This window comes from Bos mutus, chromosome 21 (genome assembly GCF_027580195.1).
Source record: "Bos mutus isolate GX-2022 chromosome 21, NWIPB_WYAK_1.1, whole genome shotgun sequence".
Lineage (NCBI taxonomy): Eukaryota > Metazoa > Chordata > Mammalia > Artiodactyla > Bovidae > Bos > Bos mutus.
Window position 1 is genome coordinate 59327499 of NC_091637.1, and position 143516 is coordinate 59471014.

The following is a 143516-nucleotide window of genomic DNA, read 5'->3' on the forward strand; positions in this document are numbered from 1 at the left end:
GGAGGTGGTGAGCGAATGAATGAATCTCTGCTCTGTGTATTCAGCACCTCTCGTTTGTTCAAGAAACCTTTACAGGTGCCAAGCAGTGCAGCAGAGAAAACACAAAACTAGGATCTTCCCCTGGGGAGCTCAGCACGTGTTGGGGGGGAAGATGCACGAACAGAGAAATTAGGGGGTTAAGGTTCTGCTCAGAGGGGACACAGCATGGTAAGACTGCCGAGGGTGGGAAGGGCATGCAAGACAGGGAACAGCATGTGCAAAGTAGCAAAGCATGAACTGCCTTCCGAGTAATATTTTTTTTTTTTGGCGGTGCTAAGTCTTCGTTACTAAGAGCAGGCCTTTTCTAGCTTTGGTAAGCAGGGGCTATGCTCTCGCGGTGCACGGCCTTCTCACTGTGGTGGCCTCTCTTGCAGCTTTAGGGCACGCAGGCTTCAGTAGCTGTGGCACGTGAGCTCAGCAGTGGCGGCTCCCAGGCTCTAGAGCACAGGCTCAGTAGTCATGGCCCAGAGTCTTAGTGATCCCGCAGCAGGTAGGATTGAACCTGTGTCCCTGCCTTGGCGAGCAGATTCTTAACCACTGGACTACCGGGGAAGTCCGCAGCTGAGTGCTTTGTCCCCAGCATGGAGGAAACGGAGGCAGAGAACCTCAGCTCTCAGTCCTTCATCCCTACAACATTTACTAACCGCTCTGTGCACGGGGATAGACAGGGATCACCAGAGGACGGGGTGGTTCCTGCCTTCACGTGCTCACAGACTTGGGGACAGCAGAGTCCTTCATCTTTTGTGCACAGGGGCTCACTGCCCATCATGACCCAGGCTGCCCAGAGCTGCAGTCAGGATGCCAGGACTCTGACTAACTAGGAGGACCCACCCATCCCGGTTTGCCCAGGGCTTCCCTGAAACTCCAGTACTTTGGCCACCTCATGCAAAGAGTGGACTCATTGGAGAAGACTCTGATGCTGGGAGGGATTGGGGGCAGGAGGAAAAGGGGATGACAGAGGATGAGATGGCTGGATGGCATCACTGACTCGATGGCCGTGAGTCTGAGTGAACTCCGGGAGCTGCTGATGGACAGGGAGGCCTGGCAGGCTGCGATTCATGGGGTCGCAAAGAGTTGGACACGACTGAGCGACTGAACTGAACTGACCTGAACTCCCTGGCTTTAGCCCCTAAAAGTCCTGGGTCCCTGGAGACCCCTCCGTCCTGGGCAAACGGAACAGCTGGTCACACTTCCACCTTTATGTCCCCTCCCAACACCCATCCGCCCACACTCCTGACACCCCTCCCCCTCTCAGCCACTGACAGGTGGGGGCTGGGTTTCCAGCAGCCTGTGTCAAGGGCAGCTTTTCTCCAGGTAACCAAGAGGGAACAGAGGGCACAGTGATGGGTGAGTCCAGTGCCTGTGTGTCCTCCCTTCTCTGATCAGCCCACCTCCCCCAGGGGCTGCAGGCTCTGGGATCCCGTCACTGTTTCCCTTGTCTGAACTTTATCTCCAGAAGCCTCCCTGATCCAAGGTCAGGCTTCTTCCCTAGCATTCCGTTGTGAGCTCAGAGACCCACACCCACGGTAGGCGCCCGATGCACACGTTAAGCTCAAGCAACAGGCAGCTAACGTTGCCTTTTCCATCATCATTTTACAGAAGCGAAAACCAAGGCATAAAACTGGTCAGGAACCCACCTCTGGTATTTACTTCCCAAGATCCTGATGATTCCATTCTTCATCCAGCCTTCCAGAACCTTCCCCACTAGCTCTGCAGAGACACACACCACAGATGCTCTCTCCCAAGGGGACTCAGAAAAACGTAAAAAGTCTTGCACGGATGCCTGTTTCCAGGCTGGGGCTTCTAAACCAGAGCTCCATGCAGAGCAACAAAATTCCCCCTAAGATATTCACAGAGCCCCTCAGCCTGGTGCCTCCTCAAGCTGTTGGAGGGCTGTGAGGTCCCCCAAATGAGACTGGTCTCCCTAAGAATCTGAGGCACAGCGTGGAGAAGTTACAAGAGTCCAACTCTAAAGGAAAGGATGATTAAATTAACCACCTCCAATAAGACCTTAAAGAAACTAGATTTATTCTCTGCTCTGGTCCCCTGCAAGGGCATCACATAGAAAAAGCTAGATCTTTCAAGACACCATCTTCTAGCTCTACCATTCATTTTTGGCACACATCCTTGGACGAGCTCTGTAACTTCTCTGGGCTAAGCCTCCTGCCCAAGTTTCCACAGCCAGCCCAGGAGTTCTCCCATCAGTTTCCTCCCCTCTTCACGCTAGACCTGATATTGCTGACAAATGAACTAAGTAACTAACCCTCGGGCTCCTCCTCCATAAAGCGCCAAATAAAACCTACTGTGCAGGGTTGCTGATAAAGGAATAAAGTGTCCCCGGCCACCTGTACTCTTGAACTCCATGGAAGTGAGAGCACACAGCTAAGGCTAACCTTTCTGAAGGGTGTGCTCTCTCTGTGCCAGGAGTGAGCTAAGTCTTGTAACACTTATTTCCTCAGTGTGGTCCTTCTCACTACTATTGCCTCTCTACAGATGAAACTACTGAGGCTCAGAGAGGCTGAAGCTTTTGAGCTTTTTTAAAAGGCTTTAGCCTTGAGATACTGAAACACCCACCAGGTGGAAGAAGTTAATTCCATGATGACCAGACTGTAGCCATGACAGAAGTTGATCTATCTTCCACAATTCCCAGTACCGACCTCAAGAAAATGGGAACAAACTGGGAATTCCCTAGTGGTCCAGTGATTAGGACTCGACACTTTCACTGCCAATGATGTGGGTTCCATCCCTAGTTGGGGAACTAAGTTTCCACAAGCCATGCAGCATGCCAAAAAAAAAAAAAAAAAAAGAAAGAAAGAGAGAAGAAAGAAAAGGGGAACTGACCCTGGACCTGAAAATTAACTGTACTTAAATCAGTCAAGATAATGCTGATCAGACCATCGCATGACCACCTTCAAGATGATTGTCAGAGCTAACTACTGTACTGCATGTAGCCCCTAACCTCATGTGTACCTCTGCAACTCCCCTTTAGAAGTTTCTGCCCCTGGTTGACTAGGGGAAGTCAGTTCTTTGGGACATGAGTCCACCTTCTCCCCAGGATTGCCGGCTTCCTCTAAAAAGTATCTTTCCTTTTACACAATACCTGTCTCTCAGTACTGGATTCTTCATCGATGAGCAGCTGAACATGAATTCGGCAACAAGATCATGGTAAGTTTGCACTCTCCAGGTTTGTGTAGCAAGGTCTCCAGGAAAACAGCCTTGGTGAGTGCTAGACCTGGGCTCAACTCCTGGGTTGGGAAGCTCCCCTGGAGAAGCAAAGGGCAACCCACTCAAGTGTTCTTGCCTGGAGAATCCCAAGGACAGAGGAGCCTGGCAGGCTACAGTTCACGGGATCACAAGAGTCAGACACGACTTAGCACTCTTCTTTGGAGTGCTGGACAGGGAGTTCCCTAGGTTTCCTCTAGGATTGAGGGAGGTAGTGATGGAGGACACATGCATTGCAACAGAGCACCAGGTGAACTGTCTGGGGGTGGCCACTGAGTAAAGGAAGACAGTGGGACCCTTTTGCTACGCATTGTCACCCTCCAGTCCACTCCCCGGCATGAAAACTCCCAGGTCATCTGTCCATGCTTTTAGGCAGCTATGATGAGCGCCCCTTGGACCTATCAGGATGTCAGGCCTTGAGGGGCCCTTGGAAGTCATTTAGTTCCATGTTTTTACACATTTTGGCCATTTGCACATCACATCCATGCTTTGGGCCGCATCTGGGGATGCCTGAACTATTATTTTTCTCATTCATTTGTAAAACGCTTAACCCATTGAAACTTAAAATTATTTCAAGAGGGGACCTTTTATTTTTACCTTAAATAGAAAGCCAGGGTGACAGTCAATTGCCATTATAGAACATCAAAAGGAATAAATGCAATGAATATAAACACTGTTTACATAACTCTATCTGGTAGTCAGGGCATGGAGACAGATGGACAAGTGTCAGAGAGGTGTCAGGCCAGACCAGCTCCACACCAAGATGGTCTCCGTACAAAATCCAGTGCTTCCCAACCATTCTGGTGCAACAGTACCACATGGGAAGCTTTTACAAAATACAGATAAGCAACCCCAAGTCCAGAGAGTCACCCATTAGCCTAAGGTGGCATCCAGGTGATTATAAGAACATCGGATAATCAGAAAGATTAAAAGAAAAAGTCAAAAGGAAGGTGGAAAAGGGAATTACATCCCCTGTGCTCTGAACTTGCGCCACCACAGGCATCCTGTCAATTACAGGTAGCCCCTGCCTCCCACGTCCAAACTCAGAGCTCTGACCTAGTTTGAGCCCCTGTGCTGTATTGAGAAGTCCCCCGAGGTCGGGCTGGGAGTAGGACAAATGGAACTGGAGTGGTGACATTGACATTTTTTTCCCATAGTTAATTCTATGAAAGAACAAGATTGCATTGGCTGTTAGGAATGGCTGGGACCTTGGGAGGGAAAATGAAAGACTGAGGAATGCGGTCTGCACCCTGTACACCCTGAGTCCTCCAAAGCGGACAGCCTCGGCTGGGTCCACTCCAGCCACTCACGCACCCACGGATGGCCAAGAACACCTGAGCCTGGGTTGACTCACCAGCAGCTGTGCCAGATCCAATGAGCCCCAGTGCCAGGGTGAAGGCAGGTGGAAGTGCCAAGCTCACTTCCAAGTGACCCACACTGTCACCAAAGTCACCTCCCAGCAAGGGAGCACCTCGGAGGAACAGGGAGTGCTCAGAGAGTCTGGAGAAGGAAATGTCTGGGACTGGGACTAAACACCAGCGCGGCACTGGGAATGCCTCGTCCAGCTGTGACCACGTCAGGCCCTCACAGCAGCTGTGCAGGGAGGGTATGACCAGCCGCCTTGGACCATCGAATTAGCCAGGCCCACAGGGCTTAGGTGACTTGCCAAGACCACACTGCAGGTGGTAGGATCAGGATCCCAGCCCAGGTCTGTCTCATCCCATCATTCCAGGCTGCCGGCCTCACACCTCAGGGCAAGGAGCAGAAGAAAAATCAGGCAAAGTAGAAATCTCCATTGCATAGGAAGGCAGGTGACACCTTGCTCTGTGGGCGAAACCATTGATTTAGGATCCCTTTGCAGCTCATGACACAGGCTCACACATACCAAGCACAATTAGGAGTGTAGCACGCGTGCCCCCACTTTACAGACAAGGCAGTGTTAGTCGCCCAGTTGTGTCTTGACTCTTGGCGATCCCATGGACTGTAGCCCACCAGGCTCCTCTGTCCATGGGACTCTCCAGACAAGAATACTGGAGTGGGTAGCCATTCCCTTCTCCAGGGGATCTTTTCAACCCAAGGATTGAACCCACGTCTCCTGAATTGGCAGGCAGATTCTTTACCATCTGAGCCATGGAAGCCCAACCGAGAAGGGAACTGAGGCCCAAAGGGACAAAATTGAAAGGCTCACTATGGGCCCCTCCCAGGTCCCCGAGCTTTGCGCCCTCTGAGCCGTGGCCCAGGAATGGGGCAATCTGTACCTCCCCAGCCAGACTCCTCCCGCCCAGGCCAAGGATGTATTCATCTCACTCAGGCAAATTGAAGGGACGTGGGTGCCCAAGGAGAGCGGCTTCCAGGCCGAAAGGCCCAGATCTCAGCCACAAACATGTGCTTCTATGGCTCCTTAACCAACGTCAGCTCCAGCCAGGAGCTGCTTCCAACAGCGGACAAGTAGAGGAACTTCCGGGGACTCCCCTCCCCTCCTCAAGGGGGCATGTCGCCAAGGAAAGATATGGCCTTCAGGTGGTTTTATCCAGAAGGAAGTGGAGATAAGACACCACAAAATGGACTTCTTCAAAAATCCATGTCCTAAAATTACTTCTGAGCAAAGTTGAGTTTGAAATCAACAGATAAAAAGGCAAGTTACGCAAACCAGGCTCAATGGCTGCCTGGTTCTGAGGAAAGGAATTTAACCCGGCAGCCCCAAACTGGCTCACGTCCAACCTACAACAACCGCCGGCTGTGGTCACCAAGTTCTTGACAGCTCTTGGGTCCAGGCTGGAAAAGGGTGTGGGCAGAGCAGGGTGTTCCAAGGCACGCCCCACCTCTGGGGAACCCGGGGCATTCCTGGACCCTTATGACGCTGGCCACTCAGGTTGGGTTTCCTTTGAGGAATGGCCTGGCAATGTGAAAGCCTTTGGGAATTGCAGAGAAAGAACTAGAAGCCTGGTAAGGAGGCCTGAGCTCTGGGTCTGACTCACCGCGTCCTGCCCAGTGCACACTCCCAGACTGGAAAGGCCAATGAAGGCTGATGCCTGAACCCTGGAATCAGATAACCTGAGTTCAGTTCCTAACTCCACTGTTAGCTAGCTGAGGACAGGTGAGTCAACCTCATTGTAAATGGTACTATCAGAGCACACGTCACAAAATTGTTAAGAAAATAGAGAAAATGAAGAGTCCAGGAAGGGCTGCGTGCATGGTGAGTCACTTCAGTCCTGTCTGACTCTTTCCAACCCTGTGGACTGTAGCCCTCCGTGCTCCTCTGTCCATGGGAGTTTCCAAGCAAGAATACTGGAGTGGCTTGCCATGCCTTTCTCCAGCAGATCTTCCTGTCCCAGGAATCGAACCTGTATCTCCTGCATTGGCAGGCAGGTTCTTTACCACTAATGCCACCTGGCAAGCCCTGGGTAAGAGCTAACCAGATGCTAACTGACAGACAACCAGGCGAGGCAGCTTACAGGGTACCCTGTCCACTCCATCAGCTTAGACCTTCATTCATTCATTGATCCATTCATTCTTCCATTCCATAAAGGTGTGTTGAGCTGCTATTATGACCAGACTGCTCTCAGGGCAGAAAAAAACTCACCTCCAGGCGTTTTCAGTTAGATGAGATAGAAGACAAGCTCCACAATTTAGTAAACAATTTAGATAACTTCAGGTAGTGATAAGTGCTAGAGAGACAAAGAAACAGGGAGACAGGGCAGAGTGGTGTGGGGGCTGGGACCTGGGTAGGCTTACTGGGTGGGCAGAACAGTCTCCTGGAGGGTGTGGCTGTCAGATGAGATTTCCGTGAAAAAAAGGAGCAGCCTCCCTGAAAGGTCTGGGGAGGCACTCTTTAGGCAGAGGGAGGAGCAGGAAGGAAGATCCAGTGGGCAACGCTGGGCATGCTGAGTACAGACAATGAACAGCAGGTATGTGTCCCAGAGAAGCCAAGGGATGTACCCAGAGTTTCAAGGCCAGTCCCCAGAGAGGCCAGGCAAGTCGACTGTTCTCCAAGGAGATGGCAGGAAGAGAAGAAAGGGACGACAAGCGGATGAGATGGTTGGATGGCATCACTGATTCAAGGGACATGAGTTTGAGCAAATTCCGGGAGTTGGTGATGGGCAGGGAAGCCTGGCATGCTGCAGTCCATGGGGTCACCAAGAGTTGGACATGACTTGGTGACTGAACAACAACAATCAAGGAAATGGTGCCCTGAGGAGGGCCGCAAAGGGAGCTGGTGGGTGACACCTTCTCTCCCCAGCCTCAGGTCACGTCTCTGGAACCCACCTTTCTCTTCTGTGTCCTGGGAATTACTCTGATGTGCCCTGCCCACTTCATTCAGGGGTGCTGTGAGCATCAGCTCCCCTCAAGTTTGTAAGATCTTATTTTGTGGTGTAAAGACTTTTCATTAAATAATAATATGCTCTCTCTCTCTGGCTGGGATGTGTGCACAAATAATCCTGTGACCCTGCCTTCAAGGACGTCCTAAGCTAGTTGGGAATCAGACATGAAAACTGAAAATTATCTATCACGTGCAAAGTGTAATGAGACCATGAAAACAGAACCTGTCTGAATGGTTGAGGATGGCTTTTCGGAGGAGGTGAGATCTAGCCAGGTGTTCGCTGGGGAAGTAACAGCTGGGCAGAGGTAACAGCATAGGTCTGGAGGTGGGAAAGATGAGGATAGGTATGGGACCTCCTGGGACTTGGAGGTAGCCCAGTGGTGGAAAGCATGAAATAACAGCCCTTAGGCTGGAGGCCTGGGACTTAATCCTTAGGTCAAGGGGCTCATCGGAAGCAGATAAGCAGGGAATCACCTGATTAAGTGACCTGGCCTCTCCTGGTGGGAGAAAGGGGGCAGATTGTAGCCGCCAAGCTGAAGGTCCCCAAACACCTACTTCGAGGCTGTGGCTCCTGAATGAGAGGAAATATCCAAACTTCAAGACACCTTGCTCAGTCGTGTATGACTCTTTGTGACCCCAGACTGCAGGCCGCCAGGCTTCTCTGTCCATGGGACTTTCCAGGCAAGAATACTGGAGTGGGTTGCCACTTCCCACTCCAGGGTCAAGGCATCCTAGAGATCTTCTAACTCCAACCTCCCATTTTAAAAGTTAAAGAGCAGGAAACAGAGACTGGCCCAGGTGAAGGTCAAGTGGGTCTGTGAATGGCATGCTCTTCGCATCATCACAGACAGGCCAGCTCTTTGTAATAACAAGGAAAGAGGCCCCCCCCAGCCCCCCACAGTGAGTCAGTCCTGTTGCATTATTTCAGCAAATGTCACTAGGGAGGCGCGCAGACCTTTTCAGGTCTCACATTAAACTCCTGACTTAAAAGTTCAACCAGAGGCAGGGCCCCGCTACCCACCCCCACCCACCCAGAAGATCAGCCTCCCCATCTTCACCGTGCAACCATCCTAAACTGTGTTACACCAAGCAGACTTTTAGGGAAGGTGGTTGGTTGTAGGGGAAAGGGTATGGGTCCAGGGGCCAGAAGACACCGTCTCAGGTCCCAGATGGGCCCTGAGGCGTGTAAGACACTTGGGCCAGTCATTTCTGGAGACGCAGTGGCAACTCAGTTTCCCCAAAGGTAAAACGATGGGCTCCTATAAGATTTTCTCTCAGGTTCCGGCTGGTTCTGGCATTTTTTTATTCTCCAGTGCAGCTGTTGCTACTAAATATTTCTTGAACATTGCACACACAAGCTCTCCAGGCCTGTGCAGTAAAGGTTTGTTTCCTAGTCTCTGGGCTACCTTCCTTGTGTCAAGTTCTTTCATCAGGTCCTCACAAAAGCCCTGCCCTCCAGGGAGGTATCACCAGCCCCACGGGCCAGCTCCGGCTGACCCAGGACACAGAGCAGTGCTGGGATCTGGCCCCAGGTCCCCGCTGCCCAGGTGAACATATGTGTCCAGGCACAAGGGCTCCCTCCAGGGAAAGCCAACCCCTAAAGCTTCAGTTCTGAGACACCCACCCTTTGAGTCCCGTTGGTCAGGACAGACACCTCTGCACACAGAAGAACATCTTTGAATTGGGCAGAGAGAAGGTGGCCAGGAATCACTAGGTCCCAAGATGGGATGGTTTCCCCCATTCTCAGCACACCCTGTTACAAAGAGAGCAAGTCTGGCTGAAAAGCAGGGAGCCTGCTGGTTAGCGCCTTCAGCATTCAGAGCCTCCCTGGATCTGGGTCCACAAGGCTGGGCCATGGGGCTTCTGGCTTCTGAGGAGTGAAAGGCGTGCTCATACACAGCACATTTTTAAAAAGTCTCCTGGTAGTCACATTCGTTCTCCCTTGGAGTGAAACTCCTGCCCCATCACACATCTGCTATGTGATCTGAGGCAAGACAGTTAGCATCTCTGAACATGTCCCCATCTGAAAAATGGGAATCACCACATCCATGGCACTAAATTGCTTTGGTAACTTACAAATATACCAAGCATGCCCTGCGAAGAACAGGAGGAGTAAGGGGAGCCCTAAGAGGGCTTCTAGGAGGAAAGGTACTGCTTGCAAATTTCCTTTGATGATGCTCCTGTCCACCTAAGCCCTGGAAGTGCTGTGGTCATCGCATGTTGTAGCTCTCTTCCGACTTTTTAAAATTAAAATGATCACATCAATTTAACCTCAGATATAACCTCCTGGTTATATTATATTAACCTCCTGGTTTCCCTGCCTGGAGGAGGCAGTGGCCCTTGCCGTAGCGGCACAGGTGTGGTGGGTGGTGTCCTCATAAGAGTCACACGGGTGTGGCAGCAAACTGTCTTCTCTAACTATGTGCCTCGCATTCCCTCGGCCGTGAGACCAGCAGATGGGTCCACAGCACCTAAGGTTCCGCCAGGCTAAACGAGTCAGGATTTTCTGACTCAGAAGCACAATTCGTGAGGCCAGGGCTGTAAACATTCCTGTTGATCATCTGAGATGTAGAGCATTAAGGTCACTTTCTTGTTATGGCTTCAGAAGAGGGAGGTTACTGCTCCTCAATGAGAAATCATGTGTCTGCTATACAACAGGATTTGTGTCGGTTTTTTTTTTTTTTTTTAAATCCAGCCAGAATAACATTTGAATCTGGGAAGAGTGATTTTCTAAGATAGCTTTGTGAAAATGCTCCATATTATCTTCTAATTTTATTTGTATGTATGATTTGATATATGAAAGTGAAAGTTGCTCAGTCATGTCCGACTCTTTGCAACCCCATTGACAATACAGTCCATGGAATTCTCCAGGCCAGAATACTGGAGTGGATAGCCATTCCCTTCTCCAGGAGATCTTCCCAACCCAGGGATCGAACTGAGGTCTCCTGCATTGCAGGCAGATTCTTTACCAGCTGAGCAACCAGAGAATCCCTTGTATATGTATATAATGTATATTAGATACATGTATATTGTACACATTGTGTATATATAAATATATATAGTACACATTGTACATGTATATAATGTATGTATATTATACACATTGTATACGTATATAATGTTTTTCTTATTTTGTAAGTGATGAAGCATAAATTTTAAAAAGTTTATTTATGGCTACACAGCATGCAGGATCTTTGTCCCTAACCGGGGATCAAACCCATACCCCCTGCAGTGGAAGCGAGGAGCCTTAACTACTGGACCTCCAGGGAAGCCCCAAAAATATTTTTTAAAAAGGCCCACAAGCCCACAGAAACAGGGAATCCCACTGAGAAGGGAGTCGACTGATCCTGTACCCTCCTCCTACCAAAGAGTGTTTGCGTTATCATTCCCTTGCCTTTTTTTTTTAACCTGCTTAAATCTGTGAAACACTATCTCCATAGAGAGGTGTGCATGAAATATACCTCCTAAGCAATTACAAAGTCAATTCCCTAGTAACCACCCCCTTCCACCATGACCCTCTCAGTCCCAATCTCCTCTCCCCCAACCCAAGATGATACTTGACTTTTATTCAAGGTTATCACTTTCTTGATTCTTTACCATCATTTCACATCTCATGTATATATATCACTAAACAACTCGTGTTAGGGTGCTTGTGTTTTGACCTTCCTAATTTCCTGAGCGGCTCTCTGCCTTTCCCCTAAGTCTTTCAAAGTATTTTGGGGATGCTAGGATTCCCTTCCTGGAGAAGGCAATGGCACCCCACTCCAGTACTCTTGCCTGGAAAATCCCATGGACGGAGGAGCCTGGTAGGCTGCAGTCCATGGGGTCGCTAGGAGTCAGACACAACTGAGCGACATCACTTTCACTTTTCACTTTCATGCATTGGAGAAGGAAATGGCAACCCACTCCAGTGTTCTTGCCTGGAGAATCCCAGGGACGGGGAAGCCTGGTGGGCTGCCATCTATGGGGTCGCACAGAGTCGGACACGACTGAAGCGACTTAGCAGCAGGATTGCCTTTGCCAAATCTGCAGCCCAGAAATCCAAGCGAGAGATGCAGGCCACACTACATTGTTACAATGACATTAGGAGGATCAGCATTAATAAAAACCAGGATAATGCCTCTTTCTGGCGTGTTCCCACCATCCTGGGCATTCTGCTGAGCGCTGTCCCCAAATGTCTCACTCACCCTCCCAGCAATCCCACAGGGAGGTGTTGGGACCTCTTAACTCTGTTGTAGAGATGACAAAACCAAGGCTTCCACTGCCAGGACTGTCCCCCATGTACTTCCTAGCTGCTCTTTGCAAGGGAATTCATCCCGAAGTCCTGAAGCAAAGATTCCTTGGGGGATGGGCAGAGGTGGGGAGGGTGGCTACAGACTTCCCTAACTTCCAGTGGCTCCCCCAGGTTCTTCTGTCAGTGATCCAGCTGGGCTACTGTTAGATGTTATAGGGGGGAAAAAAAAAAAGGTTTGGAATCCACTTCTTTCAGCAAATGCCAAAGTCTTAATGGCAACTGGATCCTGCCTCATCAATACTGTTCTCCCGATAATTAACATATAAGATTGTCCTGAGACAGGCGGTGTGGTTGGAGTGAAGAGCATCAAGCCCTGGGTTTAAGACTTGTGGTGGCCAAAGGGAGGGGCCTGGGAAGGGATGGAGTGGAAGTCTCTGGAGCAGAGTTGGACACGATTGAGCAACTAACATTTCCACTTCACTTTCATGATAAACCATAATGGAAAAGAATATATATGCATAACTGAATCACTTTGCTGTGCAGCAGAAATTAACACAACATTGTAAACCAGGTACACTTCAATTAAAAAAAGAAAGAAAAAGAAAAGAGGCTACCCTGAGTTCAAATCTTGACCCTACCACTCCTGGCCTTGGAGGAGTCTCTCCCCTCATCTGTGCCTGGGATGTAGTACAGGAGTGGCAGCCTGGCCTGCAGTCAGAATCCTAGGAGATGAGAGACGGGAAATGCTTCCTGAGCCGGGAGTCCCCTGGAGTGCCTGGCTGGCCCCTCTCTAATCTCTCCGCCCGGGTCAAGGACCAGCTTTCATGACTGGAAGAGCTCAGAGGGAGGTGATCCAAGGCCACCCGCCATTTGACAGACATGGGGACATCAAGGCAAAGGGGAAGAGGGCAGAACTGAGGAGGGGAGGACGCTCAGGTGTCCCAACCAGACCCCCGCTGTCACCCCGAACTGTGACACCTGCTCCCAGGGGCTGAGTCTGACACCCCACACAACGCTCCTGAAGGCGAGTCCCGTTTAATTCTCTCAGCAGGTGCTATGGTCATCCCACCTCTCAACAAAGAAAACTGAAGCTCTGAAAGGTGAAGTGACGTTTCCACGGTCACACAGCTGGGGAAAGGTTAACACAGGGCTGGGCCAGCCAGTCTGACACATCCACCCTCATTTCTAACATCTGAGCCACACGGGAGGCCCCTCTGCCCGCGGGGCTCCCAGGGGCTCCAAGCCGCTTTGGAGGTGACGCTGGGCCTGCCCGCTCTGGCCTCCCCAGAATGGAGGTCACCCCGCAGCCAAGCCATGATCCCCCAAAAGCCCCCGCCCCCGTTTCTGTATCCGGAGGCCACCTAGACAAGGACAGGTCCCCAGCTGTGGCAGAACATGCAAAGCACCCAGGCTAGAGGTTTGTTCCCATGGAGACGGAAGGAACTCAAACTTCCCCTGAAGGGTGCCTGCAGGGGCTAGAGGCCAGCCTGTACCCCCAGGCAGAAACCTGAGCCCAGATTCTCACCACTCCCCCTCTGAGCCACCAGCGAATCCTCAGGGCCTCTCCTCAGGACCCCTAGCAAGAGAGGAATGAGTTCCAGAAATAAGCCTTCCTGGCCCACACCCGCTCCAGCTGCCCTCCAAGGGGCCTCTCTGGCTGCAAACGATGCCCGGGGGCCAGCGGGCTTGGCACAGCTGTGGCCGTCTGCCTGAGCACAGTCCTGCCTGAGGAATGCACAGAGCTACACGTGTCAGAGAGACCCGCGTGGGGCACAGTTCCAGGAAACAGAGCAAAACCGCCTGTTTGCACGGCGCACCTCCCTGCTCTGCCTCCCAGCTCCTGATCACTGATCGCGCCATTGGCTGCCCCCCAGTTGTGCAGGAGGTGAAGCTGGACCCTTGCAGAGTTAAGTTCTGTTCTTGACTGTGTGGCTCTGGGCAAATCACTGGCTCTCTCTGGACCCGTTTCCTCTCCTCTTAAGGTTTGAAGGAGGCTGTGCCGTCAGGCTCATAAAAGCAGCGATTTTGTGACATGCTCCTTTTCTAGGAGGACAGTCACTTTTCCCACTGTCTCCTCTTTTCCTCATTCCAAGAAATGTGGCATGCCCCTGTGGGCATGTCAGGCTCCCCAGCTGGCAGCCCTTGGCTGTAAAAAGCCCATCACTAGTGCCAGGAGGAACCTGGGAGAGGGTCCCAGGGCAGTGGGCCAGCGCTTCAGGGCCAAAGTGGTAAAACAATGATATTCGTGATCACGCCACCGGAGTTGTAATCCCCGCCTTAGAATTTTGGAGCGGAGGGCAGTGGGCTGTGCAGGGCACTCATTACCAGTGGGTTGGCCAAAGGGCTATATCCACCAGGTCCGCTGTTCGGAATCTGAAGATTCTTAAGAGGAATCTGCAACCATCTGGGGCTCCTTCAGGCCCTACAGGAGATTTCTGGTCTCACTCTCCCCGCCTTTAGAGATACTGGGATGAGGCTCAGAGAGGCGGAGAGGCTTGCCCAAGGCTGCACAGCCCCGGGAGATTCTGAATGAAACCGGTCTTGCCTGCGAGTGCGACTTCCCCTTCCCACCGAGGGTGCGGGGATATCTCAGGCAGGCAGTACGGAGCGAGCTCGCGGTGGCCGAGAGCGGGTATTCCTGCCGGCGTTCACCGCCCGGGTCGGGGACACGCGGCGCAGTGACAGGTCCGCTTGCCCCAAGCGGAGGCAGAATGAAGACTGGAGGCGGCGCCCGACCCTGCGGGGACGTGCTGCCCGGGGCTTACGGGCTGCTTCTTTGGGGAGGGTCGGGGAGCGAAAACGTTCGGGGATTTCGCAGGCGGCAGGAAACGGTTGGGTTTAAACTAAAAATACGCGCCCGCCCGCAGCTGTCACACCAGGGCCCCCGCCCCCGCGCCCCGGCGCGCCTCTCCAGGTCCCCTTGACTTTCGGCGATCACGATTCCTGGCGTGGGGTTGGTGGGGGGAGGGGGGCGCCAGGGCTGGGCCGGGGTGGGTGTTGAGGATCCGACCCTCCGGTCTCTGTTCTGGTCCCCCGGCCCCGCGCCACTTACCCGGACGGGAGCTTGCAGGAGCGCGGCGCCGCGGGCAGTCCGGGCCGAGCCACCCTCCTCCTCCCTGCGTCCCGGGCGGCTCCGGAGCGGGGCGGGGCCGGGGCGGGGCCCGGGCACTCGCCCCCGCCCCGCCCAGTCCCCTCCGGACCCGCCACGCGAGCCGCCCCCAGGGCCCAGCTGAGGCGGCTGGGCGGGCGAGAAAGAAGAGTGCGGCGATCCGCGCGCTCGGCGGAGGGCCCCGGGGCCCGGCCTCAGCTCGGCGGGAGGCTTCGCAGACCCCCTTCCCCGGGGGCAGGAGGGAAGAGAGCGCTGTCATGGGGACTCCCCACTCTCACCCCTGGTCACGCGCCCAGGGCTGCCCTCTCCGGCTCGGGAGCCGCCCTGAGTCCCAGCCACCCTCCTGCCTCCGCCTGGGTCTCATCCTTAGAGACGGTGCGGAGCTGCCTCTCCCCGGGGGTAAAGTTCGATCTGCCGAATTCCTCTGTGCGCCTAGCCTTAGGGAGGGGGTTGGGAGCCTGGTGGGTTTTGTCCTCTCTGAGCCTAGGTGGGGGCAAAGGCTGGGACACCCCCTCCCGGAGGCGCGAAATCCAAGGAGGAAGTGACACCTATCAGCCAGCCTGACGGTGGGGGCGCCCCATCCGGCCCCTCCCACTCCACCGTCCCCGGAGCCTCCAAGCCAGGGATGTTCGCGTCCCAGGCTCGGGTAGGAGGACCCCAGGATACCGAGGGGAGGCGATGGGGGCTGAGTTACCAGGAATGTGAATCCCACCTGTGATCGACCTCCCACAGACCCCAGGTCCACGAATGTGCCTCTCCTCGGTCTCCCCGTGCGCCCCGCCCCCAGCGGACACTTCCTCCGACGCTTCTGCGAATCCCAGATCCAGGGACTCCCAACTCTTTAGCCTCTAAATCTTATCTGCCTTTGCCTTTGTGCTCCCAGCACTTGCAGGCCTTTGGACCGTCCGCCCCGCCAGCGCTGATCTTTGTCAGAGTAGTAATTAGAAGTTTGCACGAGGGGTTCCGTTTCCTTTGAATGGGGATGAAAGCAACTCACAAGAAGTTTACAACTTGCAGAACCCTTGTACCACGTGGACTCCAGTCTTCACAATTAAGGTGTGGCCGCGCCCATTCTGCAGATGAAGAGTTAGATGGTTGTTGTTCAGTCCCTCAGTCGTCTCCTACTCTTTGAGGCCCCATGGACTGCAGCAGGCCAGGCTTCCCTGTCCTTCGCTATCTCTGGGAGCTTGCTCAAACTCATGTCCACTGAGTTGGTGATGCCATCCAACCATCTCATCCTCTCTCGTCCCCTTCTCCTCCCACCTTCAATGTTTCCCAGCATCAAGGTCTTTTCCAATGAGTCAGCTCTTTGAATCAGATGGCGACAGTATTAGAGCTTCAGCTTCAGCATCAGTCCTTCCAATGAATATTCAGCATTGATTTCCTTTAGGATTAGGGCTTCCCTGGTGGCTCAGAGTCTGCCTGCAATGTTGGAGACCCAGGTTCGAGCCCTGGGTCTGGAAGATCCCCTGGAGAAGGAAATGGCAACCCACCCCAGTACTCTTGCTTGGAAAATCCCATGGACGGAGGAGCCTGGCAGGCTACAGTCCACAGGGTCGCAAAGAGTCGGATACAACTGAGCGACTTCACTCACTCTTTCTTTAGGATTGACTGGTTGGATCTCCTTGCTGTCCAAGGAACTCTCAAGAGTCTTCTCCAGCACCACAGTTCAAAGGCATCAGTTCTTTGGCGCTCAGCCTTTTTTATTGTCCAGCTCTCACATCTGCACATGACTACTGGGAAAACTATAGCTTTGACTAGACGGACCTTTATACGGACCTTTGTAGTCAAAGTAATGTCTCTAATTTTTAATATGCTGTCTAGGTTGGTCATAGCTTTTCTTCCAAGGAGTAAGCATCTTTTAATTTCATGGCTGCAGTCACCATCTGCAGTGATTTTGGAGGCCAAGAAAATAAAGTCTGTCATTGCTTCCATTGTTTCCCCATCTATTTACCATGAAGTGACAGTAACTGTCCCAAATCTAAGGCTTCCCAGAGGGTGGTTCCTCTTTTGGTTCCTTAGTGAGGCTGGTAGGCTCTCTATCAATGTTTGTTGAATAAATCAGTGTAGAAATCAGTGTCCTAAGATTAAATTGTAAAGCAAGACCAGTTTGTGTGTGTGTGTGTGTGTGTGTGTGTGTGTGTGTGTGTGTATTTTCCAAATGGAGGGCAAGGCAAATTGTTTTCCAAGTGCCAAAGCTCAAGAGTTAAGGCTGGGTTAACTAGCTTGAGTTAAATGCCTGAGTGTCAGCCACACCTCCTACTCAGAACCCATTTACTAAGTTGTAATTATTCACAGGGTCAGAGGAGATACACACAAAGGGCCTCTTTCATCCTTGCCCTTTGATTGTTCTAGATGTCCAATTGTGTTTCCTATTATCACTCTGACTCCTGTGGGGTGCTACCACAGGCTTTGGGGTTACAGCAGTCTAGCTGAAGGTACAGACGGCGTTCAACAATTATTACAATCCTGGGCATCTGGATAATGTGCTTTGCTTTCCCAGTGCTTCCACATGTATCCCCTCGTTAAATCTCTGCCAGGATCCTTTCGGTGAGTTACGGAAAGTTTAATGAGTTCTCTGATGGAAAGAGGTCAGGTGATTTGCACCAGGAGGATGAAGACAGCTCTGACAACGCTCCTGAAAGGTTGAGGCTGAGAGGGTTTGTTGCACTGGGGAGCCAAAAGCTCAGGCTCTGGTACCAAACTGCCCAAGTTTGCAACTTTCAGCTCATTACTCAACACTGGTTTCCTTTTCTGTTAAATGGGTCTAATAATAGCAAGCTCTCTTGAATGGTTTTGTGCCTGGTATTGTGAGCACCCAGCTCACGTGAACTGTTCTGGGGGCCATAGGCTCAGGATGGTTCGTGGTAGACAGCTATTCAGTCTTTTTTTTTGTTTGTATTCTGAGCCACATGGCTTGTGAGATCTTAGTTCCTGAAAGAGATTGAACCTGGGCCCTCAGCAGTGGAAGTGCAGAACCTTCACCACTGGCCTGCCAGGGGATTCCCTATTCAGCCTTTCATCAGACATTTCCTGAGCACTACGACATGTTAGTCCACAGGAACATGGAGAAGGATGAGTCACCCGGAAGGAGGTCACAGGGCAGGGATTCTGTGTCCAAGGGGCTGTCGCCTGAACAGGGTAGTGTGGTATAGAGACAGGCTGTCCCTCTCACTACAGAGCACCAGCCAAAGCTGAGAGACCCAAATCCCAGGCCTAGTTCTGCTGCTTGACTGAGGGAACCTTAGCAAGTAACCTTGTAGGACCTTCTTGTCCCATCTGTTAAATGGGGATAGCAATAATATTTCATAGGCAAGAACATACGAGATTAAAATATTTTATAAACTGCAAAATACCATGCAGATATTACTAGTTTTATTATTATTATTAGCTTTAGCTTTACGGGGCTTAGTGCTTTTCAGGATAGTCTCCTGTTGCTTTCTTTAAGCCTGACATAAAAATGGGACCCTCCTTGTTCATTCTCTGGCACTTAGGCCACTCCAAACAGTGCATATGGAAGAGGAAAAAGTTGAGTAAGCAATGTAGGAGAACGGGGGTTTTGCAAGTAGGAAGGCTATAAAAACTTCAACTCGTTTGTCTTTTCAGCATTACCCACTGCTACAGAAAAGAGTGAAGCTTATCTGGAAAGAAAATTCTGGCAAAGACGACGGGAGAGCCCCTGTGCTGTCTCTGGAGTTGAGTACAGGAAGCCCCACCCTGGGCCTGCCTTTCAGAAGTTCAGAGAGGGAACCACATGGAGGCCCTAAAATGATGCCTTTTGGAAATTCTGACTCATTTGGTGGCAGGGGTTATTTATGCCACATTCAAAAGGTCTCCCAAGGAGTGAAATATTGACTGTTCTTCCGCCATGTCTCTTCCCTGTGGTTAGCGTCTCCACCACCGCACACCCAGAAGCAGGGGCCAATTTCAAAAGCCTGGAGAAGTTATTCTGGTTTGTTTCAAATTTGTCTCAGCTCACTAACTCCGACAGCGATCCTGTACAAGTCTTATTTCGTGTGATTCTTAGTTGTTTGTGTGGTCAATCTCTACAGAAAGAGTACAACAAAAGCTGGAATGAGTCTTCTGGCGAATCCAAACCCTTGTGTGCGAGTGGGTAAACTGAGGCAAGAGGACAGGAAGGACGGACCCTACCTATACAGTCCCAAGCGTGGTAACTGATGTTCTGGAGATTTATGTTCCCTTTGGCCTGGAGAATTCCGTGGACTGTATAGGCCATGGGGTCTCAAAGAGTCGACACAACTGAGCTCCTTTCATCTTTCACTTTCACTTTGTCTCATCTCTAGGTTGGGGGGATCCATCCCTTTCCATCCCCTCCCCCTTAGTGAGGACTCACATTAGTGCTGCCGGCTAAGCATAGATGGAAAGCTTGCACTGGGGTAGCCATTTCTGGGATGCCTCATCAGAGCTGTGCCCATCTGGGCGTGGAAAGCTGGTTCTCACCCTGGCTCTGCTGGCAGCTGCTTCTTTCTTTGTTTCCTCCTTTGCCACTCCTCCGAGTGTTCGTCTGTCTTTTCCCCTCCAGTCCTACTGTGTGCTGGTAGGGTGAGCGGACCCACCAGCCCGGTTTGTTCATCTCTCCCAGTAGTCTGCCTTCCCCACTGGCAGCTGTGCCACCCCATAACTAAGTTCGGGAACCAAAGTAATTCAGACTCTTTTTCCAGATGCACGAATTGTGGTGCTTTTATAAAAGTAAAATACAACGTGTATTGGAAGCAAGGACTGGATTCTGGGATGACTGGGTTCTAGCCCTTGTAAATGCTGTTCAGTAGCTGTGTAACTTTGGGCTATGGGTCATTTCTGAGTCTCTGACTCTGTGAAATGGGAGAACTGGAAAAGATCATCTCTAAGTTACTCCTCTCAATTTAAAAAATGATGTGAATCTTTTTTTTTTTCTCCAAATTTAACTGATTTATTTATTTGGCTGTGTTGGGTCTTAGTGGCAGCATGAGGGCTCTTTGGTTGCGGCACACAGATTCTCGAGTTGTGACAAGCGGACTCTGGAGCTTGGGGCTCGGCAGCTGCAGCGTGTGGACTTAGCTGCTCCCCAGCATATGGGATCTTAGCTTCCCAACCAGGAGTCAAACCCACATCCCCTGTAGTGCAAAGTGGATTCTCAACCACTGGACCACCAGGGAAGTCCCCAAATAATATGCATCTTGATTGTACTGGATAATAATACCATTTAGCATGGCTATTAAAGACTACTATTATCTTACACTAAAGCATAAGTAATTACAGAAATAAACATGTTAAGGTAAAATGGACAAACTTTATTCTTAACAAAATAAAATCCTTCTGAAAGAGCCCAGCCATATTTCTCTCATCAGTGGGCAAGCCAATCTACTCTCTCTGCTTTTTGCTTAAGGAACACCTTAAGTGGTTTTATTATTATTTTTTTTTACAATTACATGAGGTAATTGTGGATTATGCAATTGTAACAGATTATACAGAGAAAGTCCTCCGCACCTTTTACCGAGTTTTCTGCAATGGCAACATCTTGCGAAAGTAGCTAATACAATATCACAACTAGGATATTGACACTGACATCAAGATGCAGAGCATCTCCATGACCACAAGGATCTTTCCTGCTGCTCCTGCCTCCTGCCCCTCATCCCCTCCTTCACCCCTGGCAACCACTAACCTGTTCTCATTTCTATAGTTCTGCCACTTCAAGGATGTTATGCAAATGGAATCATAAAGTCTGTAATCTTTGGGAACTGGCTATTTTCACTCAGCATAATTCACTGGTGATTCATCCAGGTTGTTGCTGTATTAAGAATCCACATATCTTTATTGCTGAGTCTTTTTCCATAGTATAAATGGACCATAGCTCATCTAACCATTTACCTGTTGAAGGACATCAAGGTGGCCTCTGCTGCTGCTGCTGCTAAGTCGCTTCAGTTGTGTCCGACTCTGTGCAACCCCAGAGACGGCAGCCCACCAGGTTCCCCCATCCCTGGGATTCTCCAGGCAAGAACACTGGAGTGGGTTGCCGTTTCCTTCTCCAATGCATGAAAGTGAAAAGTGAAAGTGAAGTCGCTCAGTCGTGTCCAACTCTTAGCGACCCCATGGACTGCAGCCTACCAGCTAGTTTGGGGCTATTTTGAATAAAGCAGATATGAACATTTAGTACAGCTTTTTGTGTCAATGTAAGTCTTCACACTTTTAAGTTTTAACCGGTATGGTACCTGTACACAATACCACACCACCAATTTTTGTCCCATTTATTTATAGAGATGAACACACTCCAAAGACGTTGAAGTGTCTAGTAATTGCCCAGGACCAGGCTGTGAGTTGCAGAAATTCAACAAAAGCAAACTACATGGTTCCTAACATTAGGAATTTGCAACCTATTGTGGAAGCAACAGTAAAACTGAAACACTGAAGTAACATTGAAATAACAAGACAGCACTGCACATGATCAGATGCTTGATGGCAGGATTCAGAGTCGACTCTTACAAGAATCCAGAAACAGGAGAGAAGAGTGAAGGTCGCGTGTTTGGGCCCCAGGCGTTGTGGATAAGGTGAGATGTGAGTTACATCTTGAATGATGGAGAACAGTAACAATATTTAGTATTAAGGGATTACTACGTGCCAAGCACTGTCCTAAACCTTTATACCTATATTAACTCATTTAGTCCTCATCAAGGTCAGTCAGGGATTCCCTGGTGGCTCAGATGGTAAAGCGTCTGCCTGCAATGCAGGAGACCCGGGTTCAATTCCTGGGTTGGGAAGATCCCCTGGAGAAGGAAATGCCAATCCATTCCAGCACTCTTGCCTGGAAAATCCCATGGACAGAGGAGCCTGGTGGGCTACAGTCCATGGGGTTGCAAAGAGTCGGACACGACTGAGCGACTTCACTTCACTAAGATCAGTCAGTCAGTTCAGTCGCTCAGTCGTGTTGCAGCACGCCAGGCCTCCCTGTCCATCACCAACTCCTGGAGTTCACTTAAACTCATGTCCATCTAGTCGGTGATGCCATCCAGACATCTCATCCTCTGTCGTCCCCTTCTCCTCCTGCCCCCAATCCCTCCCAGCATCAGGGTCTTTTCCAATGAGTCAACTCTTCGCATGAGGTGGCCAAAGTATTGGAGTTTCAGCTTTAGCATCAGTCCTTCCAAAGAACACCCAGGACTGATCTCCTTTAGGATGGACTGGTTGGATCTCCTTGCAGTCCAAGGGACTCTCAAGAGTCTTCTCCAACACCACAGTTCAAAAGCATCAATTCTTTGGCATTCAGTTTTCTTCACAGTCCAACTCTCATATCCATACATGACCACAGGAAAAACCATAGCCTTGACTAGACGGACCTTTGTTGGCAAAGTAATGTCTCTGCTTTTGAATATGCTATCTAGGTTGGTCATAACTTTCCTTCCAAGGAGTAAGCGTCTTTTAATTTCATGGCTGCAATCACCATCTGCAGTGATTTTGGAGCCCCGAAAAATAAAGTCTGATACTGTTTCCACTGTTTCCCCATCTATTTACCATGAAGTGATGGGACCAGATGCCATGATCTTAGTTTTCTGAATGTTGAGCTCTAAGCCAACTTTTTCACTCTCCTCTTTCACTTTCATCAAGAGACTCTTTAGTTCTTCTTCACTTTCTGCCATAAGAGTGGTGTCATCTGCATATCTGAGGTTATTGATATTTCTCCTGGCAATCTTGATTCCAGCTTGTGCTTCTTCCAGCCCAGTGTTTCTCATGATGTACTCTGCATATAAGTTAAATAAGCAGGGTGACAATATACAGCCTTGACGTACTCCTTTTCCTGTTCGGAACCAGTCTGTAGCTATTATTATCTAATTTTACAAACGAGGGAACACATCTATCATGAGGCTGCCCTGAGCTACAACCCAGGTACTGTTATGAATAACCACTCTTACGGTTCAGCTCACGACTGTTATGGATAACTGCCCCTACTCTCTGCCTGGTAGCAATAGTGGAGGGCCATTTTCTGGTCATGATTGAATTCCAATCTGTTTCTTAGGTTATATTTTTACACAGAGCCACACTGAACCCCAAATGTTACAGCTCTGGCTCCATTAATGTGATGAGTTCCTTATGGGTCCACGTTATTGATGAGAAATTACTTTGTAAAGAATAGCACCAGCCTCAGTAACAGAAGAGAAAGCCTGTGCACAGTGTACACGCTACAAGAGGGAGAGAACCAGCCTGGAGGTCTGCTGTGTGTGTGTGTGTGTGTGTGTGTGTGTGTGTATCAGCGTGTGCAAACAGCAGGGCCGAACCCTCCAGTCACGCTGCTTAGCTGCAGTGAGAAAAACATCAGAGCTTCAGCTTCGTATGTACCGGGAAACTCGCAGGGCTGGCTGAGATCATTTCTGATAATGACTGTGGTTTTGTGTTCTCCGAACCGCTCTGTACCAGGGAAGTCGCAGCCACGCTCAGCAATTTCCTTGGTTGCTGAACAGGTGGGATGTGTGATTACGCTTCGTAAACAGACTTGACTGCTGCTCAGCCTTCCAGCTTCACTGTTTTGGCCTGAACAATGGCAGCACGGCACTAGGAACCTGGTTTCTTTGTTCAGTTTTGTTTTGAAACCTAAATGCAACCTTGAGAATGTCAGTGCTGCCAACCCAGGGGTGGTCAGGAGAGGGAGGGAGAAGGAGAGGGGTGGGAGGGGGCAGGCATGGCAGAGGGGCAAGCTCACGGAAGGAAATCTGACATGGTACCTCTGGGGCTCAGCATCCCCTGGCTGGCTGGTCCAGGGTGGGCCATCTCCCCTCCCCTGTCTCCACATCTAGAAAATGGGGCCGCTTTGTGTCCCTACTTCCCCGTAGGAGCTGTCCTCAGGATTGCAGAGAATAAGGGCCATGGGAATGTGTTACGAACTTGAGGTTCTGTGCAAGTGTGTGCTGTCATGGGAAATGGAATCCTCCCATGACTAGCCTTGCCAATCAGAGTTCACGACTGAGACCGACTCAGGAAGAAGCTGTGGGTAAGGAGGAATCTCCACTAAGGAGGAAGAGAGAACTTTTCTAGTTTTTGCTCCCTGGAGACAGGGTTTTGAATTCTGCTGCAGTGTCCCCTCCTTGCATTGGGCAGGCTTGGCTGTCCTGAACATGTGATAATATTAGAGGTGCAGTGTAATGGGCAGCATGCCCAGGAAGCAGGGGTGGCGGGGGCAGGGGCGGCGGGGGCCTGCACCTGACTCAGAGCAGCCAGGCATTTGTGCCCCTCCCCCATCAGCACCATGCAAGCGGGCTGGGCTCTACTGGGGGAAGCCCACATCTGGGGCACAGCTGGCCCCTCTCCTGGACTGACAGAGGCTTGGGTCAAACAGGTCCACATGCCTGTAAGAAACCTGTTGCTCTTGATGACAACTCTTGATGTTTTCCCAGCCGTGAAGGTCATTTCACCGCAGAAGCCTCTTTCCATCAAATGTTAGAATCCTGCTGTGAACTGGCCCCAGACACATGCTGAACGAACACTTTTCAAACCAACCACCTCAAGTCCTTGCTCTGCATGAGGCCCAGCACCTGGCCTATGATCTTAAAAGAGCTTTAATACTCAATTTTTTTACTGCTGTCGAGATGGTCTGCAGAGAAAAACGGCAAGGGGCACCAAGCGCACCTCCTGGCTCTACAAAAGCCGGACTCGGGGGACAGAAGCAGCCCCTGTAAACGGGCAGGAGAGAGAGCAGCGCACACACCCTGTGTCCTTGGGTATTTACAGGTCCTGCTGGTGCAGCGCCAGTGGCATTAGTTCACCGGCTTCAGCAATCAAGGCTGTTTCATCATCCAAGCTGAAATATTTGTGTCACTGGTGAATCTGGGCAAAGGCCGAGACCCTGTCTGCTCAGTTTACAGACTCTAAGACAGCCTGACACATAGGTGCACAGACACAAATAGCAGCCAGAAGACTCTAGAAATTCCCTGGCTTGGTTCCTTCGTGTTCCAGAGACTCAGAGGCTGGGGAGCTGCCCAAGGTCGGGGAACACACGCACCGCCCCCCTGCGCCCCCATGGCTCAGCCCACAGTCACACTTACCTCCATTGCCAAACCCAGGGGACACTAGGTTCTTACCTGGCCTCTCTTGTCGCTCTGACCGCCCTGATGGGGCCTCTCTCCTGGAAGGAAGCTTGTTTCACCTCTGGCCTCTTTTCTAGTCTTCAGGCCTATCCTTCCCTAACAGCATACATCTCCCAGCTTGCATGGCTGGTTTTCCCCTTTCTCTTGCTCTCTCTGCCCAAATCTTTCTCTTTGTAATATCTTACTTTGGCTGCACTGAGTCCTGGTTGCAGCACTCAGGATCCTGATCTTTGTTGTGGCATGCAAGACTTCTTAGTTGCAGGGTGTGAACTCTCAGCTGCAGTGTGTAAGATCTAGGTCCCCAGGGATCGAACCTGGACCCCCTGCATCGGGAGCGCGGAGTCTGGTAGCCACTGGACCACCAGGGAAGTCCCCAAATCTCTTTGATTATCAGATCCAGACCTTCCGGGGCAATCATCTGAGTAATTTCCCCCGATATTTCAGATATAACCTAATGACTTGGATAGATGCCCCTCAGACTCCTCAGACTCAGAATGTCTGCAAGTAATTTGTGCCTCACTCCTCCAATCCTTCCTGTGTTCCTCTTGTTCCCTAGCCAGGAGGAGCTCCAGGGCTAAGGTAGAACCTGGGGGTAAGCCTGAGTCCCGCCTCTTCTTCCCAGCCCCCTCCCCACATCCAGCCAGTCACCAGAGGACACCAACCCAGCCTTCAAAGTGTGGGATGTGGCTTACACGGGTGACCTTCACTCACGGCACACAAGCAGAGCCCAAGAACCGCTCCATCTTCCAGTGGTCTCCTGACCAGTCACCCTCGGTCAGTCTGGGCCACCTTCAGTTCATCAACATTCCTCAGATCAGATCAGTCGCTCAGTCGTGTCCGACTCTTTGCAACCCCATGAATCGCAGCACGCCAGGCCTCCCTGTCCATCACCAACTCCCGGAGTTCATTCAGACTCATGTCCATCGAGTCAGTGATGCCATCCAGCCATCTCATCCTCTGTCGTCCCCCTTCTCCTCCTGCCCCTAATCCCTCCCAGCATCAGAGTCTTTCCAATGAGTCAACTCTTCGCATGAGGTGGCCAAAGTACTGGAGTTTCAGCTTTAGCGTCATTCCTTCCAAAGAAATCCCAGGGCTGATCTCCTTCAGAATGGACTGGTTGGCTCTCCTTGCAGTCCAAGGGACTCTCAAGAGTCTTCTCCAACACCACAGTTCAAAAGCATCAATTCTTCGGCACTCAGCCTTCTTCACAGTCCAACTCTCGCATCCATACATGACCATAGGAAAAACCATAGCCTTTACTAGACGAAACCTTGTTGGCAAAGTAATGTCTCTGCTTTTGAATATGCTATCTAGGTTGGTCGTAACTTTCCTTCCAAGGAGAAAGCGTCTTTTAATTTCATGGCTGCAGTCACCATCTGTAGTGATTTTGGAGCCCAGAAAAATAAAGTCTGACACTGTTTCCACTGTTTCCCCATCTATTTCCCATGAAGTGATGGGACCGGATGCCATGATCTTCGTTTTCTGAATGTTGAGCTCTAAGCCAACTTTTTCACTCTCCACTTTCACTTTCATCAAGAGACTATTTAGTTCCTCTTCACTTTCTGCCATAAGGGTGGTGTCATCTGCATATCTGAGGTGATTGATATTTCTCCCGGCAATCTTGATTCCAGCTTGTGTTTCTTCCAGTCCAGCATTTCTCATGATGTACTCTGCATATGTTAAATAAACAGGGTGACAATATACAGCCTTGACATACTCCTTTTCCTATTTGGAACCAGTCTGTTGTTCCATGTCCAGTTCTAACTGTTGCTTCCTGACCTGAATACAGATTTCTCAGGAGGCAGAACAGGTGGTCTGGTATTCCCATCTCTTTCAGAATTTTCCACAGTTTATTGTGATCCACACAGTCAAAGGCTTTGGCATAGTCAATAAGGCAGAAATAGATGTTTTTCTGGAACTCTCTCGCTTCTTCCATGATCCAGCAGATGTGGGCAATTTGATCTCTGGTTCCTCTGCCTTTTCTAAAACCAGCTTGAACATCAGGAAGTTCACGGTTCACATATTGCTGAAGCCTGGCTTGGAGAATTTTGAGCATTACTTTACTAGCGTGTGAGATGAGTGCAATTGTGCGGTAGTTTGAGCATTCTTTGGCATTGCCTTTCTTTGGGATTGGAATGAAAACTGACCTTTTCCAGTCCTGTGGCCACTGCTGAGTTTTCCAAATTTGCTGGTATATTGAGAGCAGCACTTTCACAGCATCATCTTTCAGGATTTGGAATAGCTCAACTGGAATTCTATCACCTCCACTAGCTTTGATCGTAGTGATGCTTTCTAAGGCCCACTTGACTTCACATTCCAGGATGTCTGGCTCTAGGTCAGTGATCACACCATCGTGATTATCTGGGTCGTGAAGATCTTTTTTGTACAGTTCTTCTGTGTATTCTTGCCATCTCTTCTTAATATCTTCTGCTTCTGTTAGGTCCATACCATTTCTGTCCTTTATCGAGCCCATCTTTGCATGAAATGTTCCTTTGGTATCTCTGATTTTCTTGAAGAGATCTCTAGTCTTTCCCATTCTGTTGTTTTCCTCTATTTCTTTGCATTGATCGCTGAAGAAGGCTTTCTTATCTCTTCTTGCTATTCTTTGGAACTGTGCATTCAGATGTTTATATCTTTCCTTTTCTCCTTTGCTTTTCGCTTCTCTTCTTTTCACAGCTATTTGTAAGGCCTCCTCAGACAGCCATTTTGCTTTTTTGCATTTCTTTTCCATGGGGATGGTCTTGATCCCTGTCTCCTGTACAATGTCACAAACCTCATTCCATAGCTCATCAGGCACTCTATCTATCAGATCTAGGCCCTTAAATCTATTTCTCACTTCCACTGTATAATCATAAGGGATTTGATTTAGGTCATACCTGAATGGTCTAGTGGTTTTCCCTACTTTCTTCAATTTAAGTCTGAATTTGGCAATAAGGAGTTCATGGTCTGAGCCACAGTCAGCTCCTGGTCTTGTTTTTGCTGACTGTATAGAGCTTCTCCATCTTTGGGTGCAAATAATATAATCAATCTGATTTTGGTGTTGACCATCTGGTGATGTCCATGTATAGAGTCTTCTCTTGTGTTGTTGGAAGAGGGTGTTTATTATGACCAGTGCATTTTCTTGGCAAAACTCTATTAGTCTTTGCCCTGCTTAATTCCGTATTCCAAGGCCAAATTTGCCTGTGACTTCAGGTACCAGGCTCATTTCTCGAGAACTCTGCAGCGGACACCCTAGCTATGACCTTCTGTCATCCCAAGGACAAAATCCTAACCCCCAGCTACACTCACTTGCCGGCATGTCTTCTAGAGAAGCACCCTGGCCCCCACCTGGGCCTTTGCCTTGCCAGTTTCCTCTCCCTGGAATGTGCTTCTCTTTTAAATAGCAGCTCTCTACCCTTTGTCAACACTCAGTTCAAACACCACCGCCTCTACTTTCTCTGAGGCCCTGCTGTGCTGGGCCAGGCCGCCCCACCCCCTGCTGGTGAGATTCTTGCTGTAAGGCTGAGGTCCTGGGGAGTGGGCGCGTCCTACTCCTCTGCGTCCTGCTTAGCAGGAGCTCTACGCTACTGGTTCTGCCCCTCCTCTGGCATCTGTGGTCAGTACTGTCTCTCGGAATCCGGGGATCTGAGATAGTGTTCTACGTTGTTTACAATGTCACAATGTCTACAGTGTTTACATGTCACATGTATTGTGCACACAGAAGGACCAGGGTGGGAAAGAGTTCCACGGGACTAGAAGCTGAAGGTCTGTTGGGGTGGGAGGGGCATAAAATTAAACTGTGATACATAAAAAGCCCTGAAAGGTTCTGGTCTCCAAAAGCAGAGAAATCGGGCTGGGTGGTAGGGCAGTGAAGTGGTTCTGTCCTTTGGTGCCTCTAATGGTGTACCCAGCATTTGTGGAACTGCTTTATGGATGGCTGGCTAGCTGAGCTCTTAAGCCCAGCATGTGATTTGCAGTTTAGAAAAATCCAACTTTATGCCAATATAATTCAATACCTCACCACCTAATTAAACATATTAAGTAATTTTAAGGTGCTCATCCTGGACTAATATGAGATATATAACAGGAATAGAATAACACTGTTTTTCTGGCATTAATGAGGGAAGAAAGTATGCCTCTGAAATTTATTTTTTAACACAACCTACTTAGACCATGTCTTCCCTGGTGGCTCAAATGGTAAAGCGTCTGCCTACAATGCAGGAGACCTGGGTTTAATCCCTGGGTCGGGAAGATCTCCTGGAGAAGGAAATGGCAACCCACTCCAGTATTGTTGCCTGGAAAATCCCATGGACGGAGGAGCCTGGTGGGCTACAGTACATGGGGTCGCAAAGATTAGGACATGATTGAGCGACTTCACTTAGACCATGAGTCTGTATACTTTTTGTTGGCAATCTAACATACACTACGTTTCCTTGACTTCTTAACCGAAGTACACAGAATACCATTTTCTTGTCTGGGTGACTTGGAATTACCACACAGGGGCTCTAACGCTCAAGGAATTGTGACACGCGAGGACCATGAACCTCCGCTTACACCCAATGCTTCCAGAATGCAGCTGTCCAAAAAAGAGAAAAATCCCCAAATATCTGCTTCTCAGTTTTTAAAAATCTCCTGTTAGTCATGGGTTCTTCCTGCGTTTAGTGTTAACCTTTTAAATTTACTTCTAATCTGTTGTGGCTGTAATATTAGAAAACTAAGCAAGTATACTGTTCCCTAAAATACGCACAAGTCTTGGAAAGGAACCAACAGCCTCTTCCCAGAATCTGGCAGCTCCCACACTCCCGTGCCCTGACAGGGACAACACTTACTGGCTTTTGCTGCCCTGCTTCCTAAGGAAGACTAGTGCCCCCTACCTGCCTTGTGGGGTAAGGCCGAGACTCGGTATGAAATGCTCCAAGTTTCTCAAAGAATAGAATGATTCTGAGAGTTGTGCAGTATGGGTGAACCCCCCGGGCCGCAGCTGCACAGTAGGAAGAGATGGACAAGGCGACAGCTCAGCCGCTGGCCTGGCATACAGGCTTGGAGTTACACCGGGTGCAGATCTGGACGTCTGGAGAGGGGAGAAGGCTTGGAAATATGTCACCTTCTCCTCAGGGCTTTATTATTTTTTTTAATAATTTTTATTTACTTAATTTTTGGCTCTGCTGGGTCTTTGGTGTTTCTAGTGCTTTTTTCTGGTTGTGGAGAGGGGGGCTACTCCCAGTTGGGGTGCTTGGGCTTCTGTTTGTGGTGGCTTCTCTTGTTGCGGGGCACGGGCTCTAGGGTGCTCAGGCTTCAGTAGTTGGTGGAGCCTGGCTTTAGCTGCTATGAGCTTTGTGGGATCTTCCGAATGAGGGATGGTATCCCTGTCTCCTGCACTGGCAGGCAGATTCTTTATCACTGAGCCACCAGGGAAGCCCTCCTCCAAGTTTTAATACAAAATTCTCTTGGTGACCCAATTTTGTAAGTGCAGCCTATGCAAAATGCTCCCCCCTTCTTTATTATATTATTTTTCTACAAAGTGTAATTGGTTAATAATATAGTCTTTTTATTAAAGCTCTAAAACTCTGGCTCACGGAAATTTGTTATCAAATTAATTCTGTCTCAGTAGGTTATACTTTCAAAAACTGTCAAGTTTAGAATTAGCAAGTGGCTAATTTTTCTGGCTAGAAGAGTAGAAAAAAATATTATTTAAAATCATTATTTTTCCTGCAAAAGGAAAATAAACAGTTAATGTCATCCCACTTCCAAACCACTCCCCTACTCTGAGAAACAAGGGTCCTTTGCTAGCTACTCTGGTGAAGGAGGCTAGAGCTATGGATGCCCAGGAGAGCAAGATTTAACTCTGAAGCATGTAATTATTAAGGCCCAAAGGCTGAAGTATGAAGTGAAATTCTGACTCAACATAAAGAGTAGTTATGGCCTTGGTAATATATCTTAGTCATCATTCAAAGGAAAACAATAAAATTTTCTCAGTGTTCATCTGGCTGTGAGCTCAGAGATTATCAGAGGGAGACACAGACTCCTGCCAACAGATAAATCGTCCTAATACGCAACACACAACAGCCCTGGCTCCTTGCTGCTGAAATTCTGTGGTCTAGGCACCTTCTCAGAAGTCTCTGGAACATAGTAACAGTTTGAGTTATGCAATCTACCTGTTAATAAAGAAACATAACACAAAACATTAAAATGTTTCACTAAACAGCTAAGCAGAATTCAATTCTTTTATCACCTTTACTCAAGTCTTAGCACGCTTTATGATTAACTTTTAATTTTTAATATGACCTTATAGGAGATATCATTTGGGTTCTTTCCCTCAAAATGAAATAAGGTTCTGAATAGACAAAAGTCCAGCAGATGTCTGATTTTAAAGGCCTATGTGTAGCCAGGGAGTTCAGTCCTCACTCAGAGAGGAGCATAGGGCTAAAGGGGAACAACTTTCAGAAGTGAAAAACTATGGGTTATTTTTTTAATCGGAGTTTTGCACTGAAATTATTGTCATTTTAGTTTCAAAAAGCATAAAAATCACATTTGTGTCCAATACATACTCATACCCTGGAGATAATTCAGGAATATTTAATTTTGCTAGACTTACTGAATTTGTTATAATTCTGAATTAAAATTTTTTTAAATGCTTATGAAGGTAAAACAAAACAAACTTATGAACCTGAAGTGCTCAAGTTTGTCAAAAAGATGTTACTAACAAAGAGTGAAAAGAGAATTTAGGAGCCCAAATGCCCGAGAACAATTATCCAGGTCTAAGGCAAGTTTCAAATGAATTCCTGTACACAAAACCTGTTTGTCGTGCTACACACACACAACAGTATTTTGGGGGTAAATGTCTAATAGCAGAGGAATAGAATGCAAAGAAATTCATTAAAACTCTCCAGTCCTTGTATAAAGACACCACCCTTGTGGCAGAAAGGGAAGAAGAACTAAAGAGCCTTTTGATGAAAGTGAGAGTGAAAAGTTGGCTTAAAGCTCAAACATTCAGTTTTAGGCCAGCTCTTTTACTCTCTTTCATGTTATTATGACTAGATAAATGCTACTGACATGTAGGGCCATGTAGTAGGCCATGTCTTCCCCTTGCACAACAGGTGTGTTTTCTTTGGTGCTAATAACGATCTTGTTGGAGGCCTGGAGTGCTGCAGTCCATGGGATTACAAAGAGTTGAACCCAACTGGGCAACTGAACAAAACAATACATGAAATACTGATCTAACCAGTTATGAGACAACTGAATGAGAAAGTAATGGGAAGAGATATGCATATGTGGAGGAAGTTAAATCCTCATCTTTCTTAGTGGGAGGGCAACAAACACCTGAACATTAAAAGTTAAGAAAGTAGCTAAGTATACAAGTTCTTTATATAGGGATAAGCACCAAGGAAATTGACTAAGAGATGAAAGTTATCACCTAATGAAAAAGCTTATAAAACCTACTTGGTTCTTTAATCTATATGCATATCTAGATTTGATTAAATAAAAAGTGAACTAAAAATGAAACAACAAAGCTCAACATTCAGGAAACTAAGATCGTGGCATCCAGTCCCATCACTTCATGGCAAATAGATGGGGAAACAGTGGAAACAGTGTCAGACTTTATTTTGGGGGGCTCCAAAATCACTGCAGATGGTGACTGCAGCCATGAAATTAAAAGACGCTTACTCCTTGGAAGGAAAGTTATGGCCAACCTAGATAGCATATTCAAAAGCAGAGACATTACTTTGCCAACAAAGGTCCATCTAGTCAAGGCTATGGTTTTTCCAGTGGTCGTCTATGGATGTGAGTTGGACTATACAGAAAGCTGAGTGCAGAAGAATTGATGCTTTTGAACTGTGGTGTTGGAAAAGACTCTTGAGAATTCCTTGGACTGCAAGGAGATCCAATCAGTCCATCCTAAAGGAGATCGGTCCTGAGTGTTCATTGAAAGGACTGATGTTGAAGCTGAAACTCCAATACTTTGGCCACCTGATGTGAAGAGCTGACTCACTGGAAAAGACCCTGATGCTGGGAAAGATTGAAGGTGGGAAGAGAAGGGGATGACAGAGGATGAGATGGTTGGATGGCATCACCGACTCAATGGACATGAGTTTGGGTAAACTCCAGGAGTTGGTGATGGACAAGGAGGCCTGGCGTGCAGCAGTCCATGGGGTTGCAAAGAGTTAGACACAACTGAGCAACTGAACTGAACTTTGCCAATGTCATAAATGTATTTATCACAAATCAAGGAAGGGGGAAGATGTGAGGGGTGGGCAATTCCAGGGACAATCCCAATAAGCTCGTACGAGATGCTCAGGACTAGAAGCCAGACCCCACACTCTACATCCCAAATCCCAGAACAGAATCAGGTTCTGCTGTGACACCCAAGCTTTCATAAAAGCTTCTTCAAGGATTCATTTTCACTTGAATCTCCGTTTGCTTTAGACTGAACTCAGTTTACAGCATTTTTCTTCATTTTACCCAGATGGAAAGCATTACCTTTGCGGCAGAGAAGGGGGTGCCTGAAGAAAGCCTCCTTTCCTGCCTCTAAGCTGAGCCCACATGATGTGAGAAACTGCGATTAGCAAAACTGAGGCCATTCCATGGCCAGAGAAGTATTTATAAACCCAGCTGTCTTGTCAGATAGAGGTAGTAAAGGTTGCAAAGGCATTTCTATCTTTGCCTTACGAGTGAGCAAAACTCCTCTTGGGAGGCTGGGCACTGCCACACATTTTTCTCACACATAATTTTTAGGGAATCAAGTTAATTCCAGGATCGCAGTGATGCTCTAAAATGACTCAAGAGCTAAGGTCATCACGGAGAAAGTTCCCAGGTTCTGGCTCAGGTCCATGGAAATCTGGGTCTTGAATGCTATTCTAGCTCAGGAATGTCTGGGGGCCCCAACCATCCTGCAACACAAGCAGCCACTTTTCCATTAAAATGACACAGAATGCTCTGGCCAGCTCAGACCTACTGGACATTTCTGGGTCATGTATCCTCTACAAAATAACTACACCCTGTCAGAAGGCAGCATGAACCTCAGGACTGAAGATAGGGTATGAAAACACTAACACGCCAAGTGTTCAAATAAAGTTCCACCTTTAGGCTGGGTAATCCTTTTTCTTTAGGGCTGATATATAGGAAGAAACGATGTCAAATTTGTAAGGTTTTAACTATGGGTTCAACCGGTGCATTTGCTTTCAGAGTCGGTAGAAAGGAGACATTTTACTAAATATAGTAAAACCTTATCTATAAATAACCATCGGGAAGAAAAACATTTTTAGGATGCCTGAGTCAGCATGTTTACATAGTAGATTATTTAGTTTGGGATCAAATTACACTTTGTGACCCAAATCCCAGGATTCTCCTAAGTTTTCTGTACTTCCCACTCCCACCTCCCTGTTAATGTCCACAAGGGAGAGATCACAAACTGACAGAGGGTGATGTCCCCGTTCAGAACACCCAAATGCACGTGCATACAAATGCAAACTCCTTACAACTGTTTAAGAAGTGTATTTTTGTCACAGGTTCACTATAGTCTCTAGTGAGAAAGCTGATAATTCAGATGCCAAGTTATATACAAGAGGCTGGTGCTTTGGAGGAAATATTTTGAATACTATTTTCTTTGATTCTTTAAATCACTGATGTTTGGTGCCAACACCTGATGAGTGGTTTTAAGTGAAAGACAGAAAGGAATATATTCAACACATACAACATTTTATACTTTAGGTTACTTTATTAAAAACTTACATTTAGGTGTATTGCTTCAATTTCTTTGGTCTAGATAGGTGATCTCTTTCCCTTCATCATCCTATCAAAGCCACCCCACCTAGCTCTTGGAAAGAACTCCCACTTGCTTTTCCATGTCCTTGCCTTTCACGGATGGTCTCACCATACTTGACTGTAACCAGCAACTCTATCGTAATTTTGGAAAACATAGGGTTCATATTCTTCCTGCTCAAGGATTATTCTTAGTCTTTAATGACAGCTATATTCTCAACTTAATAAAATGTCTGTCAGTTGTAACAGGCAAAGCCAATATTACACACCAGGCAAAAAACAGGCTACTCCCCACGGCTCGGTTTTACATTTCGGACCCTCACATAATCAGTTTGCAAATTCTTCTCCCTATTCCAGTGAACACAAGCAGAGAATCAGGCAGCTTAGAGTAGGCAATTTACAATTTAGGTTTTCTGGAACAAACTGTCAATATTTTTTAAAAAAAACAAAAACAAACAAACAAAACTTACTGTATTGGGTTGGCCAAAAAGTCCGTGCGGGTTCTCTCAGCTTACAGGAAAACTGAGTGAACTTTCTGGCCAACCCAATATGAGTAAAAGTTAGGTGACCTTGCAAATGATACAGTTCCTAAAGTTATGAGCCACAGATGCTGGACTTCTGGAACAACAGTTAAACTTCGGCATCACATCACTTCCTGTATTATTTCTGTTCATGATGTCTGTTCCTCTGATTTACCTGGAATCAATGACTCTGGGGGAGAAAAAAAGGATTCTTTAAGAAGCTGATCAATCGTGGATCCCACATTAGTAAAGTACTAAACATCAATACCATCGAAGGGGGGTTAAATAAATATGTCACTGGGGAGCATTTCTCAGGAAAGTCTTGAGTGTAATTTTCAGCTTATGGGGCTCAAGTTTCATGCTGAATGATTATTTAGAAGATACTCTTGCTGAGAGCACATATTCTAATTTTCAGATTTTTAACCTTGAATGCAGAACGAGGTCACCTCCAGCCACCCTTTTAAAACATTTAGGGTTTTTTTCTAAAAAAAAAAAGAAAAGAAAAGAAAGGTAATTTGTTAGCAGTACTTAAGTGTCCAACAGAAACCACTTCGTCTGTTAAACAATATCTGACTGCCAGTTTTCTCTTCCTGTCGGTTGATAGACAATGGCATGGCACAGCCACCATCGCCGTGGCAACAGCACTGGGAACTATCAGAGGAAAATTGCACATGGCACTGCCGGCCCTCGAGCAGTCATGCCTCAGCTTCCTCTGGAGGATGCTTTCTCTGCAAGTCTGGGATGCTCCAGGGTACCATCAACCCAGTGCGACGCCGAGACTACAGATCACGCGGCGATTTCACGGAGCCCCGCTCTTCGGCGGTCACTCTTGTCACCAACGTGAGCACCCGTTTTCAATACTGAAGCTGCAGCGGTGAATGAAGTCGAAGTCTGGGAGGGAAGGCAACAAGCAAGCTAATGATGCACGACAAGGTGTGACATGCACAATGAAGAATGGAGAAAGTGGTGGGCCTCGGGAGGCTTCCTTTCCCTCCCCTGTATCCCACATTGCTTTGTGCCCGCCTCTCATTTGTCAACCTTTGGGCACAGGTCTCACTGGACTTCTCGCCCCGGCGCAGTGCCTTGCACGCAGCAGCTGCTCGGAAAACGTTTCTCGAACGAACCAATTCCTTTCTTAAGGTTCCCATTCAACACACCTTTCCTGGGGCCCAGGCCCAGGGGCTTAAGTAGGCTGGGAAAGTCAGCGAAGCCCCGACCACACAGACGACAGCGTCTCGTGAACTTTAAAAGTCAAAAACTATTTTAGTGAAATAATCGAAGTGCAGACGCAAGAAATGGTCTGGGTCTCCTACGTGGGCAGCGGGACAGCCGGAGGGCCGGGACTCAAGCCCCGCGCGCCCCGATCTCGTAACCCCGGCCCGGCCGCTAGAGGCCCGCACGGTCCCCGCTCCCGCCGCGGCCTCACGGAAGCTCCGGCAGCTCACCTAAGCGGACAACACAGGACCGAGAACAACTCCAGCCCCTCCAACAACGCGAGCTCACCACCCAGGTACCGGCCAACCGCACTGCCGCGGCAACGCCGAGGCCGCCGTCTGCACCGGAACCGGATCCCTCATCTGGACGTGACCCCTTCCCGGCGTTCCGCGGAGCTGCGAAAACCCCGCCCAGCGCCTGACCCAGTCCTCCCTCAGTATCCCAGCAGGCCCGTCTACCCTTCGGAGGGAAGTTGTCTTTCTGGTTTCACCTCTCCTTACCGCGGAACGTCGTGACACTGATGGACATCCACTTTGTCCAATCAACTGAAGAAGCGGTTGCCGACGGCCAATGGTAAGGGGGTGGGTGGTGGCTCAGACATAAAGACCACCTTCACCCTGTCGGGGCGGGACGAGCAGTCTGATTGGTAGAATTAAGTAATTGCGGGCCAGAGCTCTCCAATGATGGAGAGCTATTCGGAGCCGGTCCAATGAGGGCTTCCGGGGGGCGGGCCGAGCCGCCGCGGGCCGGGTCCCGGGAAGGCTCCGGCTGGCTAGCCCAGGTCGCCGGCGGTCGAGGGCTGCGGCCAACGTGCTGGGATGAGCGGGTCCCTGGGCCGGGCGGCGGCGACGGCGGCGTCGGCTCTGCTCCGCTGGGGGCGCGGCGCAGGCGGCGGCCTCCGGGGCCCGGGCGTGCGGGCGGCAGGCTCGGGCGGCAGCGGCTCGTCGGAGCACCTGGACGCGTTAGTGAAGAAGGACAAGGTGGTGGTCTTCCTCAAGGGGACTCCGGAGCAGCCCCAGTGCGGCTTCAGCAACGCCGTGGTGCAGATCCTGCGGCTGCACGGCGTCCACGACTACGCGGCCTACAACGTGCTGGACGACCCCCAGCTCCGGCAAGGTCAGGGCTGGCTGCGGGCGGGGCTGGGGGGCGACCTCCCTTGGCCGCTCTGCGGGGCCGAGGGTCTGTCGGGCGGTCGGTCAGGGTACGGGTTTCCACACCGCATTAGAGCATCTAGAGTGGGGGCACGATCGAGTTGAAACTGGGCTTTGAAGATCTGGGGCTCTGGGCCAGCCTGTGCAGCGGGTTTAAGTCCTAGCGGTTCTCCGATTCTCACTGTGAGCTGCAATAGGCGTTTCAGGGCGAGTTCTCTTCGGGTGAGTCCAAGGAACATGGTCAGCAGCCCGACTCCCAGCTTTGCAGGAGTGGGGAAGTGGGGCAAAGAGATACAGGCAGAGGCCCTAAGGAGTAGTCACTTGGGGACAATTTGAGGGAGTGTCCTGTCCCGTGAATAAGGGGCAGGTACTGTTGATGGTGCGGGGAGGGCCGAGGCTGCCCTTTTTTGAGGCTCGGGGGTTCAGAGATTGGCCTGTCGTGCCTCAAGGCTGGGGGATGGGGGTGGTCAGGGACCGTTCTCTGTCGTTGCTTACAAGGAGGGGTTTGACTCCGCTTTTGGAGTGGATTTAGCTGACGTCTGCTGCTGTGGGAGAAAAAGACATGAAAATTCATGTTCAGATACTCAAGGATGGGGGGGATTTGTGGGAGATAGGGTATCTTAGAGAGGTTTGTGGGGAGCGGGACGAGGAATGACTCCTGAGCCCTAGCTAACTCAAGCTGGCAGCTCCAGGAGCCAGTCAGGTTCTGGGGCAGTCTGCAGAGTCTGTGACTTGTCACTGGCTCTGGAGGGAGGGAGGAGGGCCCTGACAGTTAATTAGCAGCTTTGCTGTTGAGTCTCCTGCTGTGAACCTTACCTGCATTCTTCTGTTTGCTGTGCGTTGAGTAGGAGGACTGGAGAAGGGAATGGCAACGCATTCCAGTATTCTTGCCTGGAAAACCAGGCCTGCCCTTTGGCTGGGGTGGATGGGGTTGGCAGAGAAATGGGGGACTGTCCCTGTACCCGCTGAAGGGTGGCATTCCAGTTAGACTTTTCAGTGACTGAGTTCTCCCTGAGTCTTCCTGAGGTTGTTTAGTGACAGTGTCCTAGAGAGAGTTTTAAGGCACCAAGTTCTGTGGTAGTCTCCATGCTGAGTTCTGTATTTTGCTGTTCTGCATTTGAAGTTGTCCACCATCGTCATTCCAACATGGACGAGACAGGCTGGTGTCAGGGAAAGGCTTCAGGTTAGAATCCTGTGGCCAATCCATTCTGCAGCCTGAAGCAAGTCACAAAACTGCATTTTCCCTTTCAATATTATGAGGATAATGAAACTATCTGTGCCAAAGTTTTTGTGAGGAACAAAGAGAAAGGAAAACTTTTAGAAAGTGCCCGTCATCTCACCTGGCACAGGAAAGGCACCCACTAAATGGTAGCTGTTTTATTATTAGCACTTTATGACTTTAAAAGTGTTTTTCCCCACGTTATCTAATCCCTATAGAACTCTTGGTTTTGGTGGGTGGAAATGAGGAGTGAAGGCAGCTTAGCATTACCAGAAGGTACGGGATCCCAAAGAGTCGGACTCAACTGAGCGACTAAAAATAAAAAAAAGTAATACTACCATGAATTATGCCCACGATCCTTTTGCCTTCCTGGTCTACTGGAATGCTACCAAGTGGCTGGCTTTTTTCACATACAGGGTGAGCTACAGTCTTCATCCAGCAGCAGGGTGTCTCTGCTTATAAGATAAGATAGGAGTAACTGCAGTCTCAGCTGGGACCTTGCCTCGCCACTATGGCCCTTAGTAAAAAGTTGTGTTGTTGTTATCTTGCTTAGCATAAAGTTTTGAGAGCCTCCTGTTTGTGACTTTCAGTTCTCCTGTTTAATATAACCAGTGGATGGTATAACTGAATCCCTTTGCTCTATACCTGAAACATTATGCATCAACTGTACTTCAATTTAAAAAAAAATGTTTTTAAATATAACCAGAGGTAGGCCATTCTGCAGTCTGGCCAGTGAACTTAAAGTAAGAGCAGGAATGAGAATGTTTTTGCTAAGAACACTTCTGTGTTTGACTTTCAGTCTTCTGTTCTTAAGTGTTCAAACCATAGCAACAGAAATTTAACCCTTAAATGTCTTGACCATTGACCTTCATCAGACCATTACTTTCGTTAGTAAATGTGTTACATGTATATTGAACATAATACATGTCTTTTGTTGCCTAGAAAAGTAAGCATTAGTGTAAGTCTCAACCTCCAGACTTAGGGCAGAGTGGTGTAAGCAGGTTTTCACAGCGAGGATTAGTTTAGCCTGGGTGAGGCTTTGAAACTTGAAGACTCCATCTTTTTGCTTGCCATAGCTTTGAGTTTATCGTGAGAGACTGACAGGCTGTCTGATGCTTGCTTTTGCCAACCAAGGATATGTCTGTGCGCCTTTCCCAGACCCAAGGTCACTTCTAGTAACAGGAGAGTTCAGTTCAGTTCAGTCGCTCAGTCGTGTCGGACTCTGCGACCCCACGGACTGCAGCACGCCAGGCTTCCCTGTCCATCACCAACTCTCGGAGCTTGCTCAAACTCATATCCTTCGAGTTGGTGATGCCATCCAACCATCTCATCCTCTGTCGTCCCCTTTTCCTCCTGCCTTCAATCTTTCCCTAGAGGGCAGACAGAATGAAAAGCACAACCGGAGAGGGACTCCTGCAAAACTGGCCTTTCCTGCTTTCTTGTGCCAGAAGAGCCCAAGCTGGAGGAAGACTCTCAGACACTGTCTCCTGGTTCTGGGCACTGGGTCCGTGGAGTGTGGTGCCCAGAGGTGTCAGGCTGAGACCTGAGACCCAGGGAACCAGGGTGACTGTGAGGCAGCTTTGCACTTTGTCCTTCCTCAAGTTTTTTTTTTTTCCTTTTTTAAAACCTGGAGCACACATCGAAGACAACCACAGTGGGGGACCCAAAGGGATAGGGACCCATATCCCACCCCTGGTCTTAACAAAGATTAGTCTTTACTTTCGGTTGCAAAAGAAACATGTGCTCATGGGAGAAACTTGGAAAACAATGATGAAAACCTAAAGCAAATGAAAATCCACTGTAATTCTGGTGGAAACCATAAACCATTATTATTAACATTTGGATCTACCTTCTAACAGTTTTATTTATTTTTTTTTTAGTAGAGTTGAGATCACATGTGTCTATATGTAGCGTTCTGCCCTCCTGAGAGCGGGGAACGTGTCTTTTGTGACTCCCGGAGCACTGTGTGTGTTACTTGTGCAAAGCGAGCTTTCAGTGAGTGTCTCAATGAAAACTGCTTCTTTTCTTTATCATTTTATCATAAACTCTATTCCATGCTCGTAAAAACAGTAGGGACACTGGAATTTCTGCCTATTCAGATTACTCTTGTATTCTTCACATAGAGAGCAGTGTCTGTTGAATGAATAACCATCATCCTTTGTCGAATGGTTCTTAAGCATTTGAAAATATACTCAGCCTCGCCAGTGTCCAGGACTTTAAGGCCGTAGTAAAGCTATGATGTTAGCAAGAAGTCAGATCAGGAGTGTGCGTATGTGTCTGTGGAGGGCGGGTTGTATGCTGCAGACAGGGAGATAACGTGTGCCCACCCTCTGGAGGAGAAACTCTCAGTACCTGGGCAGGTTGAAGCTGAACCGACCTGAAGACCCATCTGTTTCACTCTCGGGTATTTAGTCTACAGCAGGGATTGACAAGCTTCCTTTGTGAAGAGCCAGAGTGTAAATACTTTAGGCTTTGGGTGCCCAGTGGTCTCTGTTGGCACCCATTCAGCTCTGCTGTTACAGTGTACTGCAGTTAGGGACGACGCCTAGACAAAGGAGAGAGGCGGAGTTCCAATAAAACTTTGCTTATAAAAACAAGGAATTGGAATGGACTTGGCCCGAAGGCTGTGGTTTGCCACCCCTTGGGCTGGAGAGACCGTCCCCTGCCTGTGAACTCGGAGACTCCTGTAAGGATGTGCAGCTTCTTTGTAGTAATGAAAAGTGGGCAAGAAAGGATCTTGGTCTCTTAGCAGCAGACTGAAGAAAGCAACTGTGTCATGTGATGGGAAACTAAGCTATGGTTAAAAAATTAATTAGATCTAAAGGTATTTAATCTGACTGAATCTAAGAAAAGACAATGTTTAGCCAAAAAGGTGGCTCAGTGGTAAAGAATCCACCTGCCAATGCAGGAGACTCGGGTTCAGTCCCTGGATTGGGACGATCCCCTGGAGAAGGAAATGGCAACCTGCACCAGTATTCTTGCCTGGGAAATCTCATGGACAGAGGAGCCTGGAAGGCTACGGTTCATGGGGTCGAAAAAGAGTCAGACATGACTTGGTGACTAAACAGCAACCGGTTGCAAAAAGGTAATTGTGACTTAATGCCACGTGTGTATATAAATGTTCAAAATGTGACGCAGTCCCACGGATTGCAGATCTGTGTGTCATGCAGGTGGGGCTCACAGGTGGGCAGGAGTAACTGATGCCAGCCCCTGGCCAGAGGCCACCTCTGGTGGTCAAGAACCTGGCCTTTGGACTCCCAGGCACCGGGACACAAATTCTAGCTCCACCATATGCTAGCTGTGTGACACTGGTTACGTTATTTAACCTAAGAGCCCTTATTTGTTCATCTGTAGAATAAGAATAGTTATACCTACCTCTGTAAAGGTGAAACGAGATTAGAGTGTGAAAAATGTAAGAGTATGAAACTCAGGAAGCCGTAGCTCAGGAGATGGTATTTTTATTGCTGCATGGCGTGCTTCGTTGGTGTCCCCGCTTTCTTTCCCTCTGTTTTCTCTGCTGCATATGTTGTCAGAAGAGCATCACTGTGAATGGGGTAGAGGATACTGACATGGAGAGGGTAGCCACAGGGCGCCTGGCACTGTGGGAGCTTAATTCCTTCACCAATTTTAACTTATTTAATCTTCATAATAAATCTGTGAGGCAGAGTTACTCCCATTTTAAGGCTAAGAGATGCGATTTACCTGAGGCTGTATTTACAAGCCAGCCAGCCAGGCTGACCCCTGAACCAAAGCCTTGTTCCTCTTGTGTGCCTGTTCAGTCGTTCAGTCGTGTCCCACTCTTTTTGACCCTGTGGACTGTAGCCCACCAGACGCCTCTGTCCATGGAGTTTCCCAGGCAGGAATACTGGAGCGAGTTGCCAGTTCCTCCTCCTGGTTCCTTCTTGGCACTGTGGTTTACTTTTCCTCTCTTGAAGCTCTGCTATTTTTGATGCTTTTAGCTCACATTATCTCAAGCAGTCCTACCTGCTTAAGTGCTTAAGTACTCTTAAGTTAGGAATATGGAGAACTGCATGACTCCAGAGGACGTGACGTCACCTCACCAAGGAGTAGAGTCCCCTAATTGGCAGAGTTGGAATTAAACTGCATCAGACTCTGAAGCTCCCATCCTGAAAATCTACCGGGAAAAAGGAAAACTGCAATCACGGTGCTCCTATGGTTGATTGTCCAAAGCAGGAATGACGTCCAGTGTTCTGAAATGTCAAGAATTTTAGAAGCACCTTTTGAAAGTTCTGGAAGGGAATTTTCTAGAACGTTTTCTCCCCTCTGACTTGATACTTTGGAATATTAAAATTTTTGGTGGAGCAGTGGGTGTATGTAGAACTGATTTTGTAAGAGACTCCTAAGTCTCAGTCCTGGTTTTACCTGTTATGTAACTTTGCATTCAGCATTTTCTGTCACAAACAGAATCACATTTTATCATCTATAAAGTATGGTTATCATTAAGATCCATTCTTGGCTATGATTTTCTAATTTTTCAAGAATTGCTCTCTGGTTTATTCCAAGCGATAGATGCAAGAACTACACAAATATTCACACTTACATTGTAGTCACTGAAAATTTAAAGGGTGAGAAAAATTAGCCATACTTGATTGTGACTTCATAGAATTTTAGTTTCCAATTTATGATTTATAGTGTTTTGTTTTTGGGAGTTTCTCACTTCACTCTCTAAGAAGCAGTTGGGTATTTCCTTTAATATTTAAACTTGTAATCAGACTTTTTAAAACATGGAAAATGGCATCGTTTTTAGGAAAGATGTCAGAGCTTTGCTTTGACATCAGCTACCAACAACACTTGATAATCTAAAAATGAAAGAAGCAGGTAAGTTTAATTATGATAAACTGTCAGCACTGTCGGAGAAGGCAGTGGCACCCCACTGCAGTACTCTTGCCTGGAAAATCCCATGGACGGAGGAGCCTGGTGGGCTGCAGTCCATGGGGTCGCTAAGAGTCAGACACGACTGAGCGACTTCACTTTCACTTTTCACTTTCATGCATTGGAGAAGGAAATGGCAACCCACTCCAGTGTTCTTGCCTGGAGAATCCCACAGTGCCATCCTGTGCTCTGAGGTGGGGGCTGTCACAGTGCCATCCTGTGCTCTGAGGTGGGTTCTCCTACGTTCTTGAAGTGTAAGTGGTCAGGACAGTCCCGGGCCGTGGGGTTTGCAAGGCATCAGTCTCCCTTGCACGTGACTGTGTTGGGTATTCAGGGTGGTCCAAAGCCCGCTTGTTTTGGCAGTTTTGGTGGTAAGAGTGGATTCCCTTCCTTCCTGGCCGTTGGGCTGCATGGTCTGCAGCAGCATGATCTTCAGTGACTGGGACAAGCCTGATGCTGTGGTTGAGCTTGGTACAACCATGGTTGAGCATAAACACAACTGATGAAAGCAAATCATTCTTTTACTCAACAAAGGTTATATTTTAAAACATCATACTTTTTAGGGTTAAACATGTGGTTGTGGGTGGCCTTCAGATGGCAAACTTTTTCACCTTTGGAGTGTTTCAAAAATTGTAGGCACTGGGACTTCCCTGACGGTCCATTGATTTAAGACTACACTCCCAGTGCAGGGGGCCTGGGTTCAATTCCTGGTCGGGAAACAGATCCTGCGTGCTGCGAGGCACGGCAAAAAAAAAAAAAAAATTACAGGCGTTCACCAAAAGAATCAGTACATATTTATTGCTAAGGAAAGCTTAATGCACGTATTATTAATTGGGGAAAAAAACCATAGTGTTGTGCAGATAAATGGTTTGTGTACATAAATGTAAAAGATGTTTAAGAAAGTTTAGAAGAGGTAAAAAGTTCATGTTAAACGATTCCTAATCCTCCCCGTCATAAATTTAAAAAAGATGAGTTATTGGAAACATAAGTAAATTCTGATAGTCTCTTTGTGTTTGAGAATAGGGTTTTTAAAAAAAAATCCCAAACACACAACTTAATGCTAAGTAATTATTTATGTAGTACCAAGCATCAGAGCAATGAACAACCTGAATTCTTCAGAGTATTCCAGTATGAAGACATTCTGATGGTTCGTGGAATTTGCCCTTTATTGATAATCTCCAAACCTCCAGCTGACTTTTTTTTTAAAAAACAGAAACCCAGAGTGGCTTCGAAGGGAACTTTTCAGAGCCTATAATGTTGTAACCATTTCTTCATCCTTGAAGTCTGTCTGCAGAAGAAAGATAAAACTCTCCAGTGGCAACCTTGTAGCGCTGTCCTGGTGAGCAAAGTTGCTGGTTTTTTTTTAGGAGGCAGTGACTTAAAAGAGAAAAACATAGGGTATCTTGGGACTGTTATTTGTAAAATAACTCCTATTGGCCATCCTACTTGGTCAGACACATCTGATAATAAACGACGGGGCATCAAGCAGAAGGTTTTGTATTGTTTGTTTACATAAAACCACCACTTGACCGATTTCTAAAATTTGCCTAATACGATCTTTTGCTTGAAGAATCTGTTGACTTTTCTGTTTCATTTATTTGTATGTTTAAAAAAGTACACTTCAATCTCAGGCTCTGAGTCAAAAAGAAATTAAAAGATGAGGAACTCAGAAAAGGTTTTTTTTTTCTTTAATGTCTTAAGATTGAAACCACATTTCTTTCGTAACCATCGCCCTCATGGCCCAGCTCTGAACAGAATCGTCAGATGGTTGCCCTGTCCCAGGAGGCGCGTCATCTTGCTGTGTCCTTGGAGCCACCATCCTTGTCTGTTAGTGCGGGGAGGGGGTCTCCCTTGGCCTGTGGCCCTGCGCCTGGCCCAGGACACGGGCCTTTGTGAGCCCTGGGCCTTCCCTTCATTTTCCTCAGTCCCGACGAGTTCTCGGCTGAACCAGCTCAGCTGTCCCATCTGAGGGGCGGAATAGGGCCAGAGCCACAGTCTATAGACACAGGAGATGGATTTTTGCTCTGTTAAGAGAATCATTCAAGATAAAAACCAGTGACTCAGTGTCTTGCTTCACCAACCAAGACAGGCATGAAGAACTCTAGGTGGGGGCTGCCCAGTCTGCCAGTGAGTCACTGTGATGGGCCCACGCTCAGTCGTCCATTTGGAATTGAAGTTGTGGCATTTCTCTTTTTATTTTGCAACGTGGCTGGCACAAGCACAGGGAATATCACCTGTGTGTCTTGTGTAACTTGCATTAACTAATCAAGTACTCTGCCATTATCCAGGGTCAATTGTGAGTCAGGTCATTTATGAGAGTTTTCCTTACCTGATTCTCGTAAAAACTTTGTGGGATGAAGGTAGAAACAGGATGGAGGCCTCTCAGTTTATTTATAATTGGAAGAGTCAGGGTTTTTTTGTTTGTTTGTTTTGTTATTTATTTGGCTGTGCTGGGTCTTAGTTGCAGCGTGTGGCAACCCTTGAACCCTGGCCCTCTGCCTTGAGAGCTCAGTCTTAGCCACTGGACCTTCAGGCAAGTCCCAAAGAGTCAAGGTTTAAACAGCAGTTCACTGGACTCTAAAGCTTATGCTGTCCCCAGGGATGGGGAGCAAGGGAGGGACACGGGGTGTTCTGCTCAGAGCAGGGAGACATGTCGTCATGCAGGTTCATCTTTGCTCATTCCAGTGACCCTCCATGTTCTTTCCCCGTAGGCATTAAAGACTACTCCAACTGGCCCACCATCCCGCAAGTGTACCTTAACGGCGAGTTCGTGGGGGGCTGTGACATTCTCCTGCAGATGCACCAGAACGGGGACCTGGTAGAAGAACTGAAAAAGCTGGGGATCCGCTCCGCCCTCTTAGATGACACAAAAGACCAGGACTCAAAGTGAGGGAAGGCGGCCCGGGTGAGGGGCTGCTGGTGTCAGCGTCTCACCACCAGAGAAGCCTGACCTGTTCAGGTTCCCAGTCTTCAGATGGCTGCTTGCTCTGGCTCCTCCAGTTTGTAAGCAGCCAAGTGATTTTAGCGTGTCTGGTGTTTGGGCAAGGAAGATCCTATCTCGAACAAAATCATAAACACTGTACTGTCATAATCAATGTTGCATTACGAGATTGTTGTAAACAAAATTCCTTCTTGTTTTGTCCTTTGCTCTTTGCCTGATTCAGGAGTAAACCTGGGAGCTTTTGAATCATTGTTATTCTTCACGGGTCCTCCACAAATACGTCAGTCTGTAAAGATAATATACCATCCCCCCCTACCCCCCCAGTTTTTCATGACTCATTTTGTTAAGAAAACTGATGGGCAAGGAAGAAAATAAGATAACCGGGGTTTGGGTTTTGTTTTTTTTTTTTTTTAAATAAAATGCCAACCCAGGGATACTGCATGTGAGTGGTTATTTTGAACAGCAGTAAGTCTGTGCGTTCATCTGTTCCGGCTGCTGTAACAAAATGCCGTAGACTGAATGGCTTATAAACAGTGGATGTAGATTTCTCACACATTTGTGGAAGGCAGAAGTCCAAGATCAAGTCTGTAGCAGATACGCTCTGTGGTGAGGCCCACTCCTGCTTCACAGACAGCCGTGTTCCCACTTTTGGGGCCCCTTTGGTTAAGGGCACTAATCCCATTTATTAGGGGTCCACCCTCACGACCTGATCACCTCCCAAAGGCCCCACCTCCTAACACCATCCCTTTGGGAGTTAGGTTATATGTCAGCATAGGAATTTTGAGGGGACACGGACATTCAGTCTAGAAGGACTTTTAGTAACTCTGACCTTTGGATTTTAGAAATTAAGAGTGAGTCTCATACTCTTCTATTAAAATTTCCATGAAAATTGCCATCAAGCTGTGCTCTGATTTCTTGAGGGGAAGTAAGTGTTGTCAGTGCTGAGAGGCGTTGATGATCCAGTTGGAGTCCTGGGCAGACTGGATTGGCAAGAAGTGAGGGGGAGAGACGAGGGGGCGCCCCACTTGCCCGTCTCCAAAGAGCTGTGCTTGGCCAGCTGTGCTGCACTTCCATAGGAAGCGGCCGTTAATCCTCTCCAGAGCGTGGGATCTTGTGAACCTTTTATTCCTTAAAAATAGGGCCTTTATAAAAAAAGAACATAATTGGAATCATAGTTGATTCTGTACTGTGGTACATGGTATCTTTTAACAAGACTGTGTTTCTTCTCCACCTGCGCTGAAAGTGGAGCTGGAGGTAAGCTTTACAGTAAGTCATAGGAAGAAAGCCCACTCTTACACCTTGGGGTTCCCAGAAGCCTTCATTCCTCTCCAAGGGCTTAAACAAAGCATCTATTCAGAAGTGCACAGTGGCAGAGGTAGGAAGAAGCTGCATTTTTTTTTTTTTTTAAAGAGCAAAAGTAATAACAAAGAAAGAGGATGGCTTATTTCCCCAGAGCCATTCGGGAGGCTTGCTCTGTGCTGATCACTGAGACTACATGAATGCCTCTTGGAAAAGCTCTGAAAACGGATGGACTTAGTGGGGTAAGGATTGACCTGCCCGGTGGTCCTGCAGGTCTCAGCTCCTGGCTCCATCCTTCCTGCACCCCCCGCCCCACCTGCCAAGAGCCTGTGGAGAAAGGAAAGACGAATTGTAGCCCCCACAGGTCGTTGGGGGCTGTCCTATTAAGATGAGAGGGCTGGCCTTGGTAAATTACAGAACTCAGGGCTTCAGGGGAAAGAAAAGCAGATTATTGTCACAAAAGGTTTCATGTTACACGTGTTGTGTACTCTGCATCCCATCAATACCTTTTGTGTCTGCTCTACGCTAAGAGCTTACACAGACCCTTAGAGGAGGTTGGAGCTCATTTGTTGGAAGCATGTTGTTTTACAAATGAAAATGAGGGCACTGGAAGGAAGCCCTGTGCCGCTGCCATGCCAAGGCTGAGCCAAGCCTGTGACCTTGTCCTTCAGAAAGAATACCAGTGGGAAATCACTCTCTTACTGTTCCTGGATGAGAACCAGGCTCTGGGGCACACACGTGAGCGTGTAAAACTGACCCTCGCCTTCACATCTGGTGCTTTTCCATAATTTTGCTCCTTTTGGCTTTTTCCCTAAACCTGCCTTTATCCCCGAAGGGTTCATCTAAACAATGAAATGATGAGAAACATTTGCAGGGAAACATCAATGTAGGAAACCTCCCTAGAATATCAGCACTGGGAGAGAGCCGCAGAGTAAATAATTTGACTCAGAGGCTTATGAATCATAGTGAGATCATATCAGTCACCAGAGAGCTTAAAAGTTTAAGCAATCACTGAGCTCTACACGGAATGGAAATGTTCTTTCCAGCAGTTCATTAATACTTTCTTTCTCTATGCTTGACACATCTTTCCCAAGTGGGAAATTGAAGATGGTATCTGATGTCAGTCTGAATAATTTTAATGATCTGCATAATTAGAATTTGCTGTGATAATTGGAACAGTGACACGAGAATCCCTTGTACAAACAGCAGTGTCACACATCATCTGTTTTAACTATGCAAGGTCTGCTTCACAGCTTTCCACTGCAGGACATCGGCTGTTACCATTGGATTTATTGGATTTTTGTCACAACTTCAAAGTACTGTGTTACTAGACTGTTGGAAATAGAGGAGGTTATTTTAGAAGACTAAACGTTTGTATGAGTTGAGGTTTGGGAGATATTTTAGAACAGAAGGTAAGTTTTAAGACTTGTTATTGGCCCTATTGAATTGAGTAGAACATGGGTCCTCATGCTTTCCTGTAATTATTAAAGAACTACCATTTGTTAAAGAGAAAAATTGTATCTTGAGAGGTTGGGTCCCTTGGTATTCGTGATGGGAGAGATTGTGCCAAGGGTTCAGAGGATCGACCTTTGTGTTGGCAAAGTTAAGTTGGAGTAAATTTAAACCAGAGGCAAGGAAGCTTCCAGGTTTGTTTCTGAGAGTCACTGGCAGGCAAAAATAGGTATTGGTGGGTGGTCACAGAAACAGAAGTAGATTTGATAGCTATTTAAAAAAATAGATTTCATAATCCACTTGACAATTGGTGGAATCCAAAATTCCTTTCTTGTCATCCATAAGAACTCAATGATAGCTATATATTTTGGTGGGGCCAGGGGTGTGTGTAGCTGTGCCATATGTAGTTCCCCCATCAGGCATTGAACTTGCCCCCTGCAGTGTTAAGGGCAGAGGCTTAACCACTGGACCACCAGGGAAGTCTCACACTACAGTTAATTTGAGGGAGAGGGAAGGAAGAGTGAAAAAAGAAAGAGCTGGTTTCAAGCCACCCACAGTGGGGGTGAGGTGGACTTGGGCATCTCATCCTGCCCTGTTTCCTGAGAGCAGCATCATGCAGGTGGTAAAGCCGCGTGCACCATTCAGTTAAGCTGGGAGCAGATCTGGTCTGAGTCTAAGGGCTTCCCTGGTAAAGAATCCATCTGCAATGCAGGAGACCCCAGTTTGGTTGCTGGGTCAGGGAAGTCCCCTGGAGAAGGGAATGGCGAAGAACTTCAGTATTCTTGGGCTGCTCTCGTAGCTAAACTGGTAAAGAAAGCTGCCTGCAATATGGGAGACCTGGGTTTGACCCCTGGATTGGGAAGATCCCCTGGAGGAGGGCATGGCAACCCACTCCAGTGTTCTTCCCATGGGACAGAGAATCCCATGGACAGAGGAGCCTGGTGGACTGCAGTCCATGGGGTCGCAAAGAGTCAGACCTGACTGAGTAAGAAGTGTACCCTGCTTCAAAGATCTTTTCCTGACTGCAGCCAGACTGGGCTTCCATACACACTTCACTGGCCTTCTCACTCTCTCCCAGATTGCCATCCCTGACAGCCTTTCCTCACCCGCTGTTTTACCCCCACAACCCCTTATTTTCCTTCACACCAGGCTGTAATTGCCCTTTTGCTTATCTTCACTCAAGGATCCCATATAAGCAGCATATGTCATGCTCAGAAAAATATGTAAAAAATAAGCAAGTAATTTTTTCTGTTCTTTCCAGATGAGTCACAAAAGAAGCATTAGGTCCTGGACTTCCCTGGGGGTCCACGGTTGAGAATCTGCCTGCCAGTGCAGGGGACACAGGTCCGATCCCTGGTCTGGCAAGCTTCCATGCCACAGGTCAGTTAAGCCCACGTGCCACAACTACTGAGCCCATGCTCCCTGGAGCCCGTGCGTGTGTTAATGTGTGTGTGTTACTCACTCAGTCCTCTGACTTTTTGCGACCTCATGGATTGTAGCCTGTCAGCCTCCTCTGTCCACAGGATTCTCCAGGCAAGAATACTGAAGTGGGTTGCCGTACCCTCCTCCAGGGGATCTTCCCAACCCAGGGATCGAACCCAGGTCTCCTGCATTGCAGGCAGATTCTGTACTATCTGAGCTATCTGAGGAGCCCATACTCCACAACAAAAGAAGCCACAGAAATGAAAACCCTGCTCACTGCAACTAGAGAGGAGCCCCGGCTCACTGCAGTTAGAGAAAGCCCTCGCTCAGCAACGAAGACCCAACAGAGTCAAAAGTAATAATAAATAAATAATTTTTTTTTTAAAATAAAGATGTAAGAAGTGTTAGGTTCTTGCAGTTCACCAGAGCAGCAGCACAGGGCAGTGCAGAAGAGCTTGGCTTTGGATCAAACTTCCTGGATTCCTATTCCAGTTCTTCCCAGATATGTGACAGGCCTCAGACACATTAATAACCCCCTTGCCTTCTCTACTGAACAGGACAGTGGTGAATGTCACCTACGTCAGGCTTGTTATGAGATTGGAGAATCCACATCAAAAGCCTAGCCCATAATAAGCTCTCCAGATAGGTTAACCTCCATGGTTACTTTGGACTAGATCTGGACTTGATTGTGGTACATTATTCACCATCATTGTTAGGCTTAATAAGGGAGTAGAGATAAGTCTGTATCTATTGACAGGCCATTGTTTGGTTGTTCCCAGAGCATGCAAACTCATCTTTGAAGGTCAATGGCAAAATTTAATACTCTCAGTGGAGTGTATCCATTATTTATCTGCTCTTGGGGCTGGGGTAAGGGAGTCCTGAGACAGAAAGAATTCCCTGTAAATTACTTTCCTAATACTATAGTTGGACTAACTGCCACTGAGTTTTAATTTTTTTTTAACAGTACTTCTTTTTGTTTAGTGGAAACTGTTTACTGAACCGATAGGTTAGAATAGGTTTCATCATGTGAAAGTCTATTTGAAAGAACACAGTTTAACCTTGAGTCAATTCTAATTTATCAGAGTTTATCCCTCCTCCAGGGGAGTCCAGGCTAAGTCCTGTATTATGTGATGGGAGCTCTTCCTGCTCTGGACCCCAGGTCTGGGACTGAGCCCCAGGGATCAGATAATCTCCACCTCCTGCCTTGAGCCAAGGGAGTGTTAACATATTTGGAATTTGAAAGAGAACTTCAGCAGTTGCTTTTACACATACAGCTGTAACCCTGGGGACCTGGGGCACATTTCCCATTATTTGGGCTTTCTGACCTTTGAGTTTTTACCCACAATTTCTTAGTAACACCGTAGAATGATTCTTGGGCGATCAGAGCACTATTACAGAGGTGACAGCAAAGGATGCTATCAATTCTGCCTGTCCGAGTCACTGCAGTTTTAATGGAGCAAAAGATTGGTGTGGTAGGTTAAACAAAAGGGCCCCAAAGAGGTTCACATCCTGACTTCCAAACTTGTGAGACTGTTCCCTGGGACTTCACAGCTGTGATTAAATTAATGGGAAATTATCCTGGATCATCTGGGTGGGGCCAGTCATCACAAGTGCTTTGAAGATGGAGAAGCTGCCATGAGCCCAGGGACACAGGTGTCCTTAGAACCTGAAAAAGGCAAGGACACACAGATTCTCCCCTGGAGCCTCCAGAAGGAATATAGGCCGTGGTTTTTTTGTCCCCCCCCCCCAACTTTAAACTTTTCATTTTGTACTGGGGTATAGCCGATTAACAATGTTGTGGTGGTTTCAGTTGAACAGCGGAAGGACTCAGCCATACATATACATGCCTCCATTCTCCCCCAAATCCCCTCCTATCCAGCAGGCCTGCATGCTAAGTCCCTTCAGTCATGTCCAACTCTTTGTGACCCTATGGATGGACTGTAGCCCTCCGGGCTCCTCTGTCCATGGAATTCTCCAGGCAAGAATACTGGAGTGGGCTGCCATTCCCTCCTCCAGGGGATCTTCCCGATCCATGATCAAATCTGTCTCTTACGTCTCGTGCACTCGCAGGTAGGTTCTTTATCCCTAGTGCCACCTGGGAAGCCCCCCTCTCATCCAGGCTGCCACATAAATATAGGTCTTGATTTTAGCTCAGTGAAATTGATTTCAGATTTCTGGTCTCCAGAACTGTAAGAAGAAAAATGCGTGCTGTCTTAAGCCATCAAGTTGGGGTTATTTGTTACAGAAGCGACGGGAAACTACTACAAGCGGTTCCTGGATTTTCATGGTGAGCATCACTTGGAATGAGCGGACAGGGATCAGTACCCAAAGGTTTATTGAGCACCGCCTCCCCTGCCCTGGGCATTTAGAGCCCTAATTTACTGGTTACAAAAGGTCTGCAAATGGAGGGTGTTATCTCTCCCTTTCAGACGACAAAACAGACTCAGAGAGCTGCAGTCCCTCATCCAAGGTCATTACCCAGTGAGGAGCAGGACTGGAACTGCGGTCCTCACGTTGTGGGTCACTCCAGAGGCCTGGCCAAATAATTGCATCCTCAGCCTCTGTGGAGCTCTGGCCACTGAGTCTGGGAGTAGCAGCCCTGAAGGGAAGAACTGTTCTTGCCACTGAATTTGATCTGCGTTTCCCCCAAAATACTCAACCAGGAGCCCAGGGCTTTTGCAAGTTCCCCCTGGCTGTGCCTGACTAGGTATGTGAGGAGGTGGAGGATCAGCTTTCGAGACGGGGGCCGTCAGAGCAGGCCTAACTGGGCAGAGGTGAATGAAGCGCAAGGAAAAGTGCCCCCAGGGTCCCCGTAGTGCGTGGACAAGCGGACAGGCCAGAGGTCCCACTGGGCTTCATTTGGTGAGATTCCCAACGGCAGGAAGCGGGTATTTGAGCCGGAGGGCGGAGGGCTCTCCCCAGGAGCTCCCATCATCGGCAGGATTTCCCCTCTGACCTCTGACCCAGTCCTGGCCCGCCCTCTGTCTCTGCGCTTGCGCAGAGCCTCCGCCCTTACTTCGGGAGCAGCCGTGGTTCTCACGTGCTGGCGGGCATCTCTCTCCCGCCCCGCCCTCCTTCCCTCACTCCCTCCTCTGTCCATGATCCCAGCCCTTTCCTTTGTCACTTTTTTCCTCTGTCACCTTCTGATTGTTGGCATCCCGGTCCAATAAGGTTTGTAGACTCCCGGTCACTGGTATTTTTAAACTATTAGTTAATCTACTTTTTAATAAGACAATACATGTCAAAGTCAAATGATACTGACAGTGAACGTTGCAATGCCGTCTTTCACCTGTTTCCCTAAGCTATTTCTTCTTTTCGCCCCCATCTTTCTTAATATTATGCTTCTTTGCTCTTTCTTTGCTAACTAATTTCAGACATCCGATCTCTTTACTGTTTTCCTAGAAAAGGATTCAGTGCTCTTATATCCTCATCAGTGTCCCCCCTGCCCCCTTCTACTTTATTTCCCATACAGTTATAACAATTTTGGGTTTAATTGATAGTCAGTGTTTGCATTATTATTATTATGACTATTATATTTTTTTTCACTAATAAGCCAAATGCTGTATTTCTTTCTTGTGCAACTTTTCCTTCCCTTTATTAATACTTGCTTTTTTCATTTTCATTCTTTTACTGAGATAAAATTGATGTATAACATTGTGTAAGTTTAAGGTGTACAGTGTGATGATTTGATACATTGATCTACTTCAAGATGATGACCACAGTAGGGCTGGTTAAGACATCCGCACATCCATCACCTTACATAATTGCCATTTATTTTGGTAGAGAGAATATTTAAAATCCAATCTCTTAGCAACTTTCAGATATATAATACAGTATTGCTCACCATACTCACCATGCTGTAGATTAGATCCCCAGATCTTATTCATTCTGTAACTAGAAACTTGTACACTTTGACCAACATCTCTCCATTTCCCCCATCCCCCAGCCTCTGGCAACCAACATTCTATTCTACATTTCTTTGAGTTCTACCTTTTCAGATTTCGCATATAAGTGATATAATGGTTGTCTTTTTAATTTCATTATTTTCTGATTGATTTCATATTTAATCTTTACACAGTAGTCTGACATCTCCCCATCAATGCAGTTTTCAAACAGAATCATGGAATAAATAAATGTGCCTGTCCTCTCTGTCCTCCATCCACCTCCTCCCAAGCTCTTCCTGGAGTCCTCCACTCTTCAGCTGTCCTCTGGTTGTCCTGTCAGTATTCTTGGACTCCCTTCATGTCTTCCCAGTGTTGGTTTCTCTGTTCCCTACATCCTGAGTCTTTGTCTTTTTCAGTTTATCCCTTTGCTCTACTGGAGCACATCCTGCAAAACCTTTCTAAAGAAGGTGCATAGCAAGTCCACTTTTGGAGATCAGCTTGTCTGAGAAGGTTTCGTTTTGCTTGTGTGCTAGATTTGGTAGCTTGTCTGGATCAGAAGAGATTTCCCCTTTAAATTTTAATGATGTTGCTTGATTGCCTTCCAGTGCTGTTAGTGGGAAATCTGATGCTATTCTGAGTCCCGATCTTTGATGATTCCTTTATAGGAAAAGTCCTCTTTAGGATCTTTTCTTTATCCCTGGTGTATGTGCCCTAGTGTGAATTTCTTTTGTTTTCCCTTCACTGGCTTTCAATCTAGAGAGTCCTGTTTTTCACTTCTGAGAAATTTTCCCAGTACTTCTTCGGGGATTTCCCTACCCTGACTTTTCCTGTTTCTCTTTCTGATTCCTATATGTCAGATGTTAGGGTTCTAGAACAACCTCATAGTTTTCTCGCCTTTTCTCTGCTGTTTTCAAAGTCCCTATCTTTTCATTCTCCTCTTTGGGAGGTTACCCTGACTTTCTTTTCCCTGTCTCTCCCATAATATTTGCCATCTGTCTCTCCTGATTCTATCATTGTCCCAGGTTTGTGGGGTAGAGCAGGAAACAGTGCAGAAAACGTTTCAGTTCTCATGGGGATCGTAGTCGAGTAGAGGGAGAGAAAGAGAGAACAGCTGGTAAGTGGACCAATTATTGGTTAGGTGGGTTAAGAGCTAAGAAGTAGAAAAGTCAGTGTAAGGGTATAGAAAGGGACATTTTTTGATTGGGTCCTTAGGGAAAAACTCTCTACTGAGGTCATAGTAGAGCAGAGATCTTCCAATTCCCGCCCCCCACCGCCTTCTTTGGTTGCACCATGTGGCGAGTGGAATCTTCCTTCCTCCTGAGCCGCACCCCCACCCCCTGCAGTGGCAGCGCAGAGCCTTAAGCACTGGAGCCCCAGGGAAGTTCCCATCTTCCAACCTTTAATTGTGCTACCTGTTTAAAACAGTTTCTAAGGGCTTTTGTTAAATGATTAATCTTTTCAAAAAATAATATTTACTATCGTAGCCATTTTCAAGTACGTTCACATTGTCGTATAACCACACCATCCATCCCCAGAACTCCTTTCATCTTCTAAAACTGAAACTCTTTACCCATCAAACAATTCCCCGATCCACCACCCCCCGCCACAGCTCTGGCAACCACCCTGTTACTTTCTGTCTCTATGAATTTGACACTCCAGGTAGTTCATCGAAGTGGAATTACATAATGTTAAATGGTTTATTTTACATACAGCATAGTGTCCTCACAGTTCATCTGCGTGGTAGATTGTGTTATTTATTTATTTATGGCTGCACTGGGTCTTCCGTTGCTGTGTGTGGACTTTCTCTAGTTGTGGCAGGTGGGGCTACTCTCGAGTTGCAGTGCGTGGGCTTCTCACTGTGGTGGCGTCTCTTGTTGCGGAGCACAGGCTCCAGGATGCATCAGTTCAGGGGTTGTGGTGCACGTGCTTGGTTGCCCCAAGGCATGTAGGATCTTAGTTCCTGGACCAGGGATTGAACCCGTGTCCCCTGGTTTGGTAAGCAGATTCTTAACCAGTGGACCACTACAGAAACCCATGTCATTCTTTTTTTAAGGCTGGATAATGGAGGGATTGGGGGCAGGAGGAGAAGGGGACGACAGAGGATGAGATGGCTGGATGGCATCACTGACTCAATGGACATGAGTTTGAGTGAACTCCAGGAGTTGGTGATGGGCAAAGAGGCCTGGCGTGCTGTGATTCATGGTGTCGCAGAGTCAGACACGACTGAGCAATTGAACTGAACTGAACTGAATAATCCATTAGGACTTCCCAGGTGGCAAAGTGGTAAAGAATCCACCTGCCAAGAGACACGGGTTTGATCCCTGGGTCAGGCTTGCCTGCAATGGCAATCCACTCCAGTATTCCTACCTGAAAAACCCCATGGACAGAGGAGCCTGGTGGGCTCCAGTCCACAGGGACTCATAAGAGTCAGACATGACTGAGCGACTAAGCACAGTAATCCATTGTGTGCCTGTGCCACGCTTGTTGATTTGCTTATTCATCCCTAGACTTTTGGGTTGCTTCCAGTTTTTGACTGTTGAGAACAATGCTACTATGGATGTGGGTGTACAGAATAACTTTGAGACTCTGCTTTCAGTTCTTTGTGGTATATACCCAGAAGTGGAATTACTGGATTTTGTGTTGATTCTATGTTTAATTTTTTGAGGAGCTGCCATACTCTTTTCCACAGCGGCTGCACTATTTGACATTCCTACCAACAGTGCACAAGCATTCCGATTTCTCCATAGCCTCTCCAACACTTGCTATTTTCTGGGTTTTGTGTGTTGTTGTTGTTTGTTGTTTGTTTTTTAGCCATCTTAATGAGGGTGAATGCATCCTTTTTATAACCACTTGTTCTATCTTTATCTTTCATGAATACAATACCTTAACTTTGAGTATATTAGTTCAGTTCAGTTCTATCCCTCAGTCATGTCCGATTTTTTGGAACCCCAAGGACTGCAGCATGCCAGGCCTCCCTGTCCATCACCAACTCCCAGAGTTTACTCAAACTCATGTCCATTGATTCAGTGATGCCATCCAACCATCTCATCCTCTGTCGTCCCCTTCTCCTCCAGCCTTCAATCTTTCCCAGCATCAGGGTCTCTTCCAATAAGTCAGTTCTTCGCATCAGGTGGCCAAAGTATTGGAGTTTCAGCTTCAGCATCAGTCCTTCCAATGAATATTCAGGGCTGATTTCCTTCAGGATGGATTGGTTGGATCTCCTTGCAGTCCAAGGGACTGTCAAGAGTCTTCTCCATCACCACAGTTCAAAAGCATTAATTCTTTGGTGCTCAGCTTTCATTATAGTTCAACTCTCACATCCTTACATGACTACTGGAGTAAAAGCTATGACTAGATGGACCTTTGTTGGCAAAGTAATGTCTCTGCTTTTTAATATGCTGTCTAGGTTGGTCATAACTTTCCTTCCAAGGAGTAAGCGTCTTTTAATTTCATGGCTGTAGTCACCATCTGCAGTGATTTTATAGCCCCCCAAAATAAAGTCTGTCACTGTTTCCATTGTTTCCCCATCAATTTGCCATGAAGTGATGGGACAAGATGCCATGATCTTCGTTTTCTGAAGGTTGAGTTTTAAGCCAACTTTTTCACTCTCCTCTTTCACTTTCATCAAGAGGGTCTTTAGTTCTTCTTCGCTTTCTGTCAAAAGTGTGGTGTTATCTGCATATCTGAGGGTATTACTTACACCCTTCTCCCCCCGCCCCAAACCACTCTTTTAAAACACGTATGCATTCTCCCTGGGCATCCAGGTTTCCTCTTCATTTGTCTGTTCTGGCCTCTCCTTTATGCTGGAAACTCTCCAGGTGGAGACCCTGTAGCTGCTGCCTCCCATTTGAAAAGTAAAGAACCCATTAGGAGATTGATATTGAATAGAGGATTGGAGGCAGTGTGTGTGTGTGTATTTGTAGAGAGACAGTGTATGTGGGGTGTGTGAGATTAGAGCTGCTGACTGCTGTGGATTTCCAGTACAGCAACTGGGTGCTGAGCTGACCTTTTGCTGGTGAATTCCCGAATCTCAAGTGTCAGTACTTGCATGTCTCTTTTCTGAGGCCATTTAATTTCTCCAGAGAAGACTCTTCCATCCCACCTAGGAGGTGTGAGCCTGTCTATCTTCTAGAAACTGGAGTGGAGGCTGGGAGCTCTTTGGCCGGCGTATTGATTTCCACCGGCCTCTCTGGTTTTCAGCCCATGCCCTCTGCTGGACTCACTGTCCCCTTTCCTGGGGGCTGAGGCCCCTGGGATGGGATGGGGGAGCGGGCGGTGTCCTGCGGGTCTCTGGCCTCACATGCTCACTGTCCGCCCGTGCTCCCCGCTTAGCCTGTGTGGTGCCCGGAGCTCTGCACACACTTCCCAGCCGCTCGAAACTGACCAACTCCTCTCCTCTTCGCTCCTCTCCTCTCTTCCTTCTTGTCCTTTGCCTTTGTGTTATTTACCATTTATATCTATTTTGTATCTTTTTAAAAGTCCTTTACTTCCTTTACTTTTAGTTTCGAGAGGAAGCCCAAATAAATGTAGGTGATCAATCACCATGTTTAAATTTCTGTTTTTTTTTAAACAAAACTTTCTCAAATTATAAAAACAATTTGTGTTCCTTTAAAGGACTAGAAGGAGGGGGAAAAAATAAGCCATTCACAGATGACAAATACTTTTCATAAGGCATATTTTCTTTTACTTATTATTCTTCAAATGACTTTGCATATTTCAAATCAGACATTAAAGAAAACTTTATGTTCTGCTTTTTTCCACTTACAGTATCATAATACGAGCATCTCTCATGTTATGAAACTTTGGAAATGTTTGTAATGGCTATGACAATAATGATTCTGTGTTGTACTAAATTTTGCTTAATTATGCTATTTAACTGGTGGGCTGTTTTCAATGATAAGTTTTATACAAGGTTAAAGATGTTTGTGCAAAAAGTTTATTTTAACCTTTTTAATGAGGGAGATCTTTTAAAAAATGGGAGAGGTTTTTGCCATAAACTAATGTAGTAGGTTGAATGGTAGTCCCCCAAAAGATATGTCAGATACTAATCCCTGGGACTTGCACACGCTCACATGTGCTCAGTCGCTCACTAGTGTCTGACTCTAGGGACCCCGTGGACTGTAGCCCGCCAGGCTCCTCTCTCCATGGGATTCTCTAGGCAAGAATACTGGAGTGGGTTGCCATTTCCTTCTCCAGAGGATCTTCCTGGCCAGGGATCAAACCTGCATCTCCTGTGTCTCCTTCATTGGCAGGCGGATTTTTTGCCACTCTGCCATGGGGGAAAGTGACTTAATTGGAAAAAGAGACTTTGCAGAAATGAGGCAGGGAGATGATCCTGGAATATCTGGGAGAGTCTAAACCCAGTGACAAATGTCCTTATATGAGACAGAAAAGGCAACACAGACACAGAGGAGAAGGTGACATGACAATAGAGGCAGAGATTGGGGTGATGCAGCCAGAAGCCAAGGAACCCAGAAAACACCAGAAGCTGGAGAAGCGAAGAACGGATCTTCCCTGAGAGTCCTCAGAGGCAACCTGGCCCTGCCGACACCTGCTTTTAGACTTCAGCCTCCAGAGCTGGGAGGAAATAGACTTCTGTTGTTTTCAGCCATCAAGGCTGTGTTGCGTTGTCATGGTGACCCCAGGAAACCATTACAGGTAGATTCTAAGAAGTGCTCTTGGTCAGAGATACTAAATATTTGTAGTTCGTCAAATTAAGTCCAAAAAGCAGTTTATATACCTACTACCAGTCTAACACACCCATTTTTAGCGTTTCTTTTTTTTTTTAATCCTTTTTATTTTGTATAGGGGTAGGAGCGCCGAAGAATTAATGCTTTTGAATTGTGGTGTTGGAGAAGACGCTTGAGAGTCCCTTGGACTGCAAGGAGATCCAACCAGTCCATTCTGAAGGAGATCGGCCCTCGGATTTCTTTGGAAGGAATGATGCTAAAGCTGAAACTCCAATACTTTGGCCACCTCGTGTGAAGAGTTGACTTATTGGAAAAGACCCTGATGCTGGGAGGGATTGGGGGCAAGAGGAGAAGGGGATAACCGAGGATGAGATGGCTGGATGGCATCACCGACTCGATGGACGTGAGTCTGAGTGAACTCCGGGAGTTGGTGATGGACAGGAAGGCCTGGTGTGCTGCGATTCATGGGGTTGCAAAGAGTCGGACACGACTGAGTGACTGAACTGAACTGAACTGAGACTTGCTTAATGGGCTTCCCAGGTGGCGCTCATGGTGAAGAATGTGGCTGCCAGTGCAGGAGACACAAGGGACAAGGGTTCCATCCCTGGGACAGGAAGATCTCCTGGAGTAGGAAATGGCACCTCACTCCAGTCCTCTTGCCTGGAAAATCCCATGGGCAGTGGAACCTGGCGGGCTACAACCCAAGGAGCTGCAGAGTCGGACACTACTGAGCATCTGAACATGTAGCTGCTTAACACCTGTGATAGATGTGATAGTTTCAGACGACCAGTGAAGGGACTTAGTCATATATATATTAATATGTGGATCCATTCTCCCCCAAAACTCCCCTCCCATCCAGGCTGCCGCAGAACACTGAACAGAATTCCGTGTGCTCTGCAGTAGGTCCTTGTTGATTATTCATGATATCTTTGCAGTTTCTTTCACGTTGTGGCACTGAATCAGCCTTCACCGAGGGCTCCCTCCATCGCAGCATGGGGCACGTCATGAGGGCCAATATCTCTGCCTTGTTCCCTGCTGTGTCTCCAGTGCTTAGACTCCCACCCGGCAAACCACAGAGGCTTACTGCTTGGATGGATGGTGACAGGGGTACAGGTCTGACTACAATGCGACTCCTGTGGGCCTGATGAGCGTCCTGGTTGAGCACCAGGACACTCTACGGGGAGAGTGGAATCTGCCTGGGGGCCAGGGAGGTGCAGAGCAGGGCATCTCCTGGGTCATTAGGAGGCAGTGCCTGTGCTGGGTCTGGGATGACAATGATCTTGGTGGCCGCCAGCCAGCGCCAACCAGCCCTTCTCGCTAGGTCATCTTTGCTGCACCCAAGTCCCATCGAGGCCAGCTCCTGGTGCGCAAGTGATGGAGGTGGCCCGTCTGAATGGCCGGGGGCCCTGTGGGGCCCTGGGTTGTGCTCAACAGTCAGGGTGCAGCAAGAGCTGTACTTTGGCTTTGAGTGTGTGGCAGGCCCTGATGCGTTGCACTGCACCTGTGTGTACACATACACACACGTGCACACATACTCAAGTGTGTGCATGCATAGGTGATATTCCTTCTGGCCAGAGGCTCTACTGAGCTGCAGGCAGCCCCCGCTTAGACCCTGCTTCCAGGACTCCTACTCTTGGCCCTCTCTGACTTTCTCTAGGAGCTCCCTTCCCGCAGGACATTGAGCCAGTGGGGCCGAGGGGCTGTGCACACCCGAAGCGCCTTCTTTCTTCCTCCCTGAGACCATCCCATGGGTAACCGGGACCCAGGAACTCCCTGCCCCAGTGCCCAGGGTCTTCTGTGAGCCTCTAGCCCAGTCTGTGCCCCCCCACCCCATGGGGCGAGGACAGCACCATCACAACAGTGGATGGATGGAGGATGGACCCCTGCCCAAAGGATGCAGGAGCAGCCGTGGACAGACACTGAACTCGGCGCTCTGTACCCACACTCAGCGCCCTGGGTGCTGGGTGGGGAAGGGGAGTCTCAGGAGCTGGTCTGTACTCCGTGCCCCTGCTCCTCCCAGTGGCCCTCGCTGCCCCCTGCATATCAGCGTTTAGCAGGCCGCTGGGGGCTGCAGATTCAGGCGACAGCTTCCTGCCAGGCAGGCTTGTCTGTGACTCACACAGGATCTCCTAGATAGTCTGGTCGGGCTCTGTGTGGTCAGGATCATCACTAACAACCCAAGCTTCTCAGGCCCCACCAGGGCTGCCCCTGGCCCTGGGTACCCTAGATCAATTTGACCCCTGGGTGCTGGGGACTGAGTAGCTGGGTAGTAAGCACCTCCTCCACTGGCCTCCAATAAAGACCCTAGACACCGCGTCCCAAGTTAGCATCCCCGGTGGGCATCACTTGGCACATGTCACGTCGGTGTGGGAGAATGAACTGCTGTCCGAGAGGGTCCACTAGGGAGGGGCAGCTGGGAATCCATCTCTCCCGGACTCTGCCCTGTGCACCTTTTATCTTCACTGTAATAAAAGTCTGTACCCTTTCACTGTGATAAACCATCGAAGAGGTCTTCCAAGTCCTGTGATTCCTTCTGTGGGTCTTGGGGATGCCCTGGCACAGGGCCAGCATCTCCAGGTGGCCGGGCCTGGAGGCCCTATTCTTCCCTGTGTCCACCTCTCATTCACTTCTTACAAACCCATCATTGCCAGGCTGACCTCATGGCCCCTGGCCCTGCGGCCATGACGCCCTCTAGCACAGCTGGCTCCAGACTAAACATTACGCAAGGATTGTTTTAATGACTCAAGAGAGCCTACGTGGGTAGAGAAACTGGCCCACAGGCTACGGTTCATGCACCTGGACTTGTTCTCTGCAGAGCCTGTCTTTCTAGCTTAGATCCCTTATCGTCCCCACTCCCCAAAAGCCCACTCCCGTGTCCCTGCACTTTTCAAGGTCTGAGCCAAGACCGAAGCAGTGCTAAGCCCCCTTTTCCCCCACCTGGAGCCAGTCTCCGAACTGGGGTTTCATGCCCTGCTTCTAGCCTCCTTCTGGGGCCAGTGTCCCCGGAAAGGACCTCTGACGTCTGTGCCAGGAGGCACACAATTGTGAGGCACACATAGTGAGGGCACTGCCAAGGGGCGGGGGCGGGGCATTGCTTTGTAGAATGACTTCCGGTGAGCTGCTCCTCTTCCACGCATTCCGATGTCACTTGCATTTTCATCTGTTCCTTTGATCAACTGTATGTTTACTGAGGTTAACAAAGTTGATCAACAGAGGAAGGCGGTGGAGGGGGGGAGGGTAGTGATGTATCAGGAGTTTGGGATTAGTGTAAAAATGGCTTCCCAGATGGTGCTAGTGGTAAAGAACCTGCCTGTCAATGCAGGAGACGTGAGATCTGATCCCTAGGTTGGGAAGATTCCCCTGGAGGAAGGCATGGAAACCCTCTCCAGTATTCTTGCCTGGAGAATCCCATGGACAGAGGAGCCTGGCAGGCTGCAGTCCGTGAGGTCGCAAAGAGTTGGACACAACTGAAGTGACTTGGTACGCACATGCATATACATAAAATAGATAACCAACAAGGATTCACTGTATAGAACAGGAAGCTCTACTCAGTATTTTTTATTAAAATATAAGGGAAAAGAATCTGAAAAACATATATGTATATGTATAATTGAATCACTGTTATACACCTGAAATGAGCACGGCATTGTAAATCCTCTATACATCAATAAAAAATACATGAAAAAAAAACTTGTATGAGTGTAGATGTTACAGTCAGATATATTTAATGCACTATCTTAAATATGCTTTAACATTAATTTTATTTATTTATTTTTAACCTGAATTTTAAATTGTGCCAGTGAGAACACTGAGGCACAGAGGAGTTGAGTGACTCGGCCAGGGTCACACAGTTAAAAGAAGTGAAAGACTTGGAATCCAAGCCCAGGATTCTATTAATTTAGTGATGCACATGGATTATGTGCATGCGTTTTCAGTCGCTTCAGTTGTGTCTGACTCTGCGAATACGGGAGCAAGTTGCCATGCCCTTCTCCAGGGGATCTTTCCGACCCAGGGATCGAACCTGCATCCCCTGCACTGCACACAGATTCTTTACCCACTGAGCCACCTGGGAAGCCCACATACATATTATAACATATGTATTTAGGAGTACTGCTTTCTTCCCAGTTTATGAAACAACTATTAAAATGCTCTATCAGCAGTTTCAACACCAATATCTCTTGTCATGTCTAGAGATCTTGAGGTCTGTAACAAGTTTTCCAGAGCAGGGTTTCCCAAACTTTACTGCGAATACAAACCATCAAGGGATCCTGTTAAAACACAGATTCAAATTCCACATTCTAACAAGCTCTGGGCCTGGGGAGAAGATGCTGGTGGGAAGGCCATAGAATGAGAAAGTCCTAGGAGCCCACGTCTTTGATTTTTATTTAAGTTGTCTGAAATGGCGCAGTTTGAATCCATGCATGACCCGTTCTGTGGAAATTTTACCTTAAGCATACAGGACACTTGATATTCCTCTCCTCCCTGTAGGTGTTTAACCATGGTCTCTATGATGTAATTACCTTGTTGTTGTTCAGTCACTCAGTCGTGTCAGACTCTGCAGCCCCATGGATTGCAGCATGCCAGGCTTCCCTGTCCTTCACCATTTCCCAGAATTTGCTCAAACTGATGTAATTACCTACTGGTTTGCTTTTTTTTTCTACTGGTTTGATTTTTAAGGGCTCCTCTGGTGGCTTACTCCTTGGAAGGAAAGTTATGACCAACCTAGATAGCATATTCAAAAGCAGAGACATTACTTTCCAACAAAGGTCCGTCTAGTCAAGGCTATGGTTTTTCCAGTGGTCATGTATGGATGTGAGAGTTGGATTGTGAAGAAAGCTGAGCACCAAAGAATTGATGCTTTTGAACTGTGGTGTTGGAGAAGACTCTTGAGAGTCCCTTGGACTGCAAGGAGATCCAACCAGTCCATTCTAAAGGAGATCAGTCCACTGGAAGGACTGATGCTGAAGCTGAAACTCCAATACTTTGGCCACCTCATACAGAGTTGACTCATTGGAAAAGACCCTGATGCTGGGAGGGATTTGGGGCAGGAGGAGAAGGGGACGACAGAGGATGAGATGGCTGGATGGCATCACCGACTCGATGGACATGAGTTTGGGTGAACTCTGGGAGTTGGTGATGGACATGCTGCGATTCATGGGGTCGCAAATAGTTGGACACGACTGAGCGACTGAACTGAACTGAACTGAACTGGTTGCTCAGATGGTAAAGAACCTGCCTGCAATGTGGAAGACCCAGCTTCAGTCCTTGGGTTGGGAAGATCCTCTGGAGAAGGGAATGGCTACCCACTCCAGTATTCTTGCCTGGAGAATTCCATGGACAGAGGAGCCTGGAGGGCTGTAGTCCATGGGGTTGCAAAGAGTCAGGCACAACTAACATTTTCACTTTCACTTTGCTTTTTAAAGTGATGCTGAAAGATTTGTTTATAATGACATTCAGCATTCCAGCTGGGACTGTAGATTGCATCTGGTTTAAGTGCTTTGGCCAAGATAGCTCCCAGGAGGTCATTTCAGGCTGTTGTGGCTTCCCCAGATAGAACATAGTGATTTAAACCCAAGTAATGGAAAGAGTTTCATTGAGTTAGACAAGGCTGTGGTCCTAGTGTGATTAGATTGATTAGTTTTCTGTGAGTATGGTTTCAGTGTGTCTGCCCTCTGATGCCCTCTTGCAACACCTACCGTCTTACTTGGGTTTCTCTTACTTTGGACGTGGGGTATCTCTTCACGGCTGCTCCAGCAAAGCGCAGCTACTGCTCCTTACCTTGGACGAGGGGTATCTCCTCACCACTGCTCCTTCTGACCTTGAACGTGGAATAGTTCCTTTAGGCCTGAAAGAGGAGAGTGAAAAAGTTGGCTTAAAACTCAACATTCAGAAAACAAAGATCATGGCATTTGGTCCCATCACTTCATGGGAAATAGATGGGGAAACAGTGGAAACAGTGTCAGACTTTATGTTTTTGAGCTCCAAAATCACTGCAGATGGTGACTGCAGCCATGAAATTAAGACGCTTACTCCTTGGAAGGAAAGTTATGACCAACCTAGACAGCATATTCAAAAGCAGAGACATTACTTTGCCAACAAAGGTCCATCTAGTTAAGGCTATGGTTTTTCCAGTGGTCATGTATGGATGTGAGAGTTGGACTGTGAAGAAGGCTGAGCGCCAAAGAATTGATGCTTTTGAACTGTGGTGTTGGAGAAGACTCTTGAGAATCCCTTGGACTGCAAGGAGATCCAACCAGTCCATTCTAAAGGAGATCAGCCCTGGGATTTCTTTGGAAGGAATGACGCTAAAGCTGAAACTCCAGTACTTTGGCCACCTCATGCAAAGAGTTGACTCATTGGAAAAGACTCTGATGCTGGGAGGGATTGGGGGCAGGAGGAGAAGGGGACGACAGAGGATGAGATGGCTGGATGGCATCACTGACTCGATGGACGTGAGTTTGAGTGAGCTCTGGGAGTTGGTGATGGACAGGGAGGCCTGGTGTGCTGCGATTCATGGGGTCGCAAAGAGTCGGACACGACTGAGCGACTGAACTGAACTGAACTGAATGGAAAGAGTGGGCTTCCCCAGTGGCTCAATGGTAAAGAATCCGCCTGCACTGCAGGAGACATGGGTTCGATCCCTGGATCAGAAATATCCCCTGGAGGAGGAAATGGCAACCATTCCAGTATTCTTGCCTGGGGAATCCCATGGACAGAGGAGCCTGATAGGCTACAGTCTGTGGGAACACAAAAGAGACGGACACGACTTAGCAACTAGACAGCAAGCGACATAATAAGTGAAAAGAGTGTCTTTCTCCCTTTGTCTTATTCAGGACGCTTGTCAACACCTAGAATGAGCTTGCATCTGTAGGTGCACAGGCATGTGTGTATATGTCTGTGTGTGCATAGGACTCTGTGAACCTACATGTATGTGTGTGTGTGTCTGTGAGTGTGACGGTAGGCTGCTGCTGCTGCTGCTGCTAAGTCACTTCAGTCGTGTCCGACTCTGTGCGACCCCATAGACGGCAGCCCACCAGGCTCCCCCGTCCCTGGGATTCTCCAGGCAAGAACACTGGAGTGGGTTGCCACCTCCTTCTCCAATGCATGAAAGTGAAAAGTGAAACTGAAGTCGTTCAGTCGTGCCCGACTCCTAGCGACCCCATGGACTGCAGCCTACCAGGCTTCTCCGTCCATGGGATTTTCCAGGCAAGAGTACTGGAGTGCGGTGCCCCCTTGCCAAATGAAGCCTCTGTTCATCTTATTTTATTAGGTGCTTAATACATATTTTAAGCTTTAAGTACTAAGTAGGTAAAACCCCTGCATAATCTCACATTTAACTCCAAACACTAAAATACTAGGATTATATGTGTCTTTGAGATGCTATTTTCTGAACGTTTTTTGTTGTCACGGGTAGGTCACACTATGGATATCCAGCAGATGGCGCTGTTTCCCCAGGACGGAGGCCCTCCACGCACGGTGGCCTCTGCCTGGCTCCCTTCCTATTACAGGACTTGGGCTTAGCCACGCTGAGACATACTCTGATCTTCCCTGAATAATCCTCCATGAAAAAATTAAATTAGGCAGACTTATATATGTCCCCAGGTAGAGCCCTGTTTCCCCCACGTTTCCTCCCAGTGAAGGGAATCTTGCGTCCTTTCCTGGCTCTAAAGGGGCTCAAGGAGGTGTATTTTGGCACCCAATAAAATCATATTGGCATCCAATCCTATCAGAAACGCCTAGTGGATCTCAGGTCCTTTTCTTGCCCCTGGAAATGCCTCCTTTAACAGCCAGAATTGGGTGGTTTGCTTTTCCCAGGCTAAGAGCTGTCCAGGGAAGAGGATGGAGAGAAGTGAATTTGGAGACAGAAGACCGGGATCAGGATCCTGGCTCCCACTTACATCAGAGAAGCCTCTTCAGCCCTCTGAGACTCAGTTTTCTCATCTGTAAAATGGAGATAATCATAGTGTCTCCTGTCAAAGAATAAATCAGACACGGGTAATAACAAGCACATTACTTTGCTTTTGTACAAGGCAAACTAACACTAGATTGATTTCCATGTAGCCAAAGCAAAGACAGGATTTGTATACGAGACAGAGGAGTGAGGGAAAAGGAGAAATACCAGGCGTCTGGAGATGGCCAACCTCAATGGATGTGAATTTGAGAAAACTCTGGGAGATAATGGAGGACAGAGGAGCCTGCAGTCCGTGGGGTCTCAAAGAGTCGGACACAACTTAGCAACCGAAAGACAACAATAATTTTGTTCTGTTTTTCTTTGGTGAGATGCTGAATGGCTGGCATCACCAAGGGGCCAGGCAGAGTATTCTGCTCTTGGTCCATGGATGGGCCTTTAAGAAAGCAGTTTGAGTTGTTTGTGGGTCTCCAAAAACCTTTGGGGCTTATCTGCCATCTTCAGGACAAGCTGTGTTCTGTGTGGTGTCTGTCATCAGAGTTGCTGGCAGTGTCCCGCCCGCTTCCCCCCATGTCTCCTGTGTTCTAAGTCAGTGCAATCAACATCCTTGGGATTCTTTGCTTACTACCCTGCTCCTCGCGAGAATAGAGGCCCACTGTGGGCAGAGACGGGCCTGTCTTGCTCACTGCTATACTGGGGGGCTGTTTCCCTGGTGGCCTCCCTTTGGCCCTTGGTTACTCTCCCTCCACCTGGGCCATTTTGCCCACCTCCAGACGTCAATGTCATCTCCTGAAGAGGTTTTCACACTTTCCTGGGCATCAAAACCACCTGGAACTGGTTTCAACACAGCTTTGGAGGCCCATTCCCATCAACTCACACTTGTTAGGACTGGGGGCACCCAGGTTTCTGCTTTACCACTGACCACCCTGATGCCTCCCTCCCACCACACACATTTGAAGCCAAGAAATGTTAATGTCCAGCATTTATGGTTGGAGAAGGCAATGGCAATCCACTCCAGTACTCTTGCCTGGAAAATCCCATGGATGGAGGAGCCTGGTAGGCTGCAGTCCATGGGGTTGCTAAGAGTCGGACACGACTGAGCGACTTCCCTTTCACTTTTCACTTTCACTCATTGGAGAAGGAAATGGCAACCCACTCCAATGTTCTTGCCTGGAGAATCCCAGGGACGGGGAGCCTCGTGGGCTGCTGTCTATGGGGTCACACAGAGTCGGACATGACTGAAGCGACTTAGCAGCAGCAGCAGCAGCATTTATGTGAGGTGCTTTGAAAATTACTCATCTATAATAAGCTGATGGTTAATAAGCATCTTGAATGAATGAGAGTTCTGCTACTCTTCATCCAAGGACAGACACCTATATGCTTCAGTGGAAATGGGGCCTTTGTAGTTCTCCCCGAAACTCCCATGGAGAAGTTGGGCAGTTCTATACCCTGTTCATTAATTTATTACACAAACACTGTACATTCTGAGCACTCAGGAAGGACAAGCCTTTGTGCTAAGTATGAGAACACAATGATGCATAGAAACAGACATGACCCCTGCCTTCACACAGACTATATTCTATTGAGGGACATGATATCTAATTAGAAATGGTAATATTAATAAATGCTATGATGACAGGGAAGTGTGATTAAGGGTTCTAGTCACCTGCTCTCAAACCCACTGCCTGCCCCTCCCTGATGTTGTAGATCACCTCCAGAGATGGCCACCATCAGTTCCCTTCCTCCCTGTACCCAAATGACCATATCCCATTAGGAGATGGAGTGTATTTCTCCAGCTGATTGAATGTGGGCTAGCCTGTGACTGCTTTGTTCTGGAGATCAAAGAATACAGTGGAAGTGATGCTCAAGGCTAGATCATATGTAGTCTTGGATCTTCCTCCTGGATTTTTGGAGATGCTTGTTCTTGGGACATTCCTTCTTGGAATCCAGCCATTATACTGTGAGAAGCCCAAGGTTCATGGAGCAGCCACCTGATTGATAGCCCAGGTGCCATCTGATATACCTCTATGAGAGATCCCAAGTGAGCCCAGCCAATCCATAGAATGATAAGCAGTAATAAATTGTTATTCTGAGCCATTAAGTTCTGGGTCGGTTTCTTACACAGTAACAGATAAGCCGAGAAGACATTAGTCCTGGGAAATGAGATGCTGATCTATCTGGGACTGCTTGGCAGATGAGACTTGGAAGGATTTCAAAAAGACTGTCAATGAAGGTTTGAAGGAAAGCAATTTTTATTGGAGACTGGAAGAAAAGGGATGTGATTTATATACTGGCAGGACAATTAGTGAGATGGTTGGCTGTGTCAACTTGGGGCATAAAAACTGTACCTAATGAACTTGTGTATCTGGCTAAGGAGGTTTCTAAGTGGAATGTTAAAAGTGCCAACTGGCTCCTTTTACCTGCATATACAATATGGATGTAGATGGATGAGCTAAAAGAAAAAGGAGCTGTTTGGTTTTCACAGAATTTTGAGGAAACGTAGAGAACTCAGGGCAATCCTTCTAAATGACAAGATGTTTTCAAAGTAAGAAATGGCCTCATGGCAAAGATCAAACGCAGGGACTGCCAGTAAAGTATGACCTGTCAAGGTAAGATGAAGTCCAGAGTACACCTACGAGACCTTAAGATATCAGGAAGATTTGTAATCGGGATGTGCTTTGCAGACGTTCGCTGTTGGACAAGAGGACTCTAACAATCTTAGGGAGCACTTTTATACCATTTCTGCTAGACAGCAGGCCCTTTTTCAAAAAAGAAACTAAAGGGTATGGTCTCATAGCAACCTCACAGGCAGCCCAAAATGTAAAAGGCTATATCTTAGGAAGAAACAGGTCTTTTATAATTTGATAATAGGAAACCCATGTGAATTTTGGAGGAAATGTGTCAGCTTAGACTGAAGGGACAGAGTCAGTTGGGAATGACAAGTCACTTTTTGGGTCTGAACATGGTTTAGGTGGGAGGCAGACTGAGAAAGCAAGTCGACTGTGTACCTGGGCCATTTCTTACAGGACAGGAAGGATGACGCAGCAGAACCAAGAGCCCAGAGTCACGGAGAACCACTCTCAGGGAGCAGGACTGTGCTTTAGTCCAGAACCAGTGATCTGGACCCAGCGGCGTTTCAGAATTGCGAGGGACCAGGGATTCCCAGGCACTTCCATTCTTCTGACTTCGTATTGCCCCCGCCGTCCTTGCCTGGGAGTGTTCCTGCGCCTACCCTTTGATAGTCACCGTGTGCTGGGAGTGGGAAAATGAAGGGTGACATAATCGTCTCTTTTTTTCTTAATTGGAAGAGAATTGCTTTACAATATTGAGTTGGCCTTTGCCATACATCAGCATGAATCAACCACAGGTATACATAAGTCCCCTCCCTCCTGACCCCTCCTCCCATCTCCCACCCCATCCCACCCTTCTAGACTGCCACAGAGCACTGGGCTCCCTGTGTCACACAGCAAATTCCCACTGGCTCTCTATTTTATGTACAGTAATGTATGTTTACACGCCAGTCTCTCAATTTGTCCCACTCTCTCCTTCCCTCACTGTGTCCATGAGTCTGTTCTCTCTGTCTGTATCTCCACTGTTGCCCTGTAAACAGGTTCATCAGAACCGTCTTTCTAGATTCCATACACATGCATTAATAAATAATATTTGTCTTTCTCTTTCTGACTTACTTCACTCTTTATAACAGGCTTTATGTTTGTTGCAGCACTTTTTACAGTAGCTAGGACATGGAAGCAACCTAGCTGTCCACTGACAGATGAATGGATACAGAAATTGTGGTGCATATAAACAATGGAATATTACTCAGCTATAAAAAAGAACACATTTGAGTTAGTCCTAATGGTGGATGAACATGATCATCTTTAATTTTCAGGTCTCCAGATTGTGAGGACAGGTACTTGAGGACCTGCACCAGAGGAAGCCTGTTTTAGTCTACTTGGGCGGCTGCAGCAAAGTACCACAGGCTCCGTGGCTTATAAACTACATAAATTTATTTCTTACAGCTATGGAGGTTGGGAACTGCAAGATCAAGGCCCCGGCATGGTCATGTTCTGGGGAAGGCCCGCTTCCTGGTTCACAGCTATCACCTTCTAGCTGTGCCCTCACATGGTGGAAGGCAGGAGGGAGCTCCCTGAGGCTTCTTTTATAAGGCACAAATCCCATTCACTTAGGCACCTCCCAAATTCCCCACCTCCAAATAGTATCATCTCTGAGCATTAAGATTTCAACACACACGTGAGCTTAATTGCTCCAAGGCATATGGGATCTTCTGGGACCAGAGATTAAACCTATGTGCCCTGCATTGGCAGGAGGATTCTTAACCAGGGAAGTCCCAGAATTTTTTTTTTTTTTTACAGTAGTCAAAATATAGAAGGAACCTAAGGACCCATCAAAAGATAAATGAATAAAGAAGATATGCTGTATATATACACCATGGAATATTACTCAGTCATAAAAAAGAATAAAATCTTGCCATTTATGACAACACGGATACACTTAGAAGGTACTATGCTAAATGAAATAAGAACAACAAAGAAAGACAAATACTGTATGATTTTGCTTATATGAGAAATCTAAAAAGAAAAACAAATTAACAAACATAAAAATACAGAAACTGAGCAACAGGTAAAAACAGGGCATTGCCAGGGGGTGTAGGGGAGGAAAGAAATAGATAAGGGACAGATATAGAAAGCAAATGATGGTTACTAAAGTGGAAAGGAGGGGGATTTGGGGATTAACTAGGACTAAACTAGGATTTGGGGATTAACATGAACACACGACCATATGTAAAATAGATAACCAGCAAGGACCTACTCTATAGCACAGAGAACTACACACAGTATTTTGTAATAACATATAAAGGAGAAGAACTGAAAAAGAGTAGCCACATGTGTATATATATAACTGAATCGCTGTGCTGTACTCCTGAAGTTAATGCAACGTTGTAAATCAACTATACTTCAATTTAAAAAAGCAGCTCCCCCGCCCCTCAGAAAAACCACAACAAAACAACAAACCCATGATTAGAAATTTCAGTTCATGGTTGTTGATGTTTTTGTTTTAGTGAGTGGGAAGAAGCTGCTAATATGATGTATTAAACTCCAGACTGACGTTTTATTGCTGTATAAAATCACCTGGAAAATCTGTATTCCTTTTCACCCTGCATCTCCTTCCTCTGATATATCTCCTAAGTACAGAGAAAGATATTAAAAATAGAAATAGGTGAGGGAGATTAAGAGGTACAAAATTCAAGTTGCAAAATAAATGAGTCATGAGTATGAAATGTGCGGTGTGAGGAGTGTAGTCAACATCTATGCAATACCTTTGTATCTAGACATCACGATGATTAGTTTAAAACTTACAGAAATATTGAATCCCTATGTCTTGTACCAGGAACTAACACAGTCTTATAGATCAATCATGCTTCAAAAGCAAGCAAACAAAACAATAGGAAAAGAGATCATGCTAGTGGTTATCAGAGGTCGGAGGAAGCAGGGGGAACTGGATGAAGGCAGCCAAAATGGAAGAAAAGCTATAACAAACCTAGACAATGTTTTAAAGAGACATCACTTTGCTGACAAAGGTCCGTATGGTCAAAGCTCTGGTTTTTTTCAGTAGTCATGTACGGATGTGAGAGTTGGGTCATAAAGAAGGCTGAGAGCCAAAAAATTGATGCTTTCAAACTGTGGTGTTGGAGAAGACTCTTGAGAGTCCCTTGGATTACAAGGAGATCAAACCAGTCCATCCTAAAGGAAATCAACCCTGAATATTCATTGGTTGGAATGATACTGAAGCTGAAGCTCCAATACTTTGATCACCTGATATGAAGAACCTACTCATTGGAAAAGACCCTGATTTTGGGAAGGATTGAAGGCAGGAGGAGAAGGGGATGACAGAGGATGAGATGGTTGGATGGGATCACCAATTCAATGGACGTGAATTTGAGCAAACTCTAGGAGACTGTGAAGAATAGGGAAACCTGGTGTGCTGCAGTCCATGGGGTTGCAAAAAGTCGGACACGACTGAGTGACTGAACAAGTCAAAATGTACACACTCCCAATGCGTACTCTTTGCAACCCCAGGAATTGTAGCCCACCAGGCTCCACTGTCCACGGAATTCTCCAGAAAAGAATACTGGAGTGGGTAGCTGTTCCCTTCTCCAGGGGATCTTCCTGACCCAGGGATGGAAACTGGGTCTCTTGCATTGCAGGCAGATTCTCTACCATCTGGGTCACCGTGAAGACCACACACTCCCAGTTATAAGATAAATATATTCTGAGGGATGTACGTTGTTGTTTAATCGCTAAGTAGTGTCCGACTCTTTGTGACCGTGAACAGGAGCCCACCAGGCTCCTTTGTCCAGGAGATTTTTCAAGCAAGAATACTAGCATGGGTTGCCCTTTTTAAAAGAAGCTAACCAGAAAGCCATCCTTTTGGTTGGAAGCGGCTGCATTTGGGCCATTTTCCTTCAGGTTCAATCAAGAATAGTGAGTACAGCCCGCCCAAGGCAAAGTCCAGCCTTCCCTCCAGAATGCAAATGCCATTTCAAAGTGTTAAAACGGTAGGATTTATTTCTTGCTGTAAAAATTCTTTTGAAGACCACTTTCCTCTGAACATCCTATTACACCGTGGGGTGTCTTTACGTCAGAACTCGCAGGGAATGCAGATGTGATAATATGGGGAAGTCTGGTTATGTATCCAGGGACCACACACAACCTGGGGATGAGTGTCTTTCTCACTTAACGCTCACAGCAGGGCCCAATTGTGTCATTTCCAGCCCATGTTTTTTTTGCAAACTTTAAACTTTTCATTTTGTACTGGGGTATAGCCGATTAACAATGTTATGACAGTTTCAGGTGGACAGCGAAGGGACTCAGCCATACATATACATGTATCCATTCTCCCCAAAACCCCTCCCATCCAGGCTGCCACATGACATTGAGCAGAGTTCCATGTGCTCTACAGTAGGTCCTTGTTGGTTATACATTTAAAATATAGCAGCGTGTGCATGTCCATCCCGAACTCCTTGCCTTCCCATGCTCCTGACCTTAGCACTTAAAAGTTTGAGTCCATCACTGAGTTGATCATAGTGTGATGAGATCGCAGAGGGTCGGAGGTAACCCTGCATGTGTTCCCTGGAGTAGGACCGTGCTGACTAGGATGCTGACTAGGGGGAGGCTGGGGTTCCCTCAGCACAAGGACTGCTGGACGCCCCAGAGCCCTTGCTGACATCAGCAGGTGCAGATCTTTTCTCTCCAAAACAAAAAAGGTTTGTGGAACCACTTTTTGCCAGATCTGCTGGAGGACCAGGAGGCACAGAGATGAGCCAGTCTCAGACCAGAAAGGGTCCAGACACCAGGCACTGGAGGCTGAGATAGAGTCAGCCTATGTTGCTCTGTAGGGCAGTCTACTTCCCTTGTGAACAGCTCTGGCTGTTAGAGAGTTCTCCCCGGGTCTGAGCCGGAATCTGCCTTGGAAGAAATCCCCCCCTACCCTTCAGTCTCGACTCAGCCTTCTGGAACCACATGGAACAGATCTAAGCTTTGTTGTGTTCCTGCGAGTCTCCTTTAATCAGCTGAGTCAGCTCCTGTGTCCTGACCAAGCTGTTTCCTGTCTCACGCTTCGGGACAGAGTTGGGCTTATGCCAGAGCTTTAAAGAGGCCTGAGCCTCTGTCTCTCTGCACAACTCGCCATCTTCCACCACTTCTTTCCATCTCCAGGGACCACTAGCCCCCGAGTCTCTGCTCTAGACAAGGGCAGCAGTGACCTCTCATCACCAAAGCCAATAATCATTTCTCTATCTTCAGTCTTTTTCAAGTCTCACAGTCAAGTGTCCCTTCTCTGTCCTTGAAATTCTCCCTTCTTGCAGGTTCCATGTTATCCTAGCTTCCCCATCCTCTTTGTTGGCTCCTTTCATTCTAAGCTCCTCTGCTTGACTTCCAGTGGACTCGGTCCTGGGTCCCTTCTCTTTTTACACCCTCCCTGGTGAGCCCATCTATTCCCATGGTGTTACATCCCCTCTACCTGCCAAGAGCCCCTCAGTTTCCATGTCCTACCTGATCTCTCTCGTGAAATGTACACCTGCCATCACATCTCATGCCATGTGAAAATGACAGCTGCAAGTCCGGGGATACTTCGGATCTCACAAGTCCCACACAGAGCTTGGATTCCTATCGTCACCCACAGACTAGCTCCTCTTCCATCCTTCCCGCGCCACCACCACCAACCAGCCGGCACCAAAAGCCAATGTCTGCAAGTTCTTCTTCACATACTCACCTCTCATATCCAGGCTCTCAGCAAGTGCAAGAGTCTTTACCTTCAAAAGCTTTTCCCAAGCAACCAGTTTGTCTCAATCTCCTCCTCCAGCCCCACATTCCAAGCCAGTGTGATCTCTGGCTGAATTACTTTCCCGGGCTCCCAAGAGTTCTGTCTGTTGCCACTCTTGTCCGTCTACAATTTGATCTGCACCCAGCATCCAGGATGATCACGTGTGTGTGTCAGTCACTCCGTTGTGTCTGACTCATTGCGATCCCATGGACTGTTGCCTGCCAGGCTCCTCTGTCCATGGGATTTTCCAGGCAAGAATACTAGCCTGGGTTGCCATTTCCTTCTCCAGGGGATCTTTCCAACCCAGGGATCAAACCCTGGTCTCCTGCATTACAAGCAGATTCTTTACCCTTCGAGCTACTAGGGAAGCCCAGAATGATCATCTAAAGACATAAATCAGACCACATTACGCTCTCCCTCCTGACTCATTTAAAACCTTCAAGTAGCTTCCCACTCCATGTAGAACCTATTTCAGCCTCCAGTGCCTGGTGTCTGGACCCTTTGTGATCTAAGACTGGCCACATCTGTGCCCTCATCATCTGCTTTCCCCACCGCCTACCCTCCGGAAGGGCTCTGGTTTTCTTTCTCTTCCTCCATCCCGTCCAGAACTCTTCCTGCCTCCAGGTCTTTGCCAGCTCAGTTCCTCCTTGGATACTCCCATATCTGCACCTTTCTCTTAGTTCTCTGTCACCTGACCACATTTTGATTCTCTGCGCTGTCTGTATAATGATGCTTAAATTACCCTGATATTTTCTTTGGGGCTTCCCTCATAGCTTAGTTGGTAAAGAATCCGGTTGCAATGCAGGAGACCTGGGTTCAATCCCTGGGTTGGGAAGATCCCCTGGAGAAGGGAAAGACTACCCACTCCAGTATCCTGGCCTAGAGAATTCCATGGACTGTATAGTCCATGGAGTCGCAAAGGGTTGGACATGACTGAATGACTTTCACTTTCTTTTGCTTATTTGCACACTTGCCTTTCTCTACTAGAATATAGTTTCCACGAGAATGCAGGGTTTGCCAACTTGGTCACAACTGATTGCTCAGCATCCTGAGCTGCCCCCCTGGTGGGTGCTCAATAAGCATATGTTGCTTGAGTAAGTGAACAATAGAATGAGCGCCCTTGCAAACACACCTCTAAAAGACATGGTAGACACCTGCAGACATGGTTACAATAATTCCCCTGCCTGCATCCGTGGCCTGGGACATGCTTCTTCCCCAGAGATTTTGGGTATGTCAGTGGGACACGTGAAAATGTGACTTGGATAGTGTTAGCTGTGATGGCCACTGAGATCACCTTAAGAACATGCCAGGGGTTCTCCTGGTGGTCCAGTGGTTAAGAATCTGCCTGCCGATGTGGGGGACACGGGTTTGATTCCTGGTCCAGGAAGATTTCACATGCCATGGGGAAACTAAACCCATGTGCCACAATGACTGAGCCCCAACTTCAGAGCCTATGCTCACAGCAATGAGAAGCCCATGCACCCCAACTAGAGAGTAGCCCCCACACAGCAATGAGGAACCAACGCAGCCAGAATAAATACATATAAAATAAAATAAAGAACATGCCAGGCTGAAGTCAGCTGTCAAAGGAATCCTGTGTCTCCCAGGGATGTGGGTCAATGTAGTATCTATACCTTGGAGACTCGCTGGAGGGGAGCAGCCCCCAGACAGGGCGCCCTCAGGGTGGCCGTGGTGAGGGACCCTGAGGAACAGCAGCCTGGCCGTGGGGAGATCAGCTACCTGTCGCAGGAGGTCTGGGATCGCCTTCTCCTGCCCCCACCCCACACCTTCCTAGGCCACCCGGTCACCAGCCAACCCTCCAGCTGACTGCAGATGTGTGAGAAAGAGCTGTGAACCACAAGAACAGCTCAGTCAACCCCCCAAGTTCAGTGCAGTTCAGTGGTTCAGTCGTGTCCGACTCTTTGAGACCCCATGGACTGTAGCACGCCAGGCTCGCCTGTCCATCACCAACTCCCGGAGCTTGCTCAAACTCATGTCCATTGCGTCGTTGATGCCATCCAACCATCTCATCCCCTCAAATTGTGAGCTAAATGCCAAATGTAAGCCATTACGTTTGGGGATTATGTGTTCACAGCACAAGCTGACCACACCCCTGATTATATCCTAAGGGTTGATCCCCAGGTAGCTTCAAAGTACTTAGTACATACTGCCAAATGGCTTTCAGAAAGGCTGTGTCCAGACAAAGAGAGCCGGCTTGTGATTGCTAATGGGGAGGGGAGGTGGGAGAGAGACAGAATGGGAGTTTAGGGTTAGCAGATACAAACTGTTACATGTAGGGTGATAAATACCAAGGTCCTGCTGCATAGCACAGGGAACTATATTCAATATCTTGTGATAACTCATAATGGAAAAGAATATGAAAAAGAGTATATTGCTTCAATAAAATAAATTAAAAAAGAAAAGATTGTGTCCTCTTCTATCCCCCTGGATATAAGCTCTATAAGATACATAAGATGTAGACTGTTCATTTTACTACATCCTCACCAGCACTGGGTATTATCATTTTAAAGAGCATTTGCCAACCTGACATATGAAAAAGGGCCCATCACTGCGGATCAGTTTGGGTTTCTTTGACAATTCCAGGGGCTGCACTTCTCTCATATTTATTGGTTATTGGTGAGGTGTCTCTTCTGATCCTTTTGAAAACCAAAGTTATGGGAATAATTCCTGTATCTCCGGTACCCCTTGTAGGGGGGTGGGGTAGCCTCGAATGACTGCTCCTTGCTTTCTGCCAGCTTTCCAGGGAGACCCTTTGTCTCTGCAGTGATTATCAGCCAAAAATCACCCCCTTTGCGCCCTTTCAATACTTCCATGTTTAACCCCACGGCTGGAGGGCTGCCTAACGACATTTTTATGGCCTGCTGCCTCTCCGCTTCATCAAGTCTCTGCTGTGGCCACAGTGGGGACTCCCTGCTCCTTTGTAGGACTGGGCAGTGTGGCTGCAGCTGGACAGTAGAGCTGGTCACGCCAGAAGGCGATCCCGGGGTGAGAGGCCCTGCACAGTGCGGTGGAAGGAATGACAGCTCTGAGATGGAAGGACTGTCTGAGGCTGACTCCTGACAGAGTAAGCTCAAGAAACAAGCCCTTGAGTGTATGGGACCAGCCTGAGCTCGGGGGCTGCTTCTTAGTAACTGTGATTCCTGCTTCTTTCTCCCCACTTGTATGGTGAGGCCCTAATGCTTGTGTTCAGAGTGAGTGAAGTGATGCTAGTAAGATGCTCGGCACGGAATGTTTAATACATGTCACCTCCTGCTCCCTTCCTTTTTAGCGGTCCCTAAAGGTTTCCCAACTGCTCAAATTGAGTGATTTCCTCTTAGGTGAGGGGTCCCCCACCTCTGGGATCTAATACCAGATGATCTGAGGTGGAGCTGATGTAATAATAATAGAAATAAAGTGTGCACTGAATGTGACACGCTTGAGCCTCTCCCTCCCGCTGCCGCCTCCCAACTCTGGTCCACGGAAGGATTTTCTTCCACAAAACCAGTCCCTGATGAAGAAAAGGTTGGGGGCCACTGTCTTAGATGATTTCCTAGACAAGTCTAGGTATGTGACAAGCAAGCAAATATAGTCTCTAAGAATAATGTTACCTACAGCCACTACTTTTTATCAGTCTTGCACAAAGCTGTTTACATGTGTCATCTTCTTTGGCCTGTATAATAACTGTGTGTGTGTGTGTGTGTGTGTGTGTGTGTGTGTGTGTAGGGGGACAGAATGGGTGGGGGGGTTGGGAGGCTGACTTCAACCTGGTCCCAGTGAGTAACCCAGATTGAAACGCAGATTTCTCACCTGGTACTCTGAATGACTAGAACCAAGATCAGGAAAATTAAGAACTGCTGAAGGGCCTTGAGGGGCATCTAGAAAGAAGCTGGGGGTGGAGATTATAAAAGAACACACAACAGCTTTTCCAAAACTTGAGTCTTTTGTCCTAAATGAATATTATCCTGGGACCTGAAGGAAAGTGCAGACAATGCTGTTCCTACTGAAACATGCTGGATAAATAAGGACTCTGCAGACTGGGGACGGTGCACCACTTTTCAAAAAAGAAAAAAGATGTATGTTTTTCCAACTGTAGACCCATTGACTTGATTCTGATCCCAGGGCAGTTCTAGAATATGTCGCAAAACACCTTGATGAGGATGTCCAGGACTCAAAATGAGTTCATTGTGAATAAAAATACTGCTGGACTAGCTTCCCTTCCTTGATGGTGTTTCAATACAGGAATCGTGCCATCTGCTCATTTGCATGCCTCTATTTGTTCGTGGCTGCTGTGTAATAAATTATCCCCAAAGTGGATCATATGGTAGGTCTATTTTTAACCCTCTGAGGACACTTCATACTGTTTTTTTGTACTGCCCGCAGCATTTTCCAATCCACCACGATGTGCAAGGGTTCCAATTTCTCCATGTTCTTCTCTTCCCATCAACACTTGTTATTTTCAGACTTTTTGATAGTGACTATACTAAAGGGTGTGAGGTGGTATCCTGCGGTTTTGTTGTTCAAAGTAAAAGTGAAAAGTGAAAGAGTTATTAACTCAAGTCATGTTCGACTCTTTGCGACCCCATGGACTGTAGCCTGCCAGGCTCCTCTATCCATGGAATTCTTCAGGCAAGAATACTGAAGTGGGTTGCCATTCCCTTCTCCAGTGGATCTTCCGTATCCAGGTATTGAACCCCAGTTTCCTGCATTGCAAGCAAATTCTTTACCATCTGAGCCACCAGGGAAGCCCTTTTTCATGTTCATTTCCCTAATTATTAGTGATATTGAGCATCTTTTTGTATGCTTATTGGCTCTTTGTAAGTCACCTCTGAAGACATGTCTCCTCAAGACCTTTGCTCACTTTTAAATTGGGTTTATTTATTTGCTATAAAAAATTTTACATTTTTTAAATGTTTAAAGAAGGAGATTTTGTGACTTCGCATAATTGTGAAAATTATGTGCAATTCAAATTTTAATGTCCCTAAATTAAATGTCACTGGGATACAGTCCTGCTCATTTGTTTATATTTTGTCTATAACTGCCTTTGTGCCACAGCAGCAGAGTTGAGTATTTGCTACAGACTGTATGTTCTGCAAATCCTAAATATTTTACTATCTCATCTTTTACAGAAAAAGTTTGTAGCTCCTGGGCTAGGATGTAAGAGATTAAGAGCAAACCTTCAAGGTCCAATAATAGAATGTTGTTGCCTTCTGTAGACAGTAGAGGGCAGCAGAGAGCTGATGGGCTGGAGATTCTATACCTTGTCTGCAGCCGGGAACCCCAGGATGGTTTCTGCCCAGGGCACCAGAGCTCATCGGCTGGAAAAGGAAACCACCAGAATGCATGTGAGGCTGATTTGGGAGAAAGTAGAATCTTCTGGAGTCTCTCTTCATCCCTCCTGCTTTCCTGTCCTTTATGTAAATGCTAGACTGCTCTTCCCCACAGGCACATCTGGCCCCACCACTTCCTGCTTGACCCTCTTCATTGCTCTCTTTGCTCTCTTGGAGATCAAATCCAAGCTCTATCCGTCTGGTTCCCAAAGCCCCATCTCTCTCTGCCTTTATTTCTTTGCCTTCATTGCTTGGCTCCATCAGTGTGGTGTTGTTCAGTCAGCAGAAAGTGAAGTCGCTCAGTCATGTCTGACTGTGACCCCGTGGGCTGTAGCCTACCAGGCTCCTCTGTCCATGGAATTTTCCAGGCAAGAGTACTGGAGTGGATTGCCATTTCCTTCTCCAGGGGATCTTCTTGACCCAGGGATTGAACCCAGGTCTCCCGCACTGCAGGCAGGCACTTCACTGTCTGAGCCACGAGGGAAGCCCTGTCACTAAGTCATCTCCAACTCTTTTCAACCCCATGGACGGCAGCACGCCAGGATTCCCTGTCTTTCACTCTATCCCAAAGTTTGCTCATATTCATGATCATTGAGTCAGTGAGCTGACTCCAAACCTTATACTTCAATAATATAGATATCATGCTCCCTGACTCTTGTGACATTTTCTGGACTATGAACTTTTGCTCACACCCTCTGATGGCATACGCTTGCCCTGAACCCTGACCTTTTCACCTGTTGCTCTATATCTTCAGGCTCAGCTCACGTTCCACCTCCTCCAGGAAGTCTTCTCTGACTACCTACTTCCACGTCAAACACAATAGATACCTGTCTTCTGGCTTCTTTAATTCTCAGTGTCAGCTCCCCATCTAGTACCTCACACATGGCCACAAGTGAGAGAAGGACAATATCTATTGATCTTTGGATCTCCAGGATCAAGAGACTTTTTGGTACATAGCAGGCATTCAACAGAAGTTTGGAATGAATGAATGAGTGAGTGAAAGAATGAATGGGCATAAAAATATTCACATGACTACATATAAAAGAGAGGAACAACAAGGACTTACTATATAGCACAGGGACTATATTCACTATCTTGTAATAATCTATAAAGGAAAAGAATCTGAAAAAGAATAAATTGGATGTAAGAGTTGGACTATAAAGAAAGCTGAGCCCCGAAGAATTGATGCTTTTGAACTGTGGTGTTGGAGAAGACTCTTGAGAGTCCCTTGGACTGTAAGGAGATCCAACCAGTCCATTCTAAAGGAAATCAGTCCTGGGTGTTTATTGGAAGGACTGATGTTGAAGCTGAAGCTTCAATACTTTGGCCACCTGATGGGAAGAGCTGACTCATTGGAAAAGACCCTGATGCTGGGAAAGATTGAGGGCAGGAGGAGAAGGGGATGACAGAGGATGAGATGGTTGGATGGCATCATCAACTTGATGGACATGGGTTTGGGTGGACTCTGGGAGTTGGTGATGGACAGGGAGGCCTGGTGTGCTGTGGTTCATGGGGTTGCAAAGAGTCGGATATGACTGAGTGACTAAACTGAACTGATATAACTGAATCTGAAAAAGAATATATGTTTTCTGAAAGGGAATATACACACACACACACAACTTTGAAAATTATCCATTCTGCAATAAAAAACAAATTAAAAAGATAGGAGTGAGATCCCATCAAGTCCAAAAACTGCTTTAATATTGTCCCCTATTTTCTCAGTCATTCTGGACCTGGGAAAAAAGAGATGTTGGACATCACAAATACCTGCAGATTTGTGAGCTGAACTGGTTAAGAAGTGTCCCTTTTGCTGCGGGGAAATTTTATCCAGTGAAATTTACCACCCAAGGCGCTCCCTTCACTTCTTTGCCTTAACAGTCTCAGGTCAGGTGTAGTTGGCACTTGAAGTGGTCCTGTCGCCATGGGGAACCAGTGGACATTCATCCCATGGCCCTCTGGAGCTGAGCAAGATGGTAACGTTCTGTGACAGCATGGATACTCACTCCCCAGAGCTGTAGGAAGCAAGGGCTCAGAGGCAGAATAAGCTTAGCAGGTCCTCTTCTCATCCCCCTCTTTGGACTGGGGTCCACCAGCTCAAGGTGGGTGAGAGCCAGGAAGAGCCCTGGAGTGGACATCAGATGACCTGAGTCTGAGGCTAAGCTGTGATGGCAGTGGCTGTGTGACTTTGGAGGAATTGCTTGCCCTCTCTGAGCCTTGACTGTGACCTCTTGGGGCTACTGGAGGAAGATCATATGAAGGTTTATCTGCACGATTTTTCTACAGTGTCAGTGGCTCTGCAGATTCATAGGCGGCTACTGGGCAGGCCACAGGATGAAGCCATCATACATTTAAAGCCTTATTCATGGCTGTCCAGAAGGATATAAAGGAAGATAAACTTAAAAATTCCAGCTGGGTTCTCAGATGCACCTGTAGCTCTATGCACCCCTCATAGTTCTGCTCAGAGGCCTCAAACTCATTTTAGAATTCACTGGAGGAATTACTCACTATACAAACAACAGATGAGATTTGTAAATATCATTTACAAAAGGAAGTCAATTTAAACTTTCCCTGCTGACTCAGGCCTTGTGCCCCTGCCCTCCCCAGCACAGCAGGATGTCACTCTTTAAAAAGAGGCGTCTGGCTTTTAGGACTAATATTCTGAGGCTTCTCCTTTCCTCTATTAGTTAGATAAGATCTGGGCTTAGTAGAAATCCTTTAAAAGTCAAAGCTCTTGATTTTGAGCCATTTTCCCTTAGGAATAAATGTGGCTTTTGGGACTTACCTGGTGGTCCGGTGAGAATCCACCTTCCCAATGTAGAGGATGCAAAGTTGATCCTGGTCAGAGAACTAAGATCCCACACGCCATCGGGTAACTAAGCCTGCATGCCACCATGAACACCAAACTCAGCCAATAAAAGAGAGAAAGAAATGTGTCTTCATTCATTCAACAAATGGGTGTAATCTACTCATCGCTTTTGAGTTTGTGCTTGAAGCTCACCTTCTCCATAAGGTTTCTCCAACCACTTGTTTGATGCTGCAACCTGGTCTCCCCCAACACTGCTGGGCCCCCTTTCCCTATTCATTTCTCCCCAACACCTCTAACAGACAAAATAATGTGCTTATTCATTATGTTTTTATTTTGTCTCCCTGACTAGAAGTTAAGCCCCCTGACAATAGGGATCTTTGACTACTTTTTTCACACATGGACCCAAATGCTGGGACGGTGCCTGACAAATAACAGGTGATCAATGAGTAATTCTAAATGAATGGATGACAAGCTAAGGACTTGTGGGAAAAGACCCGAGGTTACAGCCCAAGAGAAAACACTGATACAGGCCAATGGAAGGAAACAATGTTTATTGAGTGTTCTCTGCAGACCTTGCCTGTAATGTAAGGGATCTTCGTATACACTTTTCACAACAACCCTACAAATTAGGTGATTGGTCTATTTTTACACAATAAAATGTCTGTCCAGAGAAGTCAGGCTATTTTCCTAAGGTCATACCGCTGATGAAAGGTGGATCCAGGTTGCAAACCCTGGGGTGTCTTACTCTAAAGTTCTAGGCACTGCAGCATGCCCAGAAGAGACAATGCACTGGGGCTTCAGGGAGGACTTCCTGGAGGAGGTGGAATCTGCACCACCTTGAAGATAGGACACGGTATGAATACGCAGGGGTGAGGGGCACATACTGCTATTTGTGATGGAGAAAAGCATGAGCTTCCAGGGTAGAGAGGTGGTTACTGAGGGAAGGAGCAGTGATCAGAGACCAGGTCACCTGGGAAGGACAGTAATGGCCAGGAGATTGGAAAGACAGAGTGAGGTCACGTACCAGGTGAGACTCAGGCTCAAAGCCACCTCTTTAATTTCCAGTTTGCAAAGCTTTCATATATGCTATTGAAAGATGTGTCTTGCTCCCTAAGTTCCTAAAGATAGTCACAAGTCAGCATTTCTCTGCTTTACATCCCCTCAGAGGAGGCAGATCTAAGATGTACTGAAAAAAATAGAATTACCTTCTGAGTCTTCTGGGCCAACGGTTATAAAAAGCCCATTCAGCAAAAAGTCCAGCTGTTGCCAAAACATTTTTTAAAAGCCTCCAATTGTCATGAGTGCCTATTATAGGCTGGACATTTTGCACCTATTATATATGATTTAAGGACTCTGAGGCAAGTGACATGATGGTCAGTGTAAGGATGAGAAAATCGAGGCTCAAGGAGATAAAGTTCCTTTTCCAAAGCCACAGGGCTAGTGAAGATGCAGGTAAAAGTTCCAAATATGTGCTCACTTGCCTGATGCTTCTTCTGTCCCTGAAAAATGCACACCATGTCCTTGGAAACACTGCTTTAGCGGCTGCCAACAGGGTGTCTACTGCGAAGAATAATTCATTTTAGATCGCCGTGCCTCATCCTTTTAGGGAACCATGGAAATGGTCCCCAGGAGCTCAACTTGATCCATTTAGCTGGGAACCTCCTGCAGGGCTGAACAGATGAAGGAGCTGGGAATCCGGACTTCTATCAGCCCTCATTTGATGGTGACAGTCTGGGAAAGCTAATGCAGAGGGAAGCATCACTTGCAAGACCTTAAACGTGCACCCAGCTTGCCCTGCCAGAGTCAGGGAGCTCTCCCATTACTCATGCATCCAACTGGATGTTCATCCACTGGGGTAGGTTCTAGGAATATGAAGATGAATAAGACACACAGTTCATACTTTCCAGGAGTTCCCAGCATAGGAGGGAGAACAGATGAATAAAAAGGTCATTGCCGTGCAGCTCTGCCTAGACAGGGAAGCAGTGGTGAAAGACACTCCCTGGGGAAAAATTAAAATTCTAGGAAATCAGAACCTTCAAACACACCCACAATAGCCCTGCTTCTGGTCAGTTATTCCAAATGGCCCAACAAGGAGGCAGGAGGGTTTATATTTTGAGAACAGCATTGTGTTCCTGATCCGTTTATTTCTACCCACTGCACGAGCTCTTCATCACAAACCATACAGTCCCCTAAGGGCGTTACAAACCGCTTGGGGACTTTCTCATCCTAAAAGGCTCCTAGGCATAGGCTTCTCCACTGTGAGGCTGAATATCGTTCTGGTTTGAGGGACTTATCAAATGACTCCTCCCTTTCCCAGTCTGAGTTCAGAAGATGGAGAACAAAATAACACCTCTGTGTATTAGGTTGGAGGATGTAATAGTTAGCTTTTTGCCATGTGACAAATAACCCTCCAAAACTCATTGGCTTATGACCAAAAAAAAGAAAAAAAAAGACACAAACATTTATTTTTCTAAACTCATGGGTCTGTGTCTACTCGGGAAGCTCTGCTTCAGGCTGCAGAAAGGATTCATCTCTGCTCTGTGTTTCTCTGACTCTAAGATCAGAGGATCCGTGGGCCTGCTCTTCTCAAGGCAAGTGGCAAAGAGCCGGGGACCAGTGGACACATGCGTTGCCGCGTAAAGTCGCAGCGTGGAAGTGCCATTTTCACCTGTATTCCACTGGCCAAAGCAAATCCCATGGCCGAGATCAGTGTCGGGATCAGTGGGCAGTTTCACCCACAACGAATCCTTCCAAGAACAGGAAGGAAGTCATACTCGCTCTAGGTGAGGTGGCTTTGAAAACAAAGGAGACGTTGAATGCTGTATCGGAAAGTCTCGCCCACTCTCATCGGCCCAGCTAGACCACCACTAGCATCCCCGAGTGCGGCCTGCCCCTCTAAACCTAACACCCAGGGAAGGGCAGCTCAAAACGTGTACTTCCTGTGGGAACCTGGGTCCCTGAGGAGACGGAGGCAGGAAGGAGAGGACGAGCTGGACATGCTCACCTCCCATCCTCTCAATCAGAATTCATATGTAAGAGAAAGCGGGACAGGAGGCCAAGAGTGCTATCCTAATTGATGTCCCTCAATTAGGGGGAAACAGAGAACAGGAAACAAGGTTCCCGCCTGGTGCTTGGTGTACACATGATATATCTTGGCACTTGACCTTCCACAGCCCACCAGTACAGGTGCACCCTCTCCTTGCAAGGATGGTACCCCACAGGCAACCATTTGTTTTGAGGGTTGTGTTCATTTATTCACTCCACACCAATTTATTGAAAATCTGTTATATGTCTGCATCATCAGATTACAGATCTCAGACACCCTGGCTTTTAGGATTCCTCATCTCTCTTCAAATCAAATATATTAAAGTACATCTATCATATGTAAAATTTTTCTTTTACTTAAGAAGTTTTGAAAGGCTTTTAAAGCCTTGGCTTTACTTTTTAAGTTATTGGGTATGAGTCATTCTTTAGGATCGTCTATGATTTCTCAGCAGCCATTGTGCATATGAGGGATTCTTGCAAAGAGAAAAAACCTACTCTACATATTTCCCCCATTACAATGACATTTTATGCAAATCAAATGGAAAAATTAATGAAATTGATTAAATATTATGGCTAACAGACGAATCTTAACTGTATTCTGCACTTCCCCTCTCTAAGTTTGGAGCCATCATTTTTTTCAGGTCTCACATTTTTTTTTCAGCTCTTGAAAATTTAGCTGTCCCTAGGCACTGTGCTTACTTATTCCTCAAGGATGAGACAGCACTGAGCACAGTGCAGGAGGCTTCAGGTAAAAGGACAGAGAAGGTGGGAGTCCTGCCTTTAGGAAATTCTCAGTTTGGAAGGTAAAGCAGATATGGAGCAATATAAATTACAGTAGTGTGTGAGAAATGGGGTCTTCAGATGCATCCAGGGTGTAGTGGGCACAAGAAGGGGAAGCCGGCAGCCCATGCCAAAGCTTCATGGGGACAAAGAAACCTGACTGTGACCTGGAGTGTAAGTTGCTTCTGTTGATCAGTTGCTAAATCTTGTCCAACTCTCTGCAACCCCATGAGCTGCAGCATACCAGGCTTCCCTGTCCTTCACCATCTCCCAGAGTTTGCTCAAACTCATGTCCATTGAATCAGTGATGCCAGCCAACCATCTCATCCTCTGTCACCCTCTTCTCCTCCTGCCCTCAATCTTTCCCAGCATCAGGGTCTTTTCTAATGAGTCGGCTCTTCACACTGTGGCCACCATGTTGGAATTTCAGCTTCAGCATCAGTCCTTCCAATGCCTATTCAGGGTTGATTTCCTTTAGGATTGATTGGTTTGATCTCCTTGCTATCCAAGAGACTCTCAAGAGTCTTCTCCAGCATCACAATTCTAAAGCATCAATTTTTGGGTACTCAGCTTTCTTGATGGAGAAGGAAATGGCAACCCACTCCAGTGTTCTTGCCTGGAGAATCCCAGGGACGACGGAGCCTGGTGGGCTGCCATCTATGGGGTCTCACAGAGTCGGACATGACTGACGCAACTTAGCAGCAGCAGCAGCAGCCTTCTTGATGGTACAATTCTCACATCCATATGTAAGTACTGGAAAAACCACAGCTTTGACTCTACAGAACTTTGTTGGCAAAGTGATGTCTCTGCCTTTTAATACACTGTGTAGTCTTGTCGTACCTTTCCTTCCACGGAAAAGGCGTCTTTTAATTTTAGGGCTGCAGAGTGTGAGTAGACCCTCCGAAAATGACAAGAGGGTAAGCAGGGTAGGGGAGAACAGAAAGGAGTTTGGGAGGGGAATTCTAGTTTTAGGAAAGGAGGTGAAGATAAATGAAAAGCATTAAAGAGCATTTTTGAAAGACTTGAGGTAATTTATTACCACTGGAGCACAGAATGGAAGGAAGCCTGTGGCAAGCGTGTAGCCATGGGGCGCCATCTTTGTAACTGGATACCTGGCCAAACCTCATCAATCTGCTGACCTGGCATCGTGATGTGAAGGCATTATTTCTGAGGTCTGGAATTTTCCTCTATTAAAGTGCTCCTGCACCATTTATGCTGGTTTTCTTTTCAGTAAGACATTTTACTAGCGTTAATATTCTGCTGTTAGATTTCTTTTAAAATCTTATTTACTATAAAAATCCCTTATCATAAGACACAAAAGGCCAGATGGAGGACTTGGTTGTATTTATTTATTACTTTCTTATTTGGGGCTGTGCTGGGTCTTCATTGCCATGCGTGGGCTTTCTCCAGTTGTGGTGAGTGGGGGCTGCTCTCCAGCTGTGGTGGGTGGGCTTCTCGCAGTGGGTGGGCTTCTCATGGTGGGGGCTTCTTTTGGTGGACCGCTTGTTTTTTAACTCTTTCCTTCACCTCTAGGTAAACCCACTAACATCATTTAGATCTTTTCTCTCTTTCCTCCATAACTGTTACTTTCTTAACACTTTCACTCCGTTTTCTTTTTCCTTTTCAGTTGAAAGTATGACCTAGAAATCTGTATTAGTTTCTTATGGCTGCTGTAGCAAATTCCCACTTTAAGCCACAACTGAGTGACTTAAACCAACAGCAATTTATTGTCTTGTTCACTCAGGAAGCCAGAAACCCCAAATCAAAGTATCAGCAGGGCCATGCTTCCTCTGAGGGCTCTGGGGAGGAATTCTTCTTTGCCTCTTCCCAGCTTCTAGTGGCTCTTGGCAATGCTTGCTGTTCTTTGGCTTGTAGCTACATCACTGTAATTTTCTTCCCCGTGGTGACATGGCCTTCTTCCTCTGTGTGTATCTCTTTGAACCCCCTTCTCTCCTCTTCACCAATCACTGAATTTAGGCTCTGCTCTAATTTGGTATAACTTCATCTTAATTAAATACTTCTTCAAAAATCCCATTTCCAAATAAGGCCACTCTGATGGTTCTGAGTAGACATGAATTTTGAGTTCATACTCAACCCACTCCAACCTATTTAATCTGCTTTTCAGCTTGGTCGGTTCTGTCTTTAGCACCTCAGATGTAGATTTCATCTTTGCGCTGCATCCTTGGTTTGTTTTGTTTTGTTTTTCCTGGCTTTCATTGTCTCAGCCCATCTCTTTATCTCAGTCTTCTCTTCTAGGGTCTCAGCCTCACCTGAGGCTCCTTGACCCTGTTCAAGAGGGGCTGCATCTTTTTCTGAGACCCCCTAAAAATGATTCCTAACAGTCTCCTTCTGCTTAATGGATACTTTTCAGAGAAATTCCCTGCTCCTGAGATTTCCTTGCAGTGTGACATTTCTCTGTGGCTGCAGATTTTTCATGTGTCTTTCATGTGGGGGTGGCTTTCCCCCTCTATTGACCCATTCTTTATAGAGACAGATTCCTTCTACCCAGACCTGACATGTGTCCGCAGTGGGTGGTGTGGATTATCTTTGATAGGGTGCCTGGAGAACTACAGGATGCGGGGAGGTACCTAACGTCTCGTCTCACCTCTGATATGCTGCCAGCATCTGAGGATCTAGCTCTGCTGAGCTGGGTGAGACCTTCTCCTGTCCTCTCCTCTCAGCTCTACAGGGAAGAACATCTGTGTTTTGAATAGTGGCTCACATTCAAACCAGCCTGATCAGAATCAGTCACCAATCTTTTCACAGTTAGAGATGCCTGGATCCCATCCCTAAAGAGTCTGAGTGAGTATGTTCCAGGAGGGGCTGGGTAATCTGCGTTTGTAACAGTTCCCCAAAGGATGCTAAGATGCAGCCAGGACTGGGAACCACGTTAGCACCATGACTTGTTCAGATTTGTTTTCCCTGAGGGGCTGTGAGCTGCAGAATAACGATGCACATTCTTCCCAGCAGGTTCATCGGTGCCAGGCAGTGTCTACGCACTCCATGTGTATTTACTCCTCACGACAACCCTACAACGCGAGTACTATCATTATCCCCATTTTATAGATGAGGAAACGAGGCACAGAGAAGTCCCATAGCTAGTAAGTTGAGCCAGAACCTGGCTGTTTCATCTTAAATAATACTCAACTTCTCCCTCCATGACTGCAGAGTTGGTGTTTGACTTGCTCGTCCTGGAAGCCTCAGTCCCCACATGGCATACAGAGGGTGCTCCATAAGTGATTGTTTATATGAATGATAATCTCCTCCCCGGGTCTGATTTGCCCAACGATAGTCTTATGGGACTGAGGCTGGTGGCCAGAGCATCCTTACTTCAACGTGCTGCTAATGCGAGCTCAGGTAGGGGGACTCCAAAGGGAGGTCTTGACTGAGGGCAGGCAGAGGGTGAGCCAGTGGTCTTTTTCCAGGAGGATGCTGTGAGGGTCACCCACTTACAGAACCTGGAGAAACAGGGGCAACGGATTGTGAGTTGACAGATACAGCATGTGAGCTGGTTGGCCAAAGAGTGGAAGCCAGGACAGCCCGGGTGGACTCTCTGTGCCTCCCTAGGTGGTGTGTGTGGCCAGTTGTTCAGCCTAGATGATTAGGGCTGAACAGAACAAGCCATGTGACTTTGGGCAAGTATCTTAGACTTTCCAAGCTGCAGTTTCCTTACCTGAAAGCGAGATTGATGATATCCATTAGTTCTTATATCATCTTGTTGCCAAGCACTTAGATTGCTTCTCTATGTGCAAGGCTGATAAATTTTTGTGTTCCTAGGAGTCAACCTGGATGTCCCTCATAGGGGAGAGCTGCCTTCGTGCAGCAGGGACACAAATAAGCCAACTGTGGTGCAGAAAGCTGTGGGTTTCCAAGGCTGCATGTGAGTAGGCCAGGTGGGGAAGGGATTCCATGTTGCTCAGAAAGTTAGTGGGAGGAAGAGGAAGTGAGGAAAGGGCTGTGGGCAGTGAAGGGGCCCATAGTCAGTGCCCCTAGACACCGAAACAACAGCAATTTGCAGTCACTTTTGGAGACACTGAAACAGTGGTTAGGGAGGAAGCAAGGAGTAAAGGAGACTTAGGGAAGTGACCCTTCAGACAGGAATCAACTAGAATCCTCTGAAGTCCTGGGGATCAGGGAGGGGCTGGACCTTCCCATCAAAGTGGAATGGGGCTTTGGGCAGTTTTAACAGGGTTTTGAGGGGCAGGAGGCCCGCACTAACGACAGGGTCAGTTTCAATTCAGTTCAGTTGTTCAGTTGCATCCGACTCTTTGCGACCCCATGGACTGCAGCACGCCAGGCTTCCCTGTCCATCACGAACTCTCAGAGCTTGCTCAAACTCATGTCCATTGAGTCAGTGATGCCATCCAACCATCTCATCCTCTATTGTCCCCTTCTCCTCCTGCCTTCAATCTTTCCCAGCATCAGGGTCTTTTGCAATGAGTCAGTTCTTCACATCAGATAGCCAAAGTATTGGAGTTTCAGCTTCAGCATCAGTTCTTCCAATGAATATTCAGGGTTGATCTCTAGGATTAACTGGTTTGATCTCCTTGCAGTCCAAGGGACTCTCAAGAGTCTTCTCCAACACCACATCAATTCTTGGGTATCAGCTTTCTTTATTGTCCAGCTCTCACATCCACACACAACTACTGGAAAAACCACAGCTTTGACTAGGCTTACCTTTGTCGGCAAAGGAATGTCTCTGCTTTTGAATATGCTGTCTAGGTTGGTCATAGCTTTTCTTCCAGGGAGCAAGCGTCTTTAAATTTCATGGCTGCAATCACCATCTGCAGTGATTTTGGAGCCCCCCAAAAATAGTCTGTCACTTTTTCCATTGTTTGCCCATGTATTTGCTATGAAGTGATGGGACCGGATGCCTTGATTTTAGGTTTTGGAATGTTGAGTTTTAAGCCAGATTTTTCACTCTCCTCTTTCACTTTCATCAAGAAGCTCTTTAGCTCCTCTTCATTTTCTGCCATAAGGTTGGTGTCATCTGCATATCTGAACCTATTGATATTTCTTGCTGCAACCTTGATTCCAGCTTGTGCTTCATCCAGCCTGGTATTTCGCATGATGTACTCTGCATGTAAGTTAAATAAACAGGGTGACAATATACATCCCTGATGTACTCCTTTCCCGATTTGGAACCAGTCCATTGTCCCATGTCTGGTTCTAATGGTTGCTTCTTGACCTGCATACAGACTTCTCAGGAGGCAGGTAAGGTGGTCTGGTGTTCCCATCTCTTGAGGAATTTTCCACAGCTTGTTGTAATCCACACAGTCAAAGGCTTTAGCATTCTTCAAGAAGATTAGAGATACCAAGGGAACATTTGATGCAAAGATACACACTATAAAGAACAGAAACAGTATGGATCTAATAGAGGCAGAAGATATTAAGAAGAGGTGGCAAGAATACACAGAAGAACTATGCAGAAAATATCTCCTTGACCCAGATAACCATGATGGTGTGATCACTCACCCAGAGCCAGACATCCTGGAGTGTGAAGTCAGGTGGGCCTTAGGAAGCATCACTACGAGCAAAGCTAGTGGAGGTGATGGAATTCCAGTCGAGTTATTTCAAATCTTAAAAGATGATGCTGTGAAAGTGCTGCACTCAATATGCCAGCAAATTTGGAAAACTCAGCAGTGGCCACAGGACTGGAAGAGGTCAGTTGTCATTCCAATCCCAAAGAAAGGCAATGCCAAAGAAAGTTCAAACTACTACACAATTGTACTCATCTCATAAGCTAGCAAAGTAATGCTGAAAATTCTCCAAGTGAAGCTTCAACAGTTTGTGAACTGAGAAGTTCCAGATGTTCAAGCTGCATTAGAAAAGGCAGAGGAAGCAGAGATCAAATTGTCAACATCAGTTGGATCGTAGAAAAAGCAAGAGAGTTCTAGAGAACATGACAGGGTCACCCTTCAGCTGTACACAGTACTCCTGTGCAAAGGGAACTTCCGTCATTACTACAAGAGGTAAAGTTTTTTATAGTTGAATGAATGCAGTGGTTCTCAAACTTGGCTGGAATCACCAAGAATTTGGTGAAATCACCTGGAGTTTCTGAGAGTGGGGCTCAGACCCTTTACATCCCCCCACCCCAGGTGATTTCAATGTGGTAGTATGCTGGGCTGACTGCATTGTAAGACTTATAGTAGTATTAGTTATTTTACTTTTTTTTGCAATTGTTATTATTTGTAAAGAAGAAGGACTCTGGAGTTACCAGGTCCCTCTGCTATAGGCTCTTTGAGAAGATACTGATTTGATTTTCAGTGCTAGCAGCTAAAGCTCCAAGAGAAATCCATTGTTGGGAGATAACTTTTGTTTTCTGACAAGTGAAAACCTATGAAGTCAAAAAGAGTTCATTTAATTATCAAGGGGTAATTAGCATGTGACTCTAGGTCTCACTCTGCCTTTTCTCTTATTGTGAGAATTCCCACAGAGAGTGAACTTTGGAAGAAGAAGAAAAACTTAGAAACAAAGCTAAACCTCCAGGACTTGGGGGACTTATTCCAAAGGATACACCCTTTCCCCTGTGCCATCTGGTTTTTCTTCTCTGCTAGGTTCTTCTTCAAGAGGAGGACGGCCTCATCCTTCTGACCCTGAAGAACATTCAGCACAAAGGGAGAGCTCCCTGTCCTCGAAAAGATTCCGTTCCTCCCAGAGGTGGGACCCTGGGTGGATGCCCTTCATTATATGCCAGAGAGGTTTCTGTGGGTCCTCCAACTTGGGTGAAATTATTTTTTAAACTGTAGATACAGTTACAATGACCATTTGTTTCTTTAAACGACCTTCAATGCAGGCAAAGAGCCCTGGGCTGAAAAGTTATTTAAAGATACAAAGACGGGGTTTAGGCATTGCTATGTTCCTACTTGGGAAAATATCTTGGTACCAAAGGTGACCTTTCTTTCCCTCCTCCTGAAGTGATGGGTTCATTTGCCTCCCTACCTCCCCCAGTGAGAGAATAGATCAATCTGAATAATGTCACCAGTGGAGTGTCAGCAATATTTTACTTTCCAGGTGGAAAATAAAAAAGTCAACAATATTTCACTTTCCAGGTGGTTCCAAAAAAGTCAACGTCATTACTGGTGCTATATTTATCATTGTCCAATATTTCTGTTTCGTCTGCGGGGAGAGGATCACTTCCCAGTGACGCACAGGCTTCACAGAGTCTTGGGGACAGCGGCATGTTTGTGTGGCCCCACCCCATCCTTCCTGCTTTCCCTACACTTGAACTTTCTTCCCCAAAGCCCAAGCCTCTGTGTTCTTGAAGACGCAATGCAACCATCCCTCCGAGCAGAAGTGAATGTACCCTCCTCTGGGTTTTCCCCATTTTTTAAAATTAATTAATTTATTTTCATTGGAGGATAATTGCTTTACAATATTGTGATGGTTTTTGCCATACATCAGTATGAATCGGCCATAGGCGTACATGTGTCCCCCCATCGTGAATCCCCCCCACCTCCCTCCTCCACCCATCCATCCAGTTGTCACAGAGCACACATGTCTGAATCTTTTGGAGGGCGTGGAGCTCTCCCTTACTGTGGTGTTGAATGTTCTTCAGGGTCAGAAGGATGAGGCTGTCCTCCTCTTGAAGAAGAATCTGCTGCTGCTGCTAAGTCGCTTCAGTCATGTCCGACTCTGTGCGACCCCATAGACAGCAGTCCACCAGGCTCCCCTCTCCCTGGGATTCTCCAGGCAAGAACACTGGAGTGGGTTGCCATTTCCTTCTCCAGTGCATGAAAGTGAAAAGTGAAAGTGAAGTCGCTCAGTCGTGTCCGACTCTTCGCGACCCTGTGGACTGCAGCCCACCAGGCTCCTCTGTCCATGGGGTTTTCCAGGCAAGAGTACTGGAGTGGGGTGCCATTGCCTTCACCAGAAGAAGAATCTAGCAGAGGAGAAAAACCAAACGGCACAGGGGAAAGGGTGCATCCTGTGGAATAAGGTTTGAACTCTGGCCAGTGACTTAACGGATAAGGTTGGATAAGTGATCAAACCTATCTGAGCAGAGTTTCTCCTCTGTGAGCCAAGCACCACCATTCCAGTGTCAAAGGTCGTGGGCAGGAGGCATGAGATACTCTGCATCAGGTGTCTGATACAGTGGCAGGATTTACTGATGCCTCCATTTTCTTCCTGGTGGACAGGCTGATGGTGCTTCTGGAAATGTCTGTGGATGAAGGAGAAGAAGGAAAGAAGAGAAAGGCGGTAGGGAGTACAAGGGGAGGGACCGAGTGGCAAGGCAGGAAGTGAAGGAGGGCAGTGATAAAAGCAGAGAGGTATGTGATGGAAGACAGGGCCATATGACATCCAGACAGTTTCTGTGGCTGGAAACGGGCCTTACCTTGGCTAAAACATAGGCCACAGCAGGTCTGCAGAGCTTAGCAGGGCTCCCCTGGGCTGGCAGCTCAGGGGAAGCTGTCAGTGTGAGCGGACATGGCTGGTAGTCTGAGCAGCACAGGGCTACCACTCAGTCAGCAGGAGTCTGGTTCCGAGCTGTACAGGCCTGAGCTCAGTCAGACGGGCAGTTCTGGAGAGAGGCCAGAGGTCGGCCTCCTGCTGGTGGCTTTAAGGGAAGAGCCCTTTTGGCCGGGAAGCCACAGGCGAGCTGGCATCACCCCAGAGCGAAGCCAGCTCAGTCTTAAAGGGCCAGGTCTGGTGCACCATGACTGGTTCCCCAGAGATTGGGGCTGTGCTCTTTAGGGTCACAAGGTCCATTAGTTTCATCCATGCCTTGAGTGTTTATTGAGTGCCTGCTGTTTGCTGTGCTGGATGCTGAGGATGTAGCAGTGAGCAACACACCATCCCAGACTTGAAGGAGCACCGAGGTTGGTAAGGGGTGCAATGCCATTAGTTTTCAGTTCAGAGGGGTTAAGTGCTGTGCTGGAGGTGGGCAGGGGCATGGACGGGCAGGGTGTGTGTCAGGGGACACAGTGGGCTTCATCCTTGCCGTGGAGGCAAAGGACAGCTTCAAGGTAAAAGTTACATCTGAGTTGAGTCTTTTGCTTGGCCAAAAAGGATGGAAGTGTGTTCCATTTAGAATATATGGCATAGCTCCATGTAGGGGCAGGAAAGAATATGGTGCCTAGAGCTGGGATTCACTCTTACGATGATGACAGGGGAGGCTGCTGGTGAAGGATGCCCAGGTGCAGGACAAAGGCCTTAATGTTTTATGGTGAAGACACAGATGGGTCAGTGACAGGTGGGTTCTGACCAAGAGAGTACCTTGGTCTGGTTTATGTTCCTGAAGCATCGTGGTGGGAGGCTAAGAGTGGTCAGGACTGGGGGAGGTGTGGGAGCCTGCACAAGGGTTCTAAGAGTAGAGGTGCAAAGGGGGGTGTGGCGAGGGGAGATTAGGGAGGCAGAGCTGGCCTTGGTGATACCCAGATGTGAGTGTAAGGAAGAAAGAGATGAACCCGCTGCAGGGGAGGTCAGAAGGGAAGGGAGCAACTCTGGAGACGGACACCAACCCGGAGGATGTTAGGAACCCTGGACCGAGACACAGTGCTGGTGTGAACGAGAAGGAAGGTGAGGTGGATGGCAGGAAGGGCCACACTACCAAGACGCTTGGAAGGTCTTACACTCACTGAGCTGAACCACATCTCACAATAGAAGTTGAGGCAAATGACACATACTTGACTTTCGGGGATGCTTTGCATCCAGGCCGGGGCACAGGACCAGGTTTCCGCTGTTTTGAGTCAGAAGCTTGTGAACAAGCAGGGGCATCCCGGTGCGGGAGGCAGCGGCTGAAGCCTTCCGGGTTCCGGGTCAGTCCAGGCGGGGTCCAGGATCCAGCACTGCTGGTGATGTCTGTGTCCGGCCGCATTGGCAGCCCTGGCCTAGGTAGCACGAGGTAGTCTGGGGGTCAGTCTTGGCCGTGTAGCCTACAAACCCTGTTCTCTAGCCTTCCCCAAGAATGCAACTTCCCGACGTCTTTCTTAAACTTTTAGAAAATCATAGTAAACTACAAATACCGTACAATGTACCATTTACCTGTTTTTAAATGTCCGGTTCGGTGGCCTTACACGCATTCACATTGCTGTGCTACCATTGCCACCACCATCCGCCTTCAGAACTGTCTCACCTTTTCAAACAGAAGCTCTACACCCGATAAACATTAACCCCTCCATCCCCTCCTCCCCTCCAGCCCCTGGAAACCACAGTTTTACTTTCTGTCCCTATGAATAATATTTACCTTTCTGTGACTGACTTATTTTGCTTAGTGTAATTCCTCAAGCTCCATCCATGTTGTAGCATATGTTAGCATTTCCTTCTTTTTTAAGGCTCGATGATATTTCTCTCTGTCTCTCATATATACACATATATACACACCACATTTTGTTTTAATATTCGTTCTTAAATTTTAAAATAAACCGTTAATTTCAGAATAATTTACAGGGAAGTTGCAAAGAAAGTACAGAGTCCATATACTCTTTACCCAGATTCCCCTACTGTTAACATTTTACTTTAACACAGTACCTTTGTCAGAACTAAGAACCAACACCATATATCACATTCACTATACTTTAGACCTTATTTAGATACTGGGACTTCCCAGGTGGCTTAGTGGTAAAGAATTCACCTGCCAATTCAGGAGATGCAGATTTTGATTCCTGGGTTGGGAAGACCCCCTGGAGAAGGAAATGGCAACCCACTTCAGTATTCTTGCCTGGAAAATCCCATGGAAGAGGAGCCTGGAGGGCTATACTCTCAAGAGTTGGACACAACTGAGCAATTGAGCACGCTCAGTTTATACTCTAATCCTCAGCAGTTTAGCTAGCTATGTGGGATGAGAAAGAGGCTGGGCCTGGGCTTTGGGCTCTAGCAGCTGAGTGAATGATGGGTCTTGTGCTGAGATGGAGAGGAGGTTTGAGTGAGGAAAGGGAAGGAAGGTCCCCAGTGACGGCAGAGATGCAATTCTTGCTGGGTCTTTACACACAGGTCTGAGCCTGGCTAGGGGCAGGCACAGGGTAGGTCCTGGGAATTATTCTAGGAACCCAAAGCCTCAATTCACCTGAATCCTCCTCTTGCAGGAACTGTCCAAGGTAGAGAAGAAACTCACAGCCAGGGGCAGGTCTTGCCCTTGGGCTGTTATTCCAGGATCCATGCAATATTTGGAAAGCAGACCCCAACCTCCCACTTTCAAGACTCAGCATCACCTCCCTCCCATTAATTCCCATGGAAACACATCAGTGGCCTCTTCTCATCAGCATCCCACCTGAACAACGGCCAGAAAACCTGCCCTGGGGATGAGTAGAAAATTCTTTGGTCATTTTCCTGCTTGTCTCTCTCTATTGAAGGAAAACCTTCTCTTTGAGGGCTGTGAGCACTGACTCAGGACTGAAGATGGTCTGGTCCAATCCTGGCTTTATTTAACTCTCAGGGTGACCGGGTGAGGCCCCTGCCCTCTCTGAACCTCAGTATCCGCTTTGGCAAAATAAGAAGGCTGATGCAGAGCGATCATCCTCAAGCTCTATCCCCTATAAGATGCTCTTTGTTTTCTGCCCTCAGAGGCCACATTTTTGAAAGAGGTTGTCTGTCAGATGGAGCTGATCTAATAACATCAGGTCTTCCATGTTTTATTAAAAGACATTCATAACTTTCAGCCGGAGTTTCTGGTCACAGTGTAAGCAAATTGGGTTGATGTCATTTCATGCAAGGGCTAATGGAACTTCACTTGGCAGGGTGTGCAGCGTTCCTTTGGGAATTTTAAAGCATTGAAAATCACTCTCAGCTCTCCATGACCTCCCCTGGGAACCTGGGTTCAGTACCACTGGCAATGTAGCAAGACCAGGGTATCTGGCTCATAGGACCAGCTCTGTAATTCTGTGAACTGGAAAGACAGTAGAATTTGGAGTCAGTGACCAGAGGGTTCAAAAATTTCAAACCTACTTCTGAAACTGGTGTGATTTTAGATTCTGGACTTCCCTGATAGCTCAGTTGGTATAGAATCCACTTGCAATGCAGGAGACCCCAGTTCTATTCCTGGGTCGGGAAGATCTGCTGGAGAAGGGATAGGCTACACACTCCAGTATTTTGGGCTTCCCTGTGGCTCAGCTGGTAAAGAATCCTCCTGCAATGCTGAAGATCTGGGTTCAATCCCTGGTTTCAAAGACCCCCTGGAAAAAGGAAAGGCCTCCTACTGCAGTATTCTGGCCTGGAGACTTCCACGGACTGTGTAGTCCATGGGGTGGCAAAGAGTCGGACACGACTGAGAGACTTTCACTTTCAGTGTGACAAAAGTCCACACATTCTTTGATGCTCCTGCCTTCAAAAGGTGGAGCTCAGGGTTTCCCTAATGGCTCCATGATAAAGAATCTGCCGGCCAATGCAGGAGACTTCGGTTCGATCCCTGGTCTGGGATTTTCTGCATGCTTCAGAACAAGTGAGCCCGTGTGCCATGACCACTGAGCCAGCACTCTAGAGCCCATGCTCCACAAGAGAAACCACCACAGTGAGAAGCCTGTGTACCACAATGATGAGAAGCCCGCACATGGCAACGAAGACACAGCGAAACCAAGAATTAATTAATTAATAAAGAAAGAACCACAGATACCCATGTAGACCATTCACCTTCCCAGCAATAAGGCCAGTGTGTCATACACACAGCTGTGTGTAAACTCTCAGAGGTGTGGAGGGGCATGAGAGTATGTTTTAACAGGTGAAGAAGAAACATCGGCTGTGGAGCTTTGTTATGTGGGAGTTCTCATCAATAACTCCCCAGACACAGCTTCTCAAGGTGATTAAAATGATTTTTTGTTTTCCTTTGAGGCTTGACAACTTAAGATGTTAATACATTACCGGGAGTGGAAATGTTTAGAATACTGAATGTCATTATGAAAAAATAATTCCTTCTTCCCAAAAAGGTGACTGTAAATTTCAGAGAGATATGTCAGAAGGGGAATGAGGGTGTGGGCATAGATTTGTCTGCATGAAAAAATAAATATGCCATCTTAAGTGCTTTTTAAAGATGTAGCACTGCCAATAAGAGGGATTGTTTATTGGAAATGTACAATGTGTGGCCAGATATGGATGCCATTCAGGCCTTAGGGGAAGGGCCAAGATGAGAAGACAGAGGGAGACCCAGGAAAAAAGGGCTTGGATGGAGGAGGACCTGAGGACTGGAGGCAAAGATGCCAGCACCATTTTAGAACAAAAAGCTCCACGAAGTCGGGGAGATGCTCTGTTGTTGAGTCACTCAGTCATGTCTGACTCTTTGCAACCCCATGGACTGCAGCACACCAGGCTCCTCCTTCACCATCTCCCAGAGTTCGCTCAAATTCATGCCCATTGAGTTGGTAATGCTGTCTAACCATTTCATCCTCTGCCACCTGCTTCTCCTCCTGCCCTCAGTCTTTCCCAGCATCGGGGTCTTTTCCAATGAGTCAGCTCTTCTCATCAGGTGGCCAAAGTACTGGAGCTTCAGCTTCAGCATCAGTCCTTCCGATGAATATTCAAGGTTGATTTTCTTTAGGATTGACTGGTGTGATCTCCTTGCAGTCCAAGGGACTCTCAAAAGTCTACTCCAGCTAATGAAGCCAGTGAAGAGAAAGGACAGAAGACAAGGCAGCTGTGTTGGATTCACTGTTGAGAAAAAGTGAAAAGGATTTCCCTGGACTCAGGCTGGACAGAGGAGTCAGAGACACCATGAGAATGGCCAGGGGAGAGGGCGAACCACAAGGCTGGAACTAGAGGAGGACAAAAAGGTAGCAATTCTTGGGACAGACAGTTCAGGTGTTTCCCTGCATCCTCCCTTTCGTTTAACATTGTCAAGCTGACACTTGCCATGGGCACTGGCCATCTACCTCTCCCAGGACTAAGTCCTGTGCTGCTGCAGCTACTGAGCTTCACCACCACCTGAAAGGAGTTCAGGTGGAGAGCAGAACTGAGGTACTCTATGCTTGGGGTTAGACAATCTTTAGATAGGTATTTTCAGAAGCTGTTTTTATGAGCCCCGTTCTTATATCTCCTCGTATCTAGAAAAGCACTAAAATCCTGCATGGTGATGATTGTTTCTTGTGAAGAGCAGAAACCTTCTGGGAAAATATGTGCTTGATTGCATGAATTCCCCCTTCACCAAAATCACATATATACTGACCTCCCCATCCACCTCCCCGCCTCTTTGGAACAGCTCTGCAGAGCTACCTGAGGTGTGTTCCATGAGCTGTAGTCCTCATTTTGCACCACCCCCACAAACTTAACTCTTAGCTTTCACGTTGTGCATTTTTTTAAAGTTGCCAAATATTATTGAGCATCTACTGTGTCCCAGGCCTCTGGCTAAGCAAGGAAGGTAGGGTCATCAAAGCCATACACTGCTCACCCCAAATGTCCATGTCTTAATCCTCACAGTCTGTGAATATGGTAGGTTACAGGGCAAAGGGGAATTAAAATTGAAAATGAAATTAAGGCTGCTAATCAGTTTAATTTTAAGTGGAATATCCTGGATTATTTGGGTGGTCCCTATGTAATTAAAAATGTCTTAAAAGTGGAAGAAGGGCAGAGTTAGAGTCAGAGTAACCGAAAAACTAAGAATACTTGATGCAAAGAGCTGACTCACTGGAAAAGACCTGGATGCTGGGAAAGATTGAGGGCAGGAGGAGAAGGGGGCAACAAAGGATGAGATGGTTGGATGGCATCACCGACTCAATAGACATGAGTTTGAATAAACTCTGGGAGATGGTGAAGGACACCAGGGAAGCCTGGTGTGCTGCAGTCCATGGGGTCACAAAGAGTTAGACACGACTGAGCGACTAAACAACCAGAAAGGGAGAAGGAGATGTGAAGGCAGATGCAGGGGCAGAGTAATGGCCTGTGAGGACTCAGCCTTAAGCTCCTGGCTCAGAAGGTAGAGAAAGGGGTGGTGAGCCGCGAAGGTGGGCAGATGCTAGACATGATGCTAGACGTCCTGGCCCTGGAGAAGACCCTCCAGAAGGAATGCAGCCTTGCAGACACCATGATCTTAAGCCCTGGAGACACGTGTTGGACTTCTGACCTCAGAACTGTAAGATAAAAGATTGGTGCTATTTTAAACCAATCAATTTGTGATAGTTGTTATGGCAGCAGTGAGAAACTGATACAGACGTTCCCTGCCTGTTTGTTCATTTCTGACACTTACCATGCAGTACAGGCTCATTAACGATTTGAGGAAAGAATAACGAGTAAATGAAGGAGACAGAAAGACACACGAGTCTGGGTTCCTTGGTAAGTATCATAGGCTGAATGATACGACTAGAAGATGGTGGTCCGGTGGGGAGATTAGATCCATGGGTCAAAGGGTCAGTGTTAGCACAAAGCCCACCTCTGCCTTGGGGCGGGGGATAGCATAGGTGGTTCCTTGTGAGGGGACCTGGGATGGGAGGTTGCAGGCTGGGAGGTATGTTGGGGGTGGGAGGGAAGAAGAAAGGGCCAGAGAGAGGAGCGGTCCTGAATCAGGGCAAGGGGCTGGGCCTTTGCACCCCCTCCCTGACTCTCTGATCTCGATCCCACTGCCCGCATTGACCTTGATCAGGCTGCCACTGGGGAGTGGACCCAGACACGAACTGTCAGCATCCAATACTCCCAGCCACTGGGGGCTGAGTACCTGGTCCAGGAGGAGGATGTGGGCACCCACCACAGGAGGTGAGGAGGGATGGGGAGCAGGGGTGATCTCTCAGTGGCTGAGATGCCTGTGTGCCATGTTTGGAAAAGCAAAGTGGAGAAAGGACACAGGTGTGGAACTAGCCTGTGTCAAGGTGTGGAGCCTGAAGAAGCAGGAAAGGGTGAATGTGGGCAAGTGCTCTGCAAAGTCTGGAGCGGAGCGTGCAGGAGAGGGGCCAGGGGCCAGTGGGGAGGTGAGTGGGGGCCAGATGGTGAAGGACCTGGTGGACAGAGCAAGGAGGTGGCCTTTCTCTCCTGGGGTCAGCAGAGGGAGAGTTGGGTAGGATTTGGGTTTATAAAGATCTCCTCTAGCAGCCTTGTGGGGCTCAGACTGAGGGAGAGCCAGGAAGGCGTAAGGGTGAGGCATAAAGTCAGGTGAAGGCGATGGGCTGCTAGTGCCTGATTCACTGTGGCAGCTAGAGCCGGGGGGAGCTGGTAGAGTCCCCTGGGCAGAGCCTGCCCCCCAGTGCCCTGGCTGTGTGTGGGGCACATGAGCTAGCCTCTGCATTGTGAGTGCTGGATGGAACTCTGGAGGTGGGAGAAAGAGAAGGAAAACCACGACAGGGTGGGCTGTTGCTGGGAGAAGGCCCCCTTCCTTTCCATCTTGGAGGTGGGGGTGATGGGAACCCACTGTGACCTTGGCAACAGTGCCCAGGAGGTCAGGCTGAGGTGGAAATCAGGAGGACGTGGGCAGAGGTCTGTGATGGGGGTTAAGCATCTTTTATGGAGTGGGGTGAGGTCACAGGAAAGTCAAGGATATGGGGGAGCCACAAGATGCAGGGGAGGTTGGGGTACCAGAAGCAGAAAGAGGGTCGGGGACAGAATCTAAAGAGATCATGATCCTACCGCTTTGACCTCACTGCGCAGCAAGGTCTCAGTTGAACATAAAAAAAAAAAAAAAGACTCCCAAAGAAAACCCACTAAGCAGGGGCCATGAGAGGGCAGACAGGTGACCAAGACCTAAGGTTTGTTGCACAACCACAGGGACAAGCCATCTAGGGCCCTGCAGCCATGCTTGTACCCGTCCTGGGGCCAATTCGCATCCGCGCTCCCTGCAGCCGTGTGATACAACTGCTCTGAGCACAGGCGGATTCCTACGGAAACACTTCCTAATACTCTGATGGAGAATGGGGAAAATGGGACACAGTTCACACCATGTGGAAAATCGTTAATGGGCTTAAATTAGCTCAGTGGAATTCATGGCCAAATCGTCTTGACTCTCAACGTCGTGATTCCTAGAATTTTCACTCCAAAGTTCCTGTGGGTAAACGTGAGACATGCCACCTCTTAGGTTACAACCAGAAGCCAACACAGACACTGGATCAAAACGGCAAGGTCAGGGTGTCCCGCGTTCCAAAAACAGCCTCGGGTTTGATTTGAAGCAGATAGGAGCTCCCCACTCCCCCCATCACCAAAAAAAATTTCCCTGGTTTCTGGTCTTATTGCCCTGTGACTTTCTGGTGTGTGTGGAGGAAGGAACTCCAACAGATGAATGGGATCAAATGCAGCATAGCCTTGAGAGTATTCAGCTACATCAACTTTTTTATTTTTTCATTTGAAAATCCAGGGGCTTCCCTGGTGGCCCAGTGGCTAAGGCTCTGTGTTCCCAATGCAGGGGGCCTGGGTTTGGTCCCTGGTCAGGGAACTAGATCCCGTACGCTGCAACTAAGGATCCTGCATGCCACAACCAAGACCCATCGTAGCCAAATAAATAAATAATTTTTCTAATGAGAAAGATGAGAAGGGGCACTTCAGGGTACCACAGTAGAGACGGCCGTCATAGTCTCTGTGCCTGTGCATCTTGGTAAAACAATACGGAAAATGGAGAAGAACCACAGTCTTTTACTGAGCTCTTCCTGAGACTGTGCTCCAGGGCTGACGGGCATCCTGAAGCTCAGCATCAGCCCTGGGGGGAGGGGGCAGAGGCGAGGTCACCCCGGTGTTTCAGTCTGTTGGGGGGCCATAACAGAACAACACAGATGGATGGCCTAAACCACAGGAATGTGTCTTTTCACAGCTTTGGGGGGGCAAGTCCAAGGTCAGGATGACCTCAGGTTTGCTGTCTGGTGATGCCTCTTCTCCCGGCTCGTAGACGGCTCCTTCTCGCTGTGTCCTCCCCAGGCCAGTCTTTTCTGTGAGCGTGGAGAAGGAGGGAGATCTCTGGCGTCTCTTCCTCATCTTCTAAGGATATCAGTCCCATCGGATTAAAGCCCCACTCCGGGACCTCCCTTAACCATTATGTTATCACCTTGTTATAGGCCCTGTTGCCAAATGCAGTCACATTGGGGTCAGGGCTGCAACACACAAGTTTGGGGACACAATTCAGTCCTTAGCATCTTTCCAGTAAGGAAACAAGGGATCTCAGGAGGATTAAGTCAACTCCTCCAAAGATAAGCAGCTTGTCAAGAAGGACCAGGATTTGAACCTAGGGCAGCTGGACTCCAGAGGTCCTGCTCTCGGCCCCTCCCTGGGCTGCCTTGGGAGAAGACATATACAAGCCATAAATGCTCATTTGTGTCTGACCCCTCCTCACTCCACCGCAGCTCCCACCTGGGGCCAAGCCACCCTCACCTCATCTGGATTATTACAAGAGCCCCAGTGGATTCTCAGCATCCCTCTTGACCCTGGCCATCTACATACACCTCATACAGCAGCCAGTGAGCTTCTTAAATTCAAGCCGGATCACATCCCAGCTCTTCTCTAGAGCTTCCAGTCACTTCCTCTGAAAGTCAGAGAAAAGGCTAGAGTGGTCCATGACGCACAAGGTCTTGGACCCTTCCCCAGCCCTGCACCCTCTCCTCCTGCCCTCCCCCTCCCTGCCCAGGCTGGCCTCCTGCTGTTCCTCCAGCTAGTCAAGAGACTCCTGCCTCAGGGCCTTTGCACATGCCGCTCCCTCTGCCTGGAATGCCTTCCCCTCCGTGTCTGCCTGGCTAGCTCCCTCTGCTCCTGCAGGTCTTTGCTCCAGTGAACGCTTCTCAGTGAGGCCTGCCTGAGCACCGGTCTGCAAGTGCAGCCGCTGCCTTCCTGCCCTTTCTTTGTCTTCATACCACCTGTCACCATCTGACCCACTGGGTATTCTATCTCTGTCTGTGTTACTTGTGTGCTTATCCTACCAGAATGCTAGCTCTGTGAAGCTAAGAGGTTGTCTGTTTTGTTCACTGCTGTGCCTCCAGTACCTGGAACAGAGTTTAATCCATTGTATGTGCTCAAAAAAAAAAAAAAAAAAAAAATATATATATATATATATATATATAGTGATTGAATGAAGACACAGAAAGATGTAGAAACAGGGTCTTCGTGGAGAGTCTATTCCTTTCATTATACCAGCCAGTGAGCACAAAAGTTGTTCTGAAGCAGACCAAGTCTAAGGACTGCTCAGCTGCCAGGCGAGGGGGTCAGAGTGGGCACAGAGATGTCCCTTCTTGCTATCCTTGGGGTCCCCATTCTCTCCTGGTATGAGCCGCTCTGTTCTCCATCGGAAGCTGTGGCTTCTCTCTGAGTCCCTGAGTTCTATATTCCACATCCGCCCTCACCCAAGACCAGGAGATGCTCTGACTTCTGACTACTTTGATCTATGGCTGGTGACGTTCAATGGGAGGCACTGAGTGGGATGTGGGAGATCCATTCAGCTCTGGAGGGTCCAGGTGGGGGCATGTGTAGGGTGTGGGGCTGGGGGTGACAGCGGCAGCTTTGTGAAGCAGGGGGGAGATGTGCCAGGCATGCTAGGATCGGCAGGGGAAGGCTTGGGAGGAAATGGCACAGAACGAGAGGGCGTGGCTCCTGGCATCTTAAATTATCATCAAACTAAGTTCTGTGTGTGTGTGTGCGCGCGCGTGTGCGCATGCACACCCGTGTGTAGGGAGGGTGCTGTCTCTTTCCCACCTCTGCAACCCTATTTCTCACTACTCCCTGCCTTGCACGTCACGCTTCAGCAACACCAAGCGGCTTGAGTTTCTCTACATGTCTCATTGATGTGTCCCATCTGCTTATCACTGCTCACACTTACCGCTGCTTACCCTCTTGCCTGGGATGCCCCTCTGCCCCCTTTTTAAATTAATTAGTTAATTAATTTTTGGCTACACTGGGTCTTTGTTGGGCTTCCCTGGTGGCTTAGAGGTTAAAGTGCCTGCCTACAATGCGGGAGGCCTGGGTTCGATCCCTGGGTCTTTGTTGCTGTACACGGGTTTTTCTCTAGCTGTGGCGAGGAGGGATTATGCTCTTGTTTTGGAGAGTTGGGCTCAGTTGTTTTGGTGCGTGGACAAATGGGATCTTCCTGGATCAGGGATCGAACCCATGTCCTCCACAGTCACAAGTGAATTCTTAACCACTGGACCACCAGGGAATTCCTCCTCCTGCCCTCTTTCTTCTGTATCATTTCTTCTCATCCTTTAGGGTCATCTCTCTGTTTCCCTCGATCCTTCCTTGTGTACCCTGGACTGCACGGGTCCCTCTCCTCCCTGCTCCTGAAGCACCCGAGATCGGTCTCCATCACCGAGGCCACCCCTGGTTGCTGGCTCACCCATTTCCTGTTTGTGTCCCCCACTACATTGTGAAGGGGACAGAAGGAAAAGAAGGCATCAGCGTATTGATTTAGTGAATGGCGAAGTTTCGGGGACAACACTGGGAATGCAATGCTGACAGATTATCTTGGATGAAATGAAGTGGAAGTTTAAATCAAGTCTTCTTGGTCTTTCATTTGCGAAAACTTGGACATGAACTGGACATTAGACGATGCTGTGGAATGACTGCTCAGTTTCTGAGGTGCCGTCTGTAAGATGGAGATGCCCAGAGTGCTTGCTTCCCTAGGTTACTGCCCAGAGTGCTTGCTTCCCTAGGTTACTGCCCAGAGTGCTTGCTTCCCTAGGTTACTGCCCAGAGTGCTTGCTTCCCTAGGTTACTGCCAAGAGTGCTTGCTTCCCTAGGTTACTGCAGGCTTGAAATCCCGGCATTGATGAGTCAGACATGTGGTCCACTGGTGCGAAAAACAGGGCTATAGATGCCATTAAGGATTATGAACATGAAGCTTCCACCTGGCCCAGGTTTTGGTACTCACTAGATGCTCAGAAGGACAAGGCAATGGCACCCCACTCCAGTACTCTTGCCTGGAAAATCCCATGGACGGAGAGGCCTGGTGGGCTGCAGTCCATGGGGTCGCTAGGAGTCGGACACGACTAAGCGACTTCACTTTATTTTTTCACTTTCATGCATTGGAGAAGGAAATGGCAACCCACTCCGGCGTTCTTGCCTGGAGAATCCCAGGGACGGGGGAGCCTGGTGGGCTGCCGTCTATGGGGTCGCACAGAGTCGGACATGACTGAAGCGACTTAGCAGCAGCAGCAGATGCTCAGAGGATGTCTTTGAATTAGAAAAAGATACAGAACTTTCCCTGGCGGTCCAGTGGTTGAGACCTGGCAGTCCAGTGGTTGAGTCTTCGCCTTCCAGAGTCGTGGGTGCGGGTTTGATCTCTAGTTGGGGAGATGAGATCCCACATGACTCGTGGACAAAAAAACAAAACCTAAAACAGAAGCAATATTGTAACAAATTCAATAAAGATTTTAAAATGGTCCACGTTAATAAAAAATTTAAAAAGAAAAAGAAATGAACATGTGAGCCTGTGGGTGCTTGATGCACATTGCCAAGGGCGTGTCCTGAGCGTGGAAGGGAGAGAAGTGAGAGGAGCCACTGCTCAGAGTCTACAGGGAGGTGCTGGAGGGACTGGTCCCTGCTCCCCTCCTCCCCGCCTTGAGAGGGCAATTTGGGGCTGCTTCTCTCATTTATGTGATAATAATGCCTTTTGCAGGGGCTCGCCCCGGGGCCAACTATGAGGGTGACCATCAGTAATAAAATGAACTGCCTATTGAGAACATCACTCTTTCAAGGCCCAGTGCTTCTACTGGTTATCTTATTTGAACTTCAAGTGAATCCACCAGGTAGAAACATTAGCCCATTTTCAGGTGAGGAGACTGAGGGTTAGAGCGAAGTGAATCATCTCCCTGGGTCACAATTCTCCCTGCTATACAAAGTGATAATTTCACACATTTCTGAAAAATAGGTAAATGAAGGTTGAGTTTTATCCTCAGGATGATGGGAGAGTGTGCAAGGGTTGTATTATAGACAGGCGGGGGTGAGGATTTGTGTTGGGCATGTCAGCCTCCTGGCTGCAGTTTGCAGGCACAATCATATAATTCATTCATTCAAACATTTATCAAGTGCCTTCTGGGTTGGGAAGATCCCCTGGAGAAGGGAATGGCTACCCACTCCTGTATTCTGGCCCGGAGAATTCCATGGACTGCATAGTCCATGAGGTTGCAAAGAGTCGGATATGACTGAGCGACTTTCATTTTCACTTTCACTTTCTATGTGCTGGACACTATTCTAGGTGCTGAGGAAACAGCAATGAACAAAATCTAGAATCCTGTCATCGTGGAACTTAAACTGTATGGAGGGAGACAAACAGCAAACACATTAAGCGTTAAGGATGCCAGAACCTGGTAAGTGTTACAGAGAGAAATAAATAAACAGGAACAAGGGAGGGCCCAGTGGTGCTGTGCAGGACATGTGTCTATTTTCAATAAGGGTGGTCAGGGAAAGCCTTAATAGAAGAGGTGAGCGAGTGAGGGGGGAGAGAGCAAGATCAATGCAGCTGTCTAGGGGAAGAGAGTCCCAGGCTGAGGCGGCAGCACGTACAAAGGCCCTGAGGTGGAAACATACTGCCGAGTTTGAGGGTTTGCCTGGAAGCCATAGTGGATCAAGCGGAGGGGGCAGAGGAAAAACTAGGGCAATCGAGTTAAGACCAGGAAGGGTGGGGGTGGATCATGTAGGTCCCCACAGGCCATTGCAATGATTTTGGCTTTTAGTCTGAATTCTGAGAGAGATGGGAGGCCATGAGTTTTGAGCAAAGAAATGGTAGGATATGACTTTGGTTTTAGAAGGTTCACTCTAGTTTTTGGGAAGAGATTAAATGGAAGGGGGGCAGACTCAAACTCCAGGGGAACAGTTAATAGGTGAACTCACAGCCGCATCCAGGTGGCAGAGGTTGGCTGGCAGCATGGACCCAGCTGGTAGAGAGAGAGCTGTGGAGGAGGAGGTGGGCTCTGGGTCTACCCTGAAGGCAGAGCTCGTAAAACTTGGTGATGGACTTGGGTGGGGTGTAGTGGAAGGGGAGGCGTCCAGGCTGACTCCAGGCTCTTTATCTTGAGCAGCTGTGATTGGGGAGACGTGAGCGGAGCCGGTCCGGTGGAGGGTCGAGCAGAAGTTCAGGGTGGACGTGGTGCCCATTAGATGTTCCAGTAGAGACGTGGAGTCGAGGGCGGATGTAAGTGTCCAGAGTCAAGAGGAACGTCCAGGGTGGAGTCCTGAGCACAATGATGGCAGTAAAAGCCTTGAGCCTGATGATTTTGCCAGAGATGCCAGTGTGGATGGAGAAAACTCAGAGCCTCTGTCTCAGGGCACTCTGGTGTGAGCAGGAAGGGCAACGAGGAAGAAAAGAGCAACAGAGGCTGGGAGGGAACCACTAGGAAGGGAGAAGAACAAGCAGGAGAGTGTGGGTCTGATGCTCAAAGTGCTTCGAGGTTGGGGTGACCAGTGGGGTCAGATGCTGTGGACAGATCAGGTGGGAAGGAGACTGAAAATGGGCTGTTGGCACCGTGATGGTCACAGAGTGGTGGACGGACCCTGGCATGGAGCCCTAACTCGGGCTTCCTCACAGCATGGCTGCCCTGGGGGCAGTCAGACCACAGAACAGGGATCGTCGCAGCGAGTGCGACTCTGCCCTGGGGACATGTAACATGTCACTTTTGCTCACTTGGTCAAAATACTCACAGAAGCCCACCCTAGTTCACAGGGGAGGGACATAAACATTCTCCATGGGAGGAGTGTTAAGAATTGACAGATGTGTTTTAGACTCACTCCAAGAACTCTGTCAAGGAGTTTTACAATCAAGACGAACAAAGAAATTGGGCCCCCACTGGGGAGAAGTGTGGGTTGAGTGAATCTGTTCTTTTCCAAGATGGAAGAAGGCCCTTTCATGCTTGTCATGTATGCTGTTTGAGTTTCCTGGATGGACACATGATGGCATATACACGTGGATGGAAAGAGCCTGGATGGATAGTCAGGAAACTGTATCCCATCACTTATAAACAGTAGACCACAGAGGACGCGGGGGCTGGAAGGGCTCTTGAGGATGTTTAATCCAACATCTTTCTTAGAGATGGTCTGGGAGGATCACACCTCACCCAGGATCATGGGGGGAGGGAGACTGAGTGGCAGAGCCAGGACTAGCTCCCAGATCTCAACACTTCCGGGCCCCTCGCCTTGCACAGAGCTTTCCACCCACCATATCTCACTGGAATTCTGCCAAGCCCCCTGCAGGGCTGGGAGGCCAACCAGATATGTTGCATTGGAAACATGTTATTGCTATTTAGTCGCTAAGTTGTGTCTGATACTTTGCGACCCCATGGACTACATGTAGCCTGCCAGACTCCCCTGTCCATGGGATTTCCCAGGCAAGAATGCTGGAGTGGGTTGGCATTTCCTTCTCCAACGTTGCAAACATAAGCCCTGATCATTAGAATACCCATTCCTATGGGTCACTCCCCGTCTTGGAAGGAGGGTGTGGTCACTAGGTGGCAGGTGGGGTGGGTCTTGTGCTTCCTTGATGTGAAAAGAGGGACCCAGAGCAGCAGAGAAGCAGGTGCTGCAAAATTTTAATCTCCTAATGGCACTGAGATGGTAGGAGCCCCGGGCGAGCCCTGTAGATTTTAAATTTAAATAGAAAAGAGAAAGAAGCCAAAAGAATTCTAGGGCATTTGAAAGGCAAGCCCAGTGCCAAGCAAGCTTCCAGAGTATACCAATTTTGAACGAGGAGGGAGGAAGAGCGGAAATGAGGTGGCCATACTGAGCCTAGAATAGCCATTCATCATCCTGGGATGAGGTGATGATGGAGAGGGAGAGAGCTGGGCCCAAGGAGGGCTGAGCACTGACTGAGCTGCAGAGGCCACCAAACACACCCACAAGCTGGGTTTTCATGATGCCATTTACAGATGAGGAAACTGAGGCTCAGAGATATTTAAACCTCTCGGCTCAGTGTGGTCTGTGGGCCCGAGAAGACAGGGCATCATCCATCCATGACCTGCAGACTCCCAGGAAGTGAGTCCTGTTGCAGGAGCATCGCCAGGGAGGAAATGCAACATTTGTGAGAGATGCAAAAGACCAGGCCCTGCTCCAGACCTGCTGAATCAGGTCTGCATTTTAAGATACTTAATTTGAAGGACATGGTCAAGGTCATCTCGCTGAGAAGGGACCAAGGTCTGTTTGACTCCAAAAGCAAGAGTTCTTTCCATTTATGTGGTTTTTTTTTTTTTTTTTTGCTCTGCAAAAAGCCCATGGAGAGAACTTTAAACAATGCAAACTTGATTATCATCCGCTGCTGAAATTCTCTAGCTCCTTGTTATCTTCAGATCCAGCCCTCACACCCCAGTGTAACACTCAAGGTCACAGCAGAGTAGGTAACTGACCCAAGGTCACCTAGCTGGGCTCTCCTCCCAGGGGTAAGAGGTTCCCTAGGAATGGAGCAACTGGTGAGGGGTTCCCCATCACCATGCACTGTTAACTTGACTCCCCAACCTTGCAGAGTGGGACTCAGCATCTCCATCTGAAAGATGAATGTGGACAGCATCTGCTTTGAGAGACCCCGTCAGCAATGGTGGCCACAGTTTTTGAGACCTGAGCAGGCTACAGCCCATAGGGCTGCGAAGAGCCAGACAGGACTGAGCTTCTGAGCACACATACCTGTAGCTTCAGCCATTCCTTGGTGGTTTTTTTTTTTTAGTACTTTTATAAGCCACATTCCCTGGGAAGATCTTTAATTTTTCTGTGCCATCCAGAGGCTTCTTAGAGAACAAAACAATGCTGATTAAAAAGAGCTGTTATCGTACGTGTGAAAAGCAAAATACTATGTGGGTATTTTGTGGGTGTCAGAGCTGCCTTTATGGAGCGGAGATTCCTGGTACTAACTGGTAGGCAGATAGACCCCAGGACTCAGGGGACAACGCGTAGAGCCCCCCCGTGTGGAGGCAGGGTCAGGGCTCTCACGGTGCCTAGGTTCCTGCTGCCCCAGATCCTCTCTCTGTCTCTCCCCGTTTGCCTGGGACACGCATGGTTTTCTAGCTACGTTCTGTTTTCAGCTCTGGGAATGCTGATGGAGCTGCCCTTTCAGCACCAGAGTCTCGGGCTCTTGTATAAGACTTGCTCAGTACAAAGGCCATGCCTGGATGGGAAAGAAAACGGACAGGTGCCAGCCGACCCGAGTAGAATCCATCTGGGGACCCTGGCCCCCCAAAGATCTTCCACTCTCTAGTGAGACTTCCTCTTGGTTCAGACCTTCCTTTAAATTCATGGAGGCCACTTGGCACAAAATGTAGACCAGGCTGATGTCACGTTTTTATGGGATGTGTTTGGATTTAGGTACAAAGTGGTCTTTGAAGAAGCATAGTTGGTATTAGGAGAGCATGTTCAGGCCCCTCTTGAGAAGAGCCAGCCTCACAGAAGGGCAGGCCCTGGGGTAGCGAGATGCCCCCAAACAAATGCCACATTCTCTGTGGACTTGTCCACCTCACCAGGAATCCCTGGGGTCTCATCAACATGTAGAAGAGAGCCTTGCAGACACTGGGTGCCCAGTAAACATTTCTGGATCACTGAATGAAATGATCACTGGAAGAGAGACGTGCTTCCTTGGGCATCTGCAAGGCTGATACCCACCACCCTTCTCTGCAGGGGGACACTTGTGACCCATTTCTCCTCAGCCAAGGATGCTAAAGGGGCATGAACATTTGCTCATGTCTTCCTAATGGCTTGTGAGTCTGGGTTTTTTTTTTTTTTTTTAAGTGCAAAGTTCCACTCCAATTTAGGTAAAGAAGACCTTGATCTTAGTTTTCACATTCAGAGCTAAAAACCATAGTCTCTCAATGAACACTTTCAGGACAGTCTAAGCAATTGTGACAAAAATCTAATCCCTGCCCTGACGGAGCTTCTGACCCGAGCAGCCATGATGGCAACACGAGCAGGATGGGGGAGAATGTAACATGGAACCATGAAGGTACAGACAGCTGTACAAGACCCTGGGAGTTGGAAATGGACATTCGTCCTCTGTGCTGTTGGTGGCTTCTTAGAAAGAAAAAAAAAAGCATTGGTTCGGAGAAGCATTACTATTAGTTGTGAAAACCAAATTCATATAGTACGTGTAATACATGCCCACAAGATTGGAACATGAGTCTTTATTTTTGGCATCTCCAAGGTACTGTGCATAATCATGTTAACTCAATGGTGATTCCGTAGAGTTAAGTGTTCAGCACTTTGCAGATGAGGCATCAGAGGCTTGGAAAGGCTAAGTCTCATCTTAGGTATCCAGCTAGCAAGGGGCAGAGCAGGAATTTGAAACCAGGATGAATCACAAGTTTTCTTAGAAGAGGAGGAGGCTGCCCCCTCAATATGACTCAGAAGACTCAAGCAGATTGTGTGAAAGAGTTAGTGTTTATGAAGGACAGTTAGTGAAGGCTTTGTCCCTTTGGCAAGGAAACTAGTAGGCCCTGGGTTGGGGCCAGGTGGAAGGACTCCAGGAGAACATGACCACGCAGACAAGACTGGAAAGCATGAAGCATTTTTAGTTCAGTTCAGTCGCTCAGTAGTGTCCGACTCTTTGCGACCCTATGAATTGCAGCATGCCAGGCCTCCCTGTCCATCACCAACTCCCGGAGTTCACCCAGACTCCTGTCCATCAAGTCGGTGATGCCATCCGCCATCTCATCCTCTGTTGTCCCCTTCTCCTCCTGCTCCCAATCCCTCCCAGCATCAGAGTCTTTTCCAACGAGTCAACTCTTTGCATGAGGTGGCCAAAGTACTGGAGTTTCAGCTTTAGCATCAGTCCTTCCAAAGAACACCCAGGACTGATCTCCTTTAGATAACCGATAAAAATAATGAATGGTATTCCTGCTATTAATGCTGAATAATAAACAGTATTACTAATATTAATGCTGGCTACCAATTCTGAGAGCCCATTGGGTTCCAGGAAATCCATGTGTATTGTCTTCCACGCTCACAACAGTCCTGAGATTCGGGTGTTACTCCCAACTTTCAGACCTGTGATTAAGACTCAGAGAAGCAACTCGTATTGTTCAGTATCCCACAGTTACTAAGGGGCAGAGCATGGATGCTTTCTGGCCCCTCCACAGACACAAAAGGAGTTTCTGGGCACCAACCCTGTTCTCTATCCACTGCTCCCTCCCACCGTTTCCAACTCAAAGACAAGATGACTTTTTAGGACAAACAGGGCAGGATCCTACTAAGGACAGTTTTCCTTGTGATTTCTTTGGCATGTGGCCATGCAGACAGAAGGCAAAGAGATGCCCAGCGTGGAGACACAGGCTGGCTAGGCTCAGGCCCTCTTGCCCAGGGATATTCAGCAGAAATGCACAATGAGGGGTGGCCTTGGCAGCAGCTGCAGGGAACACGTGGACTCAGCCAGATTAGAGGGCGGGCTTTTGCAATGCGGGTGCCTGTTTATAACATGAACACAAATGTACACGTGCATAGACATGTACACACATACACAGGTGTTCACATGTATACATGCACCCACAAAAACACACGCACATTCATACATGCATCAGTGTTTATTCATGATTGGTGTGCCAGGGGGAAGAGTCATTTCTAGCAACTGCTCGGGTGCTCATGACTTCTGAACTGCAAAAGAAAACTTCCTAGGGCACGCTGAATCTCATTCTCCATCTGGACCAGGAACAAACACTCTTTCCTTTTTGAGTGTAGTCACTCCTCACTGTTCTTTGTTTTTTTTTTTTTTTAAGAGAAAGAAAAGAAAATCATAGAATTACAGCATTGTCCAATCCTCTGTGACGGCTGTTGATCATTGTATACCAAGCACTGTGCTCACCACAGAGAAGGCAATGGCACCCCACTCCAGTACTCTTGCCTGGAAAATCCCATGGATGGAGGAGCCTGGTGGGCTGTAGTCCATGGGGTCGCTAAGAGTCAGACACGACTGAGCGACTTCACTTTCACTTTTCACTTTCATGCATTGGAGAAGGAAATGGCAACCCACTCCAGTGTTCTTGCCTGGAGAATCCCAGGGACAGGGGAGCCTGGTGGGCTTCTGTCTACAGGGTCACACAGAATTGGACATGACTGAAACGACTTAGCAGCAGCAGTGCTCACCAAGTGGGAAATTCAAAAACAAATAAGGCAAGGTCTAGTCCTTAAGGCTCTAGAGCAAGGGTAAACAAACTATGGCCACCAGGCTAATTCAGCCCTCTGCCTATTTTTCTAAATAAAGTTTTATTGAAACACATCTGTGCCTGTTCATTTACATCTCATCTCTGGTTACTTTTGTGCTCTTAATGGCAGAGTTGAGTAGTTGCTATAGAGACTGCATGACCCACAAAGCCCCAAATATTTACTATCTGTTCCTTTACCAAAAAAGCTTACTTATCCCAGCCCTGGGAAACTGTGTTAGAGAGAAAATTCACACACCCCAAAGGACAATGACCTTGACCAGACAGCCTGTGCTGGGTGCCCTGTGAGCACTATGGATGGTTTCAGAGTGCAGAGGAGGGGCACGTGCAGATATTGGTGACGTGGAAGGCTATGGATTGGAGGCAGGATCTGGGTTTTGAAGTATGAGTAGGAGTGTAAGAGAAGGATGGGGTTGGGATGGAGGGTGGGCACCAGGGCGTGGGGAATGGAGTGTGGAAAAACACGGAAGTGCGTACAGGTGGTGTGCATTTTCGGTTTGGAGCCCTTCAGCTTCCATGTACTCTATTCTCAGTTAAAGCCCCGAATCTCTTTGAAGGATCCCACAGCTCAGTTCTAGTGGGAGAGACTTCACCCTACTCCTGGGTGCATGTGACCCAGGCCTGGCCAAGCAGGCATCAGTTCCCCCTCTGATGACAGTGATGGGCTCAGGGATGAGCACGAGGCCCATTTCTGCCTGCAGAGCCAAAGGGCACCCATCCCAGACTTGTACAGTCCCCCCTCCCTTTATGAACAAGAGGTTACGTGACTGCAGCAGCCACTTTGCCATCATGAAAGCAGAACTTCCGAGAAGGAAACCAGAGGAGGCAGCTGACACAATGAAGGCAGAGTGATTCAAGGAAAGAGTCTGAGTCCTGGCAGCATGAATTGAGCCCTGAACAAGCTGGGTCTGAAGCTGAATCCATCCCTGGGCTTTCACTTATGCAAACAGATGTATTTCCATGTTTGTATGTGACCATTTGGGTTGGGCCTCTTGTCAGTTGCAAACAGAAGAGCAAAATCAGATTGAGTACATTTGAGTATTCCAGAGGGATTTTTCTTGCATTTTTAATTTTTATTACTATTATTAATTAATTTGTTTTTTGGTGGGCTAAGGGTAGCCGGCTTGAACCAAGCCCTGAAAATGAGAACCTGAAGAGCCAGGAAGATGGGAGTCAGCCTCCTGGGGGCAATTCTGATGAAGCCTCCAGTCTGTGTGGAGTTTTGAGATCTGTCTGAGATTAGGTGAAAGCCCCCGTCCCCTAAAGAACACAAAAAATGGGCGCTGGGTGGCTGTGGGTGGACAGACCCAGCTAATGTCTGAGGGACTTGCCTGAGGCACATGTAGCATGTGGTAAGGACACAGCCGCACAGACCTCCCCAGTTCAAGTCCGGTCCTCAGACTCAGCCTGTACCTCTGGTTTCCTTGCAGTCTGATTGTAGGGGGAGAGGAGGTCTTTTAGATGGGGCTCTTCTGGCATCTAAATAAATTCACCAACTGCCCTTCTGGTATCTTTACTCCCATGGGCCATCTGAAAGCAAGTCTATTGAGAACTGGAAAAATCTAGTTTCAGAGCAATTAAGGTTGAGATTTAGACTCCAGACTGTGAAATCCTGACCAGGGGGGCCTCTTGGGAGATGGGCTGTCAGGCTCTTCCAAAGGTGATGGGCCCTGGAGCTCACCACCAGCAGGTTTAGCTTCTTGCTCAACATTTTTAAAAAAATAATGATTAAAATTTTTTTTAACTTAATTATTTTTGGCTGTGCTGGGTCTTCATGCTGCATGCAGGCTTTCTCTGGCTGTGGTGAGCAGGGGCTACTCTCTAGCTGCGGTGCGCAGGCTTCTCATTGAGGAACACAGGCTCTAGGCACACGGGCTTCACAAGCTGCAGCACTCGGGTTTGGTCATTGTGGTGCTTGGCTTAGTTGCTCCACAGCATGTGGAGTCTTCCCAGACCAGGGATCAAACCTGTGTCTCCTATACTGGCAGGTGGATTCTTAACCACTGGCCTACCAGGGACGCCCTCCAATTTACTGAGCATATCTTATTGAGAACTGAATGTCTATGCTCTCCCATTCACAGGTTAAAACACTAACCCCCAAGCCAGTGGTTGTAAGGCCTTTGGGAGGTGAGTAAGTCATGAGGGTGGGGCCCTTATGAAAGGGATTAGTGTCCTTATAAAAAGACATGCGAGAGCTTTCTATCTTTCTTTCTTTCTATTGCATGAGGACAGAGAAAGAAAACAACTGCTCACATCCAGAAGAGGACTCTCACAGGACCCAAGCATTTTGGCTCCTGATCTCTGACCTCCAGCCTCCTCCAGGACTGTGAGAAGTAAATTCCCCTCATTTATAAGCCACCAGTGGAGAAGGAAATGGCAGCCCACTCCAGTATTCTTGCCTGGAGAATCCCAGGGACGGAGGAGCCTGGTGGGCTGCCATCTATGGAGTCGCACAGAGTTGGACACAACTGAAGCAACTTAGCAGCAGCAGCAGCAGCATAAGCCACCAGACTGTGGTCTTCCATAACGTAACATAGCATAGCATGACATAACTTAACATAACATCATAATATATCAGCAATCCAAGCTGCCACAGACACCTACCATGACATTTTACAAGCTCAGACTCCTTTCATTGTCCTGCGCTGACTGCTGAGGGTCCCCAGGTGGGATGCCTGCCGTGGCCAAGATGTCATGGGATGCAGGGCAAGAAAGCAGAAGAATGAAGGGCCGGCATCTGAAGCACCCAGAATGGCTTTCCGCTGTGTCCTGGCTCTCTAAGCCTCACTTTGATGTGACCCATCATTTACTTAAGATCAACAGTGTGAAATGTGTTACAAGGGATGTGGGAAGTGAAATATGGCAGCAGCCTTCAAGTCGATTTCTGAATTCGAGGCAAAAGCGAGTCTTGGGACCATGGCTCATAAATCATTCCACTGATGGCTGGAGAGGTGGCTCCTGTGAGGTCACCTGTGCAAGAAGGTTGGAGGTGGAGGGATGCGGTCAGGCTGGTGATGAACCTGGTGGGACTTTGCCATGGCTGTTCCCTCTGCTGCAAATGCTCTGCCCTAGATCTTCACAGGACTGGCTCTCTTCCCTTTAACAGTCTCAGCTTCCTTGTGCCCCTTCAGAGAACACTTTCCTCACCATCCTGTCTCCAGCAACCCCCACACCCATCCCTGCCACTCTCCATCCCATCGTTTTAGAGTCTTAGCACTTACTACCATCCTGAATTCCCTTAGATATTGGTTCATTGTCTGAATCTCACTAGAATAAAGGTAAACTTCACAAGAGTTGGGGTCTGCTCACCACTGTGTCCGTAGCCCCTGCAGTAGTGCCCAGAACACGGTGGTCATCCAAGTGCGTGTTGAATGAATAAATGAATAAGGAAATGAATGAATGATGAATTAGCCATAGTTGTGGGGACAAGTAGTAAAAACTGCTGGGTATCTGTAGAATCACTGGGACACTCAAGCGTCAACATTAAGGCTATGGCACTAACGTTCAGATTGGGTTTAGCCAGACCTGCTCATGGACAAGGGGTTAGTGGGTAATAGTAATAACTCACTTTCTCTGTTTCACTTACCTATGATTCTCTGCTGGATATTCTGATTAGCTTGTGAAAACCAATGTTGCCTTGCTGGGAAAGACAGCAATCTACTTGCTCATTTGGAAAGGAAAAGACTGGCTACACTCTACGCCTTTACATGAAAGTTGCCTGTCTGTTTCCTGGTTGACTATAATAACAATAGGGCCAATTTCCTGGTCCAAACACCAGCAGTTGAATTCACTGAACCATCCCATCAACCCTGTCAAGGCAGGTGTGAAGATCTCTTTTTTCAAGTGAAGAACCATCTCAGAGGGTTGAAGTCATGTCTTCAAGGCCACATAGCTTAGGTCAAGCCCAAGGCTTTCTCCCACGTGCTGACTGGTCACTTGGACATGCAGAGAACACTACCAGGTGGATTTTACAGAATACACACACACACACACACACACCACCATCCAGCAGTTTTTAATCCTAGTAAATGGAAATGTTCATGTGTGATCCACATGTGTTGGTCTATGTTTCGAGGAGCCCAGCTCAGCCCAAGAGGCAAACTCCTGCTCCTTGATCCCACCTGAGGGAGCTGGTCAGAGCCTCCTATTGACTCTCGATGCTCCTGACCTTGGAACAAAAGCTGAGCTTTTAAGCCCACTCCTTCTTCCTTCACATCACCTTAATGATGAGTAGGAAGAGTGAGCACCTTAATAGTCACTTCAGTTGTCATTTATCTCCTCTGTCGTCATTTATCTCATTTATCTACCACATGTAGCTAGATGTAATTTGTAGGAGAAAAGTGTTAGAGAATTTGTGTGAGGAAAAAAATTGGAAGAAAAATATAGGAGAGAAAGTAGGAGAAAAATTTCAGAAACTAGGGCTAGGTAAAAAGTTCTCAGACATGACACCAAAAGTATGACCCATAAAAACTGAGAAAAATTGGACTTGGGATGGGAGAGATGTCACAAACTGAGTACCAGACATCTCCACGTGGGTACCACAAACTAGCATCAGAAGGGAAAGATTAGGGAGGCATTATTAGGGCAGGTGTGCCAAAGCTGAAGTCTGGAGACATCATTCCACCTTCACTCATTAATTTAGCAGATATTCACTCTGGGCTGGTTTCTGATGGAGCATAAATGAAAGACATTTAGTGAAAGGTCCCCAGACCCTCACAGTCTAGTGGGAAAGGTAGCCTGTAAGTCTGTACCATTCAGTGCAGTAGTGAGCCCTGCACTGTGCACGCTGAGGATGCTATGAGGACTTGCCTTCACCCATCAGCCTCTATCTTGACCCCTGATTTTCCTGGTCAACTCTCACCAGCTCAACAGGCTCAGCCTGCTAGGGCATTAAAGAACGCATCCTGGCCAACAGTTAATCCTTCCATTTCTCGTAACCTCCTGGCTCATAGTTTGTACTCTTCCAAGCTTTTGCAGGTAGTACAGTGTACACGCAGAAACCAGACCACAAACGGGTTTAGGAATGAAAATTTTCCTACTTCACTTTGCCCCAGGGAATGGGGTACAGCTTCTTAAAGGAGTATGAGAGAAAGCCTGGGGAGAAGCCCAAAATCAAGGGTCCCAGGGCCTAGGAATCTGGTCATTATTCAAGTTGAAAGTCTCAGCAGGGAGTCGAAGTGACCAGTCCTCCCCTTACCAAGGCTGACCAGGCAGCAGCCATGTTTATAACAGAGAAGAGTGAGGACATATGTGTAAGAGAAGATTCTAGAAGCTCTTGAGGCAATCCATATGAAAGTCAGTGAGGGGGGAGCAGCAGAGAAAATCACTCTGAGGGCAGAAGCGGCTTCTACTTTCCTTTTCTCTCTGGACTCTGTGATGGCTGATTTTATGTGTCAACCTGACTGGGCTGCAGATGCCCAGATATTTGGTTAAACAAATATTTGCTTTCATTTTCTTTTCTCTTCAGAACACATTCAAACCAGATGTTGGACTGGCTTGATCCTGTAATTACTTCTTTCCTCCTATTTTCTAATGCTGGGTCTTTTCATTCTACTTTCCTCAGCTCCTGGTTGAGGACTATTTCATTCTGGTAATCCTGTACATGTGTTCTCAATCCAGGAATTCTTCCTCATTCCCTTGTTTCGAGCATCCTGTTCTTGTTTTGAGCATACTGTTCTTGTTTTGTGTGTGGGTGAGAAACCACTGGCTGGAGAAAACCTCTGATCCAGCCAGGCTTCAGGTGTTAGAAGCTGCTGTGGTAGCGTTTCCTGGCTCCTCTGAAAGGCCCCTGGGGGGGTGCTCACACATTCACGCACACATGTGCACATATACTCATGCACATGGACACAGGCATGCATGCATACTCATACACACACAAACATGTGCACACAATAAACAACACACACTCACCCATGCACAAGCACTCATGCAATGCACACGTGCAAACATGCACACACAAACACGCACACTTGCACTCTCACATAATCCACACACTCACATGCACATATGTGCACACACATACATGCACCCTACAAACAGAGCTCTCCTCTCAGGGCTGCCCTGGTCGAGGCTTCCTTGCCTTGTTAAAATGAGATTAGCTTTAGAAGAGTGTAATGGAACATGGCACTTCTAGATAAAAATAGAACGTGTCTACTTCTGCCCAGGTACCTCATGGGCAGACTCACAGCCTCCTTCTTCCCTAGCCTTCCACACTGTTCATTTTCAGTGCCAAAGACAGCTCCACTGCTCCAGCTGCCCAGCCTCAGGTCTGCTGGAATGGAAAGCCCTTCTCGGCTCAATTCCCATCACCCCAGAGCCAGGAGGAGCCCAGTCCTCCCAGCTCCTCCGTCTCTGCTTGCTCTGAGCCTGCTGCCTCCAGCCAGCCCATCTCCTCTCCACCTGTCAGACGAAGCCTGAGCTCCAGGTCTGATCACCGCAGCAGCATCCACGTCAGCAGTCAGCCCAGCTCCTCACAGGGCAGACACAGCAGCACCTGGGGACCTGAGGTGATGCCCCGTCTTCCTCCAGTCCTGGGCTTCTTCACGCCTGAGCGACCCGGAGAACGAGGAGCAGCTTTTTCAGAGGTGAGAGTTATCTTCCTCCTGGGGCCCCAGCCTGAAGACCTACAGGCGAGGTCTGGAAATGGGAGGAGGTGGGCCAAGCCTCTGGGACCCGCAGGCAGTGCAGTGATGGAGGAAAAGCATCGAAATAAGAAACAGCACGCGCTAACATGAGCCTGGTGCTGCCTAGGTATGTGTCTCCAAATAACTCAGACCCACAGAATGAAAAGGGAGCCTGGGGACATGATGGTAGATATAGGTTGGAGAGCTAGACCGCAGTCTGGAGCCTGACAGCTTGCAATCTGCCTCCCTGCTTCTCGCCTCCATCCACCCTTGAAGGTCCGCTGAGCAGCTGGGTGGCCTCGGGTTTACCCAGGAGCTCCTTATCTGCTGACAGATCAAATCGTCACTTGGCCGCTCGCTCATTCGACAGCAGCTGTCACACAGCCCCAAGTCCTCCTAAGTGTGAAAAAAACAGCGATCGCGGGAGACCCCACCTGGAGACAGTCATCTGGGACATCCTGAAACGTTTCTCCTTGTTTCCTTTCAGCCACCCACTCCTCTAGTTTTTAAACCCAGTGAAGCTCATACTACATACACTTCTAAAACTCTTTTGTTCTGTTTATTTGACACTACATCCTCAGCATTTCTTTGCATAACGCACGCAGAACATCCTCGGCTCTGGGTGTCTAATAAGTCACTTAACTCTTCCACATCTAAAGGCCTGCCTTTTGTCAACCTCAAGTTTTTAAAATTATTTATTTATTCATTTATTTTGATTGTGTTGGGTCTTTGTTGCTGTGTGTGGGCTTTCTCTAGTTGTGGAGAGCGGAGGCTTCTCTGCAAAGCCTTGTCATTGTGGTGGCTTCTCTTGTTGCAGAACGCAGGCTCTAGGTGCACGGGCTTAAGGAGTTGCAAAACGTGGATTTAGTTGCTCTGTGGCATGTGGAATCTTCCCAGACCAGGGAAGACCACCTTGCATCGGCAGGTGGGTTCTTATCCACTGTACCACCAGGGACGTTCTTGCAGAACTCTTGCCTTGTGTTTGCTTTCAGCAAATGTAAAGGAGGAAGGCAGCCCCTTGCTTGAGTCTGCTCCTCACCACAGATTTTGAGAAAAGTCTGCTCCCCAACCAACTGTGAGAGTTTCCTATGGCCGCTATAACAAGCTACAGGTACCTGTGTCTTCAACAACGCACATTTATTTTCTTCGGTCCAGATGTCAGAAGTGGAAAATGGATTTTCGTGGCTTTAAACTGAGGCAGGGCCATGTTCTCTCCAGAGGCTCTTGAGAAAAGTCCATTTCTTTCCACTTTGCAGCTTCTAGAGTTCTGATCTGTGGCTTACGGTGGCTTCCTCCATCTTTAAGGCCAGCAGCACAGCATCTTCAAATCTCCCTCTGTTTCCATCCTCCCTAGTCAGGTCTCCTTCTTATAAATGTTGCTGAAACTCAGCCCCCATTCACTGGTGCCGAATAGAAACACTGAGACAGTTTTTGGGTGAAATGGTAAACAGTAGCTTTTATTGCTTTGCCAGGCAAAGGAGGCCACAGTGAGTTAATGCCCGGAAGACCATGTGACGCACCCTGGAGGGGGTAGTGAGGAGTTTTACGGTGTTCAAGGAGCAGGGCGTGATCAGCTCATGGACACTTCTTGGATTGGTTGGCATCAAGGTGACATTTCAGGCATCATCAGCCTTCTAGTTTCAACCAGTCTAGGGTCTATGTTCTTGCGGTCAGCGGTTTTCATCTGGAGGTGGGGGGGCAGGCGTTGGCTTCCTATTAAAACAACTTAGGAATGTGTGTGGGGCCTTTATCAAAATCTTTCAGGGAATTGGAAGCTAGGTGATTCTGTAATGTAATAGAATTATAGTCTAAATTGTTGCCAGTTCCTTAGCTCAACAGCCATTCTTTGTTTCTATATTTTCACATTTCCCAATCGTTAACTCTTGAAGCAGCATTTTACTTCAAAGACAAGGACGTAGAGGCTTGGACATGGTTTCATTACGACACTTAGGATGGCACTTAGAACCAACCAGATACCATAAAGAAGGCTGAGCACCGAAGATTTGATGCTTTTGAACTGTGGTGTTGGAGAAGACTCTTGAGAGTCCCTTGGACTGCAAGGAGATCAAACCAGTCAATTATGAAGGAAATCAGTCCTGAAAATTCATTCGAAGGACTGATGCTGAAGCTGAAGCTCCAATACTTTGGCCACCTGATGTGAAGAACTGACTCATTGGAAAAGACCCTGATGCTGAAAAAGACTGAAGGCAAGAGGAGAAGGGGACGACAGAGGCCAAGATGGTTGGATGGCATCACTGACTCAATGGATGTGAGCTTGAGCAGGCTCCGGGAGATGGTGAAGGACAGGGAAGCCTGGTGTGCTGCAGTCCATGGGGTCGCAAAGAGTTGGACACAACTTAGAGACTGAAAAACAACAGATAATCCAGGGTCATTTTACCATCTCAATATCTCTAACTTAATCACATCTACAGGGTTCATTTTGCCATGAGGCAAAGGTTAGGTTCACAGGTCCTGGAGACTAGACCATGGATATCTCTGGGGTATCATTCAGCCACCCACTTCAGCCCTGGGGTCCAGGCTGGAACCAGTAAGTACAACCTCAGTCAACAACTCTCAGCCCCTCTTGACTCTGTCCTGTGTTTGTTACTGGAGCGGCTGTCCCTATGCTGAATGTCCTGCCAGATACCAGGCTATTGGAGGGCAAGGCCAAGGACCTGACCTAGCCTTCTTTCACCCCCAGATCCTACAGCAGGGTTTGTGTGCCTCCTGAGTAGATGCTGCGATGTTTGTTAAGTATATAAATGAATATATGATTGATAAGAGCAACCAACACAGACAATAAATAAGACAGTGGCTATGGCCCCAGATTTTTAAGTCTAAAAGCCAGCTGGACACTAGCCAGTGGCCAAGGAAGGCATGTGGAAGCTGCTGGTACACGTGAGGACTGACCGATTGGGTCAGGCTACCCGGACAAGCTGTTCCAAGCCCATGCCTAGAGCCAGTACAGCGGCAACTAGTGGTGACCGCTACACCCCCTTCAGCCCATGCAGCAACCTTGCAAATCTCACAATTAATGTCTCTTGGAGCAATGCTAAGCTGAAACTACACAGGAAAGGAAATTCTGGAAAACGTGTTTGCAGCTTAGCTAAGTTGTCCATGCATGTGTGTGTGTGCTAAATTGTGTCTGATTCTCTGTGACCCCATGAACCATAGCCCACCAGGCTCCTCTGTCCATGGAATTTCCCCGGCAAGAATACTGGAGTGGGTGGCCATGCCCTCCTCCAAGGGATCTTCCTGACCAGGGATGGAACCCGTCTCTTATGGTCTTCTGCATTAGCATGCAGGTTCTTTACCACTAGCGCCACCTGGGAAGCCCTTAGCTAAGTTGCTGCTGAGTCACTTCAGTTGTGTCTGAATCTGTGCGACCCCATAGATGGCAGGCAGCCCACCAGGCTCCCCCTTCCCTGGGATTCTCCAGGCAAGAACACTGGAGTGGGTTGCCATTTCCTTCTCCAATGCATGAAAGTGAAAAGTGAAAGTGAAGTCACTCAGTTGTGTCCGACTCTTCGCGACCCCATGGACTGCAGCCTACCAGGCTCCTCTGTCCGTGGGATTTTCCAGGCAAGAGTACTGGAGTGGGCTAAGTTGACACAGCACAAATCCACACTCAGTCATAGTTGCCCCGGGGTCAGGAGGAGAAAGGAGATGCCTCAGGGCTTAGCACTTCCTCCGTGTCCCACTATGAGAGGTCCCAGTGGCCATGGCTGCGGGACTCGAAAGCTTCTGTTTGCTGCTTCTCTGGGGCTTTATTGAGGTTGAAACAAATCATTATACTTGTTTAAAGCGACTTTATTCTTATTTGCAAAACAAATACTCATACCAAGAAAAATGCCTTTTGCCATGTTCTGCAGGCTTCTTTGTCACAGGCTGGGTTGATTAGAGCTGAACGTGGGGCTCATGGTGAATTAATAACCACCAAGTAGGTGGAATGGAATTAACTGCCTACAACAAATACAGTTTTCCACTTAAAGTGAACAAACGTCTTTTCCTACCACCAACTTTCTAACAAGTGGGGTTTTGACAGCCAACTTTCCTGTCTCTGGTTATCAGTCACCAGGCCTCAGGGTTATTACAACAAGCCCTTCAGTGTTGCTGGAAAGCTCTTTGTCCCTCTTGGCAAGTAGACTGGGAGATTCGACTCTGTGAGGCCAAGATACAAGATAGGTGTGTATGATCTTAGAGCTTCGGCTCCTGGCGAGGCTGACTCTCCTTTTTTGTCTAACAAGGTGGAAGCCAGCGCAGGGAGGTCACTCAGCCACCTGTGCCAATCATTCCACGTCCCTTCCAAGTTTCTAACGATGCTCCCAACAGAGGTCTGTATCATTCCCAGCCAAGAATGAGTCATGGCAGATGGGGCATCTAATTTTCTGTTTCCATTCTAGTTACTTCAGTCTCACGAGCTTGTGGCTCCACCTGCCCATCCTCTAGGTAAATGCCCATCTGACTGCCATTCAGGCCATTTAACAGGAAAGATAGCAACCATCAAAATAATAATCTAGCAGAATATTTACCATCCATGGACCGTCTGCTAAGTGTCTCTATTTCCTAGGCCTTTGCTCTAATGATAAAAATAAAGAACTATCGTTATTCTCCTGATATAAATGACCAAAATGAGGCTGGTTAAGGATTTATCCAACAGCATTTTGGCATTTAGGCACCGGAGCTGGAATTAAAACTCAGGACAGCTTAATCTCTATGAACATTCCCAGCCCCGCCAGACTCCCCCGACATGTTTGTAGCTGCAGATGGAGAAGAAAGACTCTCATAGACCCAGAGAAGCAGAGCGGGGAGGGGGTTTAGTAAGAAACCCCTTTACAGAGAAAAAAATACTGAAATCCAGAGAGATGATTGCTACGTCCAAAGTCACAGAGTCAAGGGACATCTGAGCGGCCCTGGCTCCTGCTTCAAAGCTCTTTCAGCATCCAGGCTGCCCATTTTCATTCTGTCTGTCTGTTCGCTTTGCAGCTACACATGTGAAGTCAGAAATGGGAGGCTGGGAGTGTGTGTGGAGCTGCAGAGGGCAGTAGCAGTAGTTCACTTCCTCACCATGTTCTTTTTGGACTTTGTATGCATCTTCAATGGACGGCAGTTTGGAGCTGTACCGGTTCCTTGTTAGGCTGTGCTATTCTTGGGAAGTGACATGGGGTATTTTTTAAAATTAATTATTTATTTTGGTTGCGCTGAGTCTCCATTGCTGCATGTGGGCTTTCTCTAGTTGCGGCAAGCAGGGGCTGGCTACTCTCTAGCTGTGGTGCACGGGCTTCTCATTGCGGTGGCTTCTCTTGTTGCAGAGCACCGGCTCTAGGGCACACAGGTTTCAGTAGCTGCGGCACGTGGGCTCAGGAGTTGTGGCTTGCGGGCTCCAGAGGACAGGTTCAGTAGTTGTGACACACAAGCTTAGTTGGCCCAAGACATGTGGGATCTTCCTGGACCAGGGATCAAACCTGTGTCCCCTACATTGCAAGGCAGATTCTTAGCCACTGGACCACCAGGGAAGCCTGATGTGGAGTATTTCTAAAGACAAAATAGACCTAGAGTTTTTCATAAAAGTGCAGTTGAGCAAAACAGAAAACTGAATCAGAATGTCTGCCCCACATTTGGGCTGAGCACCACATGAGGTTTTGACTAAATTCAGAAGTGTGCTAGGCAGAGATATCTAGTGCGGAGACTGACCACGAACCTCTGGGTGCTTGGCCTGGCATTACATAAACAAGGAAGCTACAAGAGGCAAGCAGCCACCGTGCTTCAGACAGGAGTACTTAAAGCTACAGATAACAGAAAATCTGTGCCTGAAACAAGGACTTATTTTTTCACTGAACAGAAGCTTCTGGCACTGTCTCATTGTCCCAGCACTGAGCTGATGTCCCTAGGACACACTTATCCCTTTCCTGGTCTCTGTGAGATGGCTGCCACAGTTATGTGCCATGTGCCAGCACAGAAGGAGGGAGCAAGAAGGTAAATGTAAACCAGCAGACCTCTGGTTCCCCTCCCCCCAGCATCAGCTATGTGCTAGTATGACTTCTCTCGTGGTAGCAAAATGGTCCCCACAGAACCAGCCCTCACTCCTACCCTCCTCTTAAACTGTTGGCTCAGTTGATGCTTCTCTCCTACATGTATTAAAAATTCCTCCTGTGTTTCCCAAATCCACCACTCTGGTGCCTATTGGTTGTATCAGTTAGCTATTGCTATGTAACAGGTGACCCTAAAATGCAGTGGCCTAAAACAACCACCATTTAGTGTGGCTCACAAGTCTTCAGGCCAGCTGTATGGTTCTGTCAATCTGGGCCAGGCCTGGCTGACGGTGGCTGGGCTTGCCCATGTGTCCAGGGGGAGCTGGCAGGCTGCCTGGGTACAGGTGGGTGGGGTGGGGGTTGGCTTGCTGGTCTAGAATGGTCTGCTTGGGATGAACTGGCTCTCCTTGCACATGCTTCTCCCATCCCTCCAACTGGTTAGCTGGAGTATATTTCTGTGGTGATGGCAGGGCTGCAAGGGTTAGCAAGCCCAATCACATAAGAGGGCAAACAGAGATGTACACTTGCTTTCAAGCCTCTGTTTGCATCACAGCTCATTGGCCAAAGCAGGGTATGTGGCCAAAGCCCAGAATGGGATTGGACAGGTATTGCGGAGTTGCAGGTAAAGAGCAGATTCAGGCAGGCCGTTGATTGAGGTCATTAATGCAGTCTACCCCAGTGGCTGAGTGACTTGGGGAAAAGTTAACTTAACCTCTCTGTGTTTCAGTTTCCTCATCTGTAAAATGGGAACCATGACAATCTCGTAGGGTTGGGAGCATCAGTAAGTCATTATGTATAAAGTACCTGCCTCTCTTTCTTCTCCACTCTCTAGGGTAGCACTGACTCATCCTTCAGGTTGATTGGTGGAGGATGACGGGTGATGGAGAAAATCATGGACCAGCATTTCAGAATCCTGGTTCTAGGTGCATCTCTGCTATTGACTGTCTGTCCTATGCAACTCTAAGGGGCTCAGTTTCCTAATCTGTAAAATGGGAATGTTAGTATCTCCTTATCTCTGATCACTGTTGCCCAGCTGTTCACTAGTTAGGGCCCCCCATTACCAGCCAGCACCATGAGCCACAGGCAGGGGAGCTGTGGGGGACATATCAGGCCTCGCCCTTGGACCTCACACAGCGCCCTTGGCTGCATCCCAGGGGTGGTCTCCCATCTCTGAATTAATACTGTTAAGTTTCCTATTGTCACGGTAACAAATCAACACAAATTTAGTGCTTTAAAACAACAAATCTGTTCTCTAACAGTTCTGGAAGTCGGAAGTCTAAAATGAGTCTTATGGGGCTTAAGTCAAGATGTAAGCAAGGTCTTCCCTTCTGGAGGCCTTAGGGAGAATCCCTCTTGCTTTCTCCAGCTTTGAGAGGCTGCTGACTTCCTTGGGTCCTAGCCGCTCCCTTGCAACACTCCAAACACCTGGTTCTGTCATCAGATCTCCTTCTCTGACTGCAACCTTTGTGCCTCCCTCTCACCCTCCGTGAGTGTGAGACAGGCTGGGACCTAGGACGCTTTCCTGCAGTGCGTGCACCTAGTCTCACCGCTCCTTGAGCAAAGAAACTGTATGGGACTAAAAATAACTGCATTCATGCACAATAGGGGCAAATTCTGAATAAAAGATACAAAGAGACCAAAAAAAAAACACAAAACACAACCCCCAAAAAACTCCAGCTGCTACTTTTGAAGAGCCCAGAGCAAAAGCAGGGGGTTGGGAGCAAAAGCAGGGTACCCCGCATGCCCCTGGCACTCAACACTACCCAAGCAGAGGCAAATGACCTAAGCCCCCCTCCAGCCTGACCCCTAGACACACCTCTCCCCTTATCCCATACAAGCAAGCACCTCTTCAGGGAGCGGGCAAGCAAGGGAACCTGGTGTTTGTTCTCACTCCCTGCTGCTGCTGCAGTATGGGCCCCTGGCCTGAATTTCTTGTCTGGCCTCTGATTAATTTCTGTTGACTAAGGAGGCCAGGAACCCTGGTCAGTAACAAGTGTGCTGGGCTCCCCCAGACCATGCAGGATAATCTCCCATCTTGGGATCCCTCACTTAATTACATCAGCAAAGTCTCTTCTAACATGTAAAATAGCATATCCCTGGATCCCAGGGATTAGGATGTGGACATCTTTGGGGGCCATCATTCAGCCAATTAACCCACCCTTTAGGGTGGGCAAAGGAAGAGCACCTCCCAGCTGACGTGATCTATTAAGTTCAGTTCAGTCACTCAGTCATGTCTGACTCTTTGTGACCCCGTGGACTGCAGCATGCCAGGCTTCCCTGTCCATCACCAACTCCCGGAGCTTGCTTAAACCCATGCCCATCGAGCTGGTGATGCCATCCAACCATCTAAACCTCTGTTGTCTCCTCCTGCCTTCAATTTTCCAAGAATTAGGGTCTTTTCCAATGAGTCAGTTCTTCACATCAGGTGGCCAACGGATTGGTGCTTCAGCTTCAGGATCAGTCCTTCCAATGAATATTCAGGGCTGATTTCCTTCAGGATTGACTGGTTTGATCTCCTTGCAGCCCAAGGGACTCTCAAGAGTCTTCTCCAACACCACAGTTCAAAAGCATTAATTCTTTGGTGCTCAGCTTTCTTTATGGTCCAACTCTCACATCGATACACGACTACAGAAAAATCAAAGCTTTGACTAGATGGACCTTTGTTGGCCACAGGGGTGGGTCAGCTCTGCAGGTTCGTCACTGAGCATCGCCTCCCAGGCACGGGGCCAACAGGATACAGGAGAACAGAACTGACACCCGGCCCGCCCCTCTTACCACAGCACAGCAAACCAAGGCGCTTTAACTCCACTGTTACTGTTAACTTAAGAGCAACCCTGTCAGGGAGGCATCACTACTATCCCTGCTGTCCACACGAGGAAACCGAATCACACTGAGCACAAAGAGACTGAGTGATTCACCTGAGGCCACACAGCCACGGCATGGCAGAACAGGAATCCAAGTCTCCCTCTGCTTGTACTAGTACCTCTCTCTGATCAATCACTCCTAATATTTGATCAGTGCTCTGAGAATTCTCCGAAGATTTTTATTTTCTGTCCCCTCTCCATCCGTGAAGGACAGGGAAGCCTAGCATGCTGCAGTCCATGGGGTCAAAAAGGGCTGGACACGACTGAGCGGCTGAACAACATCTCCATGGTTCAGGCCCAGACAGGGGAGTGACTTGACCGATGTCCTTGGGAATCAGGGCAGACCTCCAGACTCAAGGTGTGATGCTCTGTCCCTCTGTCTGCCTTGCACCATTCATTCTCTGACTAGCCAGACACCCACCACATGCCCAACCCATATGAATGGCAGTCCCGGAGAGGAACAGCGATCACAGCTAATGTCAAGCATTTGCTCAGAACCCTCCAGGTGCAGAACCCCGTGGCCTACTGGGAGGTCCAGCTTGGCTGGGCTGAGGCCAGTCTACTTGGGCAGTTGTAGACTTGCTTTTCTCAGTTGCTAAGTGGGCAATGCCACTTCCCCTTGGGTTTCGTGATGATATAATGAGATATTGCATAGAAAACATTTAGTTTAGGGTCTGGCATATAAGAAATGCTGGATAAATGGAACATATTACATTATTACACAGCGTAACATGACTACATGATCTATAATAACTTGTGCATAGCATTATTATGCTTGACTGTTAGTCACACTCAGCATCTCATTTATGATGAGGCTCATAATCAATTCTGGCTCAGCACTGGGGATACACGTTGAATGAGACAGATCTTAGGGTTTACAGAGAAGGAGACTGAGAAAGTCAAGGGTACAGGCCAAGCTCAGCCAGCTTGTAAGTGGCAAAGCTGGGATTTGAACCGGGGTCTCCTGGCTCCAGATCCAGCCACTTCCATTGCTGTCTGTGGGCCCCAGGCCCTGTTTTGACAGGCAGCAGTACAGCTGTCTGCTCCCTTGTCAACACGGCCCTACTGGTTCTGGGATGGAACTTGAGGGCAGGGAAATTGAAGTTGCTCAGTCATGTCCGACTCTTTGCGACCCCATGAACTGTAGCCCACCAGGCTCCTCCGTCCATGGGATTCTCCAGGCAAGAATACTGGAGTGGAGTACCATTTCCTTCTCCAGGGGATCTTCCCGATCGAGGGATCGAACCTGGGTCTCCCACACTGCAGGCAGACGCTTTAACCTCTGAGCCACCAGGGAAGCCCTCAGGGCAGGGAAGGGAGAGTGATTAGTTGAGACCTGTGAGGTTAGTGGTCTGCAGCCCGGGGACCCTGAGCTGGGTCTGGAGTGAGGGTCTCACTCACACTCAGGAAGCCATGGACCACCCCCTGGAGAGGCACCCACTGGGTATTGTGCTCAGGACTACCGGTCAAGGCCAGTCACCTCCTCTTGTCCTGTTGGGGCTCACCCAGAACCTCCTACCTCATTCCAGATGCCAGAGATCCTTTTGGGAGCCTAGCACACTCCTCTACTCAACCGGTTCATTTGGAGAGTCTTTTGAGGTCATAAAACCTTGATTGTTTAATACTTTCCCTGTTTAATACAAGCAGATATATCTTTTTTACAAATGTGGAAACATAGTATGTATAAGAGTATAAAAGATAATTGTGACATACAATCACAGAGCAAAGAGTTGAATGAACATCTTTAAACGTAAGAATCTATTTTAAAAATTCTAAAATGTTTTAAATAAAATGAAATAAAAATACGCATGAATGTAAGATTAAATGAAATACTTTCTATGTTCAGAGAGTCTTATAGACTGCATCTGGGTCTTAATGTTATCCCACCTATAATGTTTCTCCCAAGCAGGCTGTAACTGTTACCAACCAGGATTCCTGGCCTCTGTCGTCAAGCTCAGAAGCCAGATGAGAAATTCAGGCAGGGCTTTGTTGGGGCCCTTGCCACAACAGGAGGGAGCGAGGACAAACAGTCCCTTTCTGGCTCTCTGGGCGGGGGAGGGGGTGAGCATGGTCCTTACATGGGGTGAGGGTAGGGGTGTGTCTAGGAATCAGGCTGGAGGGGTGGCACAGGTGGTTTGCCCACCTCTCAGGTGATGAGACGTGTCCCTTGTGGCTTATGGTAGGGCTTCCCTGGGGGCTCAGCTGGTAAAGAATCCGCCTGCAAGGTGGGAGACCTGGGTTTGATCCCTGGGTTGGGAAGATCCCCAGGAGAAGGGAAAGGCTACCTGCTCCAGTATTCTGACCTGGAGAATTCCATGGACTGTATAGTCCATGGCGTCGCCAAGAGTCGGACACGACTGAGCGACTTTCGGTTTCCTTCACTTTCAGGTGATGATGGGTGCAGGGGGACGCAGAGCACCCTTCTTTTGCTCCTGACCTCTGTCTTTGCTCTGGGCTCCTCAGAAGTGGCAGTTGGGTTTTTGGGTTTCTTTTTTTGTTTTAATTAATTTTATTTTTGGCTGTGCTGGGTCTTTGCTGCTGTTCACCAGCTGTCTCTAGTTGCAGAGAGCGAGGACTACTCTCCAGTTGCAGTGCACAGGCTTCTCACTGTGGCGGCTCCTCTTGTTGCAGAGCCGGGGCTCCAGGGCACTTGGGCTTCGGTAGCTGCTGTTCCCGGCTCTCGAGCACAGGTTTGGTAGCTGTGGTGCAGGGGCTTAGTCGATCTGAGGCATGTGGGATCTTCCCAGATCTGGGACTGAACCCGTGCCCCTGCACTGGCAGGTGGATTCTGAACCACTGGACCACGAGGGAAGTCCCTCTTTGTATCTTTTGTCCAGAATTTGCCCTAGCTGCGCAGGCATGGTTATTTTTGCTGCTGCTGCTGCTGCTGCTAAGTCGCTTCAGTTGTGTCCGACTCTGTGCGACCCCATAGATGGCAGCCCACCAGGCTCCGCCATCCCTGGGATTCTCCAGGCAAGAACACTGGAGTGGGTAGCCATTTCCTTCTCCAATGCATGAAAGTGAAAAGCAAAAGTGAAGTCGTTCAGTCGTGTCAGACTGGTAGCGACCCCAGAGTACTGGAGTGGAGTGCCATGGTTATTTTTAGTCCCTTATATTTTGTTTGTGTTTTGTTGCTCCAGGAGAGGTGTGTCCAGGTGCAAGCACTGCACCAAGGGCCCCAGGCCCCAGTCCGTCTCAAACCTGCTGTGAAGATAGATCATTGCAACATGAATGGATGCACGAGGGAATAATGAGTCACATTATATATAATTTACACATCATGTCACCTTTGCCCTGTGTTCTGTGGGTGAGAAGCCAGTCACAGGCCACACCACACTCAAGGGGAGGGGACGCTGCTAGGGTGAGGCCACTGGGAGGTGAGGTTCACTTTAGAAGCTGCCTACCACACTGTCTGGGCTTCCCTGGTGGCTCAGTGGTAAAGAATCTGCTGGCAATGCAGGAGACACGGATTTGATCCCTGGGTTGGGAAGATCCCCTGGAGTACAGGGGATGGCAATCCACTCCAGAATTCTTGCCTGGAGAATTCCAAGGACAGAGGAGCCTGGTGGGCTACAGTCCTTGGGGTCACAAAGTTTTGAGTCAGACATGACTTCGCAACTAAACAACAAAAACAACACTGTTCAACCCATACTTTAGCTACACTGTGATCCTAACAATTTCCTGAACCTTGTCATCCTGCCTCGGGACATGCTGTTCCCTCTGCCTGGAATTCCACCCCCTCTACTCTTGGTTCCCTAAGGCCCCCACTAAGATGCTCTTTCCTTTGGGCTCTGGCCATCAGCACCCAAGTCTGTGTTGCTCTCTTCAGTCATAATGCTTATCATCCTGCATTGGAATTTTTCTATGTATTTGTCAATCCCTCCCCTCCACCTCCATCATCTCTGGTGCCTAATGTGGAATCTACACAGGACTTGAACTTCAATAAACACTTGCTGAATAAGCAAATGAACACACGGATTTATGAGGTTGCAACCTGGAACTCAGGACCCTGGCTGCCCATTCTGTATCCTGTCCTGCCCAGGGGCTCTCTGCTGATCCTGTCTCCCAGGAGCCCCTCTGCCATCTCTCGAACTAGACTAGTGCTGTGTTTGATTTCCTCTGACTTTGAAATATCTTTCCCCCTGCAGTTCTCAGGTGTACTTTCCCAGAATCTCTCTCACTGTTCTGAGCCTCCCTCCTCCCTTCCGCCTAGCAACTAGCAGCCGAACCAAACCTTAGAAGCTCATTATTAAACCAGGAGCTGCCTTATATTATCCCAGAGACTCCAGATGGAAAATATTAGCTTCTATCTCAGCTGAGGACTGACATTAAAGGCTCCTTGAGCTGCTAGCTGTCAAGGAGAGGAATAAGTTTTTCATCTGCATGAGTAATTGTTTCCTGCACTACCCAGAGAGACCGGGGATTTACCTCCCAGGCACGGTCACGCTGGGCCAGGAGCAGCCGCTATTACAGAATCTAGGCACGTACTCTCCCCATCCTCCTTCTTCCTGGAGTCATTCAGAAGAGAAGTTGGGGCTCTGAAGGGCAGTAGAGGGGAGAGAAGGGCTCTGAAATGTCCAGAATGGAAGAAGTGGAGCCTGGAAATTTCTTGAACAGAGATGGAGTCTGAGCCCAGCGGCTTGGGAGGAGGCCAGGAAGGCTGGTCAAGCACATGTCGGTTGGCTTCCCTACCTGTCCTCCTCAATCCACCAGCCCATCTCATCACCTCAACCTCCAAAATGTGACCAGAATCCAGCCCCTCTTTCTAGCTACGGCCATGCATCTCTCACTGGGAGCCCTGCAACTGCCTCCCAAATGGTCTCTGGGTCCTATTCTTGAATCCTACAGTCCATTTCCCACACGGCAGCCAGACCGACCTTCTTTGTGTGTGTGTGTGTGTGTGTGTGTGTGTGTGTGTGTGTGAGTCGCCCAGTCGTGGCCGACTCTGCGACCCCATGGACTGCAGCCCACCAGGCTCCTCTGTCCAAGGGATTCTCCAGGCAAGAGTACTGGAGTGGGTTGCCATTTCCTTCTCCAGACCGACCTCACCCACAGCCAACCCATACTTCTCGGTTTCTCGTGGTCTTAGGAATGAATCTTGGCCTCTGAGACCTTGTATAACCTGCCACCCATCCCACCTCCTAATATCATCTGAGCTCACCCTTCCTGTCTTAAACTCAGCCTTTCTGGTCCTCAAACATCTCAGTCTTCTCCTGCCCCTGGCATCTTCTGGTGGCTCGGAGATGACTCAGACAGTAAAGAATCTGCTTGCAACGCAGGATGCCCAGGTTCGATCTCTGGGTCAGGAAGATCCTCCTGGAGAACGGAATGGCTACCCACTCCGGTATTCCTGCCTGGAGAATCCCATGGACAGAGGAGCCTGGTGGGCAGTAGTCCATGGGGGTCTCAAAAAGTCACACACAACTCGGTGACTAACACTTAGGCATCTTCACCCTGACTGCCCACCTCCTCAGAAGACACTCCCGGGAAGACCCTCCCCCAGGTTCATGGGAGTTCTGCAGTGAGGGCTTCCTGGACCACGTGGTCAGACATAGAGCCCCCTCCCTCAACCACACTCCATCCATTATGGTGCTTTATTTTCCCCAGAACACTTACCACCATCCAGAACTAAATCAGTTTATCATCTGCCACCTACACTGGAACAGACAGAAATAGGAGCAGGAGAGACACGTGTGTCTCATCCAGCCCTGAACCTGCGGTGCCCGGGGCCATGTCTGGCATGAAGCAGGGGGCCCATAAATCTTTGTTGAATGAATTCCTGGAAGGCAGGCAACAGAGGAGTGAGGGAGGGACCGGCAAAGAAGTAAGTTGACACCCAAGCAGGAGCATGATTACGGCTGTCTGAGAACAGTCAATACACGGGGATTCAACAACAGTAGTAACAATTACAATCACTACTACTGTGTTCTGGGTTGTGTTGTAGGTTCTGAAACGGTCCAAAGCACTTGTATCCATAGAAGCTGGTTACAAACCAGTGAGTCAGGGAGAATCCGCACAGGGAGATGCTCTGTCGACCCCTGAAGGTGGACGGATTTATTCACAGTGATGGGAAACACAGGACCCAGCAAGAGGGGCAAGAGGAAAGACCCAGAAAACAATACAACACAGAGAAACACCTGAATGTTCACTTCGTAAGGGATTTCAGGGACACTCTCGGTTGTCCCCTACACTCGCATGTTTTACAGGCTGTGGGCCATAATGTAAAACATGCTTCACAAAGCTTCCAGTCCACACAGAATGCAGGGTACTGATGAACATTTTCATTAAAAAATTTTTTATTTTATAAGTGTAGAATAGTGATTTAGCTTCGCAGGTGGCACAGCTAAATCACAGTAAAGAATCTGCCTGCCAGTGTAGGAGATGCTAGAGACTCGGATTAGATCCCTGGGTCAGGAAGATCCCCTGGAGAAGGAAACGGCAGTACTCTTGCCTGGAAAATTCTATGGAGAGAGGAGCCTGGTGAGCTACAGTCCATGGGGTAGCGAAGAGTCAGCCATAACTGAGCAACTGAGCATGCGTGCATAGTTGATTTACAATGTAGTCTTTGTCTCAAGTGTATATAGCAAAGAGATTCAATTATATGCATACATGTATCTATTCCTTTTCAATTCTTTCTCTAAAAAGTATTGAGTAGAGTTCCCTGTGCTGTACAGTAGGTCCTTGTTGATTATCTACTTTATTTAAATGCACTGTATATATGTTAATCCCAAACTCCTGCCAGTTTATCTATCCCTCCTCCCACCTTTCCCCTTTGTTTTCTATGTCTGAGTCTATTTCTGTTTTGTAAGTAGGTTCATTTGTATCATTTTTTAGTATTCCACATATAAGGGATATCATATGATTCACATTTTTAAAAGCGATAAAGACATACCCTCCACACAGTGGAGAAATCACTAACATTCCTGGACCTTTCATGTTAGGAAACTCAAAAAAGAGTGAACACCCACAAGAAAATTCGAGTGTTGTAAAATGCAATCTGAACGGAGTCCTTGGAGTTTAGTCCAAATAGCTCAGCTAACAAGCTTTGCAACCCAGAAGGTCCCACAGATATTTCAGAGCCAAGACAACTTTTTTTGCACTGGATATGCAAAGATCCAAGTGATGGCTTCCTAGTTTCTTTGTACTACAGTTACTTCTTCTCCTAAAGGAACATCTGTTTCTGATTTACTTCCCTTCTCAAAGCAGCATGGGTAGGGGGAGATGCTACTATTATGTTTCCACACCGCCACTGGTTAAGAACAAGCAGGACCAGGCATGACAATACCCGTGTCCACGTCAGTGCTAATCCTCGCAAAATGAGGAAACGAGGCTCCGAGAGGTCAAGTAGCACATCTGCCATCCTCAATCTAGTAAGTTTCAGAAGGCAAATCCAAGCCCGGGTGTCTTCTTCCAAAAGATGTGCTTTTTACACCCTTCTTCACAATTTCTCTGAAGCAGGAGTGAGGCCATCAGCAATAAGAGTTCAGTTTTCCTGACATTTACCAGGCACCAAATACATGCCAGGCCTACTGCCCAAACGAGGATGTAGTGCATGGCTTAGCTTATCCCTCCATCACTGAGACTGTTTTCAGGCAGTGGGGCCCAAGGCAAAGCCCTGGGCCAGAGGCGAAGGATGAATATGTGTGTGTGTGTGTTGGAGAGGCTAGGACTGGGGATGGAAGGTGCCCCCTGCGCTGTCAATACTAAGGCAGATCTCTGATGGAGGGACTGGGTGTGGGGCAGGGGCTCACACCCTGGTTTCTGACACCACTATGGCCAGCAGACAGCCTGGACACGCTGAATTCTCAGAGGTACCGGATTAGGCCTCCTTTTCAGAGCTGGTGTAGGGCTGAACTTGCATGGGCATGAATGGCTCTCGGTGCTGGGAATCGACTGACGATGGATCATGGACCCAGTGGGTCCTGGCAGGTGGGCTTGGCTGTATGTTGCATGTCTGTGTCCTTTGGAGAGTTTCTTGCTGCTTCTGCTTTGTCCCTGTGCTTACCCACCTGCTATAGCAAGTCCCTAGAGCATCACAGAAATTGGAACACTGCAGGAATCACCGATTTCCTAGATGCTAGGGAATCCAGTTTAGGGAAGGAAGATGGACAATGATTAAGTGACCGTGTTTTTTGCTCTGTTTGTCTGATGAAGCCTCAATTAGCCAGCTCCCCCATCAAAACATCATATTTGGCGAGAAAGATGAACGGTGGGGAGGTGGGTAGTAGTGGTGGTGAAATGCACACCATTATCAGAAGCTTACGGGGAAGACTTTGAGGAGATGAATGATGATTCGTTTTAATTCTACCTACCATTTCAAGCCTTCTTATGTCAAGAGGTGACAATCACCAGTATCAAGCTGTTGAACCAAAGGGAAAGCCAGGCTATTAGAAAGTGGGCACGTCAAGAGGCATGAAATGATGCAGAGATGTCAGGATGCTGTGGGCTGATCATGTCTGCTCATAGCCCATGACCATTAGGAGGCTGGCCACTGGGACCTTTAAGAGAGTGCTTTTGGGGTCGTGGTGGGAAGGGGATTGGCATAAACATGACAGGGTGCTCTGTGAGAGGGGCAAAGCTTGAAGAATGGTGACTCTGGCCTCTTCTGAGAAATCTGGCTTCATAGGAAGTATTGGAGAGCTAGCACAGTGCCCAAAGTCATGGCCAATACCTAAAGCTCTCACTGCCCTTAGGACTCAGCACACAGGAGCCCATTTCATCCTCGAAACCACACCGAGCAGGCTGAATCTCATTCCCCTCATTTGCCAGGCCAGTGACTTGCTGTAGTTCACATGACTAGTAAATAGTGGAGTTGGAATTTGAACAGATAATTTGGCTCCAGAAGGTGTTTTTAACCCATCTGCTTTGCTGACCTTCAACCCAGAAACATGGTGGTGAGGTGGCTTGAAATTTTAAGGGGTGGAAGGGACCTCATGATATTTGTATGAACACAGGGGAGGGAGAGAGATGGTTTAATCTCTTTCTCTCCTGAAAGCCAGGTATTGGCTGGCATCCCTGGGACCTGAGATCTTCAAACACCCATGACTGTGGCCTTAACTGTCTGGCATTCCATCCATTACCCTTGTGCATTTCATCCCCAAAATGTCTCCTAGACAACTTGGAGTCTATAGGATCCAAGTTTAAATAAGATGATGCTCTTTGTTAAGACAGGGAAGCTTGGAGCTGGGCCCTAGATGCCCTAGCTGAATGATAGGAGTCATGAGTATTTGGTGATGTAACTTCAGAGGTTTGCTAAGTTCCCAGGACACGTGAGCCCAGCTGGTGAATGCCAGCTTGGTTTCTGTAGATCGATGAACAGGGTTTGCAGAGTGCCTACCATGTTCCCATTGTCATGAAACACTAGGGACTTATGGCATTAGACCCCCTGGGGTTCAGATTCCAGCTCTTCTGCTCGCCAGCTTAGAGATTTTGTCCAAGTGATGGTCACTATCTGAACCTCGGTTCTTCATCTCTAGAAGGAGAAGAGACCACACAGCACAGGGTCCATGGGGAGCTCAGGATGTGGTAGCCCCCTCCCTTCATCCCAGCCTTTGGTTGGATGCTTGCTCTTTGCAAAGACCCAATTTCTTCATTATAACAAGGCCACCACCGGGCTTCAGGGAACGACCCACTTACAGCCAATTGCTGCCTTCTGGGTCATCCTGATGGATTAAACGAAGAATCATTTAAAACCAAGACCCAAAGAGCCAGAGGGCGGGGCTGCGGAGGGATGATGTAGATGGAGCCCCGTGCATGGTGTCTGAAGCTCCGAGCCACAATCAGGAAAAGCCCTGGGCACACAAGGCGGCTGCATCCGCCAATCAGAATGAATGACCCACCTGCAATGATGCTGACCTAACTAGGCCAGTCACAAAGCAGACCTTGGAATAAAACACGATAATTACAGATACCAGGGGGCCATCTGTGCCGTGTGGGGCTTCGTTTATCCTGACTCTCTTCTTTCACTGCAAACTCTCAATACCCAGGGCCTCTGCTGTGCTGTGAACACTTATTTCTGGGTGCATTTTCCACAAGGCATTGGCAGGAAGTGTCTGTTTAAGTTCTAATCCCGCATACTTCTGGGTTTGTGTAGGATTTGACTGGGGATGTTTTCAACCAGGAAATAATTTGACTAAAGAACTTTTCAGTCCAACACGTATTTGCTGGGTCCCTCCTGTGTTCCCAGCCCTGTACTTGATGCTGAAATGCAGAGATGAATAAGAGATGGGATCTTACCCTTTGTTTCCTCACTTGGGCTTTGGATTGTCCTGTCGTCTGGGGGGAAATGTCTGCCCTTGGAAGAAAGGCCAACTTCATTCATCTGTTAATAAAAGAACTGGTAGTTCCTGGTCATTGCTGATGAGGAAACTCAAATCAGAGAGGCCAGTCTCACCCTGAGTCATCAGACTGGAGCCCATCAGACTGACTGCACCTTC

The 143516-nt window shown here is 47.9% G+C and overlaps 1 protein-coding gene, 2 long non-coding RNA genes and 2 other non-coding genes across 5 annotated transcripts; 3 read left to right on the top strand and 2 right to left on the bottom strand.

Annotated features, from left to right (window-relative positions):
• Positions 1 to 14876: 14876 nt before the first annotated feature.
• LOC138984327 (uncharacterized) lies at positions 14877 to 16857 on the top strand. The gene is made up of 2 exons (XR_011461551.1): positions 14877 to 15324; positions 15809 to 16857. It is a non-coding gene; the product is annotated as an uncharacterized lncRNA (long non-coding RNA).
• Positions 16858 to 21608: 4751 nt separating this feature from the next.
• TRNAC-GCA (transfer RNA cysteine (anticodon GCA)) lies at positions 21609 to 21680 on the top strand. Its single transcript has one exon. It is a non-coding gene; the product is annotated as a tRNA-Cys (tRNA).
• A 12995-nt stretch (positions 21681 to 34675) lies between these two features.
• LOC106700776 (uncharacterized) lies at positions 34676 to 37046 on the bottom strand. The gene is made up of 3 exons (XR_011461552.1): positions 36700 to 37046; positions 35679 to 35736; positions 34676 to 35444 (listed from the first exon to the last, which is right to left on the bottom strand). It is a non-coding gene; the product is annotated as an uncharacterized lncRNA (long non-coding RNA).
• On the bottom strand, positions 35769 to 36042 carry LOC138984512 (small Cajal body-specific RNA 13). The gene has a single exon (XR_011461801.1). It is a non-coding gene; the product is annotated as a small Cajal body-specific RNA 13 (non-coding RNA).
• Positions 37047 to 37197: 151 nt separating the features above from the next.
• On the top strand, positions 37198 to 47568 carry GLRX5 (glutaredoxin 5). Its single transcript, XM_005911805.3, has 2 exons — positions 37198 to 37585; positions 46444 to 47568. The coding sequence occupies exons 1-2, from the start codon at positions 37288 to 37290 to the stop codon at positions 46620 to 46622; spliced, it is 477 nt and encodes a 158-aa protein (XP_005911867.2). The 5' UTR covers positions 37198 to 37287; the 3' UTR covers positions 46623 to 47568.
• Positions 47569 to 143516: the final 95948 nt, after the last annotated feature.

Coding starts and splice junctions, on each gene's coding strand:
- GLRX5 (XM_005911805.3), top strand. CDS start 37,288: ATGAGCGGGTCCCTGGGCCGGGCGGCGGCGACGGCGGCGTCGGCTCTG. Junction 37,586..46,443: donor CGACCCCCAGCTCCGGCAAG/GTCAGGGCTGGC, acceptor CTTTCCCCGTAG/GCATTAAAGACTACTCCAAC.